Source organism: Anopheles bellator, chromosome 1 (assembly GCF_943735745.2).
Source record: "Anopheles bellator chromosome 1, idAnoBellAS_SP24_06.2, whole genome shotgun sequence".
Classification (NCBI taxonomy): Eukaryota; Metazoa; Arthropoda; class Insecta; order Diptera; family Culicidae; genus Anopheles; species Anopheles bellator.
The window spans coordinates 45,298,018-45,438,187 of NC_071285.1; the positions used below are offsets into that span (position 1 = coordinate 45,298,018).

At 52.5% G+C, this 140,170-nt stretch overlaps 10 protein-coding genes across 12 annotated transcripts; 5 read left to right on the top strand and 5 right to left on the bottom strand.

The window, feature by feature from the left end:
• The first annotated feature begins 12,793 nt into the window (after positions 1–12,793).
• Positions 12,794–14,884, top strand: LOC131205349 (probable serine/threonine-protein kinase kinX). The gene has a single exon (XM_058197417.1). It carries the CDS (start codon positions 12,794–12,796, stop codon positions 14,828–14,830), a length of 2,037 nt encoding a protein of 678 aa, XP_058053400.1. The 3' UTR covers positions 14,831–14,884.
• A 4,105-nt stretch (positions 14,885–18,989) lies between these two features.
• Positions 18,990–20,581, bottom strand: LOC131210085 (nicotinamide riboside kinase 1). Of its 2 annotated transcripts, none has more exons than XM_058203284.1 (2): positions 20,444–20,581; positions 18,990–20,074 (listed from the first exon to the last, which is right to left on the bottom strand). In XM_058203284.1, the coding sequence occupies exon 2, from the start codon at positions 20,044–20,046 to the stop codon at positions 19,228–19,230; it is 819 nt and encodes a 272-aa protein (XP_058059267.1). In that variant the 5' UTR covers positions 20,047–20,074; positions 20,444–20,581; the 3' UTR covers positions 18,990–19,227. The 2 variants fall into 2 exon arrangements, with proteins under 2 accessions (XP_058059267.1, XP_058059275.1); XM_058203292.1 differs by lacking the exon at positions 20,444–20,581 and adding an exon at positions 20,145–20,169.
• On the bottom strand, positions 20,236–21,174 carry LOC131210102 (uncharacterized). Its single transcript, XM_058203304.1, has 3 exons — positions 21,095–21,174; positions 20,917–21,031; positions 20,236–20,593 (listed from the first exon to the last, which is right to left on the bottom strand). Exons 2-3 carry the CDS (start codon positions 21,026–21,028, stop codon positions 20,454–20,456), a joined length of 252 nt encoding a protein of 83 aa, XP_058059287.1. The 5' UTR covers positions 21,029–21,031; positions 21,095–21,174; the 3' UTR covers positions 20,236–20,453.
• A 543-nt stretch (positions 21,175–21,717) lies between these two features.
• Positions 21,718–22,320, top strand: LOC131205229 (ninjurin-A-like). Its single transcript, XM_058197242.1, has 2 exons — positions 21,718–21,837; positions 21,930–22,320. The coding sequence occupies exons 1-2, from the start codon at positions 21,781–21,783 to the stop codon at positions 22,302–22,304; spliced, it is 432 nt and encodes a 143-aa protein (XP_058053225.1). The 5' UTR covers positions 21,718–21,780; the 3' UTR covers positions 22,305–22,320.
• A 966-nt stretch (positions 22,321–23,286) lies between these two features.
• Positions 23,287–25,843, top strand: LOC131216045 (ninjurin-A-like). The gene is made up of 3 exons (XM_058210442.1): positions 23,287–23,736; positions 24,931–25,275; positions 25,334–25,843. Exons 1-3 carry the CDS (start codon positions 23,542–23,544, stop codon positions 25,706–25,708), a joined length of 915 nt encoding a protein of 304 aa, XP_058066425.1. The 5' UTR covers positions 23,287–23,541; the 3' UTR covers positions 25,709–25,843.
• A 572-nt stretch (positions 25,844–26,415) lies between these two features.
• Positions 26,416–39,227, top strand: LOC131216346 (myosin light chain kinase 2, skeletal/cardiac muscle-like). The gene is made up of 5 exons (XM_058210810.1): positions 26,416–26,783; positions 35,680–35,974; positions 36,055–36,196; positions 36,283–36,482; positions 38,554–39,227. The coding sequence occupies exons 1-5, from the start codon at positions 26,750–26,752 to the stop codon at positions 38,897–38,899; spliced, it is 1,017 nt and encodes a 338-aa protein (XP_058066793.1). The 5' UTR covers positions 26,416–26,749; the 3' UTR covers positions 38,900–39,227.
• A 282-nt stretch (positions 39,228–39,509) lies between these two features.
• On the bottom strand, positions 39,510–48,403 carry LOC131205656 (nuclear factor NF-kappa-B p110 subunit). Of its 2 annotated transcripts, XM_058197850.1 has the most exons (9): positions 48,358–48,403; positions 43,907–44,392; positions 43,226–43,834; positions 43,056–43,160; positions 42,295–42,984; positions 41,941–42,220; positions 40,597–41,083; positions 39,923–40,528; positions 39,510–39,856 (listed from the first exon to the last, which is right to left on the bottom strand). In XM_058197850.1, exons 1-9 carry the CDS (start codon positions 48,401–48,403, stop codon positions 39,752–39,754), a joined length of 3,414 nt encoding a protein of 1,137 aa, XP_058053833.1. In that variant the 3' UTR covers positions 39,510–39,751. The 2 variants fall into 2 exon arrangements, with proteins under 2 accessions (XP_058053833.1, XP_058053834.1); XM_058197851.1 differs by lacking the exon at positions 48,358–48,403 and having other exon boundaries at positions 43,904–43,982.
• Positions 48,404–50,710: 2,307 nt separating this feature from the next.
• On the bottom strand, positions 50,711–52,113 carry LOC131216745 (uncharacterized). The gene is made up of 2 exons (XM_058211312.1): positions 51,939–52,113; positions 50,711–51,876 (listed from the first exon to the last, which is right to left on the bottom strand). Exons 1-2 carry the CDS (start codon positions 52,068–52,070, stop codon positions 51,133–51,135), a joined length of 876 nt encoding a protein of 291 aa, XP_058067295.1. The 5' UTR covers positions 52,071–52,113; the 3' UTR covers positions 50,711–51,132.
• A 427-nt stretch (positions 52,114–52,540) lies between these two features.
• Positions 52,541–53,745, top strand: LOC131215705 (RING finger protein narya-like). Its single transcript, XM_058210097.1, has 5 exons — positions 52,541–52,677; positions 52,760–52,824; positions 52,896–53,018; positions 53,077–53,268; positions 53,656–53,745. Exons 1-5 carry the CDS (start codon positions 52,557–52,559, stop codon positions 53,743–53,745), a joined length of 591 nt encoding a protein of 196 aa, XP_058066080.1. The 5' UTR covers positions 52,541–52,556.
• Positions 53,746–53,820: 75 nt separating this feature from the next.
• Positions 53,821–102,354, bottom strand: LOC131215707 (uncharacterized). The gene is made up of 11 exons (XM_058210098.1): positions 101,714–102,354; positions 101,237–101,674; positions 77,271–77,383; positions 65,259–65,410; positions 63,476–63,625; positions 59,379–59,549; positions 59,119–59,298; positions 56,980–59,037; positions 56,792–56,914; positions 56,574–56,709; positions 53,821–56,501 (listed from the first exon to the last, which is right to left on the bottom strand). The coding sequence occupies exons 1-11, from the start codon at positions 102,352–102,354 to the stop codon at positions 55,495–55,497; spliced, it is 5,169 nt and encodes a 1,722-aa protein (XP_058066081.1). The 3' UTR covers positions 53,821–55,494.
• Positions 102,355–140,170: the final 37,816 nt, after the last annotated feature.

The window sequence follows — 140,170 nt, forward strand, 5'->3', positions numbered from 1 at the left end:
ATTTTCCGGTTGTTATCCTGTTTTTCTCTGGCTTACGGTACAGTTAAGCAAAAAGAAGTTTAGTTCAAGGATGTAAAAGACTTGAAGAAACACGAGAATGAACGCGAAATCAGGTTTAGTATCTCCGCAATGCATTCCCTTTCCCATCATGCTTTTGTCATGCGGTTCTCAGGAATTATTTTAGTCCTGATTGTTTTGAATCATTTAGCTTCTTCTTCTCATTTGGCGTTAAGACCGCTAGGCGATATTAGCCTGCGCCAGAGACAATATGGATAGTATCTCTAGTTCTATTCGCAACAGTTGATTAATTTGAACAGTTTAACAGTTGATTAATTAATCTAATTCTGGTAAATAATATGGGGTCTTTTCACATACTCCAAGGTTCAGGAATGACCACAGGTTCTCAATGGTTGACTGGTCTGGACAACGATGTTAAGTCCTTCATATCTTCATCCACGAGATACTGCATAACTGCTTCTGGTTTGTGGATTCTGTGCTGCGGTGAAATCTTCATCAATAAGACATGTTCCTTCTGCTATGATTTTTTCTTTCCCCATGGTTTGGCTAGCTATCGAGTCACCATATCCAGGAAAGGCCACCAACTTGTAAGTTTCATGGAAACAATGAATCCCTGATACATAATTCCGTTGTTACCAAAAATTCATCACTGCAAAGAAGCTTTTCTCCCAGTAAAGGAGTTGTTAGCCTTAGCTAGGCCAGCCTTGACCTACATTCTAAAGAGTAACTACAAAGGCGATTCAAACAGATAAGGAGGATTTTTTCGCAGAGTATTCAAATGTTCAGTAGCTAAACTTCTTTTTGCTTTCCACTGTATTTAGCGTGCCAGGCACAACAACCAACAGAAGTTACGTGAAACAATTTCACATCATTCAATCAACCAACTGTAGCGAGCCGGAGTCGGAGTCGCTTCTCATTCTGTCTTCGTCCTTGCTTTGCCTGCCATTTTGTACTGAGTTCGGTGTACTGTTTCGGTGATCTCCGTTGAGGATGAGTTCCAAACAGACTGTCCAACTACTAATGGCACTGTGGTCTGTGCATGTGGGTGCGTGTGTATGTGTGTATAGAATGTCGGTAAGAGACCCAGAGACACGTTATGTAGTAGCTGTAGTGTATTATATTAGCAAGGAAGGAAGGAAGGATCGATTGGCTCCGAGCATAGCGTGTGCCACGTGCGCAGCCAGGGCACCAGAGACCCCCTTATGTATAATCGTATGCCTTTTGTCTCCTCTCCTGCCCGAACCGTTCGGGCGGTGGGGAGCTATACTAGCTGTGTACTCTGTAGTGTCCAACCAACCAGGACGAGAGTCTCCAGATCGAGCAGAACGCTTAGAACCTATAGTGTGTAGGCCCCTATACGCGGCACGTGGCGCCCAGTGGACGCCCCGTGGGGTTTGTTATTTGCCCCATTTATGCTTGTATGCGTTCTATACATTCATATCTAATCGCATTTATCGAACCGAGCTGAAGCCAAACACACCTCGATTGGGCTGCGCGAATCGATAGGCTGCTTCCTGCTGCGTTTTGTAACTCTCTCTCTCTCTCTTAGTCACTTTCACTATCTCTCTCTCTCTCTCTCTCTGTCTGTATCGATCGATGTTCGATCACTGTCCAAGTGATCCCAGTGTTATCCTACGGCTGCTGCTGCTGCTGCTGCTGCTGCTAATGTTTTATGTTTCCTACTCACCGAAGGGGTCCCGATTGAACAAAGTAAGGTACAAAGCTAGTCCACCCAACAAACACGCACACGGAACACGACACGGTGCGGTTCCACGTGATATCGACACTATTTTATAGCTACGATCCGATGCTCGCTACGCCCTAGCCCTTAACTTCTCCGCCTCCGTGGGCAAACAAGCGTTACCTGCTCTGCTCCCACACGAACTAACCAATAGACGACGCCCCCGACGATGGTTTGCTTTCGCACAAACAAACGCACACGCACACAGCCCCTATCGGAGCCTGAGTCAGATCCTGCGGAGAGCCTGCGCAGCGCTTTACGTTCGAGTCGTATCGATTTGCTTACCATACCTATTGAGCTTAGTATATCTATTTACACACGTAAAACCGTGCTCTGCTGGTGAGCCCTGCTGGTACCGGGCGTCCCCGTCCGCTCGCCCATCCCATATCGCCACGGGACGGGCCGTGGCATTCCATCCCAAAAAGCATTCCTCTTCGCCCGGGGCCCAATTCCCGACTCCGAGCTTATCTCTGCACTTCCGGGCGGAAGAAGGCCCTCGGGTAACCGAACCGAGCCCGTCGTCGATCTTCCATTAGAGCAGTTTCCGGTTGGTGCTGCAGAAAATGATACCAATATCCGAACTCACCTGCTCAATGTTCCATCCCCGAATGCATTAGAATCCCGAAATCCCCCCGAGCCCGGAACCGGCGCACCGGAAGGCGGCGTATTTTTGTTCGTGACGAATGAATATGCTATCATTGCAACAGAAAATAAATGTATTTCCAAAAGTGACTCGATCGAGAGGTTTCCTGCCGTTGTGACCCAACCCATAGCCCACCCTTGGAAGGTCCTCGAATGGCGGTAAGTATAGGGAGGAATGTGCGAAATCTTAGGTGGGACTTACTGGGGCCTAGGGAGCCCACCGATGCGCCTTCTTTTCTTGTCCGCATAATTTCTATTCTGTACCTTACAGGCCAAGAATTCATACTATGAGAATTTACTGATCCCAACAAGTGCCAAGTGCGATTCGTATCTGGAGGTTCCATATCGTGCAGTGATTGAATTCTAATTTTCGGAAGGCTTAAAAGCAAAGTGAATTTATGAACGAATGTTGAAAGTGCATAAGGACTCTTCACCTTCAATTAGTACAGCAGAAAGAGGAAAAATGTAGTATATCGTATTAGGAAATCGTCGAGCGACTGAAAGATATTGACTAGAAGTCCTGGCCATCTCATTGGGCAGCGTAGGTAATATTTTGACTGAACCAGTTTCTGTTTCAACTTCTAGCGATTCCAGATCTGAAAAAAATCAAGCCTGACCAAGCATTTTTCATCAAATGATGAGGCCGTAACAGCTGCGGAAGCTGAATAGTGAAGTGTATTTCAAACCAAAAAAATTGCAACTTTCTTATCGAACCGCAAAACTTATTGACCAGCCTGGCAGGCCACGAAGCTCCGCATTATAAGTGATTACACCCCAACAATGAACATTACGGTGTGGCGACCACAAGCCCCCCTGGTGCATTGTGGCCTCCTTTTGGGCCGGCCCTTGCCCCAGTTTCCCACCGACCGCCATTAAAAACTAAACGCTTGCACTAAACGCTTTGTGCCACAAACCACCGACCGGCCGCTCTAATCGTCGTCCCTCGTCGGGAACTGCGCTCGGAGGCTCGGAGCGCATTAAAAATATTATGTTGCATAATTAAAATAATCCACTCCGGGTTGCCGTTGCCACGGAATGCATCGGAGGATGCACCGCCCGACCGACCCGACCGACCGCAGGGCCAATTAGCGGCCAGGGTGTCAACCCGAGCCGGACCCTCCGGCGACGGAATCCCGACGGCGTACGGACGCGCCACCGCGTTAATGAATATTTCATGCGACCGAAACGATTTATTATGTGGCGCCAACCGATGTCGCCCGATCGGTCGAGCCTCATTTGCCTGCGGCGAATGGAGGGCGTCGCCGAGCAGGAGAGAATGGAGAAATTGGAGACAGCAACATAAAATAAAGCGACGAACCCGGTGCGGTGCGATTAGTCGCACTTTCTTTCAGCGTTACTCGGTCAAAGTCAATCTTGACGGACGTGGCACACGGCGTTCGAAGCGGGCTCGAGGTTTGAAGCGATTCGTTGGTGATTTCCCTAAAAGTCCTATGTTCGGTTCAAGACTGTCGTTATGTTGAATACTGTACGGGTAAGTTGGGTGTGATAATTTAAGCTCGATTATGGGTTTAATACTTTCATTTTTAAACGTAGTAAATTCTAAAATTCAAAAAAATTAAATTCAAAACCAAATCCCAATTGGCCCAAAGCGAACACCACCAGAAACGTGGCGTCGATGCTGGTTTGTGTGCTTGGTGCTGCGTCTCGATCACGACTCCCACAATCCTCGGCCGACCGGCGAAAGTAGAGCACCGTTTTCACATTCGCTCCAACGGCCGATACCCAAGCCGGTGATCACTTCAGCTCCGGGCCCCCGGCTGACTTCTGTTCTGTCCGTTCGCCGCTGTATTTCGCTTCTCTGGGCCCCCGTGCGTACACCGGAAACCGAACTCCCGGCCCGGTTCTCTCGGGCCGGAGCTCGGCTGGCGCGCGTATTTTATGCGGTGGATTAATTTATGCAAACCGATCCGTGTAAATTATAATACGAACATGCGAATGACGCCGGGACGCCCGAGGGCCGAGTTATGTTTCGCACGATTCATCTACGGCCCGCGGGTGCTCCCTTTTCCGCTCGGCACGCGAAGATCACGATGGCTGGCTGGCTGGCTGGCTGGCGGGGGGTCGTTGACCCCCGGTGCCGGGAGAAGCTGAGAACCCGCAATCAGAACGTCTCGGGTCTCGGGTCTCGGGTGCGAGCGCCCATCTTGGGACGGGATGGGATTCTGCAGCCGCAACCCGGGGGCAAAATGGTACAATATCTGATCGTATATTCGTTCGCCTTCGCCTCCAGGCGCGCCCAGGAGCTCTGGCCGCACCTCAGTCGTTTTTCTGTCCTTCTTCCTGCGCATTAATTACCACGACCGCAAGCTGTGAGATTAAGTTACGCTGACGAACCAAAGCACCGGTCGAGGGGCGGCCCGAGTTTCCGCCCAGTGCGTCCAGTCCAGTTTGGCGGTTCCGAATCAACGTGTGGTTGGCGAGTTTTACACGTCCGTCCGGTCGACTTTCCATCATAAATAAGCCTAATTGGCAACGATTTATTTATACCTTAAATCGGATCGAGGTCTCCGTTGGATCGCATCATCGTTTGGGCCGAGGTCCCGGTCGAGGAGAGGAGAGACGGGTACGGGTATTTTCGGAGAACCCTAATGAACCCTTTTGATTCGGCACACAGTTGGGACATTATTTACAATCATTCGAGCAACCCAACGCTAATCCTGGGACGAGGTGCTACCCTCTTAGAAACATTCGCGGTCAGAAGAGTTTGCAGTTTCCAAGCCACTTTATTTGTGACCTCCAATACTTGTACTGTCGCTGCGATTTTGAATGGCCATGGTCGAATGTCTGTATTGGTTTTCGATTTTTTCGACTGCTCTTTTGAACGGACTCGATCGATGAGTTCCTTGAAGTGGCTTTCAAAGTAGGAGAAACCCAACACAACTCAGATATGATCCGTCTAGGGTACATTAGATGCTGGCTACCATCCTAGCTGAGTGTTTGGGCGAAAACACTGTCCAAAAGGAAGGCCTGTAAGTAGCTCTTCCTCGTTTTAGTAAGGACTCAGTGGCGCGACAAAAAGTCTCTAAACTTGTTCTCGCGACGTCTTAAGGTCTCCTCAATTCGCAATAGCCCAGCTTGCCCAGCCTCAACAGCCTTCCAAGGCGATCGTCCGGAATTCATTACCACTTCATTCTGTGCCGCGCTGGCAATCAAATCCCTGTCCCGTGGAAATAAATAGGAACTCCAGCATGATTTATGACCCCGAATAGAATTGTCATTCTGGAACCATTAAAAACGGTGGGGGAGGGGAAAGAAAATTCCCGATCGCAAACCCACGTTGCGCACGTTGTCCCTAATGACAGGACCATAAACGGCTGTAGGATTCCTTCGGTTCGATCGCCGGTGCAGCGGTGCGCTGATTGCTTGCGCCTTGCCTCGTGCAGCATGATTGATCATGACCTTTAACCACGTGCCTTCGGGGCTGGCCACCTGTAGTCCTGTAGCACCGCACAGCGGAACCCCGGAAATTATTCTTAGCCACCCTGGGTCGGGGAGATTATCTGACTCTCGGCAATTGCATTCGCTGCGTTCAAGAATGTCTTTTCGCTTTTCACTTCTCGCTCGCTGATTGCTCGAATTCCCAATCAGATCGCCCTGATCGGGCTCCGTGATTCGGTATGTGGCGCACGTCCACACGTCGCGCGAACACCGGTGTAGCACCGATCTTCCGGCACCCCGGAAGCCTTCGGACGGTCTTGACGGTCAAGATGCAATTGCCGGCAGCGGTGTGCAGCCGATCGATCGATCGCTTTCCTTTGTGCACCAACCCGGACCCGGAGCTGGCGGGTGAAAATTGCACGTCGGTTTGACGGAAGCGTAGCCACAGGGCGCCTCGGTTCGGTCTGAATACGATTGACCGAGATCGAGGCAGGAAAGGGTCACCGAAAGCCTGCCGGTCGCCGTGGTGCCAAGGTCACGGAAGGAAGCCGGAAGAATTTTGTCGTCCAATTCTGTGCCTCGGCACGGCACTTAATTTCACCTCCGCCCGCGGGGGGGCTGAGTGTAAACCGGCCACGCAAACATTCGATTCCCGTGGCCCCGACCCGGAACACGATTTTATTTATTTATTTTTTATCTCCCATCCCGATCCCGGTGTTGCTTTCGCTCCGCATCCACAGCCCAAATTTCGGGCCTCACAATCACACTTTCCTTTTATGACCTAGAGGTGCGACCAGAAGGGGAGAGAAGGGTTGTTATTTGCCAGCGGTCTTCTGACCTAGATCCGCCACGGGCTCGTCAACAAATCTCGAAATCCCGGTTATCAGGGGCGAAAGGGTAGAAATCCCAAACGACGGCTGCATACGATCGGTGACACGGCGCCGTCCGAAGCTGACAGCTGAAGACCGGACCGGACACCGACTCGGTTCACCTTTACTCCACCCTTCAAACCGCTGGGCTGGCTGGCTGGCTGATTAGGTGAGAAGGTGTCGTTGGACCATTAGAGCCCGGACCGGTCCGGGTCCCTGATCCGGACGTTTATGATCGATCGATCGCAAAATCGTGGCCGATTCCGAAAAGGCGAATTTCACCCGCCACGCCACGGGCGAGAAATTGTTTTGCTGCTGTCCCCGGGGCCCGAGTCCCCGTCAGGTGAATGTCAGTGAAAGAGTGTCCCGGACGTCACGCGTGGCGTCGTACCATTGATCGCGATCGCGAAAGGCCCACAAAAACGGGAGCCCGTTCGTCGGTTCGTCGCTGCCGGTCGCGTTGTAGTCTTTCGTTGTTCCGTTCTCCACTGGGCCGGGCCTTTCACGGGCCGTTCTCGCCGGGTCGGGTTCTTTTAGCGATCCCGGGTGCATTCCAGCCAGATTGCATTGTGGCCACGGTTGGAGATAAAAATAGCCCGTGCCAAGTGCCACAATAAGTGGCTCGCGGCGCGTTCCCCTCCCGGGACCCGTTGCTGTTTTTAGCTTCGCTTCGCCCCGCCACTCTGACACTGACGGGCGCCAAAGAGTGCACAGTGGGCTGGGGCGGTTGCAGGCAAAAGCGAAAATCGGATTCTCATTGGCGGGTTTTGTTTTTTTGTGAAAGTAGAATGGTTGGCGAAAACAGTTACCTTGTCAGCTACTTTGATTGCGAATTTATTTTGATGCAGATAGCGGATTCAAGGAGCCAAAGAGCAGTTGGGACGGTCATTAGTGTTCTTCGATCGGATAGTCTTCTTCAATGCAGCACCGTCATTTATCGTGTTTAAGTCGAACCATTTTCAGGTGTTTTCCGAGGCTCTTGTGTTTGTTCCGTTGAGGGCCAATGTTTTTGGATCAAGAACTGTGCCCAAGTTTTAAAATTTCAAACAGAAAGCTCGAGCTTCGACAGGTTCGGAACGATGTTGATAACAAAGTGAGATGATTCGAAAATGTACTCCGAAATAAATGACACGCTCCGGGTCATCCCAGGAGGCCTCACCATCGCAATCACCCCAAGTGACCATTTGACAGCGACAAAAAACATCGGAAGAGCTCAAGCAGCAAAGCAGCCTGCGGATGTGTTCTTCACGCTGGCAATGGATAGTCAAGAAAGAAGCCCTTCTTCGGACAGTCTTTGAGACTCGTGAAAAATTAAGTTTTTAATAAAATGTGTTTGTTATCATATAGTTTGTACTTTTCCATTATGCGTGAAGCACAATATCGCTCATAGCCGCCTCGGGATCAATGGAAACATTTGAATCTGGTAAGATAATTTTCAAGTGAAGTGAAAAATGTGTCTCGTCGCTGAAATTTTTTTTACTAAAAATATTAGCATTTTCAAATCTCCACTTTCGTAGTAAGTTTTAATAATTTTGAAACGAATCATTTTCAAAAATGGCTTTCAACTAAAAGTATGACGATTGGGTTGACAGATAGTTCCGTAGCCTTACAGACGTGATTAAGCGACGCTCGCTGACTTAACGGTCCATCATCGGGTACACCGGATAACAACGGCACGTCCGGACTTGCCGCGACATCCAGCCGAACCTCCGTTAGCAGGTACACCGGGACAATGAACAGATCAGGCCCTGCAAGCATATTATCCTTCGAGTGACTCAGGCAGATAAGGGTAGGCAAAGATAGGTAGGTCCTGGCAGATAAGTGAGGTAGGAATAAGAGAATATCTAAGATCTGTCCATAAACAAACAAACTGAGTTCTGTACTAGGACTCATCATTATATTCGAAATCTGTAAAGTGTCAGCCCTGTGATTTTGCAAATACGAATACATTATTATTTTTTATCATTAATTTCGTATTGAGCACCAAGTTTTGCACTCAAGTTGATGCTCAAAGTAGTGATTTAAGGACCTATATGAAGGACACTGCCAAACTCTTAAATAAGAACTACGAAGAACCTCCGGCGAACCGTTTCAATCGAAGGCTCCCACTGTGCAGCGACCGGACCCAACCGGGGACAGGCAAGGCAGGCAAGGAAAAGATGGCCGATCTAGGATGGAAAACTGGATACGGCGGTGGATAGTGCATGGAAGCCCGCGAAAGAAATGCACCCGGTCCGGACCCGGGCCGACCGACCGAAGGGGGCCGGTTATTTGCAGATGGACAAAATTGCATAATAACATGCATTGGCCGCGTCGCCGCCACCGCCACCGCCGCCACTGGGACGCCGATGTGATTTGCCGTGCGTTCCATTGGCGGGGCGACCGGCCCGGGACCCGGCCGTGCACTTAACCGCACTCCGCGCATCACTCAGAACGGAGCGAAGCGCGCCGTATCGCTGGCCCCCGGATCGGTCCCCGTTCCTGGCAGCGGGCTACCTCTCTTCGGAAGCGCTCTTCGGAGAGCTGCACATCGCAAAAGGTATGCACCGCCCCAACGCCCGGCCCCGGGGATGAACCTGTTTTTAACCACGGAGCCCGGACGGGGAGGCCGTGGGCATAAATTATGAGCCCGGGGTTGGAAGAAAGCGAGCGAGCCCCGCGGCGGGAGATAAAAATAAAACATTTTATCGCGCAGGCGGCCGCGCCGCGAGGTTCTGGTCTTCTTTCTCCGGAGCGGAGCGCGAAGCGCGATGGCGTTCGAAGTGGACCTCGCCGTTCCCGTGCGTGCGTGCCTATTATGTTGCATGTTTTCCTCAATGTTTCTGCTCATTGCGATCGTTAGCACCCCTGAGGTTGCCCTCGAGCCCGTCGAGCCCGGGACCCAACATTATTTATGCCGTTTGTACCTCGTTAACCACAAGCCATGAGCTCCGCGTGAGCTGCTCCATCCCGGCGTCCCTGGCCCCTCGTTCTAGTGGAGTTTACAAACAGACCCGCAACGGTCAAGGAGGAATGTCACCGCCCGACCCCGACCGACCGAGATCAGTCAAATCGGATCGAAAATGGCTCCATTACGTTTTATCACCGCACGGCAATGGACGCGTGCGCTCTGCCGACGTTTATGGCTGTAACAGTTCTTTTCGGTTTTTCCTAATGGGCCGCCCGCCATCATCGGCCCGTTTATGGGGAGCCCATTTTAGAGGTCCCTCGGGAGCGCCCGTCGTCGCTGTCGCCGTCGAGGGGGGGATTTTCTTGTCAAGCCACTTCGCCCCGAGTGCGCCGACCCCCGAGCGGGCGCCTTAGGGGGCCGCCCCCCCCCCCCGCCTCCCCCCACCCCGCTGCCCCTTGGGCCGCGGTTTGAGGGCATTCCTGCTGCTCGATAAAATGGTCCTTCGTCGCTTGGCGCGGCATCGAAATTCCTTCGGCGGCGGCGGCGACACTTTATTTAGCGGCCAGTGACCGACCGACCGAGAGAGGTGATATATCCGCCGGGTGTTTTGGAAGGGTGACTAAAAATAGACTGACCGATCCCGAAGGGAGGACCCTCCGCTAACCCCCATCCGAGGATCGAGTCAGATTTATTGCGTCTTAACCTAAGCCTGGCCGAGCCGGGCCGTGGAGAAACTTTTTATTGATCCCCGGCGTTCGCCAACGCGCGCCAGCGGATCCCGTTAGCCAAGGGGGACCCCGCGGGTCTAATTTATTCAAAGACGACCGCGGGACCGCCTCGGGGTGGACTAATTTGACGCTGGACGCTGGCCGATAAGCGGGCCGATCGCCGACTATAACGGCAGATCTCTTGTCCGGTCGCGCGCGCGTTCTCGGCCAGGGCCTGGTCCGCGGACAGGAAGCTGTCGCTTCAATCCCATTTTTATAACCCCCAACCCCCAAACAGCGGCCGAGAATTGGGCACATCTTGATGTTTGCCAAAGTGGGTCCCAACTCCCCGCCGGGGGGGGCGATCCTTCCTGGACGGGTCGGCTTCCTGGAACGAAATTAAGCCTCTCTCTCTCTCTCTCTCTCTCTCTCTCGCTGGTTGATCGCTGGTTGATCGTAAAAGATTGATTGATATGCTCAGCAAAAGCTCAGCCTCCGCTCTTCCACGAATGGCCCGGCCCGAGATCGGGTCGGCAATCGACCGACCGTCTAACGGTTGGTGAGATTTTTGCGACTTTTATAACGCCATCGCCGGGCGCCGTTGTGGTAGCGTTTGAAAACATTTCTGGAAATCCCCCCCGCCAAATCCGGGAGAAAGGGAATGAACCTGTCTAGAGTTCAGTGGAAGAAGCCACCGAACAGCATCGATTGTACCGGTATAAAAACAGATCAAGTTTTGCTAACCTAGCGATTAGAAATAAATGATGAGTGAATGTCAGCGCCAATATTTGGCCACTAAAGAAGGACGTGGCAGCAGGGAGCAGCGATGATCGCCATCGATAATCATGCCACAGAGGTTGGTGAGGTTAGAAAATGGAGGAATTTATTTGAAAATAGATCCCAACCAGAGGATCAGCTCAATCAGGCTTATGTCCCTTCCAATATTCGATATACTGTTTTATTCCTTAAAAGAACTTTTCGGACCGTTTCGAAAATTGGAACAAACGTAGTCGTAGGTTATTACATAGAGTGGAGATACCTTTAAGTTTGATGACATAGATTTTGATTACAAAGATTGTTTGAGTTATAACAGAATTCCCAATGTTCTTTGGCCACAGTAGTGAATAAAAAATGTATTACAACGCTGCTACTGCGGCAAATGGATCAAGAGGATCGTGAAAAACGTGGTTCGCCTAAGTGGATCGAATCCCAATAAATCCTTCAAATTCGTAGCCCTACCAAAATCACCAGGGAGTTCATGTGCACCTCGTGATCGATAACAATCGTCACCGCTAATCAATCCTTTGTGAAGGCCACCATTTTGATGTGGTCCCTGCATCTGTGGACTGATTGACCTTGGGCCCTTTACAGCCAAGACTCCCGACTCCCGACACTAAAAATAGCCCACCCTTTGTGCACCCGTCGGACCCGTCTATTGGATCCTCGGCATTTCTTGTCCCGTCGGTTCAATGTGCCCGGGAAACGCTGCCGCTCTCGGAATGGGGCGGGAAGCTCCATCAGCGAGGTCCGACCAGCGAGGTTCACCGTCTTTATCTCGACAAATGATCAATCATACAGTGCCCCGAGAGTGCGGACCGAAGACGGCACCGACCGAAGCCCGACGCCCGAGCGATAGAATGTAATTTAATGATTCAGCATCGGCCGCGGTGCATCGGCGCATTATCATCATCATCAGCCGTCCGTCCGCTGGTCCGCCGCTTGTTGCCTCGGTTTTGTCACTCGGAGGGGCATGTAAAAATACTACATCTCTCGCGGGGCCCGGGGCCCGCACATTTCCAATCACTAATTTATGATTGCTCCCCGGACAACGCGGACAACACCCGATCCCGGGCGCCGCCAACCCGTCCCCGGCCGTGCGGCCATGTTTTGCGCTCGCTTGCAAAAGTTCTTCTTTTCACCTCTCCGTCGATCGCACACACAAAGAACTCTCTTTCCAATCTGCGGCGGCGGCCGGTTTCTTTCTCGTTCCCGGCCCACTCCCGGCGGGACACTTCCGTTTCAGTCACTCGCGCCCCGCACGTCCGATCGGTGCCGGGGGAGGCAGGGTTCGCGGGGGAACGATAACGACCGAGCGAGGGACGGGAGCGTCCGGTTCCAGACCGGCCACCGGCACGGGTCGAAGAAAGAAACAACAGAGAGAGAGAGAGAGAGAGAAGAAAAAAAGCGCATAACGGGTCATCGGCTGATGGGCGGGCGGCGGCGGGACGGGCCGGGCCGGACCGAGCGATATAAAACCGAGCTTCCCTCTCGTTTCCCATTCAGTCGGAGACACTAATTGGCCCGGTGCGCAGGTTGCCGCCCAAGATTCCGTCCAAGCCACTCCTCGTGTTGATTTGGCGAAAGCGCTGCGAAAGACGAAAGACTTCGCTCCGAAAGCGACGAACCCGACGAACGAGCGCCGAGACCGAGAAAGTCGCCCCCCCCGGGTGTGGTTGTTGTTTGCACGCGTGTGTGAGCGAGTGGTGCGGGTGTGGTGTAGTTGTGTGCTGTGGTGATCCCCTGAACGATGCGGCAACTGTTGCTGATCTGTGCGCTGGCCTGTGCGGCGGCCGGCGGTGTGTTCGGTGCGTCGTTAACGCGGACCGGCCGTGAGGACGCGGTTCCGGTGCTGGCCGCCGACCCGCTGCCGCTGAAGGCCGACGCCGAGATTCCGGTGGCCGTGGCCGAGGAGAAGGTGGTGCTGGCGGAGCCGGTGCAGGCGGCCGAACCCGTGGCCACCGTCGTGGCCGTCGAAGCGCTGGCCGATCCGGCCGTCCCGGAGAGCGAGGTGGTGCGAGCCGTCGAGGAGGCGGTGGTGGCCGCCGAGCAGCCCGCCGCCCAGCTGAAGGCTGTCGCCGTGGCCGAGGAGCCCGTGGCCGTTGTGCTGGAGAGCGAACCGAAGCCAGCCGAACCCGTCGTCGCCGTTCTGGCCGAGAGTGTGCCCGCCGCCGTCGAGTCGCTGCGCAGTGTCGAGCCAGCGCAGGAAGTGGCCGAACCCGTGGCCGTCGTCGCCGTCGTCCCCCAGGAAGCTCAGGAAGCGGCCGAGGTGGTTGCCGAGCCGGTCGAAGCGCTGCGCAGCGTTGAGTTGCCCGTCGAAGCCGCGCCCGTCGAGGAAGCCCAACCCGTCGCCACCGTAAAGACCGTCCCGGAGGTGCTGCTGGAGGTGAAGGCGGCCGAAGAGAGTGCTGCCCCGGCGGACGTGCCCGCCGTGAAGGACGTCGAGGTGGCGCCCGTCGAGTCGCTGAAGTCGGTCGAACCGGTCGTCGAGGTGGCCGAGCCCGTCGCCGTCGTGGTCGAGTCGCTGGCGACGAAGGAGGAGGAGGAACCGAAAAAAGAGGTAACCCTGGCCCAGGTAAAGTCCGCGGCGCTTCCGGTCGAGGAGAAGGAACCCGTCGCCGTCGCGGAGGAAACTGTTGCCGCTGTCGTGGCCGCCGAGCCGGAGAAGGTCGCCCCGGTTGAGTCGCTCCGATCGGCCCTTCCCGAGCCAGTTCCCGCCCCCAAGTCCGAACCCGCCGTTGTCGCCGCCGAGCAGGTCGAAGAGAAGGTGGTCGCCGAGGTGGCGAAGCCTGCCGTGGCCGAGGAGAAAGTGGTGCCGGCGGTCGAATCGCTCCGATCCGTTGCCCCGGTCGTGCCGGTTGAGGAGCCGGTGCCGGTGGCGGTGGCCGAGAAGGTAGCGGAGGCACCGGTAGCCGAGGTCGAGAAGGTGGTGCCGGCGGTGGAATCGCTCCGTCAGGCCGCACCCGTCGAAGCCGTCAACGAGCCGGCCGTCGTCGTCGTCAGCGAGGAGAAGGAGGAGGAGAAGAAGACTGAGGACGTGGTGGCGCCCGCCGTCAAGAGTGTCCCGACGGTCCCGGAACCGGTGGTCGAGAACGTCGAGAAGCAGGAAGCGCCGGAGACGGTGGCTGCGGCCGAGGAACCGGCTGCGGCGCTCAAGTCGGTGGTGCCGATCGCCGAGGACCTGGCGCCCGTCAAGGAGGTGGAGGCCGAGCCGCACCAGGCGCTGCGCGGAAACGAGGTACGCCAGGAGCCGGCCAGCTCCTCGACCACCACCCGTCCCAATCTCCTCCAGCAGATCATTCAACCCGTCAACAACTTCATCCAAGGTACACCCCTCGGCCAGGTCCTGAACCGCCCGTCGAGTGCCCCGGCCGCCGCCGCCCCCGCGGCCGCTCCAGCCGCTGAGGCCGGAGCCGAGCCCGCCCAGGACGAACCGGCCGCTGCCACCACCGCCGCCCCCAATCTCGTCCAGCAGCTAGCCCAGAACGTGCAGAACTTTTTCAACCCGAACGCCGCCAACGCGAACGCCGCCGAGGCCGAGTCCACCACCCGGCCCAACATCATCCAGCAGGTCCAGAACGCGGTCGGGTCGGTCTTCAACCGGCCGGCCACCAACTCCGAGCAGCAGCAGCAGCAGCAGCAGCCGCTCAACCCAATCCAGAACATCGTCCAGGGCGTCCAGAACCTCTTCCGGCCAAGCACGGCCAGCCCGGCGGCCCAGTCGGAGGGGGCCACCGCTGCGCCCGCCAGCGACACCGGCGTCCAGCAGGAAGCCGAGTCCGCCTAATCCGCCGTAGCCTTTAAGACACAGACGCACACACACACATACACACATGCTCCAACACTCACCGGCCATACTCGAGGAATGTCCCTTTAATTTTGCAAAGGAAACATGTTTTAAAAAATTGGAAAAAATTCGAATCTCCCGAGGCCGGAGCCGGTTCGCGGCGTTTTCGGCGCTTTCCCGGCGAACTTATTTATTTAAACATCGCAGGCAGGACACTGGAGCTGGCCACTGGAGGGGTCTCGAATACGCATATAACATACTTCTTTCTTTTTTTTTTAATTTATTGCATTGTGATTCTCGAGCGAGAATCCGCAGAGGCAGAGAGGATCGGAAGATCGCGAAACGGGAAGAAAAAGAAGAGGAAGCAGTAGCAGCAGCAGCCGAAACGCGAGGCGAAGACAAAAGCACACATTTTCAGGGCGCAGTTGAAGCTCGCATTGCATAACGCAGTGCGGACACAGAATAAGAGAGAGAGAGAGAGAGCGAGAGAGAGAGCAAGAGAGAGAGAGCAAGGGAAACGAAGTAGAAAAAGAAATGAAAAAAAAAATAATAAAATGTTTGAAAAATTCTTAAATTATGTGTTTCGATCGGGGATCGTGGCTGGCGGGCGGACGGTCCGGACTGGGTCCGCAGGACGCGGTCACCGCTAATTTATCGTCTGCACGATCTTAGAAATTATAGCGACAGCGCGAAACAGAACACGCGGATAATTGCGCGAACGTGTCATCCGTCCGTTGGCCGGCCCCAACACGATCATTTTCTCGACCGGACCGTCTTCCTTTTTCGCAGCTTTCCTTCCTTCTACGGCCACATAACTGGCGGCCATTAGTGGCGGCCCAACGGCCCGGTTCGCCCGACGGTGCGGCCACAATAAATTGATGGCCCCCCCCCTCCCCCTCCGTCCGTCGTTGTCTCCGGTCGCCTCTGGAATGGCGCTCGGCCGCGCTCGGGACCTGGACATTGCACATTGACGCACACGCCACGACGCTGGTGGGTTCGTCTTCTGCTTCTTTCAGGCATGTGGCCTGCCCAGCGGACCATGTTTGGGCGTTGGTGCCCGGTTAAGGTAGCCGATCGGCGATCGGTGCGATCGACGATCGCCTCCGGTCAAGGTCAAGTTCAAGTGCAACGAAAGTGCAACCCTCAAACGAAAGGGTCTGCTGGGTTTCTTTGCGGTCGTTTGAGTTCAATCAAAGGTAGCATGGCAACCCAGCCCAACCCAGCATCGTACTAAGGGGATCGAAGAAGGCGTCATTCGGTTGCTAACTGATTGCCTTCGAAGCCCTTTTTGATGTCATCTATGTTTTGAAAACAATTTAAAAAAGGCTTCTAAACTAACGAGAGCATCTAAAAGGCTTAAGTTAAACTGGTTCGGTACCCAAGGGATCGGATCACCCAAATTTAAAGGACGACGGGGCGAAACTAAATTATTGTTGTAAAAGTTACGCGCTAAGGACTTGACTTGTAACATGACCTCCCAAAGCTTGTTACCGAATATTTGACCAGTTTTTTTTGGTTTAGATTCGTTTCAATCAAGATTGTAACATTATCATACTCATTTTTATCTTAATACTTTGTATTTATTTTTAAAGTTAGTTAGTATGGCTAACGCTTCGCACTTCTTTAGTACTTGATTACCATAGTAAGATTAACTTCGCGCCTTCATTGTTTGGAAGCCTTCGCTTTTGCACTTTTTGTGCTGGTTATGTGTTAAATTATGTATTTGCTTTGCTTTTCAGTTTAAATATTTGCTAGACTATTGCCAAAGCCGGCCACAGGAGAAGGCTATTGCTGCGGACATCCTTCCCCACGGTGCAATAGTTTCGGTGGCGAAAGCAGCGGTGCCCAGCGGAGACCCAACTACGCGTCAGCCCTTTGCCCCATTGGGACGGCTAGTAAATTATATCTTCGCTGCCTGACCCCTCCCTGGCACACACACATAACACCTTAAGACGGCGCCTACATCCAGGGCGCGGACCCCGAGAGCATCGGGAAGCATCGCCCGATGGACCGCGCAATCTCGGTGGACGATCGACCGAACCGATCTGAAAAGGTGCGGTTGATTGTGCGCTGTTTGTTCCTGCCCGGCCCCGCCACCAACCAGCCCCCAGGACCCAGACTGTCCCGCTCGGCCATTGCTCGCGCGATCACATAATAATATAATTGGCCGAACGGAGAACGGAGCGGAAACGACGCCGCGCCCTGCCGGACCGGCGAGGGGGGCCCGGCAGGAGGATTTCGCAGCCAGAGATTTATAGGAGTAAGTTAATGAACCTGTGGCTGGCGTTGTGGGCTCGTTCTTCTTCGCGCGATCGCGGTTTTTCGCACGCCGCAAGCGCAAACGATTCTGCACGACGACGATTCTTAACCTCCGAAGGCACCCCGCGAAGACACGGGTTTGTTCGGTGTCAGGCTATTTGCTAGTTGATTAAAAACCTGCCACGATGCGGCCCGCGGGGGGAAGGTGTTACCCGACACGTGTCATACGCACACGGCACGGCTTACATGGTTCTCGGGTGGGGGGGAGGCAGAACGACCGGCGGGGTCGGTTCCTTGCTGATGAGATGGAGATTTATGTGGGCAAATACATGGCCCCCGATACGAACCACGGTCCCCCGGTGCATTGCTCTGCACGTCCCGGAGCATCACCATCAGCGCGCGTTACGATGGACGATAAAGCAGCATTTTATTACGCTTGTCAATCAACGGCTGTCCCGCCAGGTTCTCCAGCCGTCCCCAGGACACCATTCTAGGCCGGAGTCGGGACCAGCGGAATAAAATGCCTAACGATTAGGAGCGAGTCCCTGGCTCGCTGGGCCGTGCCGGGTTTTTAATTGCGCTGGCCCCGTCGACAGAAGTCAAACTTTAATGAGGGCTGCAGCTCTCTCGGTATCCCGTTCGACGATGGTGCAAAGTACGTACTACAGTGCGTCAATGGGCCTGAAGATAGGCCCACAATGTTTCGATCAATTTAATGACCCCACTCATCCCGGGGTCCCGTTGGTCGTGTTCGTCGAAGTAATATGATATTATCACTGCTGCTGGTGAGGGCTGATATTTTACCACGGGAACACGAAAGTTGACCGGGCGAGGTGAATGCCCTTCGAAAGTTCACTTCCGTTTTACGCAAGGTTCCGAAATTCGCCAAAAACCCAATGGCCACGAACGGTTCGATCGTCGATCGCCATTTGTAGTCCAGTTTTGCTTTTCTTAATGCTTCCACCTTATGAATTTGGTGCCTTTTCCGTCAAGGGGTCCTGACTATTCGAGCGCAATGAATTAAACATTTGCCCTGGGTGCCCCCGGGAAGAAATTCGCTTCGACGAATCGCACCAACTTTCGATTTCATTTCGACTTTCATCTACTTTCAGGCTGGCGCGGAATAATTCCGGTTAAGTTTTTTTTCTCTGGTTTAAATTAGGCATTTCGAAAACCCGGAAAATGCTGAAAGTAGAGAAGTACATACTGCGGCGGGACTTAGAAGCGAATTCTAGAGATGGCTTTCTACAAACGTTAACGGTTTCCACAATAAACACCGGCATAAAACCAACCTTATCCAATCAGTCAATACTTTCCTCAACCTTTCACCGGCATGCCGGGGCAATTGCGTAAAATACTCGGACCAATCGGTAAACTCAGTTCAACCATCTTTGTGCACACTTTGTAGCACATGAATGAATCCGCCCGATGTCCGCTGCTGTGCCGTGCTTATCACCCCGTCACCGCGGTAGTTTCATTACGCTCACCGAAAATATAAACCGGTTCCGTGGTCATCCGCCTTGTGCGATCGTCACATACGCGCTAATACACGCGTCAACGGCTGCGGATTTGAGAAAACGGTTTTTGGCGAACGCACCGCGCGAGAGAAATCAACAAAATCCCCGAAAGCTGATGCGCCCACCCGGTGGTGGTTTCTTTCCTTTCGACGCACAGTCAGCCAACCCATTGCCATTGCCGGTCGGTGAACGAACGAGAAAGTTATTTGCATATCAGATTTCGAACCGGGCACGCAGATACGACTCCCGGCGCCAATTTACGGCGGCTGATTGATGGATCACCTCAAATCGGAAAGTGAAATTAGCGGATCAACGCCGGCCCGATCGGGTTCGGATGTTGGATGGTGAAGAGCAAACACACGACACACCGTTCACCGTTCTCGGATACGCTCGGCCGCGGGAGGCGTAGCGTCGTCATCTAATCATAAGAGCGTTTCTCTACAATAGCTTGGCCCAAAAGTCGGCTCCAATCCGGCTCCACCCTGCCTACAGTGTGTGTTGTATGTGTCTTATGCTTAAGGAACTCATTAACCCGTTACTGGAATCGTGATACATCGCGTTCGCGATCGCGATCGCGCTTGTACTGGTCGCTCTGTTTAATCCTAACCTTATCGCGGCGCCTTACAGTAAATCTTTGACGCAGTTCAGTACGTAGTTGAAGAGGTTCTCCTGCGGTATCTCCCCGTTCAGCACGTAAACGTCCTTCCGGTCCTTAAACTCCTTAAAGTGCTTCTCGTATGACGGCCAAACGCAAATCTCGAAGTAACCCACCACGTCGGGCGGATTGTAGACGCGCTGCAATCGGCGAGCATAGCACTTTTCATACGGCAAATGGATGTGGAACTTGACGCTGCACAGATCCAGCGGGATCGGGTGGTTGAAGATGAGAAAGCCCTCCAGCAGCAGCACGTTCAGCTTGAGGTTCATGTTTTGGTATGAATCGTTCTTGGACTTCTTGATCAAGTTCGTCGTCCGCCCGCCAGTCCCGTTCTCGTCGTACTTGCACAGAAAGTTGCTCAGCATGTGGTCGGCAAAAATGTTGTCCTCCTCGTCCTGTACCATCGGTTCGACCTGCTCGATGCGGTGACGATCGACGACCGTGCCCGCCACCACTGTCGCCGGCCGGTGGTGCCCACAGTTGTACAGGATGAACTTGTGGCCCAAAATTTTCATTATATCAAAACACATCCGTTCCATGTCGAGCGAGGACAGAATTTCCCAGTTGATGTGGTTGAGCTTCTCGATCATCGTGTGCTTCGGGCTGTCGACCGGCAGAAAGTAATCATCCTGACAGAGCGAAACCACCCGGTTGAGGGTGAGATTTTCCTTGAAGAACACCTTGCCCTGCTGTGCGGTGAAGTAGGATTCTAGCGATTTGGCGAGCGTCGTCTTGCCTCCATTCGTTACGCCCGAAATGCCGATCACGAGCCACGTTTCCATGCTGCCGGTGGATGACTGCAAATAAAATCTGCGCCACGAGAAGATTAGTCGAGCGATCCGTTTCCGTTTCGCTGCGCACACTCGCTGATCTATCGTACGGTAAAAGGAACCGCCGAACGTGTTTGCATTTCGCAATCTTATTCTCGCAAAATACAACACGTAAAAGAATGACGCACCCATCGCTGAGCCCACCGACTTATCACCGAGCGAGTTCCTTATCTCCGTGACAGACAACGGCGGGCGATTACGGTGATTGGTTGTTGTGTGTCCCAAAAGCCTCTGGCTTACCGTTGGAGGTCTTTAGGGAGGATGCTCGCTGTCACTAGAGCTAATCTTTTTATCATTGCTCACCCAATGAGAGAAAAGATACAGATTTTCTAACGCGAACGTTGCTTACCTCGATCAATCTACGCCGTCCGATCGCCGAGATGCTCGCGCAAGTGGTAGACCGAGAACAGTGAAAGCCCACCGATCAGTGCCACGCCGAATGTCGCCGGAACGAGGAACGCAAATTGCATCGGTGGAAACAGGGAGTAGATCCAGCTTTCTGAAAATGCCAATTGAACGATCAAGAACGGTTAGAGCACGGCCGACAATTAAGGGGGTTCTCGCGCGCGCGGTATCTCGTTAGGACCAATGAAACCAATTAGGATTACGAGCGTCGTCGTCAATTTGCAGTCTCAAGCGATCTGTGGCTGCGGTTTTCGAGTGGAGGGCAGCATGAACCTTCAAGGTCAGCCGGTGCCGGATTCGTTTCCTTCACATTTTGCTTCCCCTTTCATTCTATCGCCATTCTGGCCCCGAGGTCCCAGGGTGTTCTTTTGTGCTTCGATTAAATCCGCGCACAGTCTGTGTGCCGGGGAGCCGTACCTTCGCCTTCAATCACCATGAACGGCAACACCGCCACCCAGAAGACGTAGTACAGAAACGAACCGAACGTTGCCGCTAAAATCAGCTTCCCGAGCACCGCATTCGAGGCCATCCACTGGAAAGAGAGTACAGAAATAGTCAGTGGCAGCCGAAGTGCAGTTTCTAAATCGGAACATACGTGATCTTATCTCGCTCGCGCAATGAAACTCGCGTAATAGAACCACGATGCGCGGTTTTTTCGATAATGTTTTGTGGGTTTTGTTTCAATTGGAAACTCAGATGTAAACAAAAACAGCGAGCTGTCAGCGGAGCGCGCGCCCGGTGAAAATTCGACGCACCTTACCGTAGCATATGACGGTTGTCACATTCAAAAAAATTGTTTAAATTAAAGATGACGGTTTGACTTATTCTTTGTTTTTATTTATTTTCATATGTTTACTGATCATCAATCAATTGTTCTAATGACCAAATAATTTTTGGCATCTGATTTCTTAAGTTCGGACGTTGAATGTTTAAAAATTGTGGTAAAAAGAGCAGTTTTCTTTTCAAGTTCACAACGCTGAGAAATATTAGGTAGTTTTAAAAAAAATCCATTATTTTCACGGGATATCTCGTAAAGTATCGATCATACAGTTTTCTGTTGGGAACGCGCCTATCCGCCTATCGGTCACGCAAACCGCACATCCTTCAATGCGATCCGCACATCCGCGTGGCCGCCCGCACACCGATTTCGTGGTCGTGAGTTTATTTTTGTTTTGTGCTCGTCAAGCGTCGACACCCCTCCACTAGTTGTCGAAGCGAAATGTCTCTGTAAGGACGTGTTTTTGCCGTGCAGTGGATGGCCGAAAAATTTTACCAAAAAGCATGGCACTCAACCAGAACGGCGAAGATGGAGGGCTCGAGGGCGGGCTCCGTGCGACTGTGAGTGAATATTGAAAACGCCCCAGCAGGGTCGTGAAATCATCATCGCGCCGAAACTGTTAGTCATTGCGCACTCTGTTCTGTAAATATAGACCACGACCACGCAGCCTGGCGGAGTTCCGGAGGTGATACCAAACGTGAATGTGTACCAGCAAAAGAAAACCCTTGCGCAGGGAATGATGGATCTGGCGCTTCTCTCCGCCAATGCCAACCAGCTTCGGTACGTGCTGGAAACGTACGATCGCAACCCGTACTACATACTCAGCGTAGCTTTCATCTCCATCAGTCTGCTGGTGCAAGTTGGCGTCGGGATTGGTCTCATCATGAACAGCCGTTACGATGTGAACGATAAAAAGGAGATCTGTAAGGCGAACAAGATAAACGACGGAATTACGATCGGTATCTTCGTGATCACGCTCGTCAACGTGATGATCTCGGCGTTCGGCGTTGCACCGAAGCCATCGTAATAAAATGCGCAAAGTACTCTCCTCCAACGCGCCGTGAATCGCGGGACACAAGGGCATCCTCTCTGTCCGAAAGCAGTCGCAGTGTTTAATACTCGTTTTAAGATCGTTTCGTAAAAAAGACGGTCGTTCGATTAATCACCCGCCAGCGGTGGACAAACCCGGGTTTTTACCCCTTTTACTGATGTCTGTCCGTTTGGAGCACCCTTCTACGGAGCACACCAATTTATTGGTGTTAATTGTTAACGATTTTTCTGTACTGGTTCCGTCACCACAGAAACCGTTTCAGTTCCAAAGAACCCTCCTTATAGCGTTGGCGCCCGACGCCGTTACGACATTATGTAAATTTTGCCTTAAATTGGCTCCCGTCTGCAGCAATGTTGCGAAGATAAGAACTGCGAAAATTTAAGCTGTTAATTGGTCTACGGCAAGCCCGATCATATATCCGACCAACAGAGATAGACCCACCCTGCAAAAACCGGAGGCTTTATTGTTCGCCTTAAGGATGTTTGCCCAAAGACGATAGACCGGCTGACCAATTCCAGCCCCAGAATCGCAGACACACTAAAACTTTTTCCCAACGAGTGTGTTGTAAATTTGCGGACGCTACTCACGCAAAGGATCCGTGGCCATGCGTATCCGTGCTCCACCCGTCGTCACATGGACATGCTAATGAAAAGGTCCGAAAAAGGGTCCAAAAACGGTTCCGCTCCGTCCCAGCCGTGAAAACGGGGGAAAGGGAATAAAACAATAAAACCGCAACAGCACCGCAAACGCGTAACAGCTTTCCAGAACGGCGCGGCACGCACATGGCGGGGCGTTCGTACGGATTCCCTACCGGCCACACGGACACATTGGCAACGGCCACTTTCGCACCCATGGCCGAATTGGCGGTCGGGTTCGGAATTGAAACTCACAACAAACGCCGCCAATCGCGGGCCCCAGGCTCAGTGTGTTGCGTGTCGCGATCGTGCGCGGTACTGAGTTGAGTTCCTCGATCCTCTCGATTCACCGTTACTTCGTTTTTTATGACTTTTGCTATCGTGATCGATCGCGATTCTTGTGACGTTCGCTGGCGCAGTTTGTTCGTCATTCGCCGCGGTGCAAGTGGATGAAACGCAGTCGTTAATTGTTGCAATCGTCATCGCGCAAAGTGCCCCGGCGTTTGACCTCTGGTGAAGTGAATCCGATTAACAAATAAACTGGTTTTCGGGCTAATCGGTCTCGGGAGTGTCACAAAATGGCATCGTCTGGAGCTGCTGGTGATAAGGATCCGACGGCGGTCGAAATCAACATCGAAACTATCGGCTCCGAGGTACCCGATGCTGGCCGGACCACTGTGCAGGACAGTGGTCGTGGTCGTCGTCTAAACCCGGCAGCAAATGGGGCCACCAACAGTACCGACAACACAGGCCGCCGCAGTCGGTCCAATAGTGTGAGTATTTTCAAACAATCGAACACACGTAACGCAACACCAATCACGGTCAATGGCACGACGCTTCCGGTCACCTATCGCCGGAGACGATCACGACGACTGTTTGTGACACACGTGAGTCAGAGGCCGGTTTTGCCGCCCCAGACGAAGGAAATTCCGGCCGGTCACTTACGGCATTCCCTTTAAGTCGTGCGCCTCTTGACTCAAACGAAGTCGAGCAGCATTCTCGAGTGGTGAAGGTTTGAGGATCGCGCTTCGATCGCAGCATTGGCGCGAGATGTTTGACGCAAAAAAAAAGCCGCAACCGGTTTCACGACCCGATGGAAATGCGGAATCTATAATCGTCGTCCATCGGCGCATTTTGTTTGAAAAAGGCGTGACGTAACGCGGATTCGTTTGGTAGCATATCGCGCATTGTGATTGAAGCCGAAACATAACTTCCAAACGAAGGTCAAGCGTCGTGGCGGTAAACAACGCCATCAGTTGCTGGACGGGCAGTTGGGTTCTGACCTTTCCAGCATCACATTGACGAATATTTTGTACAAGTTTAAAACAATGTGTGGCGGTTGAAACGGCACACGCAAAGCGCATAGTTTGATCGCCAGAACCCTGATAAGCATTGTTATTTGAGCAGGAACGAGGCGTGCAAATTTAGATAAGCCCGCGCGTAGATGTGGTAGTGGTGTTTAATCTGTTTGTGGTTCGCAATCGAAAATGTGCTCCCCATTTGCCATTTTCACTTTCGCTAATGTACGAAAACATAGTTTCATTAAAAGCATTTGATTCATCACTTCGCAATGCGCACCGTATCGGGTTGAGTAGAAACTCATCGTTGAAGACCACGTCTCAGCATAACAAAGAGGCTGCCGTTGTACGTGACATAATGTGCTGCCTGTGACCTTCCGCCATCGCTGCGCCTTGGCCGTGGCTTGATTGATGCCTTCTGAATCGCACCGCAGCGCGCGCTCTGCACCCAAGGCCCACGTTTTCCGTTATTAAAAAGCAACTTTCACCAAAATTGCATCGCATCGCACCACGGACTCGGCCGGGTTTCGGCAGGGCAACATTTCGCCCGGGCGCGATCTCCGGTCACTGAACTCCCTGGAGCTGGCCTAAATGACTTTCTACGGAGCGACTGTGAGCGGCTGCAATATAAGTGTGCAGAAATTAATTTCTTCTCGTTTCTGATTCCAGCGATCGCCGGGTCGGCGGGCGAAGCGAGACACGGAAATGTCCCGCACCGATGCTATCCCGCTGCTGCCGGTGCCCAACGAGGCCAATCTGCCACGCCAGCAACCACCGATGGCTGGACCGGAACTCGACGATGAGGAAGGTGACTCACTGGACAATGCGGCCGATTTTGATCCAAAGGAGCGCGATCGAGGCATCGACAATGGGTTTCTGGACCCGAGCGACGATCGAATCAATGGTGGTGGTGGTGGAGGCGAAGGACGTGGCCGTGCCGATGGTGGGCGCCGAGTCCCAAAACCGAGGACCTTTCCCGATCCAGCAGGATTCGCTCCGGGTGTAGCAGGAACTGTAAGCTGCGGTTCAGCGATCGCCCTAAAAAGATGCTAATCGAATGGACTTTTAATAGGTACTGACCACTGAACGGGGGCAAGTCATCCCGGATGTGAACGTTTACCAGCAGAAGAAAAATTTGGCCCAGGGCATGATGGATCTGGCCCTGCTGTCCGCCAACGCCAACCAGCTGCGTTACGTGCTGGAAACCTACACACGGCACCCGTATTTCTACGTCAACCTGATCTTCATCTCGACCAGCATCATCGCGCAGGTTGCTGTCGGTATCGGGCTGATCTGGAAGAGTCGGTACAACATCTGGAACGAGAACGACTTCTGTAAAGCCGATCGGCTCAACAATCTCATCACGATCGGCATCTTTATCATCACGATCGTCAACGTGCTGATATCGGCTTTCGGTGTGGCCGAACCACAGACGTCCGGTGGGTGACCCGAATGAATCTCTTTTCACTTTTACCACCCGACGGTCAAAACAGGTAGCATTTAGTACAGCACACGTTCCAGCAATCTCTCAAGGGGCTTTCCGAATTGGAGAGAATTTAATAAAAAGTATTTTCTTTCACTTGCGGATTGTGTTTTTGTTCTATTTCTATGTTTTTGTTCTACGTACAATCCGCGGATTCGCTTTGCTTTCTCGCCATCGGTCATTTGAAATATTTCACGCACTTTGAAATTTCCAATGCTGTGACATATTTCGCGCACGGAATTGTACTAAATGCGTGTACTAAAAAGGGGTTCGAGACTATTTTACGAATTTTTGTGATTTTCAATCTTTGCAGCGCAAACTTTAAAATAATGCTAGTAAAAAAGTATGTGCCTTATACCTGCGGCACAGCTGATTCCTAGCAATACCTTCGGGGAATTTACCCGTACAATCGTGTGCCGGGAAGCGAAGAGGATAAGAGAGAACGTGACCGCGAGAGAGCACGTGCTCTCTCAGTGTTATCATCACGCGCGTGAGAAATTTGCCAAAAATTGTGAAAAATGGGAATGAGAGCGAGCAAGAGGTGAGGCCATCCCGGTTGCCATCGATATTGCGGTGCAGATCGCCACGAGATCACGGCTCAGTGTTGGCCGTGAGTTGGATCTGGCCGGTTGTGGACGTTCATCCTGGACCCGTGGCTCGGTGAACGGTGAACCACAAAAATGAACCAACAAATCGGAAGAGAATCCCCGTCGAGTGTTCCGTTGACTAATCGGCAGTGAAGTGAGCTAAGCATCATCAGAAGATTCGCGCATTGAAGCAAATTCGAAGCTGTGATTGTGTTAGATGTATACCAGTGTGTGTCTGTGTGAGTGTGGCCTAAGTGTTGTTTAGAGAAAGCATTAAAAAGATATCAGCTAAACAGTGAATAGTAACGTAAAGTCATCCTCAGCCAGCCAGCAACGTGATAGAATCAAGTAACAGAAAAAGACAACGCCGCTGCTGACAACGTTTGATAAGTGAAGTGATCCTATCTACCCTACCGCTATGTATAAAGTAGACGAACATTATCCATCGAAAGGTAATCATTTTTTTAGCGTGAACTTAGGAAATCCAAACCGGTTGAGAGTTGGACGGCGCGAACAGTTGAAATGGTGCGAAAACGGTAATGGCCAGCATTTTCACACCGATTTACACCGTTCGCAAATGGGGCATTTCCGTGTGCACTGATTAAGACCCAGACCCGTTTCCTTCACACGGTTCCGCGCGGTCTCGATCGATCTGTTTCCGTACCGTTTCTGCACCCATGGCCACCCACCCGCGGGGCATGGCTTCATTCCGATCCACATTAAGTGGCCGTTCCGGGGTGCGTTCGCCCGGGATGGCAGCACCTACTTTACGACGCCGTTACCGCAAACTCAATTGGTAAACAATGTAGCTCGTTTATTTTCCTGCCACCCGAAAGGCGTTTCAAATATACTGCGAGCGGTGATTTTTCCCCTTCGCCATTTTCTTCCGTTTTTCGGTTTGCCCCGATGACGGTGCAAAACGGCAACTTGCTGGCGTACAAATGGCCGATAGCAATTAGTGGACCGCGGGCGGATTGCGCTCCGGTGCTTTGACGTCAGCCGTCAGGCCCGTGCGTGACAGTTTGCGGTCGAGCGTATGTTTGACAATGGACCGTGCACCAGATCCAGCCACCAGGGGCCACGGTTGTAACGGTGACGGTTGTTTACAGTTTTCACCATCGCCGACACACTGTTTGAAAGAAATATCGCGATCGCGTCGGACGATTCGCATAGCAAAAACACGAGCTACCATGCGCCTCCATTCGGGCAAAAGAATGTCGATCCCCGTAACCATGGTAACCGCTCGACGTAACGACCAGATGGTGTGATACATCACTCCGATGGCCTCTCGATGGGCCTGCAGTACTCGGTTGTGATCCGTGATTTGATAAATTGACCCCGGGTCGGTAGGTTAATTGACACGTTGATTAATCGTTATTGCAAAACACGATATTGCCCTGGCCCGAGAAACACAAAACAATCGGCCAAGAGAAGCCACCAATACCACAGAACCACCTTACGGGTGAAAGTGAATTTCATTCATAAACGGTCGGTGGCCGTGATTGACGTACGTCGTTCTTCGTTTTTCTGACGGCGCCCACCACAGCCGGAAGCTGTGTATGAGCAAACCCGACGGCTTACGGTGGTTTACGGAGCTGTGTAATAATGTGGGCTGAGTTATGGACTGAGTCTGACCAGACTGGAAAGGTGTGCGATGCACTTTCACTGGCCAAGACACAAGCAAGACCTTCGCTGGGACCTTCAACAGCCATTGATCGATCGTTTGCTTTCTTTAAAGTATGTTTGTAAAATATTTGAAATAAACACTGATTTTTGATCGAGTCTCAGAGTCCAGTTTCAAATTAACCATTAACGTGGTCGGAACGATGATTTACATTCCAATCCGGGCAATAAAATTCCCGGTGCCTCACCGACCGCAGGCGCAAACAACTATTTCCGCGCATCTGTAACGCTAAGCTGTTCGGGGGTAGTAAAAATAATTTCCCCCCGGGGAAGAAGCAAACCCTCACCCCGATCGTAATCCAAAACCCCGATCCCATAATTTGGTCTATTTGTCAATGGAAATATTTGCGAACCATAAATCTTTTCTCGAACCGGGCTAGCGAGCGAGGAGGTTCGCCCAGCGAATCATGATTATGATCTCGAGAGAGCGAGATCGAGAAATCACTCAACCGATCCGGTCCAACCGGACGGATCGATGATCTACGGTTGCTCCGTAGGCATCCGCAGGCAAGAAGCATTTCGGTCTTCCTTCGGACTAAGAGGCAGAGCAAAACGAAAAAAAAAAGCGGGCACACATCTTGGGACCCCGAGTGTCAACTAAAATTAGAATTGAAATGTTTCCCATTTCTACACTATTGGTCCGCTTGTTTCTTATTTGCCTTCACCTTTATTTCGCCGTTTTCCCATCCATGAACACATTCGGTGTGCATCGACGCCGATCGACGCCGTAGATCGTTCTGCCGCACGTTGTGTAACCCAAGACGGAAGCCGACAAATCGGTGACACAGAACGCCCCTAAGCGCCGTCGGGCTACGCAGAAACGATAACCGTTACCCGGTGCATGTGTATGTGTTTGAAAGTGAAAACTATCTTGTCTCAGACGTCCCAGGAATACAGGGTTAGGGTTTCGGTTGAAGGTGCCCCCCCATCATGCGGAAGACGACGACGTGTTTGACGAGATAATTGATTCCGTCGGGATTAGAGGTGGGATTTGTTAAACATCCCCAGACTGCGTCGGCGATGCAGCGGCCAGCGCCAGCCCAACGTCGTGCCAAATCACGAACGTGACAACGTTGACCGAACTGCAAACCAAACATTTCGTTTCCGTCCCCTTGGTCGCCAGAGGGAGATTTTTCGATATTGTATAACACTTTGTAACACGCCTCACACGAGCTCCTATATTTAGTAATGCTTGGTATTAAAAGCATATTTTCCTAACGGCCCTAAGCTGGGTCCCTCCCATTATTCACACGTTTCTAAAATTGTTTGTCTTTCGTCCCTTATTTTAAGAAGCGCATTCTCCCTACCAACAGGTTATTACCTTTTTATTGAGGCCAATTACGGCGTCCCGATTATACCCCGAAAACAACTTTAGTGCCCAGCGCCCAGAAGAAGAGACGCACATTCCGATCCGCCTCAATTGACTACTTTTAGCAGGATGAAAGATCTCGATCGCCGAAAACGCAAAATGAAACCAACATTCGTTAGCCCAACCATCCCACCTGAAGATGAGCATCTTTCGATACGCACCAAATAATTCGGCATACGCAAAATTCCGTGGAGCATGACACGGCTCGGGTTCGATTCCGATCTGTCTCCTGTCGAATCTTTCCCTCCCAGCTCGACAGATCAACCTTCTGATTCTGACGACGTCGAACTGACGCTAATGACGCTCGCTGGCAGCATCTGGTTCGGTACGTCCCCGACAATCGCATCAATCGCGTGACGGAAGATCCTTTTCGGCGGATCGCTCGGAATGATGTTACGTGCTTGACCCTGTAACGCAGGCATTTATTTTATGCCCCGCACAGGGTTGTGGTCGACGACTTGTTAATCAACAAGTGACTACCAACCATAACCAAAGCTCCCGCAGCGCCCAACCGTAAAGATTTGGTAAAATTTGTCAACCACGTGGCGTGCGAAATAAAACAACGCACGGATCGTCAATGACACAGTCAGCATCAGGTTCAACGTACCAGCCTACGGTCAAATTACGGTCAAAAATCAAATGCTCCCCGCGGCCGGACTTCGCGGCCGGATCACGGTTGGCGAAAGGTGTGAATGAAACCGAGGTGTCCGAGTGGCCGTGAATTCACTAACCGCACGCCAAGCGGTGTGTGGCCGCGATTGCATAACAACCGCACGGGATGAAAGTCACGACCCTAACACAGAGAGAGAGAGAGAGCGCGCCCCCCCCAAAGAGAGAGAGTGGAGTTTGTCGTAAATAAGAAGTCGGATTCGCTGATTTGTGGTCTCGCCAGTTTAGACTGTGCACGGGGTGCGATCGTCACCGTCGTCGTCCGTGCAAATGGCGCCAATCCAACATAAACATCAGACAACTGCGTGCGAACTGCCGTCGGTGGACGCGGCACGCCAGCAGCCAGGTGGCACCCGGCAGGACACAAACACACGCGAAAGCCGAGCCAGAGACAAACCAAGTCGCGGTGGCGCTGTGAAAAGGGCAGACGGGCCAGAGAGTGTGAAGGTCGCATACCAGTCACCACCGCGATCAATCTCGGAGTCAAGGTGGTTCATCAGGATGTGCGAACGTGCGAATTAGGGACACCGATGGAGACGCCCGGTTCACGGTACGACGACGACGAATGGAGACGCCTGGTGCTCTGGGACCGAATTAGACCACTTCCCAGCCATTTCATTCCTTCTCGTTCACAATAGACATAAGACCCTTTAACCTCGCCGAGCTATTTCAAACCATTAGTCTTGGTGCCTAGCTGACCTTGCTGGCGGCGGGTGGCCTTCCCCTGTGGCCCCTTGGAGGGCAACAGGTTGATGAATTATGTAGAGTACTGCAGCATAAATCATAGCTTCGCAGCGCGGCCATGCGAGATTTACGTTCCGCGTGCACCGTTCCGTCGCGTTTACGATGCGTTTAGAGTCAACAGTCAGTCTTAGGGTGTTAGTCAACATCTTTCAAAGTCCGCTCCCAATATAACCCTCTGTGCCCAGCTGACAGGATGTGATCTTAAACTTGGCACCACGAGAACCACCACCCGGTTTGTCGGCCAGATTTATGGCGGCCCACCGTACGCCGAATGCAGATGTGAAAGCGATTTTGCGACTAATTACGCGGCACAAAGAGTCCCGCAAGTCCCGCAGCAAGTGATTCCCGAGGCACACCATCACCATCAGCTGACGGCGACCGGCGGCAACGCCCTGCCTTGCACTTGATCTTTACAGATCCACTTCCCGGTGTGAGGTGCCCTGGCGCAGTCTCTCTCTCTCTCTGCCAAATTTCGGGGTAGATTTCGGGGAACCGCACACACGAGTGGGTTGAAAAATTGAAAACATAACACGCGCCAACAGCAGCAGCAGCAGCAGCAGCAGTATTTATTATGTTCCGCCTCTTCGCTGGGGTCCTGAGTGAGTGTGTTTGTGGGGGCCGATATTTTTGAACATTTCCTTCACCTCTGGCGCAGCCCCCCGTTGCCATGGATTGCTGCCAAATTAGAGCCTAGCCAGAGAGAGAGAGAGAGAGACACCCATCGACAAACCTCAGGTGGCCAAATTGGTCCGCCGAATGGAACGTGTTTCAACAACAGGGAAAAAATCGGCAATCCGCCGATTGACAAGAACATTTCCTGTTTGGCCACGAAACCGGCAGCAGCAGCAGCAGCAACAGCGGTTGATGATTATGCTCCCTCCAGATGGTCACGGTGAATCACCGGAGAAGTCCCCGGAAAAGTTAGCCGCGATCGCGATCACACAGCCATTAAACTTTATGCCGTCCACATCCATCGGCGCCCACGGCAATCCTTTCAACGGCCGCCGATAAGAACAGCTGTTGCCGGCGACACTCGCCCGTGGCCAAAATCACAGACCACTCCTTCCCGGCCCAAAACCCGTGCTTCGGCAAGACAATTGCGCGCGCGGCGCGGGTCTCAGTGCCAGAAATAGAACGCCGAGCGGTCTCGCTATTCGGTGTCCGACGACGAGGTTTGAATTTGTTAACCGGTGGTGCTCGGTGCTGGCGATAGTGGTCGGTCGAAAGCAAAATATAAATTGCAAACATTGGTCGCCGTGGCAGCGCAATATAAATTTAACGCGCGAGAGAGCATATTCGAACAAATAACGGGCAAAACGAAGCGGGTGAATGCGGTGAATACGGTAACATTATACATTATCATGGGACACTGATGGTAAATGATGGTTCCAGCTCGGTTAGGAATAGGGATTTATATCGAAATGGTATACTGAATTTTGGAGCTTGTGAACATGGACCTAAGAGTATTAAAAAATCGGTTGATGATCGCCTCAACTGTTACCGAATTCAAAATGGAGCCGGATAATATTTAGGAGATGTAAATATTTATCACAAAGACACGGAGTTGTATGAACAGTAAATGGAACGTTCAATGAATAATTTGGACGTTCCGCAAGGAAGCAACTTGAGGCCGATTTTATTTCTACTTCTCATCAATGACGATCTTAAGTTGTTTTTGCCAGTACGTAACCCATTTGATTGCCTTAAGCTGAAACCATTTCTTGGTAGCTTAGTTCGTTGGCGCGTCTGTAATAAAATGTACCTTAATGTCGGTAAGAGCAATATCAATTTCAAATAAGAAGGTCCCGGCCCTGTTCCCATACCACATCGGCTCTTCGGTTGTTACTATGTACTGTTCTCTTAGCCATCCGATCCTTGAGTATACTTGTCCCACTATAAAACACGATGCCTTCTACTTGGTTTACGACCACTTCAGCAACGTGGACGATCGTCTTAAGCCGTTTTCGCATTACCGTATGGATTGAGAATTGCTGTGCGATTCGTCGTTCGTTTAACAATTGATAAATACATTGATACGGAGCTAATGTGGAGAGCAAAGATCCCAACAAAAAAAGGGGAAAATCCGAGAAAATCTGAGGAAAACATCTTGCCACAACTCGGCGTGTGCGCGGCGCACTCACATTTGGTATCGTTTAGGCATCGACACGTGTGCTTTTTATTCTTTTCGTTTTTCAACCGGCCACATGTGGTTCGAGACGATCGAGTTAAACATTCCCATCCCGTCGAACCAACTTGCGCATAGCTGGCCTGCCAAATGGCCTGTGACCTAATGGATCACAATAGGCACGTCGTCGGGCCGAATTGTTGGAATGTTTGGCAAGTTTTCGCACGTTCGTTGTTCATTCGTTTGTTTGTACTTTTCATTCATCGCGGCTGCCCGGGTGCTCTCTCTCTCTCTCTCTGTCTGTCTCCGCTGTTAATGTTGATCTTGAACTCTCCGGACGGAGGATGAGCATCCGAAGGCGAACACGATCTTTTCAAGACACACTGATTCGGGTGTGTTGAGGTTGTTGTAGATCTCCACGGAACAACAACAGCAGTGAGCAGCAGCAGAATACGAAGAGAACCAGTGTTTCCGCCATCACTTTCCATGTTGCGTTGCGATCGTCAAACGAGTTACGATCGAAACAAAAACAAAAAGATGACGACGACGACGGGCAGCACACAACAACCGCGTTTGGGTCTATTTTTGAGCGCGAACCAATGCGCCACCGCCCCGGCCCCTTTTGGTCCTGGTTTGCGGGAGCGAGAAAGTGCGAGTCCCCGGTCACAAATGTCTCACTGCAGACAGTGGCCATCGCATCCTCTTTCGCGTTGGATATGGATACTAAAAAAACAATAATTTAACGTTTATTTACATCTTCCCCCGTGGCGTTGTTACGGATGTCGTGCTTGGCGCACGCAGACGACTCCGTTCCGTGTACACCGTGACACAACAACAGAGAGAGAGAGGGAGAGAGTAGGATCGGCGCACAACATTGTGGCGCTGCCGCCGGTTGTTAAAACAGCTGGGTCGCCTCGTTCGACCACAAGGACAACACCGGCCGGCGGTACTGGCGTCCTCTGAGGGCAAGGCAACCAGCCCTCGGATTAACCCTTCGGGAGGGGAATCGGTTAAAAAGAATTAGACACAGACAAGAGAAACTTACTTCCTACTCCAACGTTACAGAATAGTAAAAATAATTCGGTTTATTATTTATGAACCCTCAATTAGGCTTAATTGCGTGCGCAATGGCCCATCACACCGTAGCGTCCTTAGCGTGGAAACATTTAATCGTTTAAGGACGCGCGGCACCAGCCGGATCCTCGAGCCCGATCGTGCACCTTTCTGTTGTCCCTGGCGGGTGCGGTGCGACACACGCGCACGAACGCCAGCTCGCGTCGCATTTAATTTCCTAATTGATTTGATTTATTGGACTTTGCGCGAAGGCGGACACGACGCCTGCGTCTTGGTGGTGGACCGCAGCCAACACACAAAGCTTGGCCGGGCCCGGGTCCAGACGAATCGGGTCCGCACCCTTTATGTTTCAGCGTCGACAGCATTTTTATGCGTGGCAACCGCGAAGAAATGGTCCCGCCCGTCAAGGTCAGCCGCCCGCCGGTGGGGAAAGCGACATAGATTCGACCCGGTTTTCTGAAGGTTTTTCCACCCAGCGCCGTCCGAGGGGAGGGGATCTTGCACTTGACCAAGGCGTCAGGTGACATCTCGACCCCCATCTTTCTCTCTCTCGCTCTCTCTCTCTCTCTCTCTCTCTCTTGTCGGTTCGTTCGGACTCGATTTAATTGGGGAAGTCGGTTAGGAGAAGTGTCACGACGCATCAGCTTCATCCAACACACACGGGCATTGGACACGGATTGGCCATGGGTCCGAACGCGGGCGGGTTCGGAGTGATTCAATCGCTCCTCCACCTTGCGACCACCAACACACCAGCGGACAGTTTTCGAAAGACGTCCGAGACCACCTTCCGTACTGGACCGCGGCATCGATTCAGTTTGCCGTTGAAAGCCGTCGGATAGAGAACGTTTGAACCGAACCGAGGATGGATTTTGAAGAAACAGTGTTCAGCAAACGGTCGAGTGAGTCCAGTTGGTGAATAAATAGCTTAACGATCATCGAAAGCAATTCGACAATCAGTGCACAATAAACGATTCAGACACGATGGACCGTACAGTGAGCGGAGAACTGTGAACAGTGATTCGTGAATGGAATGCTTATTCACGGTAGCGCTCCAAAAAAGTTCTGAGGATCGACCACCCTATTGATCGTGGAGTAGAATTACGTTAGCGAATCAAAACCCCATCATATGCCAACCAGAATTTTTTTTATTTTTTGTTAAAGCAATAAACACAAAGCCGCAAAATTTTAAAGAAGGACGAAAAATTATTAAATTGAAAATTGTTCCCCCCAAAACTCGGACCAAGTGCGCCAACAGCTGAAAAGGAGGGTTTAAGATTACGTTCTTGCGTTAAGGATGGCCATTCATAAGACGACCTCCAGTGCAAGAGATATTTCCCTGGCAAAACTCTAAGCTGCGGTCTCTAAAGCCGCTTCACTGATTGTGTTGGAACCTCTAGTTAATGGGCTTACAAGACACTTTATGGTGATCGTCGTCACGATCAGTTTTAAGGCTCGCTTGTAGGATATGGAAAGGCATTTGTTGTTGATCACGAACACGAAATGAGTATGGAATCGATCCCCGTGGAATTAATTTACAGCGCGATCCGAAGGGAAAGTGTAAATACGCAGATAAACAAGCTTGCGTTGCCGCCCAAGGACACGCGACGGCAAAATAACATCCCCGGCCCGGCCCGGCCCGTATTTCGATGACTCACTGTGTCCACCCCGTCCAACCCTCTTTCAGACCTGGTCCCGTCGTTCCCGTTCCGCGAGGTGCAACTGCGGCTGGATGCCGACCCGAGGCAAAAGTTCGACATACTGCCCGAGCTGGGCCGCGGCACGTTCGGGACGGTGTTCCTGTGCCGCGAGAAGCACTCCGGGCTCGAGCTGGCCGCCAAGATTGTGCCGTACAAGAAGAAGAAGGACCGGGCCGACATGGTGCGCGAGATCGACATCATGAGCTGCCTGCACCACCCGCGGCTCATCCAGCTGTACGACGCGTTCGACTACGAGAACAAGTTCTACGTGATCCTCGAGCTGTGAGTAGCATGATCGGCGCGGCGGGCGGTACGATGCGCGTGACCTTCGACCCCGTGTTGCTCTCCGTCTTTCTTCGCAGCATCCAAGGAGGCGAGCTGTTCGAGCGCGTCATTGACGACGACTTCGTGCTGACGGAGAAGGCGTGCGCCGTCTTTATGCGACAGATCTGCGAGGGCATGGAGTACATTCACAGCCGGAACATCATCCACCTTGACATGAAGGTAAGCGGCGGCGGCCCCTCCCCGGGCGTCACGACACTCTCTCTCTCTCTCTCTGATCTTCTCCCATTTCCCCGCCCGGTGTGCAGCCCGAGAACATCCTGTGCCTCACGAAGACGGGCAACCGGATCAAGATCATCGACTTCGGGTTCGCCCGCCGGTACGACCCGGACAAGAAGCTGCAGGTAATGTTCGGCACGGCCGAGTTCGCCGCGCCGGAAGTGCTCAACTTTGACGAGATCTACTTCTACACCGACATGTGGAGCCTGGGCGTGATCTGCTACGTGCTGTGAGTTTCGTTTCTTTTCCGTTTCGCCAAGCTGCCGTTAATTATTTTCCGCGTGCACCCCGCTAAAATTAACCCCTGCGTTCTGGTGCGGCTTTACGCAAATCATTAACACGCCGGTCGCCGATTGCCGGTGTGTCCGCTTTAACTGCCTCAATGCTCCGCTAATTAGCACCAGGGGGCACGCAAGGGAGCTCCATTGGCGCAATTCACCTTCGCGTGCGCGGCTTCATTTAGGCCGGTTATGGGTCATTTACTTTCTTTCCATTGACGGGCGGGCCCGCCCCCCCGGGTGCACCACTCTCATCTCATCCGGAAATAGACTCATCTCCAGGTGTGCTCCGGGCGCTTCCATTTCATTCATAAACTGACTGACTAACGTTCCGCGCGCTCTCCCGTTGGTCGTCGCTGTTGATCGTATTTTTTCGATTTTTCCCTATCTCTCTCTCTGTCTCTCTCTCTCTCTCTCTCTCTGTCTCTCTGCTGGGTGGGTTAGCGTTCCCACACCCGACGGAACAGGGCCCGTGGGGGACGCAATGCGGCGAAGGATTTGCGCACGAAGCTCAACTCGACTCACTCGACACTTCGGGCCCAAACGGCTTTCTAACCGTGTTCTGCCGCCTTCCGATCTTCTGGAACGTGCGACACATTTACCTTTTGTCGATTCTATGTGTCGCTTCGTTCACCGTTTTTTTTTTTTTTGGTTAAAAACTCTTTCCGGTGGTTTACTTATGTTTGTTGTTTGCCTTAAATACTATTTTACGTTTACATTTTTTTCGGTGGTAAATGAATCTACTCGCATAATATGGTTGATATCGTTTCTTAGATCTTTTAGGTGGGTTCATCTAAAACGGGGGGCTACCATTGCTACGTACCTCTTTTTTTTCTCAAACGAATTGACCACCAGAGTTGGAGAGACGGGTCGGTTCTTGGTAACATACCGTTTTGATTTGGTTTTTATTACCGGTGGTACTCGATCGGTGGAGAAGCGCCGTCGGTGCCGGTGCTAGAAGGAAAGCGAACGGAAAACGGAAACGGGATTAGTATCACACGATCGCTTTCCAACTAGCACAATCGCTCGTTCGAGAGTTCGTTCATGGTCAACCTTATGCTCCACTATCATCCATCTCATGTACGTTGCTTCCCTGCACAACCCCCACAGTTAGTCACCGTGCTTCACCGCCGTGCATATCTCAGCGCTGCATCCAGCATCCCATTCGGTAGCATATAAATAGCATCGCACGTTGACAAGACGATGATAAAACACGATCAAGCGGTACATTCCGACGCCTTGCCTTTCATTATTGATAGACCAACAATAGGGTTGCCGCATACGCTCCTTATAATCAGTCTCCGCCCCGGGCGGGGAATCGGTACTTCCCGGCCGAGTGCCACATTTCAACATCGGCTCGTCCCATTCGTCGGCCCCGGGCCCTTTGACGGACAAATTTATTACCCCGCACAACGCGCTGACACACATGTAACGCACGATCGATGCCCCACGGCAATGACGCAATGCCGGCCGGGTGCGAGATTTGCATTGAAATGAAACTTCCCCACATTTCCACGCTGCCGCGAAATTTTCCCGCCAAACCCGCATAATGACCCGGGAGAGCCAGCTGACCTCGGAACTGTGGTCTCCGGAAACGTGACCGTGATTCCCGGAACCGGGCGCTCCACAGCAAAAGTCCCCCGATTTTTCGTGTGCTTTCTCTAACCTGATCCGGCACCAAGGGCCTGAAGGTGAATCCCACGAGTGGCGAGGAGACGCTCACGCCGAAGCCACCCATCCTTGCACTGCATCCGCTTTACTAACTTATAGGCCGAACGTCGGACCGGAGCGGACCACCTTCACCGCCACGTGGATCGCTGTCTTTCTCTTTATGTTTTCTCTCTATCTCTCTCTTTCTCTCTCTTTCTTTCTGTTTTTCGGTTGTTCTTCCACTTCCGTTGCGTTTCATGTGCCGTCTGCCCACCATCGCTGTCCACCACACCATCGCCTCTCATCCTGCTGCGCGCGCCATCGCGATTGTCCGTCGCCACACACATACACTCCTTACACACACACACACAGCCTGTCCGGACTGTCACCGTTCGTGGGGGGCGACGATATGGCCACGATGAACAATGTCCTGCAGGGGAAGTACTCGTTCACGTACAGCTCGTTCGATGCGGTCTCGGAGAACGCCAAAGACTTCGTGGCCCGGCTGCTCGTGAAGGACGGCAAGCGGCGGCTCACGGCCAAGAAGGCGCTCGCCCACCGGTGGCTGGCGGAGACGATGGCCCAGAGCACCACCGAGCTGTCGGTAACAAAAACGAAATTGAAACGCTATGTTATCAAGAAACGCTGGATCAAGGCGGTCAACACGATCATCGCACTGCGGCGGATGGGGGCCCGGATCGACTACGATCTCGTGTGACACGTGAGGTGCACGTGGCCGCCCGATAATAACCGCGCCCGTCCGTTCACACATCGAAGCCAACAGACACAAACACATGCGCGCGCGCGCACACATTGCGAACGGCGCAAAAACCCTGCCCAGCGCAACACCCGGCGCAGGGGAACACGTTTGCGCGCGCGAACCAGTTTGCCGGTGCGGTTTCCCGTTGCATAATTCATTCGCCCGCGCACCGTCCGCACCCGACCCGATCGTGCACCGGTGTGCCCGGCGTGCTTCCGGCCCGATCTCTCGTGTGCCGCGCGAGTTCTTTCCTTCCACCGTTGGCGATTACGTGGCGACCAAGCTTCACGGGCAGGTTAAGGTTGTAATTATTTGTTATACACTAGCAATAAAATTAAGAATATTACCCGGACAGTGCTGTGGCCCACTGCTTCACGATGCCCGAGGCAGATGCGTGACGGTGTCACGTTCTGTGGACTGGAACTGGTCCCATACATTACTGTGATACTATCAATTAACGCGCCGAAACAAAGGCACCGAGAGTTGGTTTGGTAGCATAAATCGTAATACAGTTTTAATTTCAAACGTACAACGGTGCCGTTGTACAAGGTACGCTGCAGCAACGGGATATGTAAAACCTTTTCGGCCTATAGTACCGAAACCTTACACGGTAAAGGTGCACCCAGCGGAACGGGAGCCCGCGTTCCGTTTCCACTAAAAGTAAAAGTACACAACAAAGAACGAACGGGACGGGACTTGGTACTGTCTGGCCCTTCCTTCCGGTTTGTGCTGTATATGGCTTAAGGTCGCTAGAAATCACTCTGCGCAACTCCGTCCGGTTAAAGCTGTGTTCGGTGCGCCGCCGCCACTTCACTTCAACTGCCGGCAGATCATCTCGTCGATGCACCGTATCGGTTCGTGGAGCTCCAACACCCGGAGCATCTCGATCAGGCGATCCACTTTGTAGGCTTGCATCTGCCGGGAGTGAGAAGGGTGAATTTTTCTAGCCCAACGAAAGACGTACGGTGCGCGCATCGTTACCTCAAAGTAGTCGAGCAGCATCCGGGCCGGGCTGGCCGAGTGCTCCCAGACGCTGAAGAACGCGTCGAAATCGAGCAGCGAACCAAGGTCCCTCCAGGCGCTCTGCCGGTCCAGCAGCTGGCAAACCTCCGTAAGGCACTGTTCATCGAAAAGCTCACTTTCGGCTTTCGTCACCGTCGCTGGCGTCGATTTTGTGTCCCGGTTGGTGGGTTCCCGGTTCACTCGGGCACTGTCGGCTTCCGGTTTGTACTCTTCCAGCAACCGCGCAATGTCCGCACGATCACCCTTGAGATCGATCGAGTCGAGCACGTTCACACCACCACCGGGGACCCGTTCCTCGTTGCCCTCCTCATCATCCTCGTCTTCGTCCTCGTCCTCATCCTCGTCGTCGTCTTCTTCTTCCTTAATCTCCCGCTCTTCTTCTGGATCCGCCCGATCCGGACGCTCGTCGTGGTGGAGAAGCTCGCGGACGATCAGTTTGTTGTTTGCTCCACCGTTGGCCCTCGCCTGGGCCAACTGGAGCGGTGTGTAGCCGGCGTTGTTCTTTTCGCCACGCAAACCGTGTCCCACCGTTTCGAGCAGATAGTGGACGATATCCAGGGAATCCTTGAAGTAAGAGGAAGGGCCGATATTTAGTACCCGAGCATCGCGCAATGTGCGAAACCGTTCCTTACATTGTCCACAGCAATGTGCAGAATGTTGTTGCCGTGCTTGAGGTCCGTCTCGTGGACCGAGGCACCGGCGTCCAGCAGGAGGCGCGTTACCTTCAGGTTCCGTGCATAAACGGCCGCCTGCAGTGGTGTCAAGCCATCGTCGTTGCTACAATCGATACGTTGCGGCTGCTTGCCACCGCCCACTTTCCGTCCACGGCCCTTCGCCATGTGCGCCAGCAGCAGCGTCACCATGTCCGGAGCGTTCTCGACGACCGCCCGGTGGAGCGCGGTATTTCCACGGTAGTCACAGTAGTTGGGTTGGGCACCGGCACGCAGTAACGCTTCCACCAGCCGCCCACTGTTGGCCGTCACGGCCAGGTGGAGTGCCGTTTCGTTGCGACCGTTCGGCAGATCGAGTAGATCGTCGCACAGTTCGTACTCCTCGAGCAGTTCGATCAGTTTGCAAGCGATCGTGGTGTCGTTCCGCTGAATGGCCGCATGCAGACAGCTGTGTGGGAACAGAGAACAGAACACGTCGTCATTTAGCTCGGTCGTGCTGCGATCGCGAATTTGTAAATGAGATTAGCGAAAAACCCTAATCATATGGGCCGGGTCGAGAAGATGGAATGAGCCAAGGTATCGCAAAAAAAAGGAAATACTCTGAAATACCCGCGACCGTTAAGGTAATTATAAAAGGAATTCATATCCATAAGTGGCGCGCTGGTGAGATAAGTGATGTGTTGGCCCGTAAAAAATCCGTCATGATATCGGGAGGAAGCGCGAAACAGGTTTTGGGAAATCCGCCGATGACAAGATCAGGATAAGATGTGGACAAAGCGAGTTGGAAAATCCCAAAGAGCTGATCGGTTTACGATCACCTACGATCCTGTGACCAGCGATCGTACGACCATTCTTATGCTACAGACATGCCGTCGGACGGAGTTGTACTGTTTCCCGTGCCGTTCTCATCTGGGAACGCCCCACAGCCGCGATCCTAAGGAGCAGAATATTGGTACACATACACATTGGCAAGCAACAAAAATAATTTATTCACATCCAAAACACATAGAAAGCGAATAATGATTTGATGAGTAACGCACGGTGAGAAGCAATGGCACAAAATGGCAGCTGGCGGACCAACCGACTCCGGTCTCACCAGCCGTGCTCCGCGTGATGGCTACTCCATGGTTGCTCAGGCTCAAATCTAGGGGATCAACGGGCAAGGCGATCAGCGTTACAGCAAAGTCCACTATCGGCCAACGGTACACTCCCTCACAGAGTGAGGGAAAGTGTACGAGAAAGAAAGTACCCGAAACCCCAGTAGAGCACAGAAAAGCCGACGAAGAGAACGAAGCTTCAACTTACTTGACTTGCTGCTGGTTCGCGGCCATCCAATGGGACGAAAGAAGCTGCCGGGAGCGAGCAAAGTTCCCAGCAAACAGTTTTATCAGCGCCAACAGCTTCCGGAGCGCTTCGGCATCGCGTTTGCCTCCCTCGCTGTCACCGCTACCACTGGCTGCCAGATAGTCACCGATGGCCCTCGCCAACGCACTGTCCGCTTCTTCGTTGGTGACGTCCACCGCATCCCGCTCCAGCTTCATCAAATCCTGCTGGTTACCGATCTCCTGGATCAGTTTGTTGAACTCTGGAAGCAGATTTTCGGGTGATCTGGTTAGTATCGATACGATGGGATACGATTGGAATGGCCAATGACAATACCTTCCGAATTGCAGGGGAAATCGCTCGAATCGAACGTCACATCGGCGGCGACCGTCGTCGGAATGTTAAGAATCTCTTGAATGATGCTCGCTTTGCTAAGCTCCTTGCTGACGGTGGTCGCCCCCGGGGGCCCAGTTACGGCACCCAGAATGTCCGTTGCCGACACTTCCTGTCCCTCGGGGATCGTACCAACGGCGGGGCCACCGACACCGGAATGATTCGCGAGCATCGGAAACGGTTGGTGCAACGGTGGCAGCCTGGCGGACGACACACCTGCCACACCGCCAACGCCACCTCCTCCGCCACCGGCACTGCCCGGCCCATTCGGATCGTTTGCAATGACGGTTGGAATTTCGGACGAAACGTTACCGGAACTGATGCGCAGCCGTTTACGCGAGCTACTGCTGCTGGTGGCACCGGCACCCATTCCGATCATCACACCTCCACCGGCGCCGCTGCCCACACGTGGTTTGTAGCGAAACTGGATCGGTTCACTCTGGCAACCGTCCCGCGGTCGGTACAGCTGCATGTACACGTCGACCGGCCCATCGATGTCCCGTGTGCGGTACGGTGGCGTCTTGAACGCGATCGCATACTGGTGGTGCACGTCCGCCTCGGAGAAGATCGCATTGTCCGCCCAAATCTCGCGATCGTACTCGTCCAGCTCGTAGAACCGTATCTTTATATTATCTATACAATAAACCAAATCGAGGATCATTCACCAAACTATGAAGCTTTTCTGTCGACCGATGAGAACTTACTTTTGCACACCTTCTCCACAAACATAAACACCTCTTCGCCACCCTCCACGCTGCCCACCGTGCTGCTGAGCCGGCAAATCTTCAGCTCACCCGTGAGGGCACTCTCTGTAAAGAAGCGATTGCAGGATGTAAAACGTGTCCCAACGTGCCAAAGTTCGCCCATCACTTACTCATATTGTTGATCGCGTTGGTATAGACCGGATCGCACAGGGGCACCCACTGGCCGGTGGCCGGCTCGATGTGGTACGCCTGGAAGCACAGGCACACCTGGTTCAGGTTCATCGTGCGTGCCATCGCGGTCGCTTCCTTCAGCATCTGCTGCTCCTCGCGCTCGGTCGGCTCCCGGTTCAGCTCCGTCAGCCGGTGTTTGCGCAGCTTCTTGAACAGTTCCTCGGCGATGAACTTTTTGGCCGTGTGGATGATGCCCATCCCCTGGAACGTGGCCACATAGTTGCCGGCCTCCGACGGGCCCACGTCCAGATCGTGCGGATCGATAAGATCGATGTCACCGGATTTGATCACCAGATGGTGCGAGTGGGGTGCCCGCCGTGCCGGATCGACCTGGTACAGGGAGCAGCGGACCTTCGCTTCCCCGGCGTACCCGCGCAGCTCGACGGTTGGGAACGTTTTCTTCGATTTCTCCGTCCGATTGCCCATCAGCGACCCGTGGGTACCGTGCATCTCGGACTGGTACCGGAACCGAAACTTGTCCACCGGCTGCTCGAGGATCACCAGATGCGGATCGGCACGTTCGTCCTTGGGCACCTGCATACTGTAAGCTGTCGTGAAAACGGGAGGACATTCGAAATTAGCGGGATGTTCGATACCTCCCAAGCCAGAAAGCTCACCACCATCACTGGATTGTGACTGGAAGCCGAAGGATTCTTGATCAAGGCACAGAAGCTGCGGTGCGTAGTAGTGCTGCTGCTGCTGGTGCTGCGGATGCTGGGGCGGCTGTTGGTGATGTGGTGGCTGATGTTGTGGTTGCTGATGCTGCTGCTGCTGCTGCTGCTGGAAGCCACCGCCGGCGGAGTACATCGGCACCGTCGTCGTGGAAAGGTTCAGATTTTGGAGCGTGTACGAAGCGCTGGCATCGCTAGTGTTGGACTGTGGCGACATGTTGCTGGCGTGCGACTGCGGAGAACTGGCGGCCACCGAGGGCGACGAGGGCGATGCCGATGAAGAGGATGGTGAGTGCGCACCGAGGGTACCGTAGGTGCGATTGGGACTGAGCGAAAACTGATCACCACTGACGCTGACCACTGCCGTTGGTGGTGTGTCCATCGACAGAATGGTGTACAGTGGGTTGGCCGCGGACAGCTGCTGCTGCTGTTGCTCTGGAATGGAAAATTCGAAACAATTCCGCCGGAAACGGTGAGTCACAATCCGGCTTGCTGTCGCGTGCCCGCGCCCGACGCTCCTGACCAACCCCACTACTCAACACACACCTCCACCCATCGCCCGGGAAGGGCGGGTTTTCGAATGGAAAACCCACAAAATACCCACACCGGCCGACACCACCAGCTATGGCCATTATCCCCACCAACCTTTATGCGAAACATTTCCCGCACAACAGGTAGGACACCGGCCCCGGCTCGTGATGTCCCCACTCGTCGCGCGTCGGGTGTTTCAAGCGGGAGCAAGCCCAAACCCGTACCACGGCTCACATAAATAAACCCATCACGTGCCGTCCGCCAGTGCGCTACCGTTTTATGACTCGGTTTTTTGGAAGACATTTAACGCGATCCTAATTACGAGCGGGCACTTTAGCGTCTGACACCGCTCAACGGTTACTACGATAGCATCCCCTTCACACTGTTTGCACACCCCAACAGGGGTAGAGTGAGACGGATCACAGCAAGCGTCGCTCGGAGACGGATCGGATCACTTGGATTAAATCGACACATTAACCACATGTTCTTTCATTCGCACCGCAACCGGTACCGGTTCTCCCAGATAGCCGGCCGGCATTACTTTCGCACACTAAATTGTGGTCCGTACCTTCAGCGGCGGCGGCTGTGGTTGGCGCGCAAAACTCGGGTGCGTATTGCTGCAGAAACAGTAACAGTTCGTCGGCACAGTCCGCCGCTAGCATCGTCGTTCTCGGAAAGGGCGAGGGAGTCCGGTCGGTCGAGAGTCAAGACGGTGCATCCGAACCGGATCGTTGCTCGCAAACTACTGTCCAGTTTGCGCCGACCCGGCCGGCATCGGAGGCTCGGGGCAGCACGCGCGAGAAACCGCCAACAACCAATCGTGATCGCGTGTGGCAGAGGCACCTTGGCGCATCTCGCCCCAACAGCCGGGCTTCTTCCGGTGAGTGAGAGAGCGAGCGCGTTAGGCCGAAAGCATGCTGCTCATGCTGCGATCCCGCGACGCAACCGGCCCAAAGGGGGAAACTGATAAGCATAAGCCGGCACCGCGCCGTGTTGTGGCAGATCGGGATCCGGTGATAAGAGCATAGGCGAGCCCGCTCCGCATAAGCGTGACGCGGCCGGCAGCATGAGCCGGTGACGCGTTCTACGTCATTTTTGCGCCCCAAACAGGTGTGTATACACGTCATAGTTATCGCCACCTCCTGTTCTGGCCCGTTATCGTTACGTTTATTGGTTTACTCACGCGCCCGATTAGAATCGTACCGGACTTTCGCGCAGACAGCTCGTCGATGGAGGTCCCACCTTTAGAGGTTCGGTGCCGCCGTTCAAGACGTTCTATTTTTACTCGCCCGGTGACTCACATCCGTCATCCGGTGACCGTCGTGGTTCCCTATTTCCTATTTCTGGGTCACGCGCGTGATCGGTGCGCTAAAAATAGCGGAGGACCAATGACTGGAGGACAACTTCGGAGAACGCCGGCCGCCACTGATAAGCTGATTTTGATCTACGTTCGCGGCCTGTCGATCGCTCGCGGTTCTGTTTACTTTGTGTGCGTTGAATCTGCTAATTACTTCCCCAAACGATGGGAAAAAAAATTTGTACCAAAAAAGGACGCGTTCCGGATGCAAAGCGTTCTGAGCCCCTAAGCGAGTAGCCGTCCTCTGCTCAATGAAGCATGAAATTTGCGAACGGTCCAACCGGTTTTTTTAACGCTTCCCGCCGTCCGCCGGCGAATCGTAGAAAGTTGAAACAATTCAATAAACACTGAGAGGGTCGATTGTTTACAGCCGTGACACGAGACCGAACCGACGAAGGGAGGGCATTTAAGTCGGGTTGTGTCAACACAACCGGCTCCGAAGCAAGCACGTGTATTAGGTGGCTTTTGCTGCTCTTTAGTGCGGTTGATTAGTTATTCCATTTTATGATAAGAATCGAATCCTAGCCGAATCCCGTCTGCCGCTCAACTTGCGCTCCAGACCTTCAGGGCACTAGTATCTGAAATCAGCAAAGCAACGGACACGGAATGACGCACTTTTTGTCTCCGTTTTTATCCCGCGCGATTAATTTATGCTCCGACCAATGAACCGATCCGCTGGTGAAACACGAAAACTACTCCGGCAAATGACGCAAAATGATCAGCGCGCCGCCGAAAGCCGATCGAAACTTTACGCATTTTAAAACAAAGCTCCAGCAACCTTGTGCCAGGCCCGAAAGCTTCCACCACCAGGTGCCAGGAGGCGGTCGCCGACCATTAGATCCTGTAACCCTTTTTATGGTATGTAAAACCTAGAACGAGTGTCGATATCTCACACCACATCGGGCAAGATAAAGAAACACTTTAATGATGGTAGTGCACCCTGGCGGCAACCCGCCCTCCCGTAACCCACGGCGTATCGGTCGGTGGAAAGGTCGCCGTCTCGCCGTCTTATCAGTTAATGCGCTCAAGTGGGCGAATGATAGTGCGCGCAAAATTGTAGCGATATTAACATGCTCGGGAAGATGCATTCCCATTGCGTGATCGCGGCCACAGGTATGCCACGGCGGCACGAGAATGCAATTCAACAAAACAGTGAGCCGATCGGCGGCGGCGGCACACGATCATTGACTTAGGATGGCTGGGCCACGGCCACGTAACACGTTTTTCCCGCCCGCCGTAAGCCACGGCAATAAAACACGTGCCAGAACGGGGCACGGATTGGAGATATCCCATCTTATCGATCGGAAGATATCGGAATTAATTGGATAAATTAAAGCGCGAGACGCGAGGCTGCGCCGGCACCGAAACGGATTATTACGAAACGGGGAAATATTCGAACACAGCAGCAGGAGCGCCTCTAGTGTTACTTACATGCAAATCTATGATCGAGCGATCGGCCACCCCAAGCCTAGAAAAGTCGCCGGCGGCCTCTAGAGATCGACCACCACACTGGACGACGGTTACCACAATACAAAACCGGACCCGGCGATGGTCCACACATTTGGAGCCAGTTTTGGGACGGGTCAACCTAAACCACAAACCACGATCGTCTTTCCCAACGGCATGGCATAGAGGCGTCCACACGATCGGAAAGACGTCATCGAGCCGCTAACAACGATGACGACATACGCGAAAGGTGGCATGAAGAAGACCGCGCGGCCTCTTGTTTGGCTCCGGTTCCGTCATTAGTTTGCGAACAAATCTCGGGCCGGCTCGGTGCGCAGGAGTCGCCGCGAGCCTCTAGGAGCGCGGTGACGCGCACGGGCACGCCGCGAAGAGATGATAAGCTTGCGGTCGAGAGCCGGTCCAAGAGTTGGGGAATTCCCCAAACACAACACGATCCCTTCGGACGAGCGTCCCGGGACTGTGGCGTGGCGTGTCGTGCACGCGAATCGAACGTTTTACGACCGCGCAAACAGAGAGGCTGCCGCGATGCTCGCCTCGCCTACGATCGGTGCCGATCCTCCCGAGCGCGAGTGATCGAGACGGAGATCGCCACCGAGAGAGAGAGAGAGAAAGAGGGAGAGAAGCTAATAATCGCTGGGCTTTCCCAGTGGCCCGGTCATGTACCGGTTTACTGCTCTTCCGTGGTTTTTATTCGTTCTTTGTACTTTTGCCCTCGCGAGCATCGCGCTCCGCTGGGGGCTGCCACTCTGCATACATAATTGCCCGCGGACATACAAGCACTTGGGCCGTTGTGGGGCCGTTTCGCATTCTAAGTGAACGGAGGAAGGTGTAATAAAACAAAAAATGTGCGATCTGCGATCAGCGATCCGCGACCATCCGGAGGTGGACGTGATTCATCGATTCGCACGATCGGTGCGCCGCTCTTACAATCTAATCGCCCTCAATTCTGCCCCCGAGCACCTTCTGCGCTGACCGAAAGGGGTTCTACATCCCGGAGCGGGATTTTCCAGGTTGCTTCCCGACGTTACTCTAGAACGTTACTTACCGTACAGCTCATGACGGTAGCTGTCCAGGTTCAGCAGTGTCGACATGTTGGCGGCCTTCTATTTAGAACCCCAGGGTGCGATGTTTCGGTCCTCTCTAGCCGTGGCACCGGAACCGGATGTATCACAGATGGATAGCTTCAACACCTTCTTTCGTTCCGACTGGTGTCGGTTTTCCTGGAACGGGCGTTCACAGGCCGGGGTTACGATCGACTTCCGAGAATCTCCTACGCACGTACACAGAGAGACGGCCACACAAAAGTAGATAAAATGACAACGCGCGGGGCAATTAGCACATCACAGCACAGCAAAATCACAGTCACTTCCGCAAACAAACAATAAATCCTGTGGTCCTGTGCCGAACCTCGGGGGCACCACTTTTATCACCGCCCGTCCCGAGTCCGATGTTTTATCGATGCCGATAATCTTCGCCGCGGAGGTTTGTTTCAGAAACTGCGGCCGTCGAATTCGCTTATCTCGCTCACTGGAACCACCTTCAGCAGCTCTCGCGTCACAACACAGCTACAACGGGTGGGAACCAGCTGTGACAACGCAACACACTACCACATGTAACCCGCCCGCGGCCAATTGCGCGTTTGGAACACTGAGGCTCGCACACACTTCCGATGCGTTTTTGACGCTTCGTCACTCGCTTCTTTTGTCGAATCGATTCCAAACAACAGAATACGGACGATCAACAGATGAATTCCGGGTCGACCGTTCCGCGAGACACACATTAATTCACTGAGCTCGCGGGTTGACAACTTTGTGTGTTCCGCGTGATTCCGCGATGAGGGCGCGCGCTGAGTGGCAATAAAAACAATACGCACACGTAAGCGCCTTCCGATGCTGGTGTTCGTGCGCAGTGTCCGTTCCGCTGACCGCAAAAGCAACAATGATAACAATCACGTCCCGTGCACTGGAACTCTTTGCCGGGCCTTGGAGCGAAGAAACGTTTGACCACCGACCGCAGGATCGAACCGACTGCGGCGCAAATCGAACGAAAATCGACGGCACGTCCACCGGCCCGCGGAACTCATATGCTCGGGGCAAGGGTTCTGTGATTCCCCGCGAGCCGCGAGAGGCGCAGCAACAGGTTGTTTTTGTTTCCGCGGAGTCCACCCGCGATCCGCGGGAGCATGTGTGCGTGGCCGCGGACACGCGAAATCGCGAATTCGCATCGGTGCATGACGTAATTGTGCCTTTTAAGAACAGTTTCTACGAAAGTGACACACTGGAAGTGAGGCCTTTCGCAGGTTCTCCAGGGGCCGCAGCGAACCGCGCATCGCGATCGAAGTGTGCGTGCGAACAGAACTCAAAAGCCGACTCCCCGATGCACCGAGGAACTCAACTCCAAACAACAACGCCCGCCCCCTGTCGCTGTACCCTTTCAGTGCGGCGGCCACAGAATGCACTTTCGAATGTGGCCGAGTCGTGGTGCCAAATGAGAGTGGGAACACGAAGCACGTGTCGAGATAGACGGGCGACAGACTAAGACCGATTGTTCCTCACGTTTCAATTTTGGGCTGCTCCGGGGAATCACCGCCCCCTTACGTGGGGTGTGAGTAATGCAAGCTGGAATGACGAGCGGAAAATTTTAAATTTACTTATGCTTGCTCCCCGAAGGGAACCAACATATCGTACATACCCGGATTGGAGCATAGCAATGTGTGCCATGTGGACAGCTACCACTTTTCCGCGAAGGTTCGAAAAATTAAACGGTTTCCCGTCGTCATATCTCATTGTCAGCTTCGATAATTGCCCCGGTCATCGGATGGTGTAGATAATTGTCACGCGCGTCAAAGCGGGCAAATCAAAACCGACCGCTTCCGGTGGGGAATAAAACAAATCAATTCTTTCGCGCACCAACTGGGCCGCTACCTAATAGGTGAGGGTCAATAAAACACGTCCCCACGGTGCGTAATTTCGCCACTCTTATCGCGGGAGTATGAAGAGAACCGGGAAGAAGGCAAAGTCCAGCGTCCAGGTTGATAACCACGATGATTTCAACAACCTGCCATATCCGGACGCAATCATTAACTGTCTCCCGGCCGGCCGGCCTGGTAAAAGTCGAGTGGGTGATATTATCAACGTCGAGCGTTGTAATTCTTTTTCCGAACAAACAGCCCGCTTTCTAGGATAAAAAGAAACCGAAGCCGGAGGTTTGTGTCGCTTTATTGCACCAACATGATCATGGGTTGACCATTGGGGCACACAATTAAATAGAGCAATGGATAATGATTGGAATTCTAGTCTGTAGAGATGTATAGACTGGAGCCCCGAAATGTGTATGTGTGGCTAGGTAAATGAATATTTTATTTTGTACAGAGTTTTCTCGTTTGACCATTTGGTGCCTAAAACATTGCGATGATGGTTCTTAGTGACGACATAAGTTTGAGCACGTGAGAAGTGGAGATTTTCAAGATTATTAACCGCAAACACTCAAGGGCGTGTGAAAGCTCCTTGCACTTGGCACTGGAAGCCACGCACTCGAAATCGAACGACCTCATCGGAATTCCTGGTATCAAATCACAAACATCCCACAGTTTTCAACACGCGCAATCTGTAAAATAAAAATGGCCCAATCTCGATCAGTCGTTCTATTGGTTCGGCCGCTACCAACAAATTCGGACCCTAATTTTAATTATATTATTTTAATTTAAGTAAGAGAAGATAATCGTCACGCGGAAACGAATGCGGAAGTAGTCCTTAGGCAAGTCCCCCTCAGTGGCGTGTCTGTTTTATAAAACATTGCTAATTCAATAATAAAAATGAATCTATGTCAGTTTTCCGTGCACGACGGCACAGACGGAATAGCGGCGGTGTTTGATCTTCCTAACGCGTCTCGCCGAAGAGAACGACGGATGCGTTTTGTCCAGATCCATATCGATGCGCAGCATTTTCATCAGCCGGTCTGCCTTTCTCTCGCGCACCGATAGTTTGGTATGTGGTACGCTGCGCTCGTGTTTGTCTTTATCACATACCACCGGTTTCGAGAGGTTGAATTTTACCTTTGATTTGTTGTTGCCCGTCGCTTGATTGGCTTTCTTCGCTGATTGTGGGTTAGTTGCTAGTGGAGAAGTCTCATTGCAGGAAAGTATCGAATGCTTAAACTGCTCGTCCTGCGTCTGTGCGAGGGACACGCTGCTCAGGATCACCATTGGTGGTAGTTCGCTCGAGTTAGCCGTCGGAATGGCGGAGTTTGATGACGGAATCCGAAGCGTTCGATTGTGTTGGTCGTGATAACGGTGGTTTTTAGCAGTTTCGTTGATTGACAACTCACCGGAACACATGGCGGATATTTCATCGATGATCACTGCCTCGTCCTTCACCCACACGCCCTCGTAAACAGTTCTGTCGGAGGATTGATCGATGCTGGGTGTGGAGCCTTGTTCGTGGGACCGCAGCTCGCGTAGCTCAACATCAGCTGCCCAAGCACGGCGTTTGAAGGAGTACGACACGTTTAGTTGAACGATGCACGATTCGCAGAGAAAGGGGGACAATCCATTATGTTCTTCAACCTACCAGTGAAAAAGGGGTCGCACTCTAATTGGGGTTTTTTGAACGCTTGATCCCAACATACCTCGAGCATCGTAACAAACCGAAGCTTGGCTGCCAAATCAGTGACCGACGCCGCCGCGAACGTGTCTTTGGCGGGGCCATTGTGAAAAATGTTTCGGCCACCTTCCGCAAAGCAAATCCGGCAAAGATCCATCCTTAAAAACGCTGTTCTTGGGTTTGCCAATTATGTTGTCGTCTTGTGTTTGATCTTTCGTTTGTTTGCTCTCACAAATGTTTACAGTTGATATTCTAAACGTCAGTTGAAGCGTTATCGTCATCCGTAACGCTGCAGCGTTACGTTCGTCCATCGGGATATTTGATCGGTTTATTTATTTAAGCACACTGTAAAATTTAGTACAATAATTAATCATAAATACAAAACTCAGTGTAGCGGCATTGATAATTGCGTACTCACTCAGCATTCCGTTCAATCGTTCGCTCTCGGAAGTCCGGTTGGAACCGGTTGGAAAACGGAACCTCGTTTAAAAAAATCGTTATATGCAACGGCTTATTTCCTTTCTGCCAGTGTTTTCTGACACGCACTGTACAAGAAGTGTAGTCCAACGGGCAACAGCAAGCTACGGCGGTTAGTAACGTACGAGTACTGTGCCGGAGGTGATAATATTTACGCGGCTCCACAATGTCCAGCAGCCGGTGGATTCATTGTAACATTTGCTTCCATTTGCTGGATAAAAAGGATCGCAAGTTTTATCAATTGTCCTGCCGCCACGTCCTCTGCAAACAATGTATGGGCAGAACGAGTAAGTGAACGCCACCACCACTGGGACGGGTACTTGGGGTCGAAAAGCTGATTGTTGCTTTTGTTTCGCTCCTCTTCCGCAGATCGTGGAACGGTCTGTCCCGTTTGTCAGAAACCGCTGGATCGCTTCACCGAGCTGACAAATCAGGTTCGTTTTTATCAAATATTAGACCCTAAAAGTTTCGTCGAAGAATAGCCCCGTACCGCTTTCCGTTGCAGATGGATCGCGAGGACAAAATGTTTTTCGATCCGGGTGTAGTCAGAGCACTACATGTGGTTGGCCAGAATGTACTATTTCAGCACCGACAGCGCGAGCATCTTGTTCAACAAATCATCCGCCGTGTAGGTACCACAGATTTTCGCGTGCTAAAAGCCAGTAAATAACGTTTTCTGCTTGCAGCGCGAAGGGCTGCCTAAGCTGCGCGAAATGGAGAACCAGTTGCGCCAGCGGATAGTGGAAACACAACGGCGCTACGAAAAGCTACGCACCTATCGCCGCAATCTGCAGGAGCGCCTACGAAGCACGTCGCCGAGGGCCTCGCCGAGGGGCCAAAGCAGCACCGCGGGCCTCGGAGCAGGAGAGCGGTGCCGAGTACAACCATATTTCCTATCACCATCAGCAACAACGTCACCAATGGCACTTTCGAATCGGGCCACCTGTACGCCAGTTGATCCGGGAAGACCAACTCCACCAGCTGCAAGTACCTCGAGAACAGTGGCTCCATCAGTTCCTGTCGGTTGTTACAATCCGTACCCTATTGTACAGCCACAACCACGGGGCCAAAAGCCACCGACGGTGGGAGGCTTTTCGTTGATTGATTCCGCAGACGATTCAGGTATTGGCGCGCGCACACCTGTGGGAAGTACATCATTCAACAACAGAGGCAGTGCCGGGTCGAATGAGCTAGCCCAGCGCACTGACCCCGCAGCGGCGGTGTACGGTGGAAAATCATACTTCAAAACACCCACCCTCCGGCAGCGGCCGATGCCGTATGGCAGTCCAGCACCATCGACCATCATCCGTGAGTCGTCGCCGTCGTCGCAGAACCACCAGCGTCGCAAACCGTAGACCCACAACACTTCACAGAATCACTCCCGTGTAATGCAGACAGTGCCCGAGTGTACATAACCATAGAAGAAAGTTCTTTCTCACTTTATTATCTCGCTAGGCTTATTGTTTAGGGCGATATATCTTTCTTCCGCAACGCGCAACATCTTGCCTTCTTTTTTGTCTTCGTGTTGGTCGCAAGATTGGCAGGGCACGACCGCCGCCATGCGCGCACCAGCGCCGGTGTAAAATATACATCTTTTTTGTTCTCTCTTCAGTTGACAAGCATACTCCGTCATTCGTTTATTCTCCGTCCGAACAAAACCCCCGGGGGGAACACAACACGGAACACAACGTAACCTCTCGCCCATCTATCACACCGAATAATCGTTCAGTCCTCTCTCTCTCACTATCGCACGCTCCACTTGCCATTACCACGTGTGCTGATAATCAATGGCTTCCAAAGTTCAGTCCCGGGTTTTTTCGCTTACACTTTGCTATTGCTATTTTACTCACATTCTCTCCCTCTCCCTCTCTTTCTCTCTCTTGGATCCGCCCCGGGTTTTACGTTTTATTTAGTTTTACTAGCTGTGTTGTGTTATGGTTTGCTTGTTTTTGTTTTCTTTTTGTATTAATCTTCTACTAGAATATGTGCATCCGGAACAGGACCCACCATTCAAAATCCGCCGCTAGAAAATCAAACGCACTCAACGTCCGCTCACGCACAACAAAACGCACTACCCAAACAGACAACTCACAGATAACGAGGAGAAAGTATCCCGTGTTCGTGATATGCCGCACCGCACGTTGTGCATTGTTGCGATGGAGAGTTTTATAGATAGGTTACTAGTATCCCGCTATTTACTGTGTGCTACGAAGGTGCAGTACGGCACGAAGTGTTGAAACGGGTAACCAGAGAACGACGAACACAACGGGGAGCAGTGTCTCTCTTTTAAAAAGCCTAACTTGCGCCTAACAAAAAAATACGATATGGAACAGTAACGGTCACAAAAGAAAAACGGGCGGCAAACACGGACGTTGTGTGGCCCGCAAAAAAGAACATCGTTCAAATATACAACTAAGTGGCAATAATAGAGCGCAGCTGGCAGTTGACAACATTCCTTTTTCCTGTACATAAACATCCCGCAAGGTTGCTAGATGGTACGAGTCGAACACATCGCCAAAGTAAGTCTTCTATGATGTAATGTGGTGGTTGGCAGGCACGGGCGACTGGGTTCGCTTGAATTTCCTCGCACTTACTGTAGGATGTTTCAACACAAGTTGTTTGGTCCTTAAAAAAAACCAAAGCCCAGATTCGAACCCTTCACGAAGGCCGCGCAATATTCGATCCCTCTCCGGTTCCTGGCGCGCGTGCGCACGATATCAATCTCGTAAAATGTAAACTAAACTCACAACGATCCCTCTCTTACTGCGTACCACCAACACTACAAACACTGTTTGTCACACTAACTACACCTCTTCTTGCTAACCTCACGACCGTCTTGTGTAGTGTCCCTCCAACCCAGTTTTGCGCGACTGAATAAAACTAAGTAAATCAATTATGATTGTGTTTCCTGCTCTAGAGTCTCCGAGTTCTTATCTGTCCCCGCGATGCGCTCTACACGGGGTTCACGGTTTTTCTACTTATACGCTGGTGGCTACACAACACTACTACTTCTTCAGGGTGGTCACATAAAGAGGGTGGCCACAAGGCGACCTCCACTTAGGCTGACCGACCCGTTTGAGGCTTTAGGCTTCGGCACCGCCACCTCATTTTTTGCCTTTGGAGCGCCTTCGGAAGTAGTCCCTCACCCGAGGTGCCGTCGTTGTGGTGCTGGTCGGGATCGACGAGGGAACCGTGCTTGCCGTCACTACAACATTGTCCGCCCTCCGGTCCGTGGAATCGGGACGGCTTGGGACGACCGTATTTTCCCCGTTGACAAGCTGCGGCGTTGCCTCCATGGCGCCTCCAGTGGTTGGCCCCACTTGGTTGTTGTTGCTTCTGTTTTGTTCCGTTTCGTGGACCGGCGTTTCGGTGTCATCAGTCGTTGTGTCTCCGTGGCCCTGCTCCAATGGAATGCTGGTGGTGGTAGCGCGCGTAGGAAGCGTTGCCGAGGGGGTCGATGCAGCCGTCGACGATTCCATCTCGGAACAGTAGGCCGCATCGTCGTCGGTCGACATCGAGGAAGTGGGCTGTTCTATTGCTTCCTCACCACATTCGTCTTCCTCATCCGCTTGCTGGTGCTGCTGCTGCTGGCGGTGATGTTGGTGGTGATAGTGGTGATGGTGCCCCGACGACGTAAGTTCCACCTCCTCCGGGTCTCCTCCGCCTAACCTTCGCTCGTCATGGTGTTGCTGCTTTTCACTGTCGGACCCCTTGTCGTGCTTCAGTTTCGTGAGCAAACTGCCCAATCCATCGTCCAGCAGTAGCGAGGAAATGGGCGACCCCAGATACCCGCTGGTTACTTCTGCGTACGAAAGCGGCGACGAAACCGGCATCGAGAAGCACGATGAAGACGACGATGACGGAGAGTGCTCCGTTTCGCCCCCGGTTGACGATATGATGCCACCGCCAGCTTCTGCGGTGCCCGCCGAAGACGTCGCACTGGCGCGGGACGACGACGAACCACCGCCGCCGTCATCCGTACCGGCCGCGGCTGCCGCCATCTCCTCCTCCATGCTCTGGTACCCATCGATGTGGCCCCGCACGTCACAGTCTAGGTCGTGGCGCAGCTTCTCCATTGCCGATTCTACCAGCGGATCGTCGGCAAAGTTGGCTGCAAAAGAGCGGGGTAAACGATCGGGATCACGGAAATGTAAGACGCACGGAGGGAGCGCAGAGAACTCACCGTGCGGGACAATGATTTCCTTGAGGCACTTGGCGACTTGTATTCTAACGTTCGGCACCACATCGCTGGCCAGTTTGAGTACGTTGTTGAACACATGTTTGCGGAAGATTTTCACTTCGACACGATCAGTCTCGAGCTGCGAGGAGGGGAAGAGAGCAAGATCGACATTAGCCCCTGCAAACAGTCACCACCAACACCTCCGCGACGGGGCCGCTTACCATTTTTCCAGCCGCTATCACATACGTTTGCCGACGACGCCACTCGTTGTAGAAGGCAAAGTGTTTGTTGAAGAACTCAAACACCTTATCGTTTTGCTGGAACTCGTGACTGCATTCGACAAACTAGCGGGAAAGAGAGACAGTCGTTAATGATGACCGCGTACAGCTCAGCCACCACCAAAACCTACCGCATCAATGCCCGCCTTGCGAACACTGTCGTACTTGTCGAGCATCAGGCGCAACGACAGGCCGGCCAGAAAGAGGAGACAGTTTTCCTTGCGAATCTTGGTGTGCATGCGGGCCAGCTCGGCAATCTGTTGGCCGGCCAGCTCCCGGAAGCGCCAGTTCATCATCTGCAGCGGCGGCTGCAGGCACATCCCGAGGTGATTCATCAGCATCTCGTGCTCACAGCTATCGATGACCTTCAGGAACTCGGCCAACGTGCGCACCACCTCGAACTTGATGTCGTCGGAATCGAGCAGAAACTCCGTGTACGACGGTACGAGATCGCGGGTCGCCTGCTCGCGGCCAATGATAAGCGCCACCTTGCTGATCGAGGCGGCCATCGTGCGCCGCACCGACTGCTGCACGTCGGCGCACAGATCGAAGAAGTAGCGGCTCAGGATGGGCCAAAACTTTTCGCCAAACGTCAGCACCACGGCCGGGAAGTTGTACGCACAGTCGAGGCACAGCTCCTTGTTGACGTTCTTCATGTGCAGGAAGTCCTCCAGCAGGTTCCACTCAACTTCTTCGTTCTCCCAGCGAATCTGTGTCCTCAGCTGTTCGGCCGCCCGGATGCGCTCCACCGTCGTCGTAGCGGCGGCGGCGCCAGTGGTGCTCGTGCTGCTGGCACTTGTCGCCGAGACCACCGCTCCGCCACTCGAACAACCCGTTGACGTGGTGGTCAACCCGGCAGCCACGGCTGATGCTCCGGGTCCTAGGTTTGCTTGCGAAGGGGGTAACAAATCTTCGTACATGTAGATCAGCTTGTTGTCCGATTCGTTGTTGTTGATGCTGCCGTAGCTGGAATCGCTATCATTCTGGTTCTCGCTGTCCTCTACCACCATCGCGGATGATGTGGTACTTTCGTTGCCACTTGGCACCGGAGTCCCCGCATCACCGGAGTTGCTGCTTGACGCCGTTGGTACCGACGATGCTTGGAGGAGTAGATTGTTATTGCGGCTATCATCCTCCAGCACAGCGACCGCTTCCGTCGTTTTCTTATCGTCACCATCACCATCGCCCCCGACGGCAGGTTGGTTGTTATTGCTTGCATCCTTGCTTCCGTTGCCGTCCCCGTCGGAGTCGATAAACTCCAGATCGAGGGCCAGCCCGGGACTGATGTACCAGAATTGGTGTGAATTAAAGTACTCGTCGATGGTGTTTTCGTCCTCTTCGCTCGATTCCATAATAAAATCTAACCCACCGCTACCCGCCGCTGCAGCTTCGGCCACGTGCTTCGGATTATCACCGTCAAATATGACCCCACTCGTACCGACGCCCCCATCCGCCAGCAGGCCACCACCACAGGCGTCGCCACCGCCTCCGCCGTCACCGAGACTAAGATCGGGCATTTTCGTGCCAAAATTATCATCCTCCGAGTCCCAGTGGCCGTGGTTATCGAACGCATCACTACCACCGCCCTGCTCGCCCCCGTCGCCGCCGGACGGATTAGAGAACGCATTCTCGAAATTGTTCTTCAGCGGCGAACAGTAGCGCAGGAAGCGATTGAGAGGATTCTTTTCGTCGTACGTTTGATTGGCGCGGAACAGGGGCGACGGCGTCGGCGAGGTGGACGCGATCGATGAGCTCGAGGAGAGCGACTTGTGGCGGACGTAGTAGAAATCGGCCAGCTTCGAAATGCCCCCGCCGTCGTCCGACGTCGAGCCGGTTGACTGCCGCTGGGACGGATGCTGCTCGACGAACACGACCGACGACAGGTACGCCTCGATGTTGATGCGATCCTCGGTGCGTGGCGACTTCCACGGTTCGTCGTCCGATTTCACTAGCGACAGCAGCGCGTGCCGCTGGATCGACTCCTTGAACCGCTTCTCGTAGCACTCGAAGTTCTTCAGCAGAACACTGGGCGCGGGCTGGCTGCCACCGTACGTCAGCTGCCGGCTGTTGGCCATCAGCTCCTGGAACGCTTCGTCCGCCGCGTTGGTGATCGAGAGCTCGAGACTGTTGTTGTACGCCAGCCCCAGGATCTGCAGCTGTGCGAAGGTCGCCAAAAATCGGCCCAAATTCTGCGAGTTGGAAAAGGGAAAACGATGTAATCGAATCGAATCTTTGGATCATCCACCCTCGTGTCCAGTTCATACTTGTACCTTTAGTGCCGCCTTGATCACCCACTGACTAGAATCGAACATAAACTTCTTGTACGCCGGCACCAGCACCTTGCGGCGCTTTTCCAGCGTGCAAAGCAGCGCAATGAACGGCATCACCTCAGCGCACGCCTTGCGGACGGTCCAGATTTCGTCTTCGCACAGTTTCATGAAAATGTGCAGCTAAACCCGAAACGAAGATTGGCAACAGCCGGTCAGACACATTAATGGTGATCCGAGGCGGGGTCGCGCCCTCTACTTACCAGATTTTTCTCGAACACTTCGTTCCCCAGAACCTCGCACATCACCGGGAACGCGGTGGCACACTCCTTGCGGACGAAGTTGATCTTGCAGGTACACATCTTCACGAAGCGGCTGTACAGGAGCTCCTGCGTCTTGGCGCTGCCCACGAGCGGCGCAATCTTGACCATCAGCTGCAGGAGCGAACCGACGCACGCAGGCGCACGATTGGGCAATGTGGCAAATTTCGGCGAATCCCAAAAAAGAACGTCGAGAAAGAGAAGAAGCGGAAGACATTTATTAGTGGTTTTATTAGTCACTAAACGCGCATCGGTAAGGAAAACTGTGGCGCATTTAAATATTGTTATAAGCTGAGGGTGATGGCATTTATTTCTCTCACTCTAGAACGATCCGCTGTCCGAGATCCACAGTCCAGCTCATCAAAGCTGGCTGTGATATGGAAATGTGAGTAACACCATTTCACAGCCACTTTGTGAGATGGAACATGATCTTCCGCCGTTCACTCTTGTTTACTCAGCTCAGCGCTGCCATACTTCATTTTCTGTGTGGTGTGGTTGTTCACTTGAGCGGTTTTTTCTGCAAAAAAATAATTAGCCAAAAAATTCGATGGACGATGTTGTAAGAGAGCAGCCACACCAGCAAAAGCCACACCGTGTCGCTCTTCAAAGCTGGCTGTGATATGCACGGGTATAAGTGAACAGCATTTCACAGCCACTTTGAGAGCGACACAGTGGGCAACGGCGACGACGAGCTTTCGAATATTTTCGCGGTTTCGCGCGCACGGCGTGACTTCCGGTGCCGGGGCGGATATTGGTGTGTTCACGCGACTGACTGGCGGCGCTCACTCGGTGGTGCGGCATGGCTCAAGAGCAGTCGAACTCGTCAAAATGGCTGTGATATGAACTTTCGTAGCATCGACACAGCACAACCATTTTTACGACCCGATCACGAACCTTTTCCCGTTTTTTTTGTTGTATGTGCCCGGAGGTAATAAGACTTGCTACGACCCATCACAAGCACTCTTCACACTTTACCGCGCGGTACACTCCTTTCCGCTGACCGACGAACTCGGCAGGGACATTTTCTGTTCGGGAACATCTTCCGTGCAAATTTTGTATACATTTTCATTACCTTCCCCCGCGGGGGCTTATCAACAAATAATTTTGAGCACGATTTGGATTGATGGAAGTGCGCGCGCTTTTGGTTGTTGGGTGCTAATAAGTAGCAAGAGTCCGCCTCTAGGGGCGGCCTCCACGACGACGAGATCTTACTACGCATATTTTTTGGTGCCGCCTCCTCTCGTTTCTTTGACGATGACGATTTATAACGTTCTTTTCGCGCGCGCGGCACCCGCGAAAAAGAGCGCGCACGAGCAAAAGGAAGAAGCAGAAGTAGACGAAAACAAACAGTTTTTGTTGCGGTTGTGGTTTTTTTGTTTTGCCTTTCGGCCTGTTTTGGAAGGAAGAGGAGAAGATGGGACCAGATGTGTTTCATCACCCGACCGAGCTCATCAAAATGGCTGTGATATGATAGTGAATTGCGGAAAACGGGTCCGGTTTACTTGGTGATAAACACATAGCCACAACCAATTGATGAGCCCAGTCCGTTGTGTGTTGGTTTTCATTGATTTTTCGTTCATTGACTCCCCATTCATTTCTCGCTCTGCCTCGCGATAGAGTTCTGTTTTTTTTTGGGTTTTGGTTATGTTTTTGGTCCTTTTTTACGAAGTGAGATGTGATAACAACCGAGACCGTGGGAGCCGAATCCGTGAGAGCCACGACAATAAAAACGCGGCTGAGAGAGAGCCTCTGTCTCTCTTCTCTCGAAAGAGCGATTAAATGATTAGACTCTGCTGGGCCGCAAGAAATAGAGGACAACTCTGGCGCCGACAGGGAATTCTTATATGCCGGAAGTATGTCCGCGGGGGAACGTTCGATTTTCGTGCGCTCATATATTAAGGATCGTGTCGATCAGAGAGTAGAAAGTGAAATGGATCACCAAGCGGCGTACAGGCACTCCGACACACTTTCGGGGATCGAGATCATCATCGCTGCAGTTGCGCTATGTTGGCGAAGGACGAATGTAGTTGCCGCGTTGCTCATCAAAGCTGGCTGTGATAGTGTTTCGAAAGCAACTATGACAACCAGGTTTGATGCGAACGCAACAACCAATCTTCACGAAAGGTGATCCTCTATCGTGTTTCCTCAGAAGGCGCACATTTCCGATACTTCACGAGCGACCGAATTCACACCACCGACGTTAAAAACAGAACAAGTAAAGGAAGGCTAAAAGAAGTAATATTGGAAGAAAGCGTTTTAACTGAAAAAACATTTGAAAAAAACAAACATTTGAAGGAAATACAAATTAAAAATCACAAGTAGAGACGGAAACATATAAAATAAAGCAGCATTGGAGACTAAAACCAAAAGCGATGGAAAAACACAAATAAAAAACTACGAAAGGTAGTTACAAAATTTCGTTTACTTTCACGCACCCCACAACACACCAGGAAGCCAAAAGCTAACGCCTCTAATAAACCACACACACTCCGGGCATTGGGGCGCGCCCCAAATCGAACACGGGTACGACAATTGCGAAAATTACTTTTCTATTTACCAAAATCTACTTTTCACAAACACCACCACCACCACCACCACACACCACAAGAGAGCAAAACCCATTCCGCGCGAAGTCGTGCGTGAAGCGTGAAGGTGTTACTCTCAAAGAGACACCCAACTATTGTGTACTTATCAACATGAAAGACAAGGTAGTGAGATCTAACAGTTCTAAACCGGTGCGCCACCACCAACCCACGAGCGGGGTTGTCAGGGTGGTATGTGGCCCCTACTATCTCACTACCCATGTCTTTCTTGCAGACGAAATACATTAAGCTGCTGTTGCTGCTGCTATCGCCGGCCGCCCGTTGCTGATCGCTGTTGAGTGTGTGGCCGCCGGCATACGATCGTTGTTGATGTTGTTATTTGCTAGGGGAGAGCGAAATGTTAGACCAGGAGCAGGACACCATACCACACACTACTCACACACACAAACAAACCGCCACCAGTTTTCCACCCACACAGGCCACACAGAGTTAAGATAAGAAGAGTTTTGCTACCAATAGTAATGATGTGTTCAGGAAGGTTTAATCACTTTCTATCAACTACTAATGCACCGCTCGACGGGGAGCCAGCCAGCCAGCCAGCACCAGCACACACCGTTGGCCAAAGATTAAAATGAATTTCTCCCCATTTTTCTTTACGATTTGCCAAGGTTCGCCTTTCAACGCACACGTCTTTATAGCAGGAGCACTCGGCAGAGCAAATATTGTCGGAGAGACACAAACGGAGAATCGATATATTTTTATTAGCATCATCAGAACTTGACGACGGCGCACTCGGCGTGTAAACGGAGGTTTAGCTAGAACTTGTCACTGGAACATTCGCCGATAAACAGCGACGACTAAAGAGGCGGCGACAGAATGACGAACGAAAATTGTACCGGAATGATACTCGGTTGCAGACCGAATGCGAGTACGACTCGAGATGCTAGTGATTGTGTAAAATCCAGAACCCTCCTGGGAAAGGTCCTGCAAGGAAGCGCGCGAAGCAGTTGCATTTGTGTGTGGGTAGTAGGTAACACGATAACACTATCGCTTCGAACGTCGTGCAAAGTAATGGCCGAGAAGCGCCGTGCTACAAAAACGAGTGGATGTTTGAGGGGGGCGAACGATACTAAAATAAACTGCTTCAGCGAGCGGTGTGCGTGGTGGACTTTAATGATTAAGCTCCCTAACTTTAAAAACCAATATTAGTGTTCCACTTCGTCTACTTACGTCTGGTACACGACCGTGTGCGTCTCTATGATTTTGTCTAAACGAAAAGAAATTTCACTTGCGGGGCCACAATTGACACTTCCGAATCCGATCTCCATCGTATCCGTCCGTAACTTGATTCCCATCGCACACGAACCACACACATCATGCACCCTTAACAAAAACCACCTTCCATAAATCGGACCCCTGGAAGTCCACAAAGTGCGGAAAAGCTGCTGGAAAGTGCCTCTAAACTCTAAATGGGGCGGCCTACGCCGTGATACTTACATGGATGTAGTTGGTGCACATGTCCATGAACGATTCATTGATCGGTTTGCTGACCAGCTCCTCGACGATGTTGAGCTTGATCGTTGTGGCCCGGTCCAGGTAGCCCTTCTCGATCAGAAACGTGAGCGATTCGAACGTAGCCGCCCGGACCTGAGAATGGGGAGAGGAGAAAAATTGAACCTTCTCTATACTAAAAAGCTCCGGGCTTAAGAAAGTTATGTAGTCAGGGGGCTCGAGAATTGAGGGACAAGAAATGAGTGGGTCTTTATCAGGGAGTGCCATTAAAAATTATGAAACAACTAAAGACGTGAACAATCCAAAGCTGGCAGAAGAGTGGTATTGAGGACCCTCCTCAGCGGCGTTCACAAGTGGGTCACCTCTTTCAAGAATATGTTTCTCAAAAAGGACAACCCAACATTGTCGTCGTCGCCGTCGACCAACCCGAAAAGGAGCATCGCGCGAAGCACAAGATTGCTTCAATGTACCTAACAAGTACTTTCGGGCTGTAAACTCAGCGTGTAATTGTGTAAAACAGAACACAACTTGTGCCGTCCTCCAGGACATGTCATGACGGTGTCCTTCATCGGGGATGTGGCTAGAATGGCGCCGACGCCTTTATGGTTCTCGGTGGGAGGCTGCAAAAACGCAACAAGTAGCGCAGAGCGAATGTGGGCCTGCTACCCTCGGTTTCGGGCTGGGCGCGCGCTCAAGTTCCCATTTATTATCCCCCCGGCCCAGAGACGGACCGGACCAGCGCTCCGGGACGGAAGAAGTTGAATGCTGAATAAGTTCGTCCGTTCCGAAGGGAAGAAGGACCACGAGACGCCACACACCAGGCGAGAGTTACCGCCACGGCGCTCGTATTATGTAACCCAAGCACGCCCAATACACTGTGGGAGGACGATGACGCCCAAGAAAACGCCTGTAACACAATCTGGGCGGCTGGGTAGTGGCTGTGGGAGCCCCTCAGAAGAGGAAGCCCATAAATAACCCGCTTTCGACCGAGGGGAACTTTGCGCGCTTCGGTTCCACCCCAACTGGCGAGGGCACGGTACAAGGAGAGAGAGAGAGAGCGCGCGCATATGCTCTCTTCTGTTGTCCTCACTGCAGCCCAACCCGAAAGTGGAGCTTTTCGGCACCAAAAGCTCTGTCGCGCGTCGGAAAACTAACATCCTGCCGCTCGTCGGAACGTGACGATTTTTCGTAAGCACCCAGCGCACTAACGCCAACCAAACAACACATCCGTTAGCAAGGCTCTTCATCTCCTTCAACAAGCCAGCAGGAGGAGCCGGTCTGCTTCGAGACCGGCGACGGGAGCATCGTTCGAGGAGTAACACACAAACACCAACGCCATCGAGAGAGACCATCATCGGCTTCGCCAGCGGCCGCCGCCGCCAGAAGCAGCAACACTTTCCACAGAAGAGCTCGAAGGATGCTAACCATTTTTATGAGGCGTGAAAATGAGCGTTGATTACTCTCTGCGCCTTTATGTCTCTAGTTTTCCGATTCCGACCACTCCGTCCGTGTTTCCCGTGTCGTTGGGTGGTGGGGGCGGGCGATGATAAAACCGGGCGCGTCCACAACACATAATGGAGTTTCCTTGGGCGTTCAAATTCAATCATAGCACGTCCAATAAATGCCATTTGCCACAAGAGGTTCGCGTACCATGGAGTTTGCGTTTTGAGCGAGTTTTTTTTTCTGTCGGCCCCGATATTGGAATCTTGGAGGGAATGAATCGAGAAAGGATGGTTTATTATGTGCGGCCGCGGGGTTCGCTACTTACGTTCGGTTCGTCTGTTAGGTAACGGACGATGATCTGCAGGATCTTCTCCGGGAACGCTTTGCTGAATATGCTCTGCTGGTCCTGCTCGCGCTCGAACCAGCTGGCGCAGTACTTGTGCAGCCAGCAGGCCAGGTACAGCCGTACGGATTCATCTGGAAAGCGAAGACAAGGTCGAAAGAATGCACTCAGGTTAAAGGTTCATCAAAAAGTTCTGCGCCATTCATCAGTCGCATGAAGCGCGCATAGGACATGAAATTTTCTAAGAGCTCCACGAAGCGAAAAGGTCACGATGATTCCCGCACACCCGTAATTAACCTTTGCATCAAAACAGATTATAGCCGATGATGGTGATGGTTTGCTCGACCTGACCTGGGACCTGGGAAAAAGTACCACCACCGCAACACAACAAAGCCACCGAAATTAACCACACAATTCGACTCCAACGAGAGAGAGAGAGAGAGAGAGAGAGCGACGAGTCCTTTGCCTTCGGGAGGCGAACCTCCCAGGAACAGCAGCACCACAAGTGGGCGGATGGACATTGGTTGGCTTCGCGCTTCGATGGCCTACAACGCCCAGCCCCTTTGAACTTTTTCCCAACCAAAATTGGGGTCGTTTAATGAAGGTACACAAAGTTTTAAATATGTTTACTCTTCTTTTCGGCGCCCTCGTGCGCTGCCCTAAAGATACTATTTGAATTTGGGACCACACTGGGACACACAGCGAGGACAGTCGTCTGGAGAGTCTAGTACCAGATTTGTCCGTGAATGAAGTGAAATCGAAACGAGATACGCGTTGCTGCGTATTACGCTAGTGAATTGTTAAATCAACCGAGAGACGGAAGCTCGGCCTGGTTCGCAAAATATTATGCCTCGTCGGGGTGCATAATATTATCGTAGTGCTTCGTAACTTTGGCACGGAAAATGTCAAACGGCAATGAATCTACTCTGATGTACGCGAGATGCAATGGGACATACAAAGGGACGGACGTGGGGCAGAGGAACGGGTTTTAGCAAACCCAAAAAATTCCGAAGCCAGGCACACATACTTTCCGCACACGCACAACCCGGCCTCGGCGAAGGTTGAAACAACATAACAAAGTTTCGCTCGAACTCTCGGCCAACATTATCCTGCGGCCGCACGTTTGGCATGACGAACTTTCGGGGCAGGCGGGCGGACGGACCCGACGACGAGGGGGTCTGGGTACGGGGTTTCACCAAAAAACCCACAGCGCAACCCAGTCTTCTCTCCCACATCAAATAGGTTAATGTTGACTCGGGCAAGGGCCAGGGCCCAGAGCCACCCACCATCCCAAAAAGGGCATCCGTCCCGCGGATGGTGGGCGGTGGGCATACAAACATCAGGAAAAGCCACCGCGCGTCCGTCATCCGGAAAGTGGGCCGGTTTTCGGGAAAAGCCTTCCGAGGCCGCCGCTCTGCATAAAACACGGCAATGTTTTTGTTTAATTAACATCGAGGCATTGACTCCGCAAATTTGTCACAGACGGATGCACTCAAACTATTAGTAATGATAATGACGACACCCACCACCATCATTACAAGAACTAACGATGATGCTTTATTTGTCTAAAATACTAAATGCAAATCTTCGTTGCAATGAATGTGATGGTGATCGTAGCAGAAATAAAGGCATGACGCAAATTATCAATCGATAGAAAGGGGCCAGACTCCGCCTCAGGAGAGCCTCAGGTGAGTGTGGTTATTTTGGATGGTTTAAAAATATCCATTTGCCCGGGACGGGCTACGACGGAACACGGTTGTATTCGGCAGCGAACCGCATCCTTTTACTATAAATCACAAAACAGGACTCGAAAGGATATACTAATCTTAAGTTAAGGGAGATAAAGAAAGAGAAAAAGAGAAAGAGCAAGAGAGAGAGAGAGAGAAAATGATAGAGAAATTGAGCGGAAGCAAGAGAAAGCCCTACGTGGGTCTCTTTCTCTCCCTCTCACAGCATACGCAGGAAACGGTTTGTTGTTGCGCATTATCTCCTCCGGTCAAGTGTGAACATTCCCCGATGGGGAGAAAAAATGAAAGAAAGAGAGAGAAATGAAGTATAGCAGGCTAAGGACACTACACCCTAAAGCAACGTTATGTCATGTCGTTTGACAGCAGGGAATCCTGTTCTGTCACAACAGACGCAAGATGAGCAAAGAGCCCCAATTGGGAGGCCTACTCTACGCTGGAGGAAAGCGTCGTTGAATCACCATTCATCGGTCATAACCAGCCGGAGGATGGCTGTAATACCTTTGATATGTGGCCGGGTAGCCCAACACCGAGAGGCAGAGAAATTACCTTCTAACGCTTCGCTTCTCGCATACACTTGTTACACTTCTTCGTGTGGCTCTAGGAAGCTAAAGTATCGTCCACAATTTTCACAACTTTCCGTATATTCCGAGAACTGAACCGAGAGGAACGCCGACTCATGTTTCGCGTGGTCGTTGGCCGCGATTTCTCAACGGAGCGCGTTCTGCAGACAGGCAGCAACTCACACGCCCTTTTCTCGGTTCGGAACTGTAGAGTAACTTTGTAACACAGTGCTGCCTCTGGGGCGCCAACAGAACCAGGATTCTTTCGATTTGAAGGACAGCACGCCCGACAGACACAACTTATTGGTCTTTTCTTGTTTAAAAAGCTTTCGAAACGCAAACCGATCCAAATAAATTGGGCAAATCCGTACAACACATACTCGTCGGACGACACTGGGCGAGGATATGCGCTCGGCCTGCTGTGACGATGCTGCTGTTCGATCTGCCATTCCAACACACCCCGACCGTGCATATTGCAGGATTCTCTCTCTCTCTCTCTCTCTCTCTCTAGCTCTCTCGATGTGCGGTGTGCTTCTTCTTACAGCAACAGCTACATTCCATCGCAGCAGCACCAAGCTGATCCTAACTTAGTGGTGGTGGTGATGAATACCAGGTGGAAAGCTGAGTGAGTGTTAGTGGAGCGAGTATCGTCCTAGTAGCCAGCATTTGATACTAGCAACGGTTGCTACCTACACACATGCAGCTGCGGGCTACAAACGCCGCGCGCAAAACATTCCTTCGCGGGACGAGAAAAGACTGTAGATCTCTCTCGCTCTCTTTCGGTGGCTATCGGTCAAGTAGCAGCATCCTTTCGCCAGAGCCACAACTGCTCTAATTCGTTTCATAATGAGGTTTCATTCATTGGAACACGAATCCTATTAATATCTTATTAGGAAATGCTTGTCAAAATAATTTGCACAGGTTGCTGTAATAATTGCAGAAAAATGGTCGTTTGTTTCAATCCTGTTAGACCCTCTCATCCCTCTCTCTTTCTCTCTTGCTGCCATACCTCACTGATAAGAGATAAGGGTCAGACTCTTCGGGTCCAGCACCACTACCATCATGCCGCGTGTTGCCTAACCGCAGGCTCGTGGTTAAGACAATTCGGAAATTCGCAAAATTGTTTCCCAAAACATTCACTTTTAGTGAAGTAAACAAAAAAAAAGATGCCAAACTTGCGAGCAGGATTATTCAACTTCTTCTCAATCACTCAGAGGTTGGCGATTTTTTTAAAAAGCTTTTTAGCGTAACCGGATGCGCTAACGCAAGGACCACAAGTTCGAGCGTTCGCAGCAGAGCACGCTTCAAAGTGCTCTCTGTTTTTGTTTGCTCCGAAGCAAGAGAGATAGACACGCACACAGCCAGCCAGCGGGCTTGTTGGAAGGAATTCTTCACCGATTGATTCACCATGGCGACGACCACCGCCGAGAGAAGCGAAGGATACCTCCCTTATTAGACACAAGATAGGGCCGGGCGCTCTCAGCTTCCGACGCCTCCTAAGATGTTCTCTCTGACACCGGGACACACGAACACAGATTGAAATGGCGAGAAAATCTCTATAAATTAACGGGAAAACCGAACTTCCGAGCTGACCCTTCGTGTGTGCGCGCTGCGTAAACAGCCGGCCGAACCAAGGACCCAGGACGCCAGGGCGTCTGTGAGCGAATGGGCCTCCGCCGCTCGCGCTTCGGGCAGCGGGAGGATGGATACGCGACCGCTGCGGTCCGTTAGTAGTGCACTCAACCGTGGCCAGCGGCACATCTTCCGAGCGAAAATTGATAGATTATTACGTAATGGGGCCGCTGCCGATTGCAGGGAAAAAACAACTAGCAGCTCAATTTTGGTGGCCGCCCATTAGATATTTATGATTTAATTATTGCCACACAATTACTGTTCGGTCAGGGACGCGTATGGCAGAGGATGGTAAAAACCATGTCAAAGGACTGTTCCACTCTCGGGTTGCGCCTCTTCGATCTCGCTTTTGGAACTAGTGGATTCCACGCGGAAAAGCACTCAACCCGCGCGCTAGTGATCTTCGCGGAAAAGGGCGCGTCTGTTTCCGTAGGTCCACCCAGGGTCAGCAAAATTACAGCACGCAACTCGCTTGTTCTCCCTCCCACTCTAACTCTCTCTCTCTCTCACACACACACACCATAAGCCTCTAAAATGCTGCTCTCTTGCGGAAGCTGCAGCTTCGGGCGTTGAAAGTCTTCTTAATTCCTAAAGCTCTTGCTGAACAGCAACGCAGAACTCGCACCCCTGGGTGTACCAAGCATTAACTCCGCTGTTGCTCCGTTCCGCCGTATCTGTGCCGTAATATTATGCACACCACCAGGCGCGACCAGGCGCCTCCATCCGAGGGCTTTAAAAATCGGAAACTCGTCCACGGCACCGTCGTCGTCGTCGTCGCCGTCGTCCGTCAGTAACGATCCGTGACGAGTTGTGATTCTTCGACCGGGTGGGGGTTGCAACCGACCCGAGATACCGACGAGGACCGACCGAAAGTGAGGGATCGCCGGAACTCACTCGGAACAAATGCCGTTATCCTTCACTGACAGTATCCGTGCGCGCGGCACCCCGGCAGCAGCAATCAAACAACGAGAACGGGGTGGTGGTGACAGCAGCTGTGGAAACACGTTTGTGCCTGCCGCTGCGTTCCGGGAAGCGCGTTCTGTGGACGCGCCCTAGCCGCTGTTGCGCGCTTTCCGGCCGTTTCCAAACAATTTGCGCGCCCGATTCAACCGAAGGTTGAGAGGACGGTGTAAAGGACGGACGGTGGGGACAGTACAGCAAACTGTTGACCGTGTTGTGTAATGGAGCGCAACTGGGTGAGCCACAGGCTCCCAAGCGGAATTAAAGATGACAAGTGAAAAGTGTAGTCGCATTATGAAAGCTCCATCTTTTGCGCCATGCCGGTGGCCATGATTTACCGTGCCCGGACTCTTTTGGGTCCACACATTACAGATTAAAATAGAGAGAGAGAAAATAAAGCTAATAAAGTTCTACCGAGTTACAATACATATCCGAAGAATTGCACAAAAATTTGTATAAACTTCCGAAGTAATTCTCGGTTCAAACATAAAGCAGAGCTCGGAGTACCTCCTGCCACACACGGTGCGCTGCGCAATGAATCGATCGACCGAACGGAGTCACCCCCAAACACTCCCCGAAACGGAGCATGATTAATTTAAAATTGATTATAACGTACTACCGTACGTACGGAGGGACCGCCTTGCGCTCACATCCGAAACCCGGACACGTAGTGGCTGTGCCCGGTTGGTGCTGCAACAGTACGCGGCGGCCCCTTGAATCCCTTTCCATTTCCGGACGACGGATCCGAAATGACGGGTCCGACGGCAACCGCGCGCTCTCGGTCGCCTTCTCTCTCGGGAGTTGTCCTTCCCGTCGGGGCTAATGATCAATTTCTGTCCGACCCAATAGGGGGACCACCATGCAAGCAGTGCTAGTGTGCCCGAGGCGGCCATGGGTTCCGGGAGGATAGCCGCTCGTCGTCGTTGTCACCGTTCCCGCCGCGCGTGGTTCCTACTCAAGACGTGACGACGACGTGAAGTGGGTTCTCTCCAACCGCAGCACAGTAGAGCTCTGGCTGCAGTAGTGTCTGCACTATTTCCGTCGAGGTCTCTTCCTCTTTTTATTTACCGCGAACCGTGGGGCGCAGTGATTCGTATCGCTGCTCACTGGAGGAGGCGAAAGAGGCCGCGCCAGACCGAAAATCGCGTGCCGAGAGGTGTGACACAATCAATTTGCATGAGACCGTCTCCCGTTTTAGAAGTCTCCATTTGCGCGCGCGTCTCGGCGCTGCTTCTCCTGACGACCGACGGACAGACAACACACCGGAAGTGCCGCATCGCCAACCGGCGCGACGACCTTTCGCCTCGCGTTATCTATTGCGCTGTCGTCGGAAGCGCGCCTTTGCCGGGAGCCGGAGCGTGTGTGTCTAACTCTCTAATCTCCGTACTGCGGCGGGGCCACCATCATCTAATAGCCCTAAAATAAAAAGAGAAGAAGAGTGAATCCGCTTCCCGTCGTGTGGCGGCGCGGACACGACAGAGTCAGCGAACTTTCGGGGCCCAAAAAGGAGTAGCGGCGGCAAAGGCAACAGATTCACGACCGGACATGGAACATCCGGTCTGCGAGTGAGAGAGAGACGACTCACGATCGAAGCCACATTTGCCGGCGCAAGAGTTCGCGCAATGTGTGCCCGTCGTGCCGGACGGCGGCGGCAACATAAACTAATCATCTGGGGCCGCGAACCGCGAGGAACATTCGAACCTTAAACGCAGCAGCGTGGTGCCGGCCGGAAGTAGCGAGATTGACACTCTCTTCGGCCCAGGCCACGAACTTCGTTTTTAGCTTCGCCTTTTTCCACCGCGCCATATGGTTTTGCTTAGAGAGAGAGAGAACGACCCTTGGCGGAGGCGGAACGCATTCTTCTCGTCGTTTCCGCGTTCGGCAATTAAGAAGGTGCCCACGATCTGCGAATCTCTTTTTGCGTACGTTACCCACGTCGGTGGCATCGAGTCCTTCTCCTTCTTTTGTGGAGGGCATCTGCATTCTCTTGTATGACTAACCTGCAACGATTAAGAGAATAGAAATCTCATATTAGAGCGTTAAAGAATAGAAGCTGCAAAATTAGCGGAGTGTAGGTGCGTTCAACATTTATTTCATATTTTTTGCCATCTGGAGTGCATCTGGAGGGTCACAGATCATCTGCCATCGGTATGGCCAACAGGCCCAGACTCTTCCACCAGAGAACTGCGCCTTGGAATAATATTCGCCTTTGTTTAATGTGTGTGTCGTCGTGCAGAGAACCCAGAGTGGGAATAGATGGGCTAAAAAGTCCCGGGCCTAACCCATAAATAGGGCTAGTCTTATTGCAATCATCGGTTTTTCAGTTAGTACTAAAGTTCAAAGCTGTAGAAATTTCATGACCTTCTAAACGACTTTGTGAGTTAGTGTGCTAAGAGTGTTACACTACTTTTGCTATTTTCAAAACAATGGATGAAACACAATTTCGTGTTTTAACGTTACACTGCTTCTAAATGGGAAAAATGTACCGATCAAGCGAAGCGAAACTTGAAAAGTGTCGTAAGGACTCCGCTCCATCAGAAACAACAATAAAACGTTAGTTTGCTGAGTGAATGAGGGGGTAACACCAGAAAATATTTTAAAAGTCCACAAAATCCTTTTGAATGGTAAAAAACGAAATTGCATAAGTTGGTTGACACTGTGAAGATATCGAAAGAATGTCTTGGCTTTATATTGCATGAACATTCGGCTATGAGAAGTGCTCTGTTCAAAGAGAGTGCTTCGTTTGTTCTCAGCCTATCACTTCCTTCCGGAACTAAAACGGTTGCCTGTTGAATGGACAGCAACTGATGTACTTCGTCCAAAGCGCCTGAAAGCACAATAATAAATTTTGCTCGAATGAAGAGGTCGATCACTGACAAACTGAGGCCCATTTTGAGGCAAAACTTAAATCGTTCTACCAAAAAGATATTGAAATGTTATTGAGCGGCGCTGAACTGATATTGTGGCTCTCCGTTGGTGGAAACTACGATGATAGATAAATTCTTTCTTACCCGGGCGCCACACTATGAGAAACTTCGATAAAATGTATGGCAGGCCAAGAAACTATGAATCTTTTGCTAGAGTTCCGTGGGTTACTTTGAGTGCTTTTGAGCGCCTTATGTTTACGGGATATTTTCTCGTTGCGGGGGTATTTTTTTCAATTTGACAGTTTACGGAAAATTTCGGCCAATTTTTATTGCTTTCCAAAAATATGGCTAGTTTTTCGACAGCGAAACAAATTTTGACAAAAATGGCCATAAAAGGAGAAGGAAAGGAAACTGAAAAATCAAAGCATAAACAAACGAACTGTCATTTCACTCACTGGAGCTCACGGAATATCTCGCGCAAAAAACTTCAAGTGTGAATGCTAGCTTATCAAAAAACCTGTAGAGAAAACTCATAGTGTGGTCGAGGCGTTAAGCCCGCGACTTTTCAACCCATGTGTTAGGTTGGTGGTGTGCTATTGCTGATTTATACACCACCACCACCGCCCGGCCAATGCCAATGTTACTGGTCTGGATCGGCGGAAGTTTCAATTTAGTTATCATCGTGCGCGACGACCAAATGGTACACAAAGCGGCGTGACGGTGTATGTCTGTGTGTTTTACAGAGACCGGAAGGAAGTCCGAAACAGGCAGAGAGAGAGAGAGAGACAGAGAGTAGAATGTGCGCGGCTACTCCAGCTCTGAGAACGGAAGCGAGTAGAAGGAATAGAGTTTTGCGTCATCATACCCCCCGGGGGAGGGGGAAACCGGAACTCGGTCGCTTCTTTTTCCGGAGCTCCAAACGAATCCTCTGCCAATCCCCGGTGGCCGGTCCCCCGGAGTTGATAACACACCGTGGCGAGCCATTGACGGAAACCGTTTACAAACCCACCCACCCCCCGTCAACCATTCAGGCGATCCCTTTGCAACTTCTGCCACCGTCACCCGCCGCCGCTGGGCCATTTTCTGTCCCCATCTCGCTTCCCTACCACCGCATCCTGTGTACTGATGGCCACTTATATTTATGGTACACGTCCGTTCGTCCGTCCGTTCGTTGGCCCGTAATTCAGTTAAGGGGACCATCACCCCGCGTGCCGTACCGTAACCGCACCGTTTCCGCGTTCAGAGACCCTCCCCCCCCTCCGGCAGAAGGGCCGGCCTATTTTTAGGACCCACACACACACCCACAGTCGACATGGTGGGCCCTCCACACCGCTCCCAACGCAGCAGCACATCCGGCTTGCGCTTCTGCTGCAGTCTGTCAGCCCCACTCGATGGCCAATGTCCCCACCACCACCAACAAGCAGCGGATTATTACTTCTTCATCGGACAGTACCAGCGCCGAAATCGGATCGATAGCGGTGAGGAGGCGTTGGAATTAGGATGTCCTTTATCAATTCATTTATCAGAGACCGACGCACGCGCCCCGGATTAGTCCGTTACCGAAATCAGATATTTCAAGATGTTCCCAGTGGTGCGCGCCCAGACCCAGATCCCTCTGCCGGCTTCTTTTTGAAGCCGCATTCCAAACAGTCCCAGTGGGGTGCGCCTCTGCCTCCTGTGGACGTGGTGTGAAGAGACACGCACGCAACCTACCGAAAAAAAAGTATGGCGCGCCGCACATCGATCCCCCTCCGGAGGGCTATCTTTAGAGCACCCCACCACGGATGGCTGGACCGGATGTCGGAGTCGGCAGCATGTGCGGCGCGCGCGCGCCCGTCTCGACGACGTCACGCGGTGATCAGTCACAGGAAGTTGGCCGCCTCCCCTAGAATCTCCCGTTTCAGACGCAGGCGTCTGAGGGACGCCAGACCGCCAACTGTGATCGCGCGCACGGCGCTGTGATCAGTCAAGATCAGGCCGCGCGCCGACCGGTGATGGCGGCGCATCCGGAAAGGCGCAGCAGGCGCGCGCCCAGCGGTTCCCTTTTCTGTTTTCCCGACTTTTCCCAAAATAGAACCTCCACAACCCCCCGATGCTGATGGTGCCCTGTGCCGAAGGGCTAGGGCATCCGATGCACCTCATCTCTCTCTCTGGCTCTGTGTTCGGAAAACTCAACTCCGGTGTCTTGCGCTGGGGTGATGGTGACGGGCGACCCCTTGGGCCCTGGGGGCTATTAACCGCGACGATGATGCTCGCTGGGGGTCTCTTCTCTTTCGGCCGCAAACGAAGGCCGCCAGCCAGCCAGCCAGACTCGGCCCAGCTTTGTTTGTCTTTTTTCCCGCTCCCGATGATCGGTGGTCGCTTGGGGAGAAGACGTCGGCGGGTCGGCGCGCACAGATGCATCCGACCCGACCTGAGAGGCACGCGCGCGCGCGCGCCTGATTGGATCGACTTCCGCCCGATGCCATATCGTCTCGTGGAGGATGGTTTTCCACCATCCCTCTCGCACCCCGTCTCCGACGGAAGAGGGATCTATTTTGGGGTTCCGAGAAAATTAAAGTCGAGATTCGGCGAGGGGACGCCAACCACAGCAAAAGAAACAGGGAAAGCCAGAACACATGGGGAGGGTCCACACTTCACGAAAAAGGTCCACATCGGGAGTCGGGAGTAGTCGCCTTTTTTTCGTTACTTTTAATGCGCTCCACAAAATCGCGATCGTCTCTATGGCACACCGCCTAAGAACCTCGACCTGGGGGGGGGAAGTGCATGATCTTCTCTCGTGTGCAGGGCGCCACAGCCATTTTGGTGGCGGCGAATTCGGAAGAGAGCACATCTTCCCCCGGATCTTATCCAAGTGCTGGGTGGCGCAGTCATTGACCCAAAACGGTGAGAAGAAAGCAGCAGAAAAGCGCCACCAAACACCCAAAAACCGAGAAAGATCACCGCCAACGATCACCGTTCGTTCTCCGCGCTCTCTGTCTCTGGAGGGCTGGAAAAAACATAAACATTGAAACGCAAAAAAACATAACCACACACACACGCATACACTCGAAACTCGCCAAGAGATTACTCTTCGTGTTCCTTCTTCCAGGCCACAACACAAACGCGCCACCGCCCGCCCGGAACCATGCAAGAAAGTGTTCCACAGAGTAGAGTTTTGTACTTGTTTACGACGCATTTTGCGCGGTTTTCTCGCTGCTCTACTCCACACTCCGGTGTCCGGACCCCGGAGGGACCTGATAATGGGGCTCTCGCTGAACTGGAAAAGGAATAAATAAACCGCCGGGGCGGCGGCCCCACCACAACATTATCAGAGAAGACACGACACTTATGCGGCGGCGAAGAACTCGCCTCGTCGGTCCGTCGGTCGATCGGTCGCCGCGTCGAAAGGGCGCGGAATTGGCAATTTTGGAGCGGGCTGTGGGCAAAAAAAAAGGGCCACAACAAAACACAGCGCGCCACAATAACAACACGCAACAGCAACAACCAGGGGACGGGCGAGCACCGCCATGCGGGTCGTGCCCGTTTGTTGTTTATGCTTCGATTTGCAGGGCGACTCCCCGGGCTTCGCGGTTTGCACGTGTAATTTGTGGACAACATTTTTTTCTTATTACGAGCACTTCCACAGCCGTCTCCCTTTCACTCTATCTGTCTGTCCCTCCTCTCTTTGGACACTCCGCGAGGTAGAATTCTGCTTCAACAGAAAAAAAGGGGAGAAAAACAATTTTACAATCAAGCTCCCCTCTCTCTCTCTTGAAGGAAACGCGCAAACGGCATCAAAACAAAATGAGGAAAGCACGATACGAGAGAGACAGAGAGAGAAAGAACGAAGAATTGCATCGAAAGAATGCGAAAAAATGCGCAAACTGACGCAAAAAAACACAACCACACACTGACTTGGCTGGGTGGCCGGTTAAAGGCACGGAACACGTTGCATTTGGAGTGTGTGGCGCACACACACTAGCGCAACATTGGTGACTGACATACTGGCGAGGGGTCAGTGAACTTCCGCGGGGCATGTGTGAGTATGTGGCCACCAGCAACAGCAACAGCAAAACAACAACATCCGCCGTCGCCACCGTCGTGATGAAAGTTGCCGAAAAAAGGCGATCATCTCGCACTGGGGCCACAATTACAACGCTTCCCGAGATAGAGATAGAGAAAGGGATGCTCTTCCGCTTCCGAGCGGCAGAAGCTGCGAAGGATGCGAAGGAAGTAGTGCCTTACCTGGATCGGTGGAGAAGACGTCGAGGGTGCCGAGGATCTCCTTGTAGTCCCGGCACAGCACCTGCGGCGACTGTGTGCTGATGATGTGCTCCAGAACCCGCGGGTAGCAATCTCTGCAAAGCACGGCAAATAATACGAGATTGTTAGCAGGAGATCTGAGGGTTGTGGAACAATTTTCGATGATACAATTTTTATGATAAACATTCTGCGCAGTAATGTGAAATGTTTGATTTTTAATTCGATCCAGTAAACGCGTTAAACGCGGCCTAGTTGACAAACGTTTTACAAAAAACAAACACTTAAAGGTAGATACGAAAGTCAGCAGTGGAGACATGGGTAGGCGTTCTTTTTCTGATTAATGAACATGTCAAAGATCGATATAGACGAGGCGCTAATATTTGCGCTGCCAATTTTGTATGGCGGACACAAGACTAGAGGACAATTGAATAGAGTAGACGATCAACTCAAACATAAGTCGCCAACCAGCTCAGGTGACCGTTGGCTAGCAAGAAGTGAACCACAATAAGAGCAGCCCATTTAGAAAATCCAGCCCGGTCTGTTCTTCTAAGATTAGAAAAAAAGCAGACCATTGTAAAATGACAGGTGTGATGGTCGTCTCATGAACAGACTCAATCGCTTCTTCCCAACATTCCGGAAGGATCCTCCATTTCCAGGATCTACTGGTCCAATCTAGTAAAAAATATCAGTAATTTCCAATCTATTGATATCATTAAAGAAAATATTAAAGAACAATGTGCAAAGATGCTACCCTTTGAAAGATCAAACAATCCGCCAAGATCGGACCCAGAAACATCAATTATTACACGAATTTCCCGCAGAGTGAGGGAAGGACTCAAACCACTCTTAACAAGAGTAAAATAATATAGGTTTTGCCAACGATAATGGATGGATAAAGCCCACGCTGATCGAGCCACTGAAATAGTCAACAACCAAAGCCCAATAATCAGGAAGTGAAACCTTCACAAATAACCCAGAGGAGGTTGAGAAATATTGAGGTTCGTATTATTTAGGTCAGTAATTAAAATTTGACTCTCGTTGGCAACATTGTGGGGCGCGTCCAAAAATTGAGCAATTAATATTATGGCCGGGCCAATGAAAGTAATCATCTGCCGGGGCTGCCCCTTTAAGGCCCAGCCTGGCTACACGGACGCGCCACAATCTTGCTCTGCGGGCTTACAACTCTGTAGCAGCAACATTGTTGTTGATGCGAAAAAGGGAGCAAATCGGGCAATAAAATGCGGAAGAAATTTGCGAAACGTTCATCAACAACGGCCGCGCGCAACGCTCAGCACCGCCGGGACCAAAAGGATTGCCGCCGGACGAGATCCCATGAAAACAAATATCAACCCGCCAGAGTCGCGGCTTCGCTGGACAGCAAAAGAACCGAAAAGAAACATAAACATCAAGGAGACACTGGTGCGCGCGCGCAACAGCAACCGAGCCAACGCCGACGGCGGCGGCGATCCGAGGGAGTCTGGCTGGCGGTGTGGCGCGCGGCCTCACACACCGGCGACCGGACCCCGCCACCGCTCTGCGCTCAAAACTCGAAATGGACCACCGGGGGAAATAAATTCATCTGACCAATGGATCTTCTCTCTTTCGCCGGAGCCGGAGACCTGTGGCGTGGCGTGGCTGGCTGCTGGCAAGGACCAGGCGCGCGCCAGACCCACCCCACTGGCTGCCACCCGCCACAGCCTGCAGACCGGAGAGGGAATTGGAGAGGCTCAATATTGTTGTTAAATATGCATAAAAAGCTAACTGTAAAAACTCGCTCGCTCCGCTTGTGCGCCAGAGTTGGCGCACCGCGCGCACTCACGCCCCCCGTGGAATGTGGCAAGTGTTTTATTGGCATACCACCACCACCACCACCGCCAGCCACCCAACACCTCGGCCGCGATCGCCTCTACTGAGGGTCCGGGAAGCGGCTGTCGTCTCCGTCGCCGCGGCGGCGGCCACCGGTCAAGTCATCATCAACCGCGCGGTCAGGTTTGGTATTCGCGTCTCTTGCATTTTCTTCCATAGTGTTCTCTCTCTATCTCTCTCTCTCTCTTTCGATTCGTTTCATTTCTGCTTTCACGGGAAATGTTGTCCCGGCGCGGGTTGCGCACGCCGACCGTTGTTTTGCTTTCTCTCGCTCTTCGCTGGTGTGGCTCTCCTTTTCGGTTCCCGGTAGCCACCAGAGGAGGCCAAAGAACATCCCGGGAGTGTCCAGGGTTGGGGGCGGCGTGTTGGCATTCCAGAGGCCGCCGTTAGGTGGCACAAATACCATCCATCCAGACGCGCGCTCGCGCGAAAACTGGAAATATATTTGAAAGTGTCGATCGGATACCGGACATTGGTCCCGGGCCCGGATTTAGCACAATATGATCCTAACCGCCCCCAACAATCCTTTTTGTCGTCCCTCCATTATTTGCTAGGATATGATCAGCATCGTTCGCACTTCCCAAGCGCTGCATCTAAGCGTATAAACAGCCCGAGGATAGTTTCTTCCACCGACCGTTAGATGGCGCCGTTCACACACAGCTCAGCTCATTGCTCGCCGGTGGATGACGCGGCGGTGGCCAGAAGAAGGATCCACGCCACGCCACGCCACGCCACCGAAGAGGGCAACATGTGTGCAGCATGATCATCTGTCTCGCTTTCGCACTCGAGAAAAGCTTCCGAAGAAGCGGCCACAAAACAAGGGCCATTCAAGAGAGAGAGACCTTTTAAGACGCGCACAGCGCAGCGACATTCCAAAGTGCGGTGGGCGGGTGGGTGGTCGGTCGGTCGGTCGGCGATGAAGGGTGAATGGGTTCCGATGGCTGCGTGGCTGGGTTGGGGTGAGTGAAGGAAGTCTCGCTCCGCAGGAACCCTGCGGCCAGCGCGCGAAGGAAAATCAAACGGCACTGAACGGCACATAGAGACACTGCTGCTGCCTGCGTCCGCGCGTTCTCCTTGGGTTCTCCCTCCTCGCTCTCCCCCTCTCCCTTTGTCTGTCTCGTGATCGCGATCGCGCGCGCGCGAAGAAAAATTGACAGACAGAATGGAACGCGGTGTAACGAGTTTTTTTTCCCCTCTTCACAGGTTTTTGGTTCGTTGCGTCTTTCGCCCCGCCGTACTTTCGTATGTTTTATTTATTTGCCTCCTTCATCGTGGTCCTGGGCCGCCACCGACGCTTGGATCCTTTTTCTTCTGATCGCGATCGCGTCTTTTCTGGGTTCTCTCTTCTGCCGCTTGGTGGTGGTGTGTTGTTCTCCACCATACTCCATTCCATTCCTTATTTCGGCCGATTATCGGGCTCTCCTCTTTTGAGCGTCGCGCGCGTCCATCCTGAGAACTGGTTTGGTTTGTTGTTGTTGTTTGCCGGTGGGTCCGTGTGGAAAGCGCCGTCGAAAAAGCGAGCAAAACTAAGAACGGCCCAAGACGCCGCTCACTATCTCATTTCTTTGATCAGCGGCCGAGGAGTCGGTGGTCGGTGTGTGTGGGAAAGGAATTTGGGACATTCTTTCTCCACTCTCGCACGTGGAGGGGGGACACATCCTTTCTCTCCTGCTGAGACTCCACACAACGCCGAGCGCCCGCGAAGGAGGCTCTCGATCGAGGGCTCCACCGCTGCCCATAACAAGGTCTCTTTGGTGCGGTGCGGGACAGGGGCCGGCCAGCCAGCCAGCCAGCCAGCCAGCGCTCCCCCCATGGGGTTGTCTCGACGGCGGTCATTGACATCGCGGCGGCGTCGCGGTGGCATTCCACAACTCACAACCGCGATTCCCGGGAGAGCGCGATTGATCGCACGCGGCTCCCGAAGGAATTCGCGGCTCGAATTCAGGAGGAGATCGGAAGGGGGAATGGGGGGGCGGTTGGAGGAAAAGGAGCCTTCAACAAACATTATGCTTTTGCCAGCGGGCTGATGCAAAAAACAAAACATTAATTTGGCGCGCGGCGTGGCTTGGCGCAGGAATGTTGTGGCCCCAAAATAAGCGGGCGACGCTAGAGAAAGCGATGTTCGCGACATTTCTCGCGCTCCGACGGATTATGCTTGACCGCGGCACTATCGTTATCGGGATTCCACCATCTTGGAATGTTGTTTGGGCCACCCCACTCCCATCGGCCATCCGGTTTTCATCCGGCAACAGAACCCGCGCGCGCGATCACCACAACAACAGTGAGCTACTTTACTCACCACGGTGGTGGTGAGATTGCTCCTCACGTGTGGTGAGATCGCAGCTCACAAGACTGGCTGCTTGCTGGTGGCTCTTGGATCAATTCATTAATCGTCATTTTCTGGTTTCCAATTTAAATGGTTCCATTTCACTCGTTCTGTTTCGTGCGCTCTCTCTCTCTCTCGCCCTCTCTCGCCCTCTCTCTTTCTGTCTCTCTTTGGCAGGGAACGCGTATTCAAAAGAACGATGATGCGCACCGCCGGCCGCGTGTTGTTGCACTCGCGCGGGAAGTTGATGATTGGTTATGCGGCACACGAAAGAGCGCAACAACATAAAAAACGCACAACAACAGCACTCTCTCTCTCTTTCGCTCTCTTTCGTTCGCCCTGATACCTGATATTCTGGGGGCCCTTTTGGGAGCCAACACATTCCAGCGTTGGACGGACCCCGCGCGTTTGCGCTGGCTGGCTCGTCCCCTCTCCGCCTTCCTCTCTCTCTCGGCGCTGTTCCGTACGCCACCCTTTCTGTGTCCCTCTGTCTGTCTGTCTTTCTGTCTGTCCTATCCTCTCTCTCCTCATATATGCTGCACACAGCATGGACCGCCACCCTTGCCGTGGTCCGCCTTGGAGTGCACACACCACACAGTTTACTCACATTACGAACACACACCCGTGGTTCGTGGCTGGCCGGCGGGCTGGCTATGAAGCCAGCCCAAGCGCGAGGAATGGAGTTTGGTTTTTCGGGTACGATGCCCTCTGGAAGCCGGGAAAGCACGTACACGCGGCCATGGTGGGGTGGTGGCGGTGCTGGTGAGAGAGAGAGAGAGAGTCTAGGTTCTATCGAATCCACCTCGATATCGGGGACACCAACGGAGTCCGGGGCCGTCTATTCCGTAACTTCAGTTTGATTTTTCAACACACTTTATCTGGGATGTGTGTCTCTTATCGATCGGAAGTTTTGAGTAAAATGGGGTGGTGCGGCGGCCACTTGTTGATTGTCCTTCTCTCTCCCCACCCCACAATGGCGGGGGGTTCGTCGTGGCGGGATCGAAACAGGTTACGATGCTTTTTTTGGGGGGGTTTTCAGGGTCCCAAAAGGTATAAAAAGCATAAACATTCCAGCATGAAACTGTATCGACGACGAGCCCACTGCCGCCGCCGCCGCCACCACTGGCCGTGGCTGGGCGGCCACCGCCGGGTGGCGGCGGCGACGCGGGGCACATTTTTTCCTCCTCTCATCCACGTTTTTAATGTGATTTTGTTGACTTTTCCCACGGATATACCTGGACACGGCCGAGCCGTGCGCAAGAAAGAGAGAGCGTGTGTTGTGCGAGTGAGAGGGCGCCCGCTGGAATTCGTTTGACCTCTTTTAGCACCAAACACATACACACGCGCACGCCATGGATAATCATGACACGTAGAGAAGCGTGCTGACGATGGGCGGCGATGATGATGATGATGATGATGAGCATCACACCACAAGCACTACAGAGTACGGAAGTGCTGTCCTCAACTAGCATTCGTGAACTATCCTCCGCTTTCCTATGGTCGCAAAAAGGGGAAAAGGACTCCCGGAAGGCGCCACCCATTACATCGCTTCACCAAAAACTTACGGCTAAACAAATGTATTTCGAGCAAACGGACAAAGACGCATACCTGCAAGGAAAAGGAGAAACAGAAAATAATTACTACAACGCGGACACGCGGCTGATAAAAAGGCTCAAAAAGCATCACAAAACCCGGCGCGAACAAACGAACAACAAACTGCACTATAAAAGCGCGAACAACAAAACATACAATAAGACAGAGAGAGAGACGGTCGTTGGTGGTGCGGCCACATAAAAAAAAAGAAAGGATGGCAGAGAATTGGGCGCAACACACAAAATACCACCGACCGAAAGCCGAAAGCGACCAACAAAAAAAGAGGAGCGAAACACAGGGAAAAGAGCAACGAGAAAACCGACCCCCCGCCCGAAAAAAAAACAAGAAAAGGCAACGAATAACATTCAGAGAGTCGTGATCGCAGCGTGGAATCGTTAATGAATGAAACTTTAAATCCATTGATAAAAAAAGCGGCGAACCGACGACGACGACGACGAGGACGCCCAGAGCTCCAGGGCGGCCGCCGCTCCCCATTCTCTCTCTCGCCCGCGCGATCTATCTCTTTCGCTCTCTGTGCGACCACCCACCCCCCGCTGGTCTCCTTATGTTGCTGGCCCCACGATCGCACCCACCCGACCACCGAGCAGCGAGCATATCGTTCGAAAATGGCCACAACTTGACGCCTTTTAATTTCCTTGCCGTTCGCGTTCGTTCGGACGCTCGTCGCGCTTTTCGAAGCATGTTATGTGTTGTGGCGGCGTGTATGTCGTTGTGGCTACATTCTTTGCGGCCAGTTATTGTGTCTTTGGCGCTCTCTCGGCTTCCTCATTAAAAGGGTCGGTCAGCCGGCGGCTCGGTGATCATGAAGATGGTGTTTTGGTGGTAAAGGAACAACGATCATCTCACATCCCACTAATCGGCACATTGTCGGAATCGCCAGCACTGCGCGTCTGCCGTGCTTGGCGATCTTCATCGATCGTCGCAAACCACAAAATACAAATCTGTGCTAGCCGGTATGGTCCCTCTGTCCTGGCTCCTTGCTGCCGTGGTTGGTGTGGCGTTGTTTGCGATCGGGATGGGAGGATCGTCGAAGCATAAAACTCGATCGATCCCCCCAGTCGGACACAACACAACACAACAAAGAAGGTCCTCCGCCGACGAAGGATTCGCGATTTGTGGTTCACACAGCAGAGAGGAGTATTATGTTTCTCTCCTCTTTACACCAAACAGATCGTGGCGTGGCGACACACCTCATCATCATCTTCATCATTAGGGTTTTCCTTTATTTACGGTCCTGCGGTCGCGTCACGGTCTGTGGTATGTTTTTGTTTTTCATCACATCATCACGTTTTGCGCGCCATTTTCGGAAGTTTTTCCTGGCTCGCTCCCTTCCCTTCCGGTGGTCCCTGGTTGCTCTTCCTTTCGGGGAGAATGAATTAGTTTTTCGATTAGAGAATAATGAAGATTTGAATACAGCATAGACCGCCGACAAAAAATAGGCACAACAAAAAGGATCTCTCAACGATCCCAAATAAAACCACAATGACAAAAAAATCCTGCTAAAATAAGAAACAACAGTGTCGAAACGCGAGATGGCGACGGAAAGGAGAGTCCAAAAAATAATGGACCTCGTGCACTCGAAACAAAAACGATAAGCTCACGCGGCCACGCAAGGGAAAGCAAATGTCCCTCCTGTGAACATTGATAAGAAATAAACACCGTTTGGAACAGTGCTGCCAAAAGAAACGCGCGGAAGAGGATCGTTTAGTGACACAAGTGTGACACACACCACTACCAGGGCCGGTCACACCGGATGGGGATGATGATCACACACAGGGACGACCGATGATTGCCGAGAGAGCGGGAAACTGGGCCACCACCACACTCACACGAGCGGGCGGTCCAAGGGTCGAGGGCAGAGTATCACATGCCTTGCGGCGCGACCGACGACAAAATAATATTCCTGTGACCGACGACGCCAGATTACCACCCGCGGGTCGTCATCACGCCTGTACTTGACCGAAAAAACCCAGTGCCCCGTCCTGGCTGATAGCTCTGTTTTGGCGTAGCGATAGGGAACGCGCGCCGAGAGCACGATCATCAATGGGTCGCGGGATGTGTGGATGATGCGGAATTTGGTGGTCATTTTTTACGGCTTCAGCAGCATCATGAATGGAGAGAGCCCGTGGCGCGCTAACGGACGGTCCCCATACCCTTTTGAGGGCCCTATCGCAAGCAGTCGACAGGGTTTTTTTTTCATGTGGGATTGATGCTCCGTTCGATTCCTTTGCCACCCGACGCGAAGTTTCATTCACTTTCAAGCCGGGAGAGTGCGCCTTTTTTTCGTCTTCTCCTTCTTCGACGGGACGGGAGACAAATAGAAGGTGATTTGTTAGTGGTGTGTGAGATGCTGCGGACACACAAGCGCGCGGACAACGGACCGCGGAAATGACGCCATCCATATGTTTGACACATCGCGCCCAGGAGATAATTTGTTTCGTAAAATGGCACCGGCTGATTACTCTGTGTGTGCGAGCGATCAACAGCAAGCGATCTTGTGTCCGGCTTTTGGGAGCACCACACAACCGCGACAGAGCGCGCCATTTACCATTAATGGATGCTTATTTTATTGGCGTCCGAGACGCAACAGTTTCCCTCTCCAATATTCACCATAATTCAAGGGTTATGGTGAAACCAATTTGGGCGTGATCATGGGGGATCGTCAAAGAGGAAATGCACACAATCGTGAAGACAGAAAACAAACGGCGGACTAGAGAACTGGTGGAAATCCTTCTCAAAATGGCGCTCGAAAACGTTTGATCCAGAGCACCCAACCGATCGAAGATTCCCGAAGAGAGAATCAACACCCGAGAAAGAGACAGAGCACGGGAGACGCAACGAAGGACAGGGCAACAGGGGCGATCAAGAAGAGACGCTGGAAGAAAGTGCACACGGCGGAAAGGAAAATACCTTAGACTGGGGCGTTTCTTTCCCACGCTACTTTCTCCGTCGTCATCGGCGCGTCGGCCACGACTGAGACGGAGGAGAGTGAGAGACCCCGAACGAAAAAAGGCTCGATCGAATTGTTGTGCACGAGAAGCGCGCAAAAGGATGGTTCTCGGCCCTGAAGGACCCAACCAAACGAAGTGTTGTAACCCATCTCTATTTTATTTACTTGCAAATTCTCGAAAGCTTATCGGTGTGCTGCGACGAGTTCGATTTATAAGAAGACCGCACAGAATGCACAAAGTTAAATTTAACATGTTTGCGTTCGAAAAGTTCAGCGGAACGCACGGCACGGATCCTTTTCGGACGCTCTCTCGTGTATGGGTGTGTGTGCTGGCAGCGAGATATCCTTTCACAGGATGCTTGCCGCCGAAAACAGTTTCAAACGTTCGATTTAAGTGTGTTCGTTGAACGCATTTGGGTCCTTAATTTTATGTATCGAAAACAATCGGCAAATAGAGGCTCCTTTCGATATCCTTTCCCGGGCTCAGCGCGCTTTTTAATCGACCAGCACAAACGGGGAGACCGCAAACCGTTACGAACGAGAGTGAGAGAGTGCGAACGAAACAAAAGCTGTGAGTGAGGCCAGCGGGCTCAGGGTCTCTCTCTCTCTCTCTCGAGCGGCGATTCCCCTTTCGCTCGATGAGAGAGACGCGGCTTCGGGAACCCTGTCTCTCTCGCGCTCGCGGACCGCGACGCAACTCACGCATCGACGGAGCCGAAGAAGATAACACAAAATGGCTGCCGAGTGAACGAACACTACCAACGCCACCATTCGCTCTTCCACACAGTGTGGTGCGTCGGTGCGTGCGCGTGTATGTGCGCACGAAGTTGCCGTTAGAAGAAGAAGCAGCAGCAGCAGCGACGGGACGGACTGCGAAGCATTCTTGGAATCAACTAACTCTGTGGCCCCGAACACCGCAATACGCACACAAAAACGCGAGGGAATGAGCATTTTTCTTGCACGCCGCGCCGCCCTTCCAAGAAAGGGAAACAAATGGAAAAAAAGGCCTGGATCACCACAAGAAGCAAGGACACACGCAACCGGGCGACGCGGCCAGGAAGGAAGCCACCCAGCCAGGCAAGGCAGGAAAAGAATTCCAACGAGGGGATGATGACCAAAAAAAATCCATCGTCGCCGTCGTCATGATGGGGCTTCCGCTTGCTTCCGGTGTTATTTTCGGAAAAATAAATTACTTTCCCGTGACGTGTCTTGCGTGTGCCTCGGGGAGCAATAGTTTCAGCTCTGGAACCACCTTTCGCTCGGTTTCAATTTTTCAAAACAAATTCTCGTCTTCTGAAGAGCCTCCGATTAACCCCTTCCCAAGGGCAGGAATTTGTGCACTAAAATTGCGCAGAAATGGAAGCCCGCGGCACATCGTTGTGGCCACTCGGAGGATCCCCAAACTAGGCGGCAAAAGCGAACCATTTTCGTGTTCTAATATGATGCGCGTCTCGTAGAACTCCGGTGGCGTGTTGCCCGCCGCCCGTGCGAGCGAGACTCTTCCAGAACCGTCGCGTCTTTTCCCGCGGTCCACCGGGGCCACAACTTTCATTCTCTCCCCGGTTCAGCGCGCCTTGCCGCGCGCTTCTTCCGTTTCGTTGGATTGCCGTCGGCTTCTTCACGCCGTCTTCCTTTCGGATCGCGGAACCGGGGGGCTTCTTGCGCTGCCACCACCGCCACCACCACGCGTAAGCCCAGGTACGAGAGAGAGACGCAAGCACGCACGTGGACGGGACAAGGGGTGGGAAGGGCCGCGCACCACTCCGGATGTACCGACCGCGCGCGCGCACCACGGAAAGGCACTTTTGTGGGAAGAAGCGCAGTGGAAAAGAAAAAGAGTGCGAGAGAGAGAGAGAGAGCGAACGAGAGGGTGAAGAGCCCAAGATTCCATCCTTCGTCTCCAGTGGCCACACACCGCACACAGGCCACCGCCGCTCGGCGTAGTAGATCGCCGACGAGCGGCGCGTAGAACTTCTTTTTACTCCGTCTCGTCTCGCTTTTGCTGCTCTTCTTCCTCCGGCGGCGCGCACGAGGAGCTCGAAGTCCACACAACACGCTCGGCTCGAAGCGAAACGTAATTTAATCTCCCTCCGCGACAGAGCAAGACGAAGCATGTAGCTCTCTCTCTCTCTCTCTCCTTGGGTCGACCGAACGAAGAAACGTGTGTTAGAGAGGGCGCGCGACTGCGCAGCAGCAACACTCATCTCACGCACACAAGCAAACGTTGAGAGCGAAAGAGAGAGAGAGGACCCCGAAAAATAACATTCTGTCGCGGTTGCTTGCGGCTACCGCCGCTGTGCGGTGTTTTCTGCTTCTTTTACCCAAAAAGACTCATCATCAGCGCGGGAGAGAGAGAGAGAGAGAGCGAAAGCGTACTCTCTTTCGCACGCTCCGCGCTCCCCGGCCGTGGAAAAGTGGAGAGAGAGAGAGAGTAAGGAAGCCAAGCAATGCGAGAGAGCTATTTTTACTATCAAAGTAAGCAATGCGAGAGTTACCGGTCGGAACCCTGTAAACACCGCACTCACTCTTTCATACTCCAAACGAGGAGAGACTATTTGACTCTCTCTCTCTCGCTCACTCACTCGTGGGTTACAAATAGAGAAAAACGAACAAAATAGGTACGCCGTCGCCGCGAGGTTCAAAAATCTCTTTCGACATCACATCTTGCGCGCGATAAGCGCAACGGGCGCGCCGTGGAGAATATGTAATAAAATGTGTGATAAAAGCCTCACCGCGACCCTCGCACTCCGGGAACTGGGAAAACTCACCTCCTTTAAACGCGAGACAGACCGAGAGAGAGAGAGAGTGAGAGAGCACGTCGAGGCGACTTCTCTCGTGGAGACAGAATTTTTGGTATTATCCAAGCGCCGCAGCAGCAACCACTGTCCGTGTCCACAAGAAGCACACATACGCCGGCACGCACACGACGACGCACGGTGTCTCTCGCTCTCTCGTGCGCCGCACGCACCCCTTTCTCTTATCGGCCACTCGCGGCCTTCGTCGCCGACGGGTGATGCGCTTTTCTTTTCACCCCGTTTTATTGCTTGAAGTTTCGGTGTCGGTGTCTCGGGTCTTGGAAAACTCGAGCGCACGGCGCAATTACACACGGATCACACACAGGAGGAGGTTGATGAGAGGCCGCCGGGAATACCGGAAGTAACACGCAGGAGGTTCCGATAGTCCACCATCAGGGGCGCTCCCGGATCCGGTCCCGCCGGCCGGCCACAGTTTCTTCAATGTCGACTTTCTTTTTTCTGCGCCGCAGCAGCACAATGGCGGCACCGAAGCCACCGCTATTTGCATTCACGTCGGTCGTGGTTGTTGCTGGCTCTTCTTTATGCGCGTCATGTAATATTAATCCGGGGTACGATGATGATGATGATGATGACGGTGGTGCTGGTGATGACAATTCATTAGCACTTCGCCGCCATCACCACCGGCGGCGAAGAAGCGGCGAAGCTGAACCCGAAAATATTGCTCCTCCGGCGGCTGCGATGCCATAGCGGCCACCATTTTCTTTTCTCACACCAATGTGTGTCGGGTCGGGTCGGATCGGTGGACAATTCTTCGGGCACACACACGGGCACTTAAGGGATCGGAACCCCGGAACTCTTCCGGATCCCTGCGGTTTTGTGTTTCCTTCTTTTTCGTCTCCCGAACGACTTTCACGCGGACTCACCGAATTCACTTTCACCAGCGCCGGCTCTGCACACGTACACCCAACCCAACAACCACAAACACATACGCAGCTGCACCCGCACACATACACAGGGGCACGCACGCGCGCGTCGAGGATAAAAACAAATTCTCAAATCGGCCGCCCGTTGCGCGCGCGTTTTCAGAGTGTATTATTCCAGGGATCAGCAGCATCGGAGCATCGGATGCCACTCCGCCGGAAATCCTCCGGGAAGGTTCACCCCCAAACCGAACACCACCGCGCTCACCGCGCTCACCGCGCTCACCGCGCTCTTTTCACGCGCGCACCGGAAGTACTTTGGGCGGCCCTCTGGCGGGACTACACAGCACTCGGGGGGCGGACGACGCCACCACACACCACCGGACCGGGTGGAAAAACAGTGAATTTCCGTACACAATAGACGGGCAGGCTGGGGGTCACCCGGGGTGGGCAAAAAAGGCGGAAAAACGGAAACGCGCACACGCGCGCGCGGTACCTCCGCTGCCACTAACGCATCCAGACTAACTGCGAAGCTTGTGTCTGTGCAAGACCCCTATAGGCGCTCTCTCCGGTCCGAGCCAATCCGAAAGCCGCGCGCGCGCGCGCACACTCTCGTGAGTGTCGCCCGAAGCGCCGTGAGCGCTCGGGTCGGGTCGGGAGCGTGGGAAAGAAGAAGCCAACCAAAACAACGGGGCCGCGAAGCGGAACACGACGACGGCGGCTTCGGCGAGTGGTGGAACGCGCGCTTTTTCACGCACACATGCACACGTGTTGCTACGCTGTGTGCGTGAGCCGAAGATCACCCGAAAACACGCTACCAACACACGCGCAGCGTCGAGCGAGAGTGCCTGCAACATGGGGCCAAGCAACATGTAGCGCAACGCACGCGTGTCACACTGATGACGATGGCGATGGCGAATTGAGCGCAAAAAAAGGCAAACATTTTCGCGGCACAACCACGGCGGTGGCTGCGACGTAGGGGTGGTTCAGGTGTGAAATATGATGCGCCCCACAAAACAGTAATGATCGTAAGGTGACACTGCGACTGAGAGGACCCCATCATACTGGAACCGGATGGATGTGTCAAATAATTTAAACTCGAAATTCGATTTGACTCGAATCACAGCATAAGAAGCAATGCACTTCACATGTGTACCCGCGGTGTTTGTGTGTTTGGAGGTTAGAAAATGGCCAATAGAGGCCATCTTAGCATTCATCCTCCACGAGAGTCGCGAGGTGACGTAACTCGGTCCGGTCTAGATCCCAGAAACGTCCAGCCAACAAACAATGGGAGCGACGGAGAGAGAGAGAGAGAGCCTAGAACAACAACAACACCGACCGGAAAAGTCGACCTCGGCCGTCAAGCCGTCTGCCGTCGCGATCACCGTCCTCGCGTCAACAAGTAGTTACTGATAATCTGTGTGACGCCATTAAAATAATTAATAAGAAAAATGTAACGCCCGTACCATCCCTGGAGCCAACTTATCAGCCCACTTCCGCCCGTGCCAAACCATCCTGAACTTGTGTTCCACACCGGTCGCGCGTTAATTTCCCGGGAAAAATGTCTCCGGCAGGCGATCGCGTGGTGTGAACGAACCTTTTCCACCAACGGAGAGAAACGTGCTAAAATAAATAATTCATTTCCCGACCCGGAGAGAGAGTCAGCAGCGCCGCTTGCGAGAGTTAGCTGCTGAAGTGGCACCAATTGGTCTGGGCCGCTTTGGCCACAACACGCGGGAGGACACGGCGCGGCCTCGGAAGGGGGTGCCCCTTTGATCCCGACCGGCTGGCCGGCCTGCCGCTCTCTGCTAATGAGCGAATCGTGAAGCGGGTTAAGATGTTAAAACCAACCGATAACCACCTCTTCGGAAGGCTGGCCGGACAGACAGCATCTCTTGAATGGGGGAGCTGCTGAAATTAGCAACGTTTAGATTTTGCCCTTCTTTTTCGGACTCCACATCTCGCTGGTGAGGGAATTAGGAACTTTTTCTACTCCTGCGGATCGCGAACGCGAGATTGATGGATTAGGAGAGGCACTCTAATCAGTGGACTCGCGCACCACCCGGAGGGTTCTGTGTCTCGGATGGGAGTGTCCCCCCGCCCGTTCGGTTTGATTTCATTCATGGAATCTTCCCAGTAGGAACCGTGGGCCAGATCGAATTACGAGCACGGCGCCATTCTCACATATCCGATCGCATCATAATGATGGATGAATGGATGGGAAGGATCCTCTTCCGGTTGCACCCGCCACAGGACATGGATTAAGCGTGGCGGCATCCCTCATCCCAACAACCTTAATGAATCCTCCCGCCACCGTAGAGTTAAATATTCCGCCGCACGGCGCTAATTGATTTCAGATCCCAGAGTGCGGTGGCCCCCAGAAAGCGGTACCGGTGGCCAAAAGCGAGCCCCACATAAATCTGAGAGTTCAACCGGAACGCCGAGAAACACGGCCACACACGGCAGCCCCGGAAGCTCATCAGGTGGTGGTCGTGGTCAGTCAGGTCAGGGCACAGAGCCGCTAATGTCATAACCATCTTAGTCACGTGCCGTTGACTCGTCGTTGACTACCTTCTTCTTCTCGAGGGGCCACAGGCAAAGAGAACAGAAGTTTAATTCGAATTACAAATGTATCGCGGGCGCGCACCCATTACCACCTACTACACTACGCCCGGTGTTGGAGAAGACGCGGAGAGCCCCACTCTGGTGGGCCATAAAACTCCTGTCGGCCGTGTCGGCCAGGTCGTCGTCGTTCACCGTCGTTCTTTGAATGAACAAAATGGCTTCAGTTGGGAGGTGGTCACCAATGGCAAATCCCGCATCAATGGCCTCATCCCAGCGGAGAGAGAGAGAGGTGGCCAAGATGGGGAAGAAGATTTGCATCAACAACACGCACTTCAGAGTTTTGCGCCCAAGTTACATTCTCTCTCGCCAATTAGCAGCAGTTAGCGTCTAAGAGCCGGCGATGAGTCTGATGGCGGTGTTGGCCCACAAAGTTCATTCCACCCAAAGGAAACTCTATCGGCAAAAGCTTCCCAGGCAGCGCGAATTAGGGAATGACCCAGAAAGCACGCGCCCGAAGAGAATCCGTGGGGTTGGGTTTCAATTTCATGCGAGTCCCCAATTTCCGGACCACGGTCCTTGGCAATTCACAACAGAAGGATCAAGGGCGCACGCAACTTGTGCAGCTCATCCACCGGCTTCGGTCCTTCAGTACGCCCGCTCGAAAAACCCAGCAGCCACCCCAGAGATTGCAGAGGTTTCGGTGGCGACGTAAATAACGGGAACGCTCGGTCCTCGGAACGAGTCCAACCAAAAGAAAACAAAACTGTGGTTTGAATCCGAAATCCGTGGCCGTGGCTGAGAGAGGATGCATTCGGGAGGAAGCACCAAAAGCACCACCACCACCACCACCAGGAGGGCAACAACACACTCACACAAGGAGCCGTCGAGTTGCATCGTCCCCGACCTCGAACCAGCTCAATGGACTTCGAAGCCGGCCGGCCGCTGGAAGCGCATTATTTATGCTGCGCGCGCGGTTAGCTATGCTCGCGGACCGAAATTCCGGGAAGGATCATCAGGCAGCATCAGCCCCCGTGGTCGGGTCGCGTCGAAAATTACCTGCTCCCGGCGGGGACCGAAAGCAGAGCGACGCTTTCGGGTCTCTCTCTTGCTGTCGCCCTTCTGCGTGGCCGTGGCCGAAAAACGGCTCAACACCGAAAAAACGTACGCCGGACGCGGTACGAAAGCGGAAACCAACGTAAACACAACGATGGACGAGATGGGCTGCTGGTGTGGGTGAGGCCATAAAACGGCCATAAACGGAGAGCCTTGATCCGCAAGATGCGATGCGTCCGCAGAGAGTCCTGGCGGGCGGAACTGTACCTTTTCTTGCAGCAGCGATCGAGTCCGGACCCCGTTTTTGTCGGAACCAGATCGGACGATCGAAGCTTGCCAACGGAATGTAGGGCTGCCTTTTGTGTAGGAATTTTGTGAACACCGATTCTGTGAGTCGCTGTGAGACGGTGTAACGTAAAACAAATCAATTCTTTGATGCTTGTTTTGACCTTTTTGGGGCTAAAATGAACGAATGAAACACCCAAAGTGTGGATCTGGCCAATAAAATCTATTCCTTGTTCCTCTTGCCAAACATTTTGGGCTGCTGGCGAGGCGTTTTTCAGGTGACAACGTTCTCAAGTTATTCGCTGTGTTTTTCAATAGGTGGACGATACCCCGAAACATAACTTAAAGTGAGGAACGTCAAGATTTCGGGAATTTCATCATATAACAGACGAGAGTTTCGCGTAATAAAATTGAATCTCACCAAACACGCCAGAGTGGTTGGTTCTGTACATCGTGCGCCATTGACCACTTACCTGTAAAAGAAAGAAAAATAAATGTAGAAAATAATTAGTTACAGTAAATGCGAAGTAAACGTTTGGAAAAACGACAAATCGAAGATTTCGGAAACGGAGTACACTTTTTGGCGGCGCCGAAAAATGGAGACGCAAGGTTTCAATCTCCAGTAGGAAGAGAATATTGACCGAAGTGAAGCCGAGGTACGAGCTGGCTGGTACCCGGTGTGAACGGAGCAGAACCACAGACTGCAATTGCCCCGGGGGGCGTTGTTTTCTATTAAATACTCATTTTCGCTGCCTATGATTGCATCCGGTGGCGCAGTTGCCATGCCGGTGTTTTCCCGGTAGCTTCAGGATTGGGCGGGATTGACGAAAAATACGGACGGATAATTACATTCCCGAGCGGGAAAGGATATTACTCCTTTTGCGCGACGGTGACGGGACACCATCGAACCTCCCGGTTCGCCGGCTTCGGGGCGTGGAGGAACCATTTTTTTGAGTGATTTGAAGCAGGATTCGAGCGCGAGCGCAAGAGCTGAACGTCATCGAAGCAACGAAAATGGAGTGAAATGAGCGGAGTTCTTCGATTGAAAAGGGACATTCGGGATCTCGTAGTTTGCAAATGGTGCTCTAGAGTTTGGATGTTACTTTCTCATAATCAGGCGGGGCGAAAGGTCGACATGGTCGCAACGTTTTCTGGGACTTCGGAAGCTCAACACGGAAGTCCTGGGGACAGCCTTGCTCATCTGCTACCGATCGGCATCGCATCTGAAGCTTTTAACACCTTTGTTCACTTCCATTTCGATCGTCTCTCGGGTCAAGGGTTTTGACCCAGGATCCACCATTCTAAAGTCCATTCATCTTCAGAGGTGGCAGGGAAGCCGACTGTGAGCGAATCAGATAGACATTCTCAAGCTACGAACGACAAGAAATAGTGGCATTGTCTCTCCGTCTAGGTCCGTCCGGAAGATGTCGCTAAACGTTAAGAGATGTGAACGAATAGGTCTCCTGGACAGATCTCCAGATTTTTCATTTTCTTGCTATCCGACACTGCCTAGGCCTCTACAAGCGACTGCTATCGATGTGTCACTTCATGTCTATCATACTTTTTTTTTTTTTTTGTTTTACATCTGGGGAAATCTTCGGTAAGGACTCCTCACAAAGTGAGGAGCACAAAGAAACGGGCAGCACCGTCTGCCGGATTTCTACCGGCTAAAACCCCAGATGTGTGCAGTTCGTGTCCCCCCAGTACTTCACCACGAGGTATATGACTGGGGGTAGAACTTCGCCCATTCAGGGCGTTAACACGCGGGCCTCTTTGGGTCAGCTTCTAAGCCTTCACTGCGCTATGCGGCCGTCCCCCGATGGAGACGGCCTCCACACGCCTTCTGGCGGTTGCCACACGCTGCCAGCGCAGAATTGCGCGTCCTGCGTGTGGCTAGATTCTCTAACGACCGGATGTGACGGCCTCGGTGATGGCCGCCCTTTCGTCGTTGCTGAGTGGGTCGCGATCAGAGGCATCACTCGCACCCACTCCTCCTTCTGGAGAATCTATTCTAATGCTGCTTCCGCTGCCGTAGAGACTGCAGCGACGACCGCCATCGCCCCGCAGCCTGAATGGTCTTTCTCTGCCGACGCCGGGCTCAGATGCAGGTCGCGTCCGTGCTCGGAGGGGAGCGCTGCGTCGCGTACTTACGCGAGCGGCTCGTTCAGCTCGCGCGTCCACTGCCGTTCGATGTTGGCGCGGTGCGCTGCTGTGTCCGCCCTCCCCTTCGGATCCGGTGGCTCTGGAGGGACGCTCCTGCTGTTGTTGCTGGTGCTGTTGCTGCTGCCGCTGGCAGCGCTGTTGCTGCTGCGACCGCTGTTGCGGGAGCTGCTGTTGCGGCTGCTGCTGCTGTTGCCGGACTCTGGTGCGTTCGCGCCAGTTGCGCAAATGTCTATCATACTGGGGCTCATTCTGGCACTGATCAAGCACACTGTAAGGACTGGTAAGCCGTTCGCTCGATGTTCATGACGTGACCGGCCCACCGGAGCCTAGCGATACGTACACGCTCTGCTGCCCGACACAGCAAGGTTCGTCACGGTGAAGCACGGGTTTCGTGAGTTTTGAGCAGGAGGTCCCTGTCTCCGAGACGTTGCACGTTGCCATGGGTAAATCTCTTCTTCATGCTTTCCGCCTCGAGCTTAATGATGGCGCGACAGGATACGCGGATGGTACGATCGGAACTTGTAAACGCGTCCTGACGAAGTTGCGAACGTCCCCAAAGACCCAGGAAAGTTATGACCAACAACAGGAACGGCCTTTCCGGTGATCAGAGATACCGGCGAAAACTACCAAGCGTCTCCATGGACTGGGTGGCACCAGAGTGGGTTTGCCGATGGCGGATCAGGAACTTCCCGAAATTATTCGGAAGTCTCGCTCGCGCCGATCAGAGCTCGATTCTCGAGATTCGACCGCAATGGCGGCACGGTCATACGAAAAATACGCCAGGCGCCCAATGGCGAGGCCCACCACAAGACTCTCGTCGCGGATCGATTTAAAATATGGTTATTCCAATTCTTTGTCATAACTTTACCCCCCGTCCCGCGGGGGCCCTTTGGCTTGGGCTTCCCGCGATGGCCACCGCCGCCGCCGCCGCACACGGAGAGTCAATAAAAATTCTAATTTTTCTCAAGCAAACTATAGCCCCACGAACTCGCACGCACACGTGCGGACTCTGCTGGCAAGTGTGTTTGTTGGGTCCAAAAATCAACAACTTCTAAATGCTCGTTGTAACTCTAATGGAACACTAGTGCACGCGGCCGAGCGAGAGAGCGAGAGAGAGAAAGAGAGAAAGGGAGAGGGTCGAATGCCGGGCCGAGGCCGAAAAGTGTGTGGCCTCTCCCAAACACCAATACACAAACACACACACACAAGTGCCCCATCACCACACCGCAGGCCAGGCCTACGACGCGCGTGGAGGTCACCTCCTAATCGTGGAGGATCGTGCGGTTGTGTGGCAGGCTCGTGTGAATGTGTGTATGTTTGTCATCTCGTGTCACGTACTGTTTGTTACGGCGGCGGCGCCACTACCGATCCCGATCGCCAACGGCCGCCACCCCCCTGGCACCGGCACCATCTGCATACGGGCGGATTGTGAAGTTTGCGGGGTGTGCAAGAGTGCGGGGCAAGGAGGAATCCGAAACGTTATTGTTGTTAATTAATTGTTGTACTAAGCTGTTCAATGAGTTCGCAGCCTCGATAACAGAGGGCGCTGCTACTAACCTAATGAATCATATGAACGTATATGTAAAGTTTCATTTCAATCGGTCACTTAATTTTTTTCTTTTACAAGCCATTTAGTATCGACGTGTCACAGGCTTTTTTACAAAGGAAAGAATGAAGGTTCATTTTTGAAAGGTTTAAAAGCGAAGGAAATTAATGAACGAATGTTGAATGTCTTTGGACTCTTCGTCTCCAAATAGTACAGCAGAAAGATGGTTGTATAAACCTTGAAGACGGTCCACGTTAAAGACGTTCAAAACCAGACACAACATCTGAAATCGTAGAAAAAATACAGGATATCGTCGAATGACTGAAAGAGATTTAGTAGAAGCCCTAGGCATCTCATCGGGAAGTGTAAGCAATATTTTGACTGAAGTATTGGATTTTAGAAAGCTGAAACAACATTCGAATGAAACTTTCTCGGCAACATTTAGAGCTTTTTCCACAGGATAAAGTGGGTTTTGTGCATTGAATCGTCAATATCGGTGAGGCTTGGGTCTATCGTGATGATCCTGAATCAAAACAAGAGGCTAAAGAGCGGTGTGAATCAGGTTCTTCGGCTCCGAAACGAGTTCGGGCCCAGAAATCGCCCAAAAGGGTGTTAGTAAGGGGGTTGGTGCGGGCTCTACAACTCTTCGCCCGTGCAAAAACACACCGTCACAGAAAGCAACAGAGATAAACATTGTCTTTGGGTTATCGTGCCCGATAAGAGGACGAATTGGCTCTTCGGAGATTCGACAACCGTTAACGAGTTCTCCACCACCGGAGATCGACGGAGATCCGGGCGACGGCATATGATCGGGAAAGGATCACCTTTTTGGAGAGGCCGCCGGCCCCACAGGACACCGTGGCCCCGCGCGGGGGTCCTCCTGCACACTTATCAATCCAATCCGTAATCCAAACTGGTGTCGTGCGCGCATCAGCAGCCGCAAAGAAGCAGCTGCCAACCACCCTCCCCAACACAGACACACGCGCACGCGTGCACCCGCCGCAAGGGGCTGTTTTGTGGTCGTGCGTATGGTGTAAGGTGGTGGTGACCGACCGGTGCGGGGGGCAGCGCGGACCGAGCGCGACAGATTCTCAATTTGATTTCGGGCGGTCGGTTGGTCGGTCGGTCGGTCGGTTGGTCGGTCGGTCGGCACGGCGCGGTTTTTGCGCGCGCGGCCGGCGAAAAGTTCAACGAACTGCTAGAGCCGCCACAAGGTCATCTCACGTCGCAGCGCACACAGCAGCGCGCGCGTTCGCCGCGCCGCGTACAGCGGCGCTGCTGCGTATCAAGCAGCAAGGCAAGAAACGCGGCGCGGCGTGGCGTGGCGCGATGCGGCCCCGAAGAAAAATGGGCGAAAAATGAAACAAAACAAAAAAATAAATAATCGTCCACTCACCGACGACGACGACAAGCGAGAGAGAGCTCCACCGGCGGTGTTTTTTGAAGCTTGCGCCGTGAGTTACCCCCCCAGTTGTGGGGGGTGATTTCCGGGGGGATACCCCCGAGAACTGAGAGCCCCAAAAAACCCCACATGTTTCCGCGCCACAGCTTGGGTACTACTAACCAGCGGCGACGTCGTGGACACTAAAACCCGTGCTCCACTATCGCCACTCAGCGCGTGTGTCGTTGTGTGGGCTCCTCCAGGTTGAGATTGTGTTGTTGGTGTTGTTTTGCGGTCCAGTTGACAACCCACAACAGGTCCGTAATAGGTGTACCCACCGTGGGCTTAAAAACGATGTCCATCATTAAATGATGATGAACTCTTGGGAGGATGCCTCACCTTAGTGAGCGAGGATCTCCACTCCGGTAGTTGGCCCAAGATCGGCCATCTTCCAGAAAACACATCTTGGGTCAAGACATCCTCTGAGCAGGGGGGTGGTGCCACCCACCACCCACAAGCTGAGAGCCCACATCCTCGCGCGGTACTCCCGCGGTCCCCGGGCGGACAGAATTCTTGCCTTGGCCATCGTCGTCGTGATTTTTGCCACGCCCATCGCCGCCCGCGGCCGATAACACGATGTCGGATCCGATGACCTGATGACACGCGGGGTGACGCACGCTGGCCAGGTAATGCACAGGTGTACCCCTATGCTGTCCGCGCGATTATGAGCTGACCGACCCCAGACCTCGACTGCCCCAAGTAGATATGGAACCTAAGCTCTACGTGATGGGAATATAAGTAAAAATAAGAGCACGACAGGGGTTGGACCGGCAGGACGAACGGCGGAGAAAGATTTGTAAAAGCGGACAGAGCAGAGAAGGAAAATTGTTTAAAAAATGGACAACGGAACACTCCGCACCGAACTCTGCCGAGGATGTCTCGGAGGCACCGGAGTCCAATCTCTGTTGGACCCTTCGGGACAGCTGTCCGTTTGGAGCGTGGTTTGTGGGAAACTAATTTGACCCTTCTTTCTCCGTGGTGGAGCTGTGATAAAAACAATTATCACAATTGATTTCGGAAAATCCCCAGCAGCAGTCAGCCCCAGTCACGTTGGCGTGAGAAGAAGTAACGTGATAAGCTGGGGGTGCTCCTGAAGGTCCATAATCGAAGAAAGCGGAAGTGGCGGAAACACTGGACCGAGAAGCGCCACGCATGATAGTCACCGTCGTCTCGAGTTCTTAAGCCGCCCCCCCGCCGTGTTCTGATCATCCTTGAGAGCTTCCCACGGGAGCTCCAACTCCTCGTGGTGGTCCCCAGCGCAAGAATCGATCAATCGGCAGAGCAGACCGGAGGGGTGATTTGTTTTGCTCCGGGCAATCAAGCGAGAAACCGCACCAAAAGGTTCCCGCGGCTTCTCGGGGCTCCCGGTCTTGACGACGACGAGGACGAGGACGACGCCTTGCTCCGTCTGGTTGCGGTTTGCAGTCGGCGCAATCGGAGGGAAACGCACACATTATCAATCCTATATCCGTGAGAAAAGGGCACTGGGCACGGCGGCGATCGCTTGGCCTTCGCCGCCGTCTATTCGATAATCAACATAATCGATATTTCTGGCATCGGGCATACGGTGCGACGGATCGAGACGGATTGCGGTGAGAGTGGTGCCCTGGGAAACCCCAGCCAGAATGAAGTCCGTGCGGTCCGGCAGCATCATCTGCGCAACGTCGTCAACGATCATGTCGTTCACGAGGTGGAAGTAGCTAATGGCCAATATTTGCGTGGAAAGGAGCATCGTGGCTCGAAAAATGGGAAAACCCCAGCGTCGGACTGACAGAGAAAGACATAAAGAGAGAGGGAAACCGGTCCAACAATGGTCTCAGGCTCAGACGAAGTACCAAAGTCAGATCAGTGGCTGCCGGATGCCAAGGAATTACAGAGTGGGGACAGCCTACAGCGGAGCTGAAGGTTCAATTCTTCCCATCCGACGTGTTGAGCTGAGGCCAATAAACGTCTGGGGGGAAAACGGTCTCCCAAACGGCCGAGGTTGACGTATCAAGAAATTGTATTTTGGCAGTACGGATTACTGAACTTTTAAAACGACAAACTTCATTTTGGAAATTGTAAACATTTAGTAAAAACTTTAACATTTACCCAATGCTTGCAAGAAAATTGCAAAATTTGAAAAACCTATTTCCAAAGTGGTAAATCTTCAACTCAAACGGTACGATATTTGAACGACTTATTTCCACCTCAATGGTTATGTTAATAAGTAGAATAGTAGTATTTGGGGCCATCTTCAGCATCCAAACACTAGCAGAACCACCCTCCAGACCAGAGTCTGTGGAGTCTCCGTCAGGTCGAGCCGCGACTAGAGTTTCAAAGTATTCCCAAAGCACCACGGTTTTCTGGAGCAATTTGTCACAAAAGCCGAAGGTTCCAACAAGAGGACCAGAGATTGTCACGAGATTAAGAAGAGCTTGCCCCGAAGGATTTTTCCCGGTCTCTCTTTCGCCCCCCGCTTACTTGTTTGCTTTCATCTTGGTGTCGTCGAGCAGCAGCAGATCGACGCTGCTGGTGACCAGTTCCGGCCGATGGTCGACGGTACGCTTCACGTAGATCTGCCCGTTCACGGTGAACACGCTCTTGATCTTGCCGTCGCGCTTCAGCCGCATCGCTTCCGCCTTCAGGCTCACGTTGCAGCGCGTCAGGTCCTCGTTAACGAAGAGCCGGCCCGTGCCCTCGTAGCCGATGTCCCGCAGGCACAGCGTCTTCGACGTGCCCCCGTCCTGGTAGCGCCGGTAGAACTCGTTCCGGGCGTTGCGGAACACGAACTGGACGTGAACGGGACCGCAGGCCGTCGTCGTCGTCGTTGGAGGAGTCGGCATCACCGCCGCTCCGGCATTCATTCGCTGGGGCAGGTTGTCGAGCACCGCGGGACTGTACTGGGTCGGCTGGGGTCGGCTGGGATGGTGTCCCATCGTGCGCCCGGCGATGGACGACGTCGTCGGCCCAGTACCGGTTCCACCCAGCGCCACAGGAGCGGTCGCTGCGAGACGCTTGAGGTGAACCATCGGAATCTCGCTCTCGGCGAACCCGAGTCGGCGGGCAAGCCGCACGAAGCACTCGCGCAGATCCTCGCCGGGGCGGTACGGGATGCCCACCAGCAGCAGGTCGCCCGCCTTCGTCGACCGCTGCCCGTAGTCCTGATGGGCCACGAACAGCTGGCTCGTTTGCGTCAGCCGGCGGTTGATGGTCTCGAGGCGGCCTCCGATCTGATCCCGTATTTCGGTCACCTCCGTCAGCAGGCGGTTGAACTTGGCGTCCACCAGCGTTCTGTTGCTGGCGACCTCCGGAGGAGGTGAACGATCCTCCGCGTCCACGTCCGGTCGGGGACCAGGATCCAGGTGGTGCTGGTGATGATGGTTGGCACTGTTGCGCTCGTTGTGGCGCTCTATTTCGGCCCGCCGAGCGGTGGCCAGGATGGCGGACATGATTTCCGCGTACGTGTCGTCCTGTTCACTTCTGGCGCCACCGGCCGCTAGCGCATCGTCCGCCTGTTGTCGTTCATCGTCCTCGTTCACCGTGTGATCCTCGGCGAAACGGTTCACCACCGTCCGACGCTTTGAGAAAGCGGAATTCATTGTACTAAAACGCTACGAATCCTTAAGACTAGACTGGCACTTTGATTCCGCACGCACACACGCTGTTATTGCTTATACGGAGGCGGTTATTGCTTTGGCACGCGTTGGTGTTCTTTGGCGCACTTCACTTCTTTGGTCGGTTTTGGTACAAACTTAAGGCCAAATACGTGGATCAGTGGATAGGGTAATTAGTCAAAGTTGCTATGAAGTTGGTAGCGGGGACCTGGGCTTACTGCGGGAATTAAAGATCGTTGGGGTGGATCAGAACCACAAGAGACGCAGTTGGAATTCGGAAGTAAAGGTCAAAATAACGAAACGATAACAACCAAAGCCGTGCAAAATAAGCTAAAACAACAATAAAAGGAGCACAAAGAACCACGTAAATAATAAAAGGAACACCAAGGATGGAAAACATAATAATGATTGTCAATTGAAATAAATAGACCCAGAGTCCTATTAATACACCCAGATCTAATTTTAGAATGTAACTCCTCCTTTTGGGATCACCTTTTTCCGGGCGGTAGTATTCGGAACCCAGCGACCAAAAAGGTACTCCAGGGGGCCGCCGCCACCATCAGGATCCACCACTCCTCGGAGCCAGAGGGAGGAAATGCAGAGCCAAGGCCAAAGGGCGACGTATCCTCGCTCGCCCGTTCGCTCTCCTCAATCGTTGGGCTTGCCTAAGCCAAAAACACACACCTGACAAAAATACCCCAAAATGTGTGTCCCCGTTCGAGGACATCGAACAAGAGCGTGAGAGCGAGATTGGCAAGGGACAGGATGGCGAACCGGGATGATGGCTCTCGGGCGGAAATAGAAGACTCAAAATAACACACACAGGTCCTTGTTCCACCGTACGCTGTCACGGCCGTTCCTTAATGGAACACACACCCACGTAGGTTGCTAGCGTCAACGAAACGGACTCGAGCAAGGATCAAGGGCGTGAGCGAAAAAGATGAATAAATTTACACGATTCGCGTTTAGGCCGCCCGAGGCGGGAGAGGGAATCGGGGACTCCTTCGCTGGTAATTCTTCAATCCACATTTTCCGAAAGGTGTATTTTATGTGGCAACACACACACCACCCACCAGAAGGCAAACATACACATACACGCAGACTCAGAGACTTCATACGTGCATCGTCCGGAGGCTTTTTACGACCAAAAAGTCTCTCTCTTTTGCTCTCACACTGAATGATGCCGCTTCATGTCGCGTTCCTCCACACAAGGAGTCAAGTGAAAGAGCGAGCTTGTGTTGTTGTGGCCGTTGCGACCTCCTACCACCGCAGCCTAAAAGGGCCATCAAGTGAAACAGGATATCAGAAAGCCCCGGAATCGAGCGGCCCACGCGGGCCACTCCTTGTGATGCCAACCACAAACACATCGGCACACGGGCAGAAGTGCGTCAAACGAGCGAACAGGACCTCCCCCAAAGGGGGGGATGATTTAGAAGAGCCCCGGGGCCTCCTTTCTTCGTAACCCGAGAGAGAGAGGCCGTCAAAAACAACAAACCATTTCCTGCCCGGGGGGCTCCCGCTTCACGCTTTTCCCGAATCCTTCGATCGATTTCGAGGCCGGGGGGTTCGGGTTTTGCGGTTCACGGTGGTGGGTCGACCCGCCCGCTCCGACCGACCAAGCCGGGTTTGGGGTGAATAAACGGAAAATTATCGATTGCGACGTTCTCCGGCCAACGCCGGGAGTGCCAAGGCAGCCCTCATTTCCACTTTTTCCCATTTTTCCCAACCGACTCCCAACGCTCTCTCTCTCTCTGTTTCGCTCACCGCGGGAGGACATTTCTCTCTTTGGGGATTTTTTCCTTCGAGTGTTCTCTGTTCTTTGGAGGAGCGTATGAGGAAAAGTTGGACTCTTCGAACAAATCGAATGAGAGAAAGAGCGAAAGGCTGCGGGAGAATGAGAGTGGGAAAAACAGAAAAAAGCCGTAAATCTTATCATCGACCGCGACATTGGGAGGCGTTGCGAGTGAGCCGAGTTCTTGGCCGAAAACCGACAGCAAAGTTCAGCGATAAGCAACTGAATAATACAACTAAGAGTAACTTAACTAAAGACAGAAAGAAAGAAAGAAATGAAAACAAACCATCGAATTGCATTATGGGCACTGGCACTGTTGCCCATTCCCGGATTGTTTCGCTTGGGACGCTGCTTGGGGCTGAAGGATTGATTGAACTTTACGCCGCTTCGGAATTTCACATTCACATTTCACATTCACGCACTCTGCAACATTCTCACAGCTTTAGTACACATTTTGATACACATTTTAGTACACAGCACGCCGAGAGACCCGAGACATTGAAGAAAGAACCGGCAAAGGAAGGATACGCGAGAAGGAACGTCCAGGGAACCGCCAGGACATGAAGACACAGACTCCTCGCCGGCGACTCGGGAGCAGCTTGGGCGTGTGGCACAGGATGACACTGTTACCGCATCACCATTATCACCGAACGCACACATACACAGACGGTGGAAAGTGCTGAAGCAACCACCAGAAACCCGGCGACCGCCGTGACGCGCGCACTGCTCGATGCAATTGCAAGTGAAAAGAAGTGCATTTTCACCGCCCAACCCAACTCCGCACGGTTGCCACTACCACCACCACTCCGCCGGCGCTGGCGAGAAAAGCCATTTTTCGCGTGCCGCGTGCGAGGATAACACACAACAGTGGCGCTCTCGCCGGGAAGATGATTTAGGAGGGCCACCGACCAGCAAGGAGAGCCACCGAGAGTCAGCTTTCTCTCACTCAGCAGTGGCCTCTCTCTCTCTCTTTCGCTCTCTGTTAGTAATTTTTCGTAAAACTTCAAACGTACTTCAAAAGTAGACCCTACTGAAGAGATCACAGATCACAACAAACGCCCTTTTTTCGCCGTGAAAAGGTGCGAACTTGAGCGCGCCCGACCGGGAAGAGCCGGAAAAACACAGTGACAAACGCGGCGCGGTGTGTCCTCGGTGTTCTCGTGTTGCTGTGTGCCCGGCCGGCTTCGGACGTGGTGGCCTATGCCGGTTGCAGCAGTAGCAATCCTTCCCGAATCCTGGGGACAGTAGCCCCCCTTTTCTGGAATCGGTTTTCCCGGCTCTCGCATCGAAAGCGAGTGTCCTTTTTTGCAGAGCGAGAACCCGCTCTCGTTTCTCCAAATGTCTCTCTCAAGAATTACGCGGCATCCACAAGGACGCGACGGGTGAGAAGGAGCGAGGCATAGGCGGTTCGAAGCGTAACAGGACACCAGCGCGGCTAGAGAGCCGAATGGGGGATTTTCTTCAGCTCGACTGACCGACCGACCGACCGACGATAGGGGGGAAAAGCGGTCCAAAACAATGCATTTAGGGGTTCTCGTGATTTTCCGACCGGTGTGTTCCCAGATGGTAATGCAGTCGTAGCTTTCCATGTTTAACGGAGACTTGAATGCTTACATTTGGCAATGCATAAGGAGTCCTTAATGAAGGCAATATTTCGCAACAGAGATCGCCGTGTTGCTGATCAACAATCGACTAACACATCGGAAGAATTACGCACAACGGTTGCGGCGCCTGATACACGTGGTCGGTTCAAACATTTTCGCGACATTTGAATTTTCGCGGGCTACATGTCCTCGATTTTTTATTTTCTTGTAGTTTTATGTTGCTACTCATGTCTCTAACTTACGCCGAAATGTTGGACAATTTCGAGGGACGCGACGATCGAAGAGATAAAGATGGCATCGACGATGAACGAAAACTCGTCCAAGCAAAACAGCTGTCAAAAATTAACTAATTACTCTAAATATCCGAACTTGTAAACATACTAGCAACATGAGGCCACAAAAAACTCGAAAATGGAAAAACGAAGCCCAAGGAAATTCAAATGTTCAGTTCAAATGCGAAAATGTTTCAACAGACCACGTATGGCTGGGAAATGCCACCTTTGACAAGATACGGTGCGATATTCGTTCAGAATTAGTACGATGCGTTCATTAGCCTCATTTGAGTAGCAACATTGAACTATTTGTAGAGCCCTTGGGAAAGCAACGAGCATAAACCTAAATGGTCAACTTCAATCCATCTTTATCAAACCGTTGGCGTTGTGTTCCCCTAGGACTCCAGAGGGAATTTAGACGACAAACCTACGATCTCTGTTTGTCAGCGCTCGTTACATCGTAATGGTCCGCCCGAATGGTGGATTAACTTGCCTGTTGGCCGATTACAACGTACCTGCAAAGATAGGAAAGAAGATAAAATTAATCAATCAATTCCAGAAAGATCGCAGCTTAACAAGCAACAAATTGCGGCCGGCCAGCTACTTCATTTGAAGCCCATTTTCGTTGGGCTGTACCAGAAAGTGCTGAGTTATGGGCACGGGGCCACAGACAGACATGTAACCCTCCTGAGGCGTCCAAGTGTTTCTCTCTCTCTCTCTCTCTCTCTCTCTCTCTCTCTCTCTCTCTCTCTCCATACTGCACACGTTGTTGCATTCTAACACCTTTCTCTACCTCTTTCTCTCTCTTGTACTGTTTCTCGTTCACCCATCCATTGTGACCTCCTTTTGCTTTCTAAACATCGCGGAAACGGCGGCAGCCCCCCCACGGGTGCCCGGGAGAGAGAAAGATCCGGGCACCGTCACCACCGCCACCGCATACACAAACCTGAAAACATTCTTTTATTTATATTTCTTGTTTTCTCCAGAAATTCCATTCCCGGGAGCAGCGCATTCCACAGTGTCGGCCGGTGTGTGGTGGCGGGTGCGGGCACCCGGACCGGATTGCCGACGACCCGACCGGGCGTCGTCGTCGTCGTCGTCGGTTTCCTTTGGCCACTCTTTCCCCGATGGCGACGGCTCTGCTGATGCTGCGCTTTTTGCTCTTCTCGCTCGCTGCACACCACTCTTTCCGTGGCTGCATTCTTGAGCCCTAGACGTAAGAAGGTCTGTGCGGTGGTTCCTCTTGCGGACTACTGGAGAGAGAGAGCCTTAGGAGCAGACCACCTTCACGTTCGCCTTATCGTGGCACAAGGTGTGTAAGGCGTGTGTGCGCCGCTGGAGTCATAAAAAGCCAGAACTAGAACACATCCACCAAAGGCCCAGGGGAGCGAACGAGCACGCGAGTTGGTGGTCGGCGAAAGGCAAAGGAAACGTAGTGTCAGTAGGAAACGGATGATTTGTCGTTCCAGCGCTCTCGGGCGGGCACAACTCCTCCAACTTTTCCAAGCGGCGGCGAATGGAAAAAAGAAATAAAAAGACCACGGGCACAGCAGCAGCAGCACACGAAAATGCACCGGGCCCGAAAGGTGTTGGGCCCTTGGGCTTCCCCTTTTCTTTCACTCTTTTAATGTTTATCTAAGCGAACGAAGGAATTTGGAGAATCAGCCGTGGCCGGTTCGGAAACGGAAAAGGCAGCATTTCGATGCCAGTCAGGCAACGGCGAGCGGACAGAATCGGGTGTGCGCTGGTTCCAGGGAGCCAGCGCCATGGCTTAGAGAAGGGCTAGGGCCAGCCAGAGGCCAAATAAGGCAACTTGCTGCTGTGCGCCTACAAGATTTGGCACCGGCAGTAGTGGCCGTCAAAAAGTGCAGCAATAGCGAGAGTGTAGAGCGCGTCCAGAAGGAAAATCGTGGTCCAATAAGTCGTGAGTGTGTGGTGTGTTTGAGAGAAGTCCTGCAAAATCCTGGTAACGTTGGCGACATCGAGGCTTGTAGATCCGCTCCGCCGACGCAGTTGCGGAGAATGGAGCCAGAGTTTGAGTTGTGAACGAAGTCCTGATCCGGGGAAGTGAAGAATTGACGAGGCGGCATTCCTCGTGCAGTCAAACATCTTAAACCCGACACACCTTGAAAGGGTGCCTTCTGGGATCCTTCTGGGAAGATGCTCGCAACGTGCCCGAAAAGGACCCACATTCCAGCAGGACATGCGCGGAATGACGGATCGTCGCCTGCTGGCCTACCTCTCCGGCCAGCCGGGAAGGATGGTCTGGTGGTGATGGCCATTTGCAAAACCGAAAGCATCCCAAAAATCCTGGCAATCTTAGTCGAAAAGGACGAACCAAGCCCGGAGTCTGGCAAGATTTTTGGACCATTTGGAGTGTCCCCAAATGGTCCAAAAATCCAAATGGTCCATTTGGAGGCGATGAAAAGTGTGTCCCCTTTACAGGGCCGCACACTCGACACGAAATGGCGTCGTTAGAGCGAAGAAAGCTCTCAGCAGTCTCGTCGGTCGCAAGATTACAGCGCGAAGACATCGTGGCCCGCTGGTGGGCTGGTGGAATGTGTCCGTCCGTTTCTGCGTGTGTGTTCGCGGCCAACAGAGACAAACCCTTCGCACTCACACACCGATAACGAGCGCTGGCGCGCTCTCTCTCTCTCTCTCTCTCTCTCTCTCGGCTCAATTTTCGGCAATCGCGACATACAACTTTTATCAATGTCACTGTTACACGCGGCCCGTGAGCTCCCCGCCGCCTCCCGAAGGGGGGCTACTACGCCACGCACTACGCCACGGCGTCACTACTACAGCAGCAACAGCAGCGAGAGTGCCGTCTTTTGGCTAAAATAGATCGATATCGGTAGTAGAGCGGCGCTGGCCACGCCGTAACCAGTAGTAGTAATCGTAGTGGTGGTAGTAAAGACAATCCATACAAAACCCGACCGGGGTTCTACACGCAGGACCCGTGATAAGAGCACCACTCTCTGCCATTTTCAGATGGCCCAAAATCGTCTTCTGACGGCCTCTCGGTTCGCTTTCGGTTTCATTCCGGTAAATGTTGATTATTTATTCACCAACCAAAATGGCCAACTCTCTCGGTGGGGCTCACAATTCTGTGCCGTCATCGGACACACATACACGCGGGGAGGACCTCAAGAAAGCTCAAGACATTCTTCCCCCCTCATCCAGCCAGCCAGCCAGCAGCCGCCGGTTGAAGACTCGGGCGGGCGGCCAAAAATTCCATCACATGATGGATGATCGGCTCCATCACTCTCTCTCTCTGTGTGTCGGGTGCGTGCGCAGACGCGGCCCCCCTAACGCATACAAGCACCGCTTCTTCGGTGTCCGAAATTCGACGACGACCAACACCGGGGTGTGGGGGGGGCATCTACCACACTTGGGGCACCCAAGTTCTCTCTGTTGGCCGCGTCTTGCAACATGATCTCGCAGCGCGACGCATCGTTCCCCAAATATGGGAGGCCATCCAACGAGTAGTGAGTGCCAGGGTGCGCGCCCGCTACGCAAAAACAAAATGAAAGCCAACGCGCGAATCACGCGCGAAGTCGCGAAGTCGCGGCGGCCGATTGTAGGACACTCATCAGCGGGGGGTGATGGTGGTGGTGGGATTAATAATCTCCGCGCGCGGTCCGAGCCCTCTTTTGAGAGGAACCCACCGTCAGCGTGAGAGACCCGCCGCTGCCGTCGCCGCCGCCGCGTGGGGCGCGCGCGTTTTTTGCCCGCGATGGGGCGGTGTTCGCGCGAAAGATTGTGCCCAAGCCGCGCACATGTGTAGGTGCGGCGCTGTGCTTCTCTGTCACTCACGGAGCCGGCTGCGCGCGAGACGGGGCAAGCAACACTCTTCTTGGTTGTTTTTTGCAATTCCTATCTCGAGCGCCCGTCGCCAGAGCGCGCGCCAGAGAAGCTCGCCGGGCCGCCGCCACCAACGCCGCCAGCAGGCAAATGGCGCACGCGTTGCGCTGGGAAACAAAATGGGAGTCTCTCGTTCGCCATTGCCAATATGGACGCCGGTCGCGCGCCCGCGCGAGAGAGAGAGGGAGAGAGCGAGTGGCCGGAGCTTTCGCGTGACTCGATCGCGAATATTCGAGACGCCAAAATGGAGCCGGCAACTGTTGCTCATATCCTGCCGGGAGTTGGAGTGGTGCGAAGGTTACATTTTACCTAAAGGAGCCCTAACCCGATGGGAAATGGCGGTCAACGGCAAGTCAACGGCCAAAAGTGTTGCGAGTCACATGCTTGCGTCACTTGCACTTGGTCATTGGGGAAAAGAAATTTAGGGACCGCTTCTTGATACCTTTTCGGCGGGGTTGAGACTTGTCTAAGACACACCACGGGGCTACAGAAGAGAGAAACGATCATTTTAGACCATTTAAATGATTGTAAAATGGAACTTTAATCCACAATTGGCCAAATCGAATTCAAGCCCTGTTGCTTGTTGCTGTTTTTGCTTTTCTCAGGCTTCGGGGGGCATTGTTTTGTACCTTTTTCATTTCAACAGTAAGATTAAAGGTTGCAAAAGCGTTTAAGGTCACAAACTGTAAGTTCAGTAACGCATAAACACCGAATAAACGAAATGTTTGGTGTTAGGATGAATGCTGAAAGCTGATAGCCAGGATAGGGAAAACTTTCTAATTTTATGTGTGGTGCGCGTCGTCATTTTCCTGTCGTTCCGGGTTAAAGTTTAACGTCAAATCCGTACACTTTCGATAATGGCCATTCGGGATGTTAGCGGACCAGGGGCCGGGATCAGGCGCCAGAAAGCGTAGCAAAAGCCACGAAGCTTTCAATAACACTCATTCCTCTGCGCTTCCAATCACGCTGCTTGCCAGCAATTTCTTGCCCAACTACAACCGACGCAAGTCTCCGGGGGCGGATTGAATTCCAATAAACTTCAGCGGAAAAGAATTTCAACTTCAGCAGCACACCGGAAAACAACAAATGCACTCCACACAGCCAACTTGGGAACGAACGAAGAAGGAGTCCAGAGCGGCCACCAGCGCACAGCACACCAGGCGTAGAAAGTAGATCCTTTTTATCAGAGGGACACCTTTCCTGCTGCCGCTGCTGGTGGCAGCAGCAAAAGAGAGAGCGGAAAATCGCAACCGGTTGACATGTGAGATGACGGAAAACTTTTAATCAACCCAAAGCCGCTCGTTACAGCGCCGCCATCAGCCGGGCGCGTTCCAGTTCCCTGGGAAATTCTCCGCAAGAAAATCATAAATGTTTAAGAAATGCATCGATTTTCGTGCAAGTTCTATGATCTAAACTCACCTCAATTGACACCGAATTGTTGAAATTCTTTACAATGTTTTCTGTTCATTATTAGGTACGAACAAGAAGAAATGCGCGAGGAATTCGCTCATCGGCAGGGCGACAAACTGCTTTCTATGTGCCTCAGGACCTTCGGAAACTCTTATCGAGTCGGTTATGTTGTTTTGAATTGCTTCACAAAACGTTGCCTAAGCTAAAGGGTAACTTTGTTTTGGCCAGTTGTTGACTATTGTTTGGATTGAATAGCAAAACATTGCCAAGTGCTTGCTTCCGAGATTTCAAGCTTTGAACTGAACTGAACTGAAATTTCAATGAAAGGACAAAAAGAATTGCGAACCTCACATGAAGGTAGAAAAAACGGAGTTTGGAATTAGATTATTTACGATTCTTAAACAAACCAACGAAATCGGTGGCCAAAAGCTGTTTTTTTTTGTGAATCTTAGGCAAAAAATGCCAAACGGTTAAGGTTGAATGATACTTTCGACGAAGCATTTAATGCGGATGAATTTCAGCTAAGCGCAACAGGCAGAAACGTAGCTAAAGCATAACTAGGCTCTTTTATCAGCAGTTTTCTTCAACAAGAAGCATAAAAGCAATGATCCCCGCAAATTGCCATTTTCAGGCACAAAAGACGATATGGTTAACCATCTTCTAAGATAAGTTGAAAACTAAATTTATTTTTTCGACACAAAATCATTTACTTGATGTCAAAAACAAGATAACGTTACCAATAAAGCATAATTAGGAAGGCCAAATTGACAGCTAGAGCTATTTAACAGTTAGTTTAACTTTTCGGTTTTCAAGTTTTGGAGCTGGTAGTTCCGCAAAGAACTAGAACTAAGATAAGAATGGGATTTGGTTGCGGACGTCTTTGAATGAAACCTACTTTCAATATTTCGTTTTAAAGCCTTACATTTCAGCTTTAATACAAAATCTATAACTTGGATTTACGTTTGGTTTTGGATATTCATATTGATATCTGATTCACACCCCGATTCATGGCTGTACTATACCAACCACAATCTAGTGCAAAACTGTCAGTTGGGTCGTGAAAAAGGACGCTAAAATACCAATTTTGTGTTTTATTTTCTAGAGATTTCCCAGCTTTTAATTCATCATATACAAAAAGCATTCAAATAAGTTTTCCATGTCCAAAGTAACTCAAAGAATAACGCAATAAACGAAACCGACGATTGGTAGGCATTAACAGCATTACAATTCACGGAATGGTGCTTCACGATCGCAAAAATGGAAGCAAATCTTTCACCATTCTCTCAAGAAGTGTTAAAGAAGGTCTTTTTTGTGTTGCGTCATTCAAAGTGAACATTGCGGAGCAGTTCCGTGCACCAAATTGGAAAGCTATCCCCGCTGCAACGGACACATTTTCGGGGGAATCTCCTTCACTTAATCGTGTAAGTTTCCCGCGCGAGGATCTTTCGACCCCACGGAGACGATTTAATTTAGGTTTCGGAAAGATTAACGCTGGCTGACGGGCGGAATCACCATTATCATCATTCTTGTCGCGTTCCACACAAACATTAGCGAGGACCCCAGAGATCTTCCCCTGCACGGAACCGGACCGGGTCGGTGCCGGAAAATGCAGGCGCGATTTACGGCCGTTCGATCTGATCGATGTGTCTCGTACGATGAGGGCCCCCACAGACACGGCCCCACTGATGACAGCCATTTTGAACTGTCTGTCAGCACCGCGACGACACCGTGACGATCGTCGTTTCGCCGGCCGGTGGGGGCGAGACGAAGCAACCTTTGCGGAATTTCTACGGCACAGCAGTTGGCTCCTATTTCGTGTCATTTTTCTTTCTGGAGAGTGAGGATCACCCTCTGTTCGCTTCGCCTGGACCTGGGACACAACGCACAAAGGGGAAAATTACAAATCTCGGCACGATCGGCACCATTTCCTGCAGCAGTCCCCATACGGCCAACGGCTTCGCTAAGGGCAAATGACCCTAAAAAGCCACGAGCCGCGGATCCGGGGCAGCCCGCAGGGAAATGTTCGGAAATTGTTCGGTCCAGCCGGGGTCGGGGTCGGAAAAGCGGCAATGCTGGGTGCGAAGGGCAATGACGACAGTGAAAGAAAAACGGCAAACGAAGGACGTCGGCCCGGCCCAGAGACGAGAACCCACAAAATTCGAGGGGGATCCTGGTTCCGTTCTCAGTTAGGTGTCGCCACAGATCGGTGATCTATTTTTACCAACCCCCTTGGGTGACTGCCGCTGCCGCTGCCGCTGGTGATGCTGAAAATTCCAACCAAATCCGAGTCCCCCTCGACGAAACGGAACCACATGCATTTAGCGTCTTCTTGCGCTTCCCTTCTTCGGGAACGTTTGTTTTCGTCCGTCTTCTTTCAGACTTCCGAGACGTGCCCTTCCGTTTTTCGGTTCCGCTCACGAAGAAGTGCATCGGAATGTGCATGGTGTGGCGTGCGTCGTCGGTTGTGCTGTATGTCTCGGAAGGGTCCCTCGTCTTTCGATCTTTCCCTCATCCAGCAGGTCTGCTGGGCGTCGGAAGTGACGGATCTCGGATGGTGGAAGAAACGCTGGCAAACGCTGGGATGATGATCTCTCCAGGCGACGTCTCAAGTCTAATGACGAGTTGAAGAAGCCCGAACCAAGTCCCTTTTGTGGTGTGTGATTTTCAGCTCGCGATCGGCTGGGGCGTAGAGAGTGAAACTGAACCGGAAAACACTTTTCCTGCACCATGCCACTGTCCCGGAATGCACAACAGCGTGCCGCGGGCTGTTCCTGGTTGTTCCCTCCAGCAAACAATGACGCACGGGACGGCACACGGAACATTGTCATCGGAGGGCGCGTGGTTACACATTTTTCTAAACGGTCTGAAAATAGGTCCGATGGGGGAGGCGTTTAAATGCGGCACGGAGACAGCAGCTGCAGCTGTAACGTTTTATTTAACATGTTTTCTACGCCCCGAGGACCACGAGTACCCGAAATCGGACTTCGGAGGGCGCTCCGCGGAGTCGTGCACCACGGGGACACTTCGAACAGTAATCTATTATCACGTACGCTGGTTGCGCGTAGCAAGATACACGATGATCGGCGCCAAAAGCTTCCCCTTGGGCCATTAGGTATTAGGCCGACTTAAAAGTATTCCGTTGGTTTTCGTCCAATTGATTTGGGTAATTTTATAAAAGCGCCACGCGGCTACCAAAGACACTACAAACGAGAAGATACTAATCGTTTTACTGTTTTTCATCTGTCAAGCGATGCAAATCATTGAGTCCGACCATACCCATTAAACAGAAACTCCTTTGAAAGAACCCCTTTGAATAAGGATTGATACTCAAAATGGCTAAATTATGAACACGTCATGGATGGAAGTTTATCGGAATATTTGAAATATTTGATGTGATTGGATCGATTGATCGGTTGGATTAGACTGATACAAACGGTTCCCAAGGTGAGATTAACGGTTAGTGCGATATTGCCAAGCATTTGATGTGGGACTGGCATGGAATCATCTGCTATGAGCTGCTCTTACTTGGCCTGTCCAAACCCCTTGATTCGAATCTTCGATGCCATCAATTGGACAACAGTCTCAGCTCAGCTATACGCTATAAGCTGTCAAAATTCCTGCTTTTAGCCTCGACAAAGACTATACAATAACGATTGTCTCTGTGTTTTGTCTATCGGAAGAACGGGTTTCTATTAGCACTGATCGTGACAGTGACTAGTTAACAATCAAAGCGGTGCGCATTTGAACTAAACAAAGTGAAGAACTAACTGTAAGAGAAAGTCTCCAAAATGTAACAAAAATAATAGACTTCTTTTCAATTGTCGCGATGTAAGTTGAAATGGCAACAAACGGGTTTGAAATTGTGAAAAGGGACCTCTTTTTTTACCCTGAAGGCTTCAGACTCTACAAAGCATGGTTCCAAAAGTTTAACATTCATTGATTAAACAATCAATTTTTCTAATAACACCCCAACCGGAGAGTGGTGGTGGCCAGCGCCAACTAGAAACTCGAACCCGTCCCGAGATATTTGAATTCCTCCCGCAGCAGCAGTATGACCGAGGCCATTTAACTTCACACAACCACACACCACCTCACGACGATCCGCGTGTCCGCGCAAAATAGAGAAGAAAAAAAGGAGGCCAGAAAAGCAAATCAAATTCGTCGCCGCACCACCGACACAAGATGGCCGAATTCAATTTAATTCAAGATCAACCTTGGACCACGAGGGTCCGGTCCACACGCGAGAGGGGTGGTGGGGCGCGGAACGCGGTGGTGGGTGCGATCGCGACGCGGACACGATGGCCCGACCACGGACGGACGGCGGCGGCGATGATGATTCCGCCGAAAAAGTAAATTGCGCATTTAGTTTTGCGTGCGCCCTCGCGATGTAACGCCAAGCGAGAGGCTCGCGTCGCGTAACGGCGTCACGTCGCATCATCGCGCCACACCAACACATGCGCCGCGGCCGTGATAAGACGCGCGGGGGGGGCGGTTCGCGAAAAAATGCGCGAACACGAGTGCCGACGATCGGCCCACTCTCTCTCTCTCGCGCGCGCGCCTGTTTCTCACGCGATAAGAGCCGCTGTTGAGTGCCACGCGGACTCCCGAAAATGAAGCGCCATTTCTGTGCGCCAATTTAGCTCACCGGCCACTCACACACCGCCGCGATCGGCTCGTGGGACACGACACTCTGTATGTGTGGGGGGATGCGTCTTCCGCTGAAGGCGGAAGGTTCATTTACCTACGCGGCAGCAACGCGCGGTTCTCGCGGACTCCCTCCATTTTGGGGGGCGCGCAGTTGAACCAATGGATGAAAGCGAACCCGTGGCAACCGCCCCACATTGTGCGGTTACGCAACGAGCGTGGGGCTGGAGTTTACGGAGAAACCATCCGAGAGGCTCCCAACAGCTCCCAGAGAATTGGGGCTGGATCGCAATTCGCACTTCTGCCAAAAATCGCCGTGCAAATAAGAGGCGGCGGCGATGTGGTGAGTGCGTGTGGTCGTGAGTGACCGACGATGATGGCCACACACCACGCCACCGCCAGCCAATCGGACACACAATCACACAAGGTACACGCGGCGGCGGCGAAGAAAATAGTCCAAAACACGATGACGACGACGGCGAGAGTTAAATGAGTTGATACAAGGTTACCGTTTACTACGCAGCTTCTAATTTTCCGGCCCAAGGGGGTCTTTTTCCCTACAAACGTTTCGCTAGGCACATGTGGGGCAGCCGAGGCGCCACCACAACAACAACCCCCCGTCAACCGACACCACTCCCCGCAAGCGTTGACCTTGCAGCAGCTTGCTCCATAATATGTGTGGCGTGTGTGTTTTCTCTCGGCTCGAATCCGATCGCTCCATTCGCGTTTGTGTGTGTGTGCGGGGGGGAGGGGGGTGGGCGGGTGGATTTTGCGCGTGTGACAAGAACCATCGCGTCAACAACACACATCAACCCACAAGACCTTCTCCAGCCAGAGAGGGGGCCGCCTGGCAAGGGTCGAAATGAAATCGAAAGTGAGCACACTTCCGTTCCACCCGGACCCGACTCCGACCCGGGGTCCGACTGGACACCTTGGCGCATGCGTCCCACTCATCGACAGCCCTGCTCCTTTCCCGGGAACCGCCCGAGAAAAAGGCCCATTCGTCCTCCGGACTGGACCAACACACACGAGACGCTTCGTCGGGACTCTCTCCTCGTCGAAAGTCCTGTGGAGAAACAGGCGGGGAACACGCACTGGCCGCGGCTGGCTGATACGGGGACGGACGTGGGACAGTTCACGTACGCAGTGCCGTCGTCGTCGTGCGTGACCGCCATGTTGATCCGGCGGCTCTCTCCCGGCATCCGGGAGCTTTGACTTCGATCCGAGGACCCGATCGAGAAAGAGGGAGAGTGAGAGCGAGGGAGAGAGAGAGAGAGATTGGGGAAACCCACAGCGAGCTTTTAGGCTGGGCGAAAATTTCACTTTCACTTGGGGAGAACGAGGATTCCTGCCCGATTCCGATGTAGGCTCCCAAGGACAGCCAATCAATCGGGGTGGGCAGGAGATTTGTCCATGTGTTGACCACACCACCAGAACACAGCATCGAAAGTAAACATCGTCCGTTGTCACACATTGGACCACCGTTGCCGCGTCCAATCGTCATAATCCGCCGCAGGACCCGCGAAGCTCTCGCGTGCGCGTGTGTGTGTGCGACCATCAAGGGGTGACGCAAATGAACTTGATCTTGAAAACATGGGCCGCGGCTGCCGCCGCCGTTGACAAATGACTCACAGTAAGGCCACAACACAACACGCGGAACAGCACATACTCGGATTATCGATTAAAGTTTCCGGGAAACTCCAATTGTTGGTCGCCGCCAGTAGTAGGTTTGTGGTGTGTCCGCTTAATGAACCCCGCGCTGAATGAGCTGCCACCACAGGGTGACTCATAATTGTGTGTGCGAATTTTACACGGAAACGAAGCAAACATCGGATTTTCGTCGGAAAACACGATGAGCCACTCTCTCGGGGTGGTGGAACCAATTCTGTGACTCACTAACCGAAGAGTGGCGCATTCCACGGGACAACATTCCTGGCCAGAGTCGTGGCTCATCGTGTCAGTCAACGAAGAGATGAAGAAATTAAGCAGCAATTGCGCGGCGTTGGGCATTGCTTTCTGTCCCGGCGAGGGTCGCGAGAAAAATATTCGGTGCAAAGGACTCGAGCACGAACTGGAATGTCTAGAGGGAGAGAGAGAGGTGCGAAATACCATTGCGACGGGCTTTTCGGCGGCAGCAGCACGTGGCCAACCCAAAATTTAGGACATTCCGGAAGAGAACGGAACAGGCATCGATTCGGAAATTCATCAACAATTCCCCCGGGAACATTATCAATTGTGGGGCGAGCGTCGTTCGTCCTTTCTTCCCGCATTCCTACGAAATGTCACGACATAAGGTCGATGCTCCCGATGCAATACAGCAGGACAACCCGACAATCTGGGGATGAAACGTCACCAATCCTCGTTGAGGCACGTTGAGTCTCAAAAGATCGTCGACATCGACGGATTGCATCGTAAAAATCGGGTTGCTGTTATCGTTAACGCGGCGATAATTGACCTGACTTCTTAGAGGAAAATTCAGAGTTGGCCAAGCCGCCAAGAATAGTGCTTCTTGGTTCTTGCTGAGGAACTTGGGGGGCCACCAAATGAAATTATAATTTCCGAACTTGAAATTACTTTCAAAAACACAATCTTTTTCGATCGATTTTTAATTTAGATTTTAACAATCACCAGCAAGCGAAACTTTCCGGTTCCCGTACACATGCCCGAAGGACTCGTTCGACTCGTTCGGCTCCTTCCAAATGCAGCCACGGGGAGCCACACAACACATTACGTGTCACAGTCAAGCCAAAAATGGGGTGACGACAACCGCCAGGCTGGCCGTTGAATATTGAGCAAGTGGAATAAATGGAAATTTTTGGCGCCAGCCCAACACCGCCACCACCAGCTACTAAAGAGGGTCTCTCCTCTTTTATGTGCGCCTCAAAAGGCTGCGAAAAACTTGCCCCGCATTTCGCACCACGAGATGCCACCATAAATATTCATCAAGAGAGCCAAAGGAAAATTCTAGCGCCACCCCCTTACGCGCGCCAGAGTAGATCGTTGGATGGAAGTTGGAAGCGTTCCTCGTCAAGTTCCGGGCGCGTTTATATGCAAACGCGGGCGAAAGGGCATGCGGCAGGCGGAGGATAAGCGCAAATGTGGCCACATTTGTCTTCATGAATTCGCGAGCGTTCCCCTTCTCGTAGAATTTTCATCAATTTTCCCACTTTGATTGATGCCCGAGTGGCTGTAACCAACGAAACACTAACGTGGTGGCCCCATTTTTGTTCTCGCGCCATCCTTAATTGGGGGGGCTCAGCCTTGGGGAGGGATTCATTTTCCACCAACAACACCAACGGCAGTAGCAGCATCGATCCGACTCTGATTCCGCGCTCCAGGATGTTGACGGCTTTTTGGGGAATCGAATTCACGTCCCGCGGTTGCTAACGATCCGTCCAGCACCGAGCACGACCGAGTGCCAGTCAGCAGTAGGAGGCAGAGCCTTGCCTGGTCAAATCATAACGAGCCAGAACCATAAAATGTTGGAATGCCTCGCTGCCAGCGGCCACTCTGAATGGGGATGTGCGAATGGAATGCATCCGAGAGTGTGGATCCGACAGAGAGAGAGAGAGAGAGAGCACCGAGATCGAGCAGGAAAAGATTGCAGGTTGCAGCACTGCGCCGTTGGCCTCTGGTACGGAGAAAATAAATAAAAGTTGATCAATCCGACCGACCGACCGAACCGAAAAGGTTAGTGGCGGGGAAGCCCGGAATGGGAGAGGGGGCCCTGGAACTGGACTCGTCGGCAGACCAGGACACGGGAGAATCAAACGGCGGTAGCAGGACCCGAACGCGCCAGCCAGCCAGCCAGCCAGAAAGGGAGAATTGGAAAGAATCGGGTTCCGCAGCGCAGCAAACGGCAAAACTGCAACATAACTAATGATTTTTTGTGTGTCCGTGCGGGTGCCCGTGTGTGTGTTGTGCCTTTACGGGTTTCTTCTGTTGTGTCTCTTTCTCCGAAGAGTGTTGCATTTGCCGGCAACAAAGTGCAGGCGACGGAGATGAAGGGTGCAGCAGCAGAGATTCCCGGAATTGGGCTTTGCGAGAGCCAAAGCCCAATTCCCAAATAGCCGCGTCTGTCGGGTGGCCCGGACCAGAACTGGAGAGTTTCGGGTTTGAACCACAAAAATCTGTGCCCGGTCCGTGAATGACCGCAATCCGCAGTGCCGGATTCAGTACTGAGCGGCTAAAGCAACGCATAATGAAGATATCGAGCATCAACATCACTTTCTGCGATCTGAGCCGTGAAAGCGTTTAAATGATTTTGTCGAAAATCGGATCACGAGAACCCTCGAAATGGTTCCATCTCTTAAGGTGATGTCGGGGCGATTTAAAGAACCGACGACCGAAGACCCGAACCCGCGCGAGCAACAAAAACCCAGACGGACAGGAATGTGCACACTGTTTTCGTGTCCCGTCCGGACCGTGTCTGCGCGGCGGCCACAGAGCGCCTGCAGACGGCTGCATTCTTGTGGCCCCACCGAGCAGAGCAGAGCCAGAGCAAGTGGAATCACCTTACAGATCGCGTTTCGCGCGCACGCGCTCGCATTCGCCTTGCCCTTATATTCCAGGAAGACTTGTCGGCTCGGGCCAAAAGATGAAGATCACTGGCCTGGAGCGCCGATGGTGGGGGGCGCGGACGTGAACCAAAAATCCGGGCACCCAAAAAGATTGGATCGCTCGACAGACCCACAGTTCGGGGTGGGGTGGGATTTTTATCGTCCCGAAAAAATGCAAATCGTGCGCCATCGACAGTCGGGGCGCGCGGTGCATCGTCGGTGCATCTTCTGACTCGGACTTGATGCACTTTTTTGCGCGTGTTGGTCCCGAAAAAGTAATATTCGATGAGCGCAAGGAACACCGGCGGCGGCGGCGGCGGCGTCGGCAGTCGGTAAACAAACCGCCGAAAAGGGAACCAAGAGAAAGCGAACATAATAATTTCGAAATTCGCAGCGACGTCCATCGAGAGCGTGAGCCCGAACTCGTCGACTCGTCATTTCGACTGATGGTTAAGGTCTTAGGTGGAATCAGGTGCCGTTGGGGAAATGTACAGAAATGTTTTCATCATGCAAACGGGACACACGGACACAGAAGGATTCAGAAGGAAAAGAGATCCATTTCTGAAGTGACTCGAGGGGCGATGAAAAATTAATAGAACACGAGTAACATAAAACTACTCAGGCAGGATGCGTGCGCATGGTTGGATTTGAAGGGAGTGGTCCATCATGAGGTGCTTGTCCACTTGCCTTGACGATTTACTCTGAACTGTACCGTACATTTCAAGAAGCGGATTAAGAGTTGATTCTCTGGTTCTTGCTGTTGAAGATAATTATTGTGTAGCTTATCCCAACAGCTTTCTAATTCGTCGTCGTCGATGTCACCGATTTTATCATTATTTTACGAAGAAACTCCACTTTTCTGCTACTTTGAAACCGTGCACACCAAACAGTGCATTCCATTTTCTGTTCAATGAACTGCGCGCCAGCCGACGCTACAGACACACCAACACGAACGGGGCAAAGATCACCACCCAGCGCCGGGCCACACCGCGGAAGAAGGAATGCATCTTCGGCCGCGACAGGAGGCGATCGGTCACCGCAGGGCGTTCGGTCGTCGTCTTCGACGCCGAAGAAGGCTTGCCGCCACCGTCAAAAGGAAAAATAAGCCCACGGGGCACGGCGACGACGATCGTGATTACGGCGTGTCTGGAATCTCAGAAGGCCATCGCAGCACCACACGAACGGGACGAGTGTCTCGCGGACGGACGGACGGAGCAAACAGGATCTTGCCCGGCGGCGGCGGCGGTTACAGGATCCGCGCGGTTCGTGTTGGGGCGGGTGTTGTGTTGTGTGGTTGTTTTTGATGTTCCGTTCTATGCTTTGTTGTTTTTTTCGCAATGATGCCCCCTCCCGCGTGCGCGGCTGCATCCACTGCATCTCCCTCCCCCGCCATTGGTGGCACCCAAGTTTCTGCAGCCTACAAACACTGACCTTACTACTGACTCTCTCTTTGAGCACGGCTCTCCACTTTGCATCGTCTCTCGTGGTCCGTTGGGGGGAATTGAATGCAAATGTGCAAGCTTCCAACAACAACGACAACAAGCTTGCATTTTTCATAACTTGTGGCACACAAAGTGAGGCGCAAATCTTGGGCTTTGGGATTTAAAAAAAACCTGATGAGAGGAGTCTTTTGTTGCTAAATTTGAGCAAAAGCCTGCCGCCATAATAGACAGACCAGCGTTTGGTCCAGACTCTAAATATAAGTTGATTTAACGTTTTGCGCTTTTTTAACCTTAGAAAAACAGAACTGGCCGTATTTATTGCACAATGAATATTTATATTATGCTTGTACAATTTACTTTAACCAAACCAAATTAACCAAACTCTTATAACACCAAACAGTCACTCGTTTTGAGTGCATTGGCTTCTCTTGCACGGGGTGTAGGTTTTCCTTACCCTAAAAAGACAATTTTGCTTATTAACACAACCACCGAGATGAGCTGTTCAAACGAGATGTTCAAATACCGTACCGTTTGAGTTGAAACCCTACCACTTTGAAAATAAATGTTTCATATTTCCCCATTTTATGCAAATTGTATTTCATACAACAAATGTTAAAAATCAACCTTTCAGATAAATGTTTAACCATCGAAAAATATTCAACCGTGTTTTGATAACCAAATGAAAAAAACATCCTAAATTGCTTACCCTCAAATTGGTTCAGAAAATCGAAGCAAATGCCACATGCCTTTTACAGCCTTCGTCGGGGCCGCAAGTCACGAAAAGCGTGGCGAAGCCTCCTGCACCGAGCGGCAGGGCGGCAGATTGCACCGCAAATGCATCAAAAGTGCAATCAACGAACACAGACATGCGCACGCCACCATCGCTGGGGTCATCGCGGCGCCGTCTCGCGTGGTGATGGATCGTGGACCGAGCAAGCGGCGTGACTTACGACGACGCGCTGGTCGCATCCGTGACGCACCCATACACTGAGAGGACATGCACTTCGCACGCACCCCACACATACGGCGGCAAGATGCAAAAACAAAAAAACGCTAGGCGGCGAGATTTATGAATGAAAATCCGCGTAATGTTTGAACTAATCTTTTATGGTGATGATGTTTACTATCGAGGCGGCGAGCGACGTTCGCACCGTCCGTGCATCGGCGGCGCTAAGTTGCATCGCTGCAAGTGGAGAACATGTGCAAGAGCCGACGACGGATGCAGCTACTCCAACGACGGTGTTGCTTTGCGCAGTTTGCGCATCATCGCACGGTGGCGGTGCGGAGAGTTCTCTCATTTCTGGAGGGACCATTTCCGGTGCCATATGGCACGCGAAACGCGTGTTATTGGCCGGTTAATGAGCTGCACATTCGTCTCGGCGGCGCACGCTTTCCGACATCCTTCGGTTTCGACGAAATGGGAAGCCATTTTGGAGCATAAATCTCGCGTCGTGTGCATAAAAATCCCAACGCTCGCCGAGCGGATAACACTTGATTGATGGGAATATATTGCTTCCGAAATCGGAACCACTTCGGACAACTCGCTCGAATCGAATCGTCGTTGCAGATGATAATGCACCGAAAAACATGAGGCCAAAAAGCGAAGGCCATTAGGCGCAGAAAGAAGTGCATCCGAAAGTGCATTATTGTGCGGAATGAGATAAGCACGGGGTGCACGCGAGGGGTACAATAAAAAGAAGGGCGTTATTTGCCGTTGTACTTGCGGCTGGCGATTATTGGCTGGAAACCTGGCACAGTGTGGTCAGAATGTTTTGAGACCCGAGTGCATCGGTCCTCAGTGGATATTATGGATTATCATGGGGTCAACTTCATTGTGGACCTGGATGGGGCGAACTGAGAGAAAAAATTTACTAAATCGTCGTATCCAACGATGAGGAAGATCGGTTTCTAAGCGAAAGACCCTGACAGAGCATCAGATCGAGTTCAAAAGTTTAAGTTGGTGCTTAATACGGCTCTCCCCGGTTTAATAATAATAAACAAAAAAGGACCTTTCCGGACATTGACGGATGATTAGTTTGTAGTCCGCAAGTCGGTAATGTTTTGTAAGATACAGGGAATCGAATCATGCTTCGGAAATCAGCGGATTGATTAAGGAAATCAAGGAAATTAATCTGAAAGAACACCGGATGTTATAAAAATTGAACGAATCGGGTGAGCACGACGAACGAATGCTGAATTTAAACGACGTGGTCTACGCCTTGAAGACGATCCACGATTTAAAGACGCCCACAAATAGACAAAACACCTGAAAACGTAGAAAAAATACAGGATATCGTATTGGAAAATCGTCAAATGACTGAAAGAGATTTAGTAGAAGTCGTACGCATCTCACTGGGCAGTGTTTTTTGGATGCGAAAGCAAATTTGTCTATGGATTACTTGAAAACTGGTAAAACGATATTCCGATATTTATTGTAAGCTTTTATTGTAAGCTGAAAGAAAAAATTCGTGAAAGAAAGGGTTGGAAGCGTGTTTTAATCAAACGATGAGGTCATAACCAGTTGTGGAAGCATATTTTGAAGCGTATTGATGTCTAGGGAGACTATATACTAAATAATAAAAAGTGTTTTTTTATCGAGACTACGAACTTATTGCACAGCCTAGCCAAAAAGCTCAGGAAGTAGGTTCGCTGGGATCAATAGCTCCCCGAATGTGGCCTCGCTGAGAGCTGAGGTTGAAACTGAAAACACGAGACCAGGACTTGAGAAATGCAATTCTATTTTCGGAGCGTCCCCATTATTGAACGACAGCAGAAAGGAACCGGAAGCGGAAGAGCAAATATTGATCATCAGCCGTCCCCGACAAAACATGGCATCCTCTTCCCACCGTAGCTCGTTCGCAATGCAGATTGCAATATCCGGAGGGCGTTGTGGACGGTGAATCACCGCGAAAGCCGATTCCCGGCAAGCGTAATGAGATACTCATAATTAATATAGCATGTCGCTGCGTCTCGCTCACTCTCTCTCTCTCTCTCGCTCTCTCTGTCTCGATGTGTACTTATTGCACTTTACATTCCAACAATAAATCCCACCAAGTAGCTCTAGGTTTGTGACTCACTCTCGGCGGCGGCCACGACAACGACGACGACAGACATCGGCCCGGGGGTAGTGTAGAGCTCGGAGCTGCACTTTTCTACGCGCTCTCGGCCACCACTTGGCGTCAATGGTTGCGGCGCCCGCTGCCGGTCGGTCATCAGCGACTCCATCATCATCATCATCATCAGCGGCTGCGGCGGCGGCATTGCGCCATAGAGCGCGCGCCACCAACATGATCGCCCCCGTGTTTCCGCTGCCGGTGTCTACTAGTTGTATCGCCTGCCCACTCTTCCTCCTCTACACCTACTACAGCAGAGCCGGGGCCGGACATAGTAGTACAGCGGCCCGATTGCACCGATTGCGAGAGAGAGAAAGAGAGAGATAGAGCTAGCAGCCAGAGTAGGTGTCGAACGACAACGGCGCGGCGCGCTCGGAAAGCATGAATGAAATTGCTTCATTCATGCGGTCTGTCGGTCGGTTGGTGCTGCTGCGGCTTCTGGCTCATTCAAACACCATCGTAATGGCCCACGGGGGGCGGGAGCGCGAGGCCAGTAGAAACAGAGAGCATGCATTCGTTGCCCCAACTCGGCCCCCAGCCCCAGCTGGATGACCTCAATAACGGTACCAGAGGGCCGTCGCCTCCGTCGCCGTTGCTTGATCGCGACCAGACACATACACAGTGAGGCGCTCAAAAAAAAAACCTCGGTTTGGTGTGTGATTGCTTTTCGTCAACCGTAATTCCTTCCGAAGAAGGGTCAACACACCGAAGCGCACAACATAACCCCTTCGTTCGCTGTGACCGCCCCAAAGGGCGAAAAGGGCATGTTGTTTTGCTTCCTTCGTTCTAGGCGTGTGTCTGTGTGTGTCGAATCCACCCATCGCTCCCTCCGGCCCACTCGGAGGATCTGCTGCAGATGTCACCACCACATCTCGAGTAATTAAACCTTTCCCCCCCCCCCCCCCCACCGGCCTATCTATCTCTATATCTCTCTGGTCAGGAGAGGTTTGGGGTGTTGATATGGTGTTTGATCAACACTGCCCGATAAGCCCCGTGCCGTGACTTCTGAACCTGACGACACACAGGAGCATAGGCCATCATGGCCCAACATTGAGAGGTCTGCGCTTCACCTTTCTCCCCGATGGGGCACAGCTTTATCGCCTTCACGACACGATGGCGGCACGTTCGGTCAATAATCGATCGGCGAGAGAGGGAGACAGCGAGTGAGAGAGAGACACGTCTTATTGAATTAAGCGAACGGGGCGGAAGTATGATAAGCTGCCCGGTGTTTGAACGGAAGTGTCAAATTACGATCAACACGCGCTGCTGCCCTTGGGCTGTGTGTTTGGTTAATGTTTGATTGTTAGTTTTTTTCCGCCTATTTATTTCGCGTCTTTCCTAGTTATATTTTTAGAACCTCCCATTGAGTTTGTTGATGTTATTTCCTCGGAGAAAGAGGTTCTTGGGCAGTTTTAATAAAACAGAGACTGACTTGTCAGAAAGAAAGAATAATTCAATCAACAGTTAAAGACTAGACTAGGAATGACTTCTTCCGCAACACACATTTAACAAACAAACATAGCAAAAAGATAGGAAACAGATTCGTACTAATCCATGGATTAATAAAAAAAAAATGGAGCTTAAAAATGAATAAACAAATGAAGAAAAGTGAAAGTAAAAAGATCAAATAAACAACTGGAAACTTGAAAAAAAAAATCGACAAACCACAATAAATACCAAAGACTAGCAAAAATTAGACTGAATAAAGTGACTGAACCTGAAGAACGATTAATTTACTAACCAACAGTGTCAAGACTTCGAGATACTCAAGCTGCTAAAACAACGCTTCAACATTATGCCGTAAATGGATTGATACCTCTTTAGTACTTTGTTAAAATGAGCCAAAATTATTTGAAAAATCAACAAACAAAACTGCATAAATCAACTCATATAAATGGGTTAAATCAAACAAAGTTAAAACCGAGTTCGATACTCGCCGGGACTCCAAACTCGAGGCCCAGACAAGGTCCACGATCCGCGATGGATGGCCGCGACGACACGGCGCACGCAAATTAATTCCAATAAACAACTAACCATTTCCTGGAGACATTCAAATGTCCGCGAATGGCGCGGCTGCACTCGGCTGCGTGTGTTTCCTCCGCGCACGGCCAATCCGATCCCCGAGTGGCCTGGTGGGCCACTATTCGCATTCTGTCTCACTCGCACTGGGCTACTCTCTTCTTGCACAATGCCGGTGCATTCCAATCGACGGACGGGGACCCACATAAATGGCCCCCCCTTTCTTCCACCGTCACCGTCGTCCAGGAATCGTTCCCAGAATTCTCGCTCTCTCGCTCTCTCTCTTTGTCTGTTTCTAAAGCATCTTGAGTGTTTATTGTTACCCTTTTTGGGGACTTTGGGGCCCACCTCTCGCCACTTTTTTACCCCGGCCCGAGTTTTCCTCCTTTTCCAGCTGTTGTCTCTCCTGGCGGTGGTGGGGGCTGCGACTGGCACCTTTCTTGCCCCACACACGGGACACACGACACATCGTGTGGATAATGAACACCAACAACGATCGATCATTCGATTGGTCTGGCCGACAAAAACATAGCCCGTCCCCGCCCGCCCGCCACTCATTGCCATGCTTCTCGGCATTCCTGTGCATACGCATTCTCTGGTTCTCTCTCTCGGAGTTCGAAACATATTGTGGCGAGTGGTTGCGCCACGCGAGGGCTCGGCGCTTGGTTGGCGCGAAACTAGGTTAGGGCTGATGACCGATCGGCCACCAGTGCGCGATCCTCCGGGTGCGTGCGTGATGGTATGTCGGCGGTGGCGGCGTCCAGGAGGAATGCTTATGTTGCTACCAGCTAGCCAGCCAGTCAGAGGGATCTTTGAATTATGTTTCGAATCCGGTGAAACCAGCGCACTTTCGGGACTTGGGCACGATGCTGCTGTCCATCGATTGAATCGTGTTTGGGCTAGGCCGGGATTCGAGCACTGGATTGGAATGCGATTGGAATGTTCCCGAGTAGTCCAAGGAAGATGGGCCGGGTAAATACAGAGAGAGAGAGAGCCGGCGCCATCTTGTTTGTTTACTCGGGGAGGTTGGCCAAGGAAAATGCTGGCCTGGGCCGGGGCACAGCACAGCGGGCAGCATAAACAAGGCGCGAACGATGCTTGGCTTGTGGCTCCTCTCTTCGGAGATCAGACGAGAAGCGAAGAACCCGCAGCAACCGAAGATCTTATGGGGTCCCTCCCCCCGCTGGGGTTCCTCTCTATCTGGCCACCTCTATCTATTGCCGATGCACACACCAATACACAGCATAACGCGCAACGCAACGCGCTACTAACACCCGAAGGCCCCACTCTTTATGGGGTCTCCTCTCCACGGATGTTTGCTTTCTCCACACCGCGGTCGTCGTCGTGACCTGTGGCGCGGGGCCTACACCACTCTAACCCTTCTCTCGCTGGTCCTACCTTCTTCATTCACAAAAAGCCCCACTCAAAACGAGGACGGCGGTGGCCGAGGAGGAGAGCTTAGCGGCGTCACGCTCTGGAATGTTGTGAATGAAATCCGACGCTTGGCTTGGCGTGTGTTTGTGTGCGCGTATGTTTACACTCGCCCTCCTGTGCCCTTGCCTGGCCTGGAGTCCCTCCAGAGGCAGGCCACGACGGCGACAGCTTTAAGAGCGCGCCCGTCGACCGGTTCAGACTGTGTAGAGATAAGCGCAACGCGACCGGGCTCATTTGACGCACTGGCAGCCGCGCAACCTCCTGCCGCCACCATCCCCGGGGCCAAACAACAACAACAAGTCAGTACTGGCCAGCAGTCGAAGCCATCAATCAAGCCCTACCGGGGCCGCCGGGAGGCGCTGATAGACGTCCGGGTCCGGGTCCGGGTCCGGGTCCGGGTCCGGGTCCGGGTGCGCTGATAGCCGCAGGTCTCGGACCTCGGAAGCCGGCAGGTCACACCAAAGGGAGCTGATCCCGAATGTGGCGGAATGTGGCCCACTTCCGCCGCTGCCGACACTTGAGAAGTTGTGAAGTGCGCGAGCGAGCCATAAACGATCGCGCCCGGGCCCTCGAGTGCGTCATTGCGCCTGGCTACGTCATCGAGTCACTAGTCTCGTCTTCGAGTCGCCCTACTAATCACAGTTGTGACTAATGGAAATGTCTCAACCGCAGCGGGGCCAAAAATGGAATTTAACGGCGCCAAAGCGGCACAATAATCCGCGGGGCGTGATTCACACCCAGAAATCGCTGGAATCGGCCCAAAAACGCCACGTCACGCCACGCAATCGTCATCCGCGTCGTGTGATTCACAGAGCTCCTCATCACGCGAGAGGAGCCAAATCCTGGTACCTGTACCTGGATTTAATTAAAATTCACAGAGGACACGGGGCCCGTGGCCTGAGTTATGAACCAGCCCGCGGAGAGAAACAGAAACATAGAAAGAGGGCGAGAGAATGGTCGTAAAACCGTACAGCCTGCCGCTTCGATGGCCGCCGAAAAGAATTCGACGAAAAACGGCGGCGACTGCCTTTGGTTCGGCGTCTTACACCGGTTCCCCATCATTGTCGGCCGTTCTGTGGGGCGCCCCTGAGAGGCAACCAGCGCAACCGCAGAGCTATCAGATCTTCAGGAAAGGTGCGACCCAGACGGACCCACCACAAAAAAGGCCACCAATTTTCGGTGCCAGAATCAGAGGGATATGCGCTGCACATGCACGGGAGAGGTCGGAGCCACAGAAGACACCGCCGCGCCGCGTGCGTCTTGTTATCATCGAGAATGCGTTATTAATGTTCTCACATTCTCGGTCCGTTCGCCCGCTGGTTGTGGTGTCCGCGAAGAAACCCAAACTCGTATGTAGAGCCGAGGTGCAACCGAATGTGTGTTCCCACACCAAATCTCGGCGGTCCGACAGGGTTAAGGACCGGGGACACGCATACACAGCACAGGCGAGACAGAGAACCGCGTACCCCATTAAGTTCCCAGGCGTTGGTTTCGAAGACTGTTTTTCTGTTGGAGCAGCACACTCAGGAAGCAGGATTCGAACCCAGGCGTACTGCTGGGCCGGTGAAACCTTATCAATAACGACCGAAAACCTGCGCGAAACCTTACCCAGGTCTAGAACTCTAAAATCGGACTGTTAAACAGATGTTGGTCTTCCTAATTATGCTTTTTTGACAACAGAACGTTGTCTTGACATCAGGCAAAGGATTGTAGATAGGAAAAGCATTGAACTCCAAAAAAAGGACTTTCTGATGGGACCAGAAAGGTGTGGTGTATCACAAGCCTCCAAAACCTGGTGAAATTCAGATCGGATCAGATACAATCAAAGATACAATACTTTGATCAGATCGGATACAATCGAAGCACATAGCTGGGAACCGCTTTCCTCTGCGCTGTATCCACCAGACCTGGTGACTTCCGATTATTACTCCGAAAGACGAAGAATTCTTTCGACTGGGATTCTACGATCCACGATGGTACATACTTGGAATATTTCATTGTAATGCAATAAAAGTGTGATTTCTTTGAAAAAAGCCCGATTGTCGAGTTCTAGAAATGGTATACTGAGGTACTTCTTCTTGAAGCCCTCGGCGGCGACTGGCGCACCTCTCATCGAAGATCGTTCTTTTTCACCCGAACACCCAAACCTCGAACCAATTACCTCTGGTTGGAGTGACAAAAAAATGCCTCGACCGGACACAGAGGAACCTCCCCCCGTACAGCAGGATCCCCGAACGATCTCCGAGCTGCAGAAGATGCAGGGCACAAGAGAAGCACACGAAAGAATCCCACAGCATCGAAACAAGGATCGCCGCCGCCGCACCGAATGCAACGTGCTTTTCGGTGGCGCCAACATTAACACCAACACGCTGGTGCTCCGCACCCCCCGCCGCCCCCACCCGAGACCGAAATTAGTACCTGCGTGACGGCGGTGGCCACGCGGACTTGATTTGAATTTCGCAGGAAACACACAAGACAAATGCGTTCTTTAACGAGAATCTCGTCTCCGCGAGGGGCAATATTTTTAGCTTAATGGAGGTGTTGAAATGCACAACCCGCCGCCGCCGCCGCCGGGTGTCTATGTGCCTCTGTATGTGTGCCCGCCAAAAAGAGAAGATAATGAACGAACACGAAAAACCATTGAACGCGGCGGCGAAGAGGACGCCGTCTTCGTCGTCGATCGCGGGCCGGCCACAGGTTCTCGTTCGATGCGCCGTGGATGGGAGATTCAAATAAAGTTCCGAAACGACCGGGGCGTTGGCCTGTGTCTGTGAGGAGCCGCAAGACGCAGATGAGAGAATGGCGGTGCGCCGGGCGGGAAAATCGATCATCCGCGCCGCACCGGATGAAGAATTGGACGTTTGGACGTGTTTTATGCGGGAACCCATTCGCTGGTGAGAGGTGGCTGTAAAAAATGAATGTGGTGAAAGCTTCGTTCTGCGCGCTGCGAAAATTAGAAACTTTCTTCGAGTCCATCAAAAAGTCGCCTCCTCCATCTCTCGCGTAGCCGAAGAAGCCGTCGAAATTGGGGTCAATCTGTTTTTTTCCCCGTCGCCGCTCGAGAAAGGGATAAGAAGGGTTTATGGTGAATTCAATAAACAATAATCAATATTTGCGATGCATCCATCTTTCCACTGACTGGCTCTCCCATATCCACACGTCACACATTCCGGGGCCCTTCCGGCGGGTCCGTATTCGGCATTCGATTGCATTTTCACGTCGAGCGTTTTAAATCCGCTTCCGTCACACACGCCGAGCACACCACCTTTCACCGGGAAAGATGCGGCCGAACGGGGAAACCCCGTAGTAACAGCCACGTCGGACACAGAACCCATTCGAAACGGGCTTTCCCTCTCTCGCACACTCTCGGGTTCGCGCCCGCTGTCAGTCAATCTGGGGCGCAAACATGTCAGTCAAGGCCCGAGGCGTGTAACAGAAGAAGTGTCATCATTGACGAAGGTGTCAATAAATTCCGGGCGACGATCGATACCCCGCGCGAGAGCGTCCTTTCGCGCAACTAGTTTAACGTAGCGCGCATTACATTACCCTTGCGCACCGCCAAAGATCTGGCTGGGAAAGCCGATTGTGGAAACGCAGACGAAACGAGGTCCCTTCTTCGTCAGGCTCTTCGGGCGCAAGACACACCTGGCGCAAATTAGGCCGACTCGAGTGAGAAGCGAGTGAGCGTAGCGAACAAGGTCCGGAAGGTAGTTGTCGAGGTCTGTGCCGGGGACAGAAGATTAGCTATCTTTCCCCCGGTGCGTTCCCGAGGATGCTTCGCTTGCGAAAGTAAGGAGGAACACTTCCGCAGCCGCCGAAAAAAATGCTTCGAATCTGGGGAAAATTCTCACGACCCTCCGCTCTCTGGCTTTGCTGATGCCGAAAGATTTGGCGCATCGATGGCCAGGCGTTCGTCTCTGTTGTCCTGCTCTCCGAGAAGAAGAGAACCGGCGCGCCAAGAAGCGTGCGAGCCCAACAGGATGCACATCCCGCGACGGCGGCCGTCTAATGAGGCCCAATTCATCGCCAATTTGGCCAGCATCATAATTTCTGCGAAGGTGCGAAACGTCGTGCTGGTAACGCTGAGAGAGTACCGCAGGAACCGGTACCGCACCGGCCCACAAGGATCATGGGAATCCATGACGACGATGGTTGCGCGTCGGAACTTTGGCGGCAACCGCGGCAGATCGAGATAAGACCGGAGCCGGAGCCGATGTGGGCTCAGAAACCCGGTGCGCGGTCGGTCCGGGTCTTGGCAGCGATTCACAAAGCCTCACAATACAAAACCACGGGCCCCAGACAGCCACGGGAGGTTGATGGGAAAGAGCGACTCCGCAGCGACGCAGATCTTATCGCCTCGTCCGGAGGAGATGACACCGAGCAAATAGCAGGAAGTACCGCAAGGACTCGAGAGCGCGTAAGAGGCGCATCCAAGGGTTGTGTGACCCTCTATAGAAAAGTCCCCAGGCCACACTACTCTCGAGAGGGCCGCAGAGATTCGCAGACATTGCTTCACGATTCGAGAGTGATTAAGCGCATCGATGCCTTACCGATGATGGGTGCGAGCCAGCCAGCCGTCCCTTCGGTGCCGTTAGTTTCTCACCGTTCACTCGCTGATGGAAGGGCCCCAAATTTATGTGACCTGAATGGCTTACCTGAAAGAGAGAGGAAATTAAGAAACGACACATTATTAGCCTGCCATTGTTCGTCGGACAGGCTGGTTCTTTTTCCAAGTCCGACAAAGATGATGCGAGATACGAATTATGAGGCCAATTCAATTTCTTCCAAATTATCGATTATTTTCGGAACTCGGCGGTGGTGCCATATGCTTCGATTCTTGCGCGAAGAGACCAATGGACATGGACTGTTACATCCGGAAAGATCGGCAAAAAAATCACGTTTATCAGAAACCGACTGGCTTTCGACCCTATCTTTGTCCCGTTTTTTTTTTAATTGATCCATTTGTTAAGTACACAGCATAACACTGGTTGCCATTCAGAATGAATCGGAAGGATCCATTTAAAAAAATTAAAGCCACGACCGACACGAGAGCCAAAAACAAATCACATATCATTACGCGGACGCACATTTTCCGACATCCGACAGACAGGCTGGCTGAGTGATTTTTCGGCAGAGACCGATTCGAATCGCATCTGTCAAAAGCGACGGGGTCCTCCATTTGGGCCAATTGTGAACCGACCAATCCATCTCGAAAAATGTGTCAAACGAATCTCACCGGCGACGATCGGGTACCCGAGATGAAGCATTAAACATTGGACAGCAATAGCGCGAGATGGAGAGAAAGGGCCGACAGTGTGCTAAACTAAACATACATTAACGCGCGCCGCGACGGGAACTCGGGAAACCGGATATCGATACTTTGATTCGCAACGAAGCGGAAGGCCGGCGCTGGGTGCGCATCTGCATACGGAAGAGGCCCGCGCGGTTCGGCTTTCTAATGCTTCCCACCACAGAAAACGGGAAATACTGGCCGGTGTCTTCATTTGGTTTGATGACGATCGCTCGCCCGTCAGCCGAGAGTCATTCCCAACAACTCAACGCACGTAAAAGGCAAAAAGTGTTAACGGTTTCCTGTCCGGTGTCTGTGCTGTGCTGTGCCCATTTTTGCCATGTCCCAACCATCCCCGTGCGGGGCCATTCCGTGCTTCTATCGCCCAAACCCAACATACCCATTCGTCACCGCCATCCATCTCGTACCGGCCCCCGTGGCCCGAGGAACACCAACTTAAAATGTGCAATTTTTCAATTTTAATCGCTCTCCCTTTCGTTCGACAAAAGGAACGGAACCGGGGGGGGACACCCCGTTTAATTAATCTCATTACGCGAAGGCTGCATTCGGGTTGCCTCTTCGACGGGCATAAATCACACCATCGTTCGTGGGCCCCTCGGGGGAAATTTATCTTCCTAATCGCCGTGACGCATTCACGGGCACACAACGCGCACAGGGCGTCGCAGCTTTTCCCAAAAACCGCACAGGCACAACCGAACAGGAACACACGAAGAAGAAGGAGAAAAAAAATGTCTACAGCCCATTTATCTAGGGCTGCGTCAAAAATCCGACCCAAAATTAAGAAAAGGACCCTCAAAAAGAAAGGCCACAATTCGCGATTGCAGCAGGCGTGCAGAAACGACACCGATACACGCCGTTAGGCCCGCTTCTTCCCGGCTCCGTCAGCTCACAGTCGGATGATGTGGGCTCTAACAACTGCAATCTGCTCCGAGCCGTCGTCCAGAGTCCATGGTGGATCGGGAATTAGTGCAACAAATAGGACTCAGACCGACGAAGAAGAGGGCAGCCTTGGCGGCAGCGTTCTTGGCCACGGGCTTGGCTATGCTTAATGCGGTGAGACAAAGCAGATGACAAAGTCTTCCATTGTCGAGAGCATGGTCTGGAAGGCGCAAGATAAGACCACAGGACAGCACCGGGTGGGTTGCGGGTTGGAGATGCTCGCTGGCCGTGATACTTTGGCCGTGCCCAAAAACGGCACGGCGAAGACGGATTGCGAGTGGGTGAGTAAAATTTCACGGCTCGTGGGACTTCATCCCGGCCCCCCAAAGGACTCCACATCCACAACGCAAGACGCTGCACCGCGGCGGCACTGCGCGCGACCGTGAAACGAAGCCAGCAGCTCCTGCCAGTCAGCGGGAAGAAAAACCAGAAAGAAGTCCCGAAAAGCTGCCACGAATCAACGTCTTCCTGCGGGCTGTCAGTATGCGTGTGCCTGTGTGTGCCCCGGTGGCGCACGTCGTCGTCGCACGCAAACCACCTGGTTCGAAATTTTATCGAATTCAATGTCAAGGCGGCTGCACAAGACGGCGCAGGACGACTCCTGGGGCAAAGGATGCAGCCGGAGCAGCAAAAGCCCGTCCCGTCCCGTCCTGCTCCGTCCTGTCCCGGTCCGGTGGCGAACAACAACAGATTTTCTGTCGTAGCCGTAGCACCTGGTGTTTGGCTTTCGGTGATTTCGGCCTGATGCGGCCTCCGGTGCATGTGGCGCGCGCGACCGAACACGCTCACAGCACGCGCCCCGTTTTTCCATTTTTCTTCCTTAATCCCAATCTCTCTCCTGCGCGTCTGTGTGTGCGTTGTTGATGGATAGCGGGCGGCTGCAGCTCTTCTCGCTTCTTGTGGGCTTCTTTTTCTTTGTGAGCAAAGGAATATGTTGTCAGAAAGTGAGACGATTCCATGCTGCTGCTGCTGCTATACGTCTGTCATTTGATTTTCATTGCAATTTTGACACACATCCTTTCGAAAGGAAGCGGGACAAAGAAGCGACAAAAACGCAGGGCAGAGCCTCCTCACCTCAGGCTCCTGCTCTTGGCGAGACAAGCGTCCATTAGACGCCCTCCGCTTCATCCTGCGCCAGGGCACGCGAGCCCGGCCAGCTGGAAGCAGCTGTCACCGAAAAGGAAGCGTGCCTCCTGTTTGCACTCCAGGAGAGGGCTTACCGGAGGTCCCTTATGGTCCTCGCGAAATGCTCATCAATCAATGCGCCCGCACGCAGCCATTCCTTGGTGCTTCTAATGGTCTAAAACACAGAGAAGAGAAGAACGTTCATCCATCGTCAATCGCTGGCTGTTCGCAACTCTGCACGCGGTTCCGGCGCAGCGGAATTCCAATGCGTGACACGCGTCGGTCGACACCTAAAATGGAACTTGGATGGATTAGTCGGGACCCCGTTTCTAGATTTCCACCCAACAACCGGCATGAAGGGCGCCGAAATTATGCTCGGAAGTTTAAGTCAAACTCAACAGACTCAAAACACGGGCAGGAATCAATTACGGATGGGCGGGCCGCGGTGGCTGGCATAATCGGCGACACCCGGCCCAGCTCTGTCTTCGCAATGATATCTTCATCGTCCGGTCCGGAAAGACCGCCAAAAGACGCCGACCGGCTGTCTATCATTAGTTCCCGGGCCTAATGTGATCGAAATCAGCGGTTTGACGACGACGACGAGAGAGAGAGAGAGAGCGAGCGCACATGTAGTTGCGTCCCGTTTGGTGACCTCCCGTGTGGCCACAGGACGCACCCAGGGAACGCGGCAACAAGAGGACCACGCAAAAAGCGCCATTAAATGAGAGGATGAATTAAAAACAAAAAGCGAGAGACGAAACAACCGATCGCAGGAAACGATGCCGAGGACCACCTGTCCCGGTGTGTGCCGTGCCGTGTGTATGTCTGTCGGGCGGAAGGATTGGCCGCTGTTTTCGGAACTTCCTCCTTTCGAGGATTTTCGCGTTTCGGGCGCGCAGATGGTCGCCGCGCTTGGTTTGGCAGAGGAGCACGTGCCGCCGATGGCACACTTTCGCGCATCGCTTCCGCTCCCGATTCCGATCGCACGGGCCGATAAGTGATGGTCAAACTGCGCGGGGGGTGGGGGGGAGACACGATTTATGTCCTTTGTACGCGCCCCCCCAACCGGGGCCGAGAAGCCGCGCCGCGAGTTTGCACAGGTTTTTGTTTTTGACCGGCCGGCCGGCCGGTGTGGCCATTTCGGAAAACATCTGCCCCCCTCCCGAAAACCCTTCGGGTGGGGGGTCTTCACCACGAGACTGACCGAGCAGCTGCCGCTGGCCTCGGGGGGGATGATGCTGGTGGACAAATTGTGTGTTTTTCGAATAATGAACCGATTTCGGGGATGATGGGGGAGCAACTGGGGCCAGTTTGGTCTTTAAGCCCTTTAGGGGGCACTTTAGCCCCGGTACGCTATTTCAAAGGATGTTCGGTGGGGTTTTACATTTTGTAACCACCGCCACCTTCTAATTAAATCATTTAAAGTGTGAAAATTATGAAGGGAAAGAGCCCTCTGATCGCATTCGGCGCGACTGGGCCGATCGATGGCTGTGCCACGTGCCCACGTTTGTTGCAGCTGTCGAGGACGACGATAAAAGGGCAACGATTCGTTTTCGGGACGAACGAGAGAAAAAGAGGTTCGCCGCCAGCAGAAAACCGGACTCCGGCACAGGTGGTGTGATCAGCACACTTAACACGTCCGAATGCAGTGTGTACTCCTTTTGGGAACGCTTGTCGCGATTTGTTTTACTTCCGCAACTAAAAAGGAAGGTAATGTTGGGGCACTAATTTAATTTGGCATTCGTTTGAAGGATAGAGCAAATGTTTCAAGAAATGTTAAGTGAAGAATTGAATAGTAGGAAGGAGCCCAGTGGTCTATTATTCTCAAATCCTGGACTCGGGATCGTGCCGCCTCCTTCCATCTTGGCATCGCCAGGCGAATGATCGCTCGGGTGCGAAGGAACGCGCGTCGAGAGGGCACCAACCGAAGGGCACGTGCTGCCGCCGCCACCGCCGTACATCGCGATGCCCGAACGGCAGCAGCTGCAAGTGAAATGCATCCGGCAGCGCCGCCAAGAAGCTTCCCCGCAGCCAGCCCTACGCCGCCCGATCATCTTCGGATGCGAAGGACCTCTGGCGGACCCTTCGTTCGTTCGTTCGCGCGTGAAATGCAATATGAAGAGGCGCGCTTTTCGGGTTTCCATTTTCTCTCCGCCGGTACGCGTCCCTTTCTGCCCTTCGTATGTGGTGCATTGTTCGCACGTATTCAAAATTTTCCACCAAAAAAAGCCCGAGACCCCTCGAGCCCGACTCCCGAAATTAAAATAGACCAGCGAGCCCGAGTGCGCCAAGGGGACGCGCGGTGGACTTGAAATTGAAACCCGGGGCCCAACACGGCGCAAGCAGCTGCCCCGTCCCAAGAGCAGCGCAGCGGTGCCGGGTGTGGGGCCTGCGACTGCGACGACTTCGTCCGGCCCGAAAGAAGGATCTCCTTTTAATTCTTGAATAATTTCCATCGGGCTCCTGGCGGCGGCTGCCATTATTTTATTTATTCGCTACGGCGGCATAGCGATAGTTCCCGTCCCTTGGGAGGCGAGAGAGAGAGAGAGAGAGAGAGAGTGATGGTGGAGGTCGCAGCATAACCAGACGGTGATTAAAACCGATTATGGTGCTGCCTGCGTGATGCAAAGGACCCGGAACGGCGATCCATTGTTTTCCCGGCTAAGGCTTTCGGAAAGGATTCAGAGGCCTCTAACGGGACGGGAAAATGAATTACTCACAGACTCGCTCTTTCTCTCTCTCTCTGTCCCTTTCGGGCGCTACCGAAACAATAGAGGACCCAGCATTAATGAGATGTTGGTGGTGGCGGCGCGCACAGGATTCTGTTTGAATATCCTTTTTCGCACATTTATGTATCAGCCACGGGTCGGGAACACAAAGGAGCTTAACATAATTTTTGCAATTGAACATAAAACTGTACAGCTCCAAACCTTCCCGAAAAGTATGGCAAAATCTGAGAACCTGAAACATCCCCGCATTGGCCAAGAAAATAGAGGCAGATGAAGCAGAAAAATTCCAACTCTTTTTCTTCTGCCAAATTCTTTCCATTCGACGACGACGACGACGACGACGATAAATATTGACCATCCCCGGTCCACGATGGTTTCATCACCACGGTGGCGGCACACGTCACATGCGCCTCTTACGCCCCCCGATGGAATGTGGGTATACCTCTACCCTCCCAATCATCGGCCAACACCACACACGCCGTACGATACACCACTTGCAAATTGCTGCGGCCATAAATTATGCTCCAATGTTTAAACAGCACCCTGGGGTGGCGTGGTAAATAAATTTTATTCAATAATTTCATAATGTATGCAAATTTGTCTCTCCCGCGGCACCACTGAGGCTGCCTCCGGTCGCTCGGTGTCCTTGCCCGCATTTAGGGTTCCGAGATTGGCACCCGAGAGCCAGCAGGGCGGTGACAACGGGGGCACAGTATCAACCTTCTAGGCGTCACCACCTATGACTACGCCGAGTGTCCACCGAAAAAAAAGGACTAAAAACATGAGGATACCTTCCAAGTACACCAGACCCAGACAGAGACAGAGGCACGCAAGGGATCGCTTTACTGTGGGTGGCGTGTGCCGTGAGAGGTGAGTGAAGAAATTAATTTCTAATTTATGCACCACACGTCGCGATTCGGCCCTAAAGGACCTCTGCAGGGCTTGCTGCAGCGGAGCGACGAGTCGAAAACTTTTCCGGTTCCGTGCCGTGGCCCCGGTTGAGCTAAATGGTTTCTTATTAATGCGATTATTATCGATCCTCTATCTCTCTCTCTCTCTCTCGCTCTCGGTTGGCCTAATTTATGCGCTGTATGTTGGGCTCCCCCCGAAAAAGCTTCCTGGGCCAGGCCCAGGAGGGGTTTCTGCCATTTAAATAGCCAATTAATTTATTATTGAACGTAATAAATAAATGACCGGCGGCAGCGAAGGACCCACAAACTGGTCCGACTGTGCGCGGTTTTCTTCGTTGGCTCAAAGGTTAGCTAGAATAAATTAGGGCGATCGTGTATCTTTTACAACGACCCACGGTGGCCAATAGTAAGCTCGTCGCTACAAGACTATTACAAGCAACGGATAGGATAGGACCAAAAATGTTTGATCTCTAATTAATAATTGGACAATTTGGCCGACGGTAGGAAAGGTTCCATACAGTAACGCCTTTAAGAGCGCTACTCATTGCCGTGTCAAATGCACTAACAGCACCCATTATCCTTTCCCACTTTTATCCTATTCCAAAATATTGTGAATTATCGCACATCAGTCTC

Coding starts and splice junctions, on each gene's coding strand:
- LOC131205349 (XM_058197417.1), top strand. CDS start 12,794: ATGCGGCAACTGTTGCTGATCTGTGCGCTGGCCTGTGCGGCGGCCGGC.
- LOC131210085 (XM_058203284.1), bottom strand. CDS start 20,046: ATGGAAACGTGGCTCGTGATCGGCATTTCGGGCGTAACGAATGGAGGC.
- LOC131210102 (XM_058203304.1), bottom strand. CDS start 21,028: ATGGCCTCGAATGCGGTGCTCGGGAAGCTGATTTTAGCGGCAACGTTC. Junction 20,594..20,916: donor CATGGTGATTGAAGGCGAAG/GTACGGCTCCCC, acceptor TGGCATTTTCAG/AAAGCTGGATCTACTCCCTG.
- LOC131205229 (XM_058197242.1), top strand. CDS start 21,781: ATGGCACTCAACCAGAACGGCGAAGATGGAGGGCTCGAGGGCGGGCTC. Junction 21,838..21,929: donor AGGGCGGGCTCCGTGCGACT/GTGAGTGAATAT, acceptor CTGTAAATATAG/ACCACGACCACGCAGCCTGG.
- LOC131216045 (XM_058210442.1), top strand. CDS start 23,542: ATGGCATCGTCTGGAGCTGCTGGTGATAAGGATCCGACGGCGGTCGAA. Junction 23,737..24,930: donor GCCGCAGTCGGTCCAATAGT/GTGAGTATTTTC, acceptor TTCTGATTCCAG/CGATCGCCGGGTCGGCGGGC. Junction 25,276..25,333: donor CTCCGGGTGTAGCAGGAACT/GTAAGCTGCGGT, acceptor GACTTTTAATAG/GTACTGACCACTGAACGGGG.
- LOC131216346 (XM_058210810.1), top strand. CDS start 26,750: ATGTATAAAGTAGACGAACATTATCCATCGAAAG. Junction 26,784..35,679: donor CGAACATTATCCATCGAAAG/GTAATCATTTTT, acceptor ACCCTCTTTCAG/ACCTGGTCCCGTCGTTCCCG. Junction 36,197..36,282: donor TCATCCACCTTGACATGAAG/GTAAGCGGCGGC, acceptor CCCGGTGTGCAG/CCCGAGAACATCCTGTGCCT.
- LOC131205656 (XM_058197850.1), bottom strand. CDS start 48,403: ATGTCGACACTGCTGAACCTGGACAGCTACCGTCATGAGCTGTACG. Junction 43,835..43,906: donor CCAGTCACAATCCAGTGATG/GTGGTGAGCTTT, acceptor TTTTCACGACAG/CTTACAGTATGCAGGTGCCC. Junction 39,857..39,922: donor TGCTGCTCGACTACTTTGAG/GTAACGATGCGC, acceptor CACTCCCGGCAG/ATGCAAGCCTACAAAGTGGA.
- LOC131216745 (XM_058211312.1), bottom strand. CDS start 52,070: ATGGATCTTTGCCGGATTTGCTTTGCGGAAGGTGGCCGAAACATTTTT. Junction 51,877..51,938: donor GGTTTGTTACGATGCTCGAG/GTATGTTGGGAT, acceptor TTTCACTGGTAG/GTTGAAGAACATAATGGATT.
- LOC131215705 (XM_058210097.1), top strand. CDS start 52,557: ATGTCCAGCAGCCGGTGGATTCATTGTAACATTTGCTTCCATTTGCTG. Junction 53,019..53,076: donor TTCAACAAATCATCCGCCGT/GTAGGTACCACA, acceptor TTCTGCTTGCAG/CGCGAAGGGCTGCCTAAGCT. Junction 53,269..53,655: donor GAGCAGGAGAGCGGTGCCGA/GTACAACCATAT, acceptor ACCCTCCGGCAG/CGGCCGATGCCGTATGGCAG.
- LOC131215707 (XM_058210098.1), bottom strand. CDS start 102,354: ATGAATTCCGCTTTCTCAAAGCGTCGGACGGTGGTGAACCGTTTCGCC. Junction 65,411..77,270: donor CGTCTTCTCCACCGATCCAG/GTAAGGCACTAC, acceptor TTCGCTTTCCAG/ATGAATCCGTACGGCTGTAC. Junction 56,710..56,791: donor TGATAGCGGCTGGAAAAATG/GTAAGCGGCCCC, acceptor CCCTCCTCGCAG/CTCGAGACTGATCGTGTCGA.